This window comes from Microcaecilia unicolor, chromosome 11, assembly GCF_901765095.1.
Source record: "Microcaecilia unicolor chromosome 11, aMicUni1.1, whole genome shotgun sequence".
NCBI classification, from domain to species: domain Eukaryota; kingdom Metazoa; phylum Chordata; class Amphibia; order Gymnophiona; family Siphonopidae; genus Microcaecilia; species Microcaecilia unicolor.
In genome coordinates this window covers 6353269-6490107 of record NC_044041.1, presented here as the reverse complement: position 1 = coordinate 6490107, position 136839 = coordinate 6353269, and the positions used below count along the sequence as shown (strand labels likewise).

Sequence of the window (136839 nt, the reverse complement as noted above, 5' to 3'; positions counted from 1 at the left end):
GTCACTGAAATGCTTTGATGTTTCACTTATATATACTGTCACCTATCAACATTTGCTTATTTCCAATCTGAGGAAGAAGGGCAACCTTCGAAAGCTAATCAAGAAATGCATTGTTATGCAAATTTTAATGAATGAATTATCAAAATGTGGTTATCTTTAGACCCAACCCACCCTGTTTATTAAGCCGGGCTAGCGGCTGCTGTGTGCTAATGCCGAAACAACCCATTCACTTTGAATAGGCTGTGTCGGCAATGCTGCAGAGCTTTATAAACAGGGGTTGGGGGGTGGGGGGGAGGGTTAGTAAATACTCTGGCATTGTTAGAGGACTTCGCAAAACTTCAAAATCAGTAAGCCACCAATATAAGGATCTAAGTACTGGTGACATATGATCCCTAATTCTACACTGTAAAGTAATTTGGCAGCTGAATTTTGTACAATTTATAATGCAAGTATTTGGAAGGCCCAAGTATAAAAACACTGCAATAGTCAAGATGATATAAGACCATTGCTTGCAAACCTAAGCAAAAATCTGATGGCAGTTAGAGCCTACAGACCATCCAGAATATAACATCAGAATAGCCCTAATGGGTCAGACCGACAGGGCTGCCGAGAGGGGGGAGGAGAGGGGGAAAGATTTCCCCCAGGCCTAGCCTCCAAGGGGGGCCTGGCACCAGCAAGGCTTCCAGTGGCAGGCAGGCACAGAGGCAGAGTGTTCTGTTCCCTCAGTCTGTCTCTCTCCTGCCGAGACCTGGGTTATGCGTTAACTATGCTCTGTGTCCACAGGTCCTTCTTCCTGCTTCCTCTTGTGTGAAGTACTTCCTGTTTCTGCATAGGTGTGATGGGATGCGGCAGAAAGAAGGTCCTGTGGTGGTAGAGCTGGGTTAACGCATTAGCGTGATAACCCAGGTCCTGGCACACAGACTGAGGGAGACAGCAGATGCAGTAAGTGACTGGGGGGGGGGGGGGCCTGCCCCAGGCCCGGCTTTGTCTCTGGGGGGGGGGGGGGTCTTTTACTTAGGCACGCTGGCGATTTTAGCAAGTGTTAAAAATAGGTGTGTGCTAAACACTAAAGACGCCCATAGGAATACATTGGCGTCTTTAGCGTTTAGCATGCCCCTATTTTTAGTAAGCACTAAAAATGCCAGCACAGTTTATAAAAGACCCCCCGAGTGACCCTGTGACCGATGGTCCATCTAGCCCAATATTCTGCTTCCAATAGTGGCCAATTCAGGTCAGTGGCATAGCCAAGGGTGGTCCTAGGTAGGCCTAGGCCCACCCAGTAGCAGCACATCTATGATATGGTTGGCAGGGATTCCGAAGCCCCACTAGCTGAAAACTCCCAACAACTGTCCCTTCTGCATACCTTGCAAATAGCAGATCTTCACCTGCAGCAAGCAGCGACTGATACATACTGCTCACACTGGCCCCATAGCCTTCCCTACTACTACTACTACTACTACTTAGCATTTCTATAGCACTGCCAGGGTTACACAGCTCTGGACAAGTTTAACATGGGGAAGGATAGTCCCTGCTCAAGAGAGCTTACAATCTAAAGGTTACAAACTATGTAGTCAGTGTAGGTAACTTACAACTTACGTAGTCAGTGTAGGTAGCTTACAATCTAGGGGTTACAAACTCTGTAAGTGTAGGTAACATGAATGGGGAAGGTGGTTAGGCGTCAAAAGCAAGGGAGAAGAGATGGGCTTTGAGTAAGGACTTGAAGATAGGCAGGGAGGGCGCATGGCGTATGGGCTCGGGAAGTCTTCCCTCTGACGTATTTCCGCCTATGCGGAAACAGGAAGTTGCAGCAGTGGGAAGGCTGTAGGGCCAACATGACCAGTGTTTATTAGTTGCTTCTCACTGCCAGTGAAAATCTGCTATTTAAAAGGTAAGCGGGAGACGGGGGATGTTTGAGACCATATGGCATGCAGGCGAGAGAAGGAGAGACCAAATCACCTGTAGGACTGGGTGGGGTTCTTCTGCCCACCCATCTTGGGCCCAGGCCCACCCAAAATTGGGTGTCTGGCTACACCCCTGATCCACTTCACAAGTACCTGGCAGAATCCCAAACAGCAGCAAGACTCAGGAGGGAAGGGAACGGGGAGCAGAGAGAAAAGAGGATGGCTAAGAAGTGGCTTTCCCATATCTACCTTAATAGCCATTTATGGACTTTTTCTTCAGGGACTTGTTGTCCAAACCTTTTTTAAACCTGGATACTTTAACTGCTTTTAACATGACCTCTGGTAACAAGCTCCAGAAATTAACTATTCTTTGAGTGAAAAATATTTTCTGCTCTTTGTTTTAAAAGTGTGTCTGTCAGCAAATGTTTGTTTTTAGGCCTGCACATACCACGCAGGGGTGTAAAGATAGGAGAGCTACATAACGTATAATACGAAGCAATCTATGTATTGAAGTCCATGGAATGGAGGCGAGGTTGAAGAAAACGGAGGGTGTTGTAAATAATTTGTGTGTTAGAATGAGTTTTGTGTTGTTTATGTAAGACATTTCATTATTATGAATGTAGATGATGGAACCACAGTAGGCAAAAGTAGAGCCTGACAAAGGACGAATCACCACCAGAGATGTAAATCCAACAGTCTTTATTATTTAGCTCCGACAGTTTATTGTAAGAAGCTAAGCTCGCTTGCTTGGATAGCAACAGTATTTGTGCACGGTCTACTACTTTAAACCTCAGCAGGACTGCGGTCCTGTGCTCCGTTTCAGAGCTTATTGTTTGACCCCTGATGTAGACGCTTGCGTGCGTCGAAACACGGCCCGTGTCGGGTCCTCCTTTTTAGCATAATAAAGATTGTTGGATTTACATCTCCGGTGGTGATTCGTCCTTTGTCAGCCTCTACTTTTGCCTACTGTGTAGATGATAGAATCCATCTAGAACATTGGTGATAGTATGGAATAGAATTTATTTTTAACAAATAAGTAAATAAAATTACCATGTAACTTCCTGGTGTGTCCCCTAGTTTTTGTACTTTCTGAAAGAATAAACAATTGATTCACTTTTACCCATTCTACACCACTCAGCATTTTGTAGACCCCTATCATATCCCCCCTCCCCCAGCTGTCTCTTTTCCAAGGTGAACAGCCCTAACCTCTTTAGCCTTTTCTCATATGGGAGGCGTTCTCAGTGGCGTTCCTAGGGGGGCTGACACCCGGGGCGGATCGCCGATGCGCCCCGCCCCCTGGGTGCAGCGCCCCCCTCCGGTACAGAGCGACACCCCCCCAGCGAAAGGACACCCCCTACCCGGTGAAAGAACCCCTCCACCGGGTGCATGCCGCTGGGGGGGTGCCGTGCGCCGGTCAGCTTCGTTCATTTCCATGCTCCCTCTGCCCCGGAACATGGAAACGAACGAAGCTGACCGGCGCGCGGCACCCCCCCCCCCCGGGGCGGACCGCCCCCACCGCCCCCCCCCCCCCCCTTGGTACGCCACTGGGAGTTCTATCTCCTTTATCATTTTGGTTGCCCTTCTTTGAACCTTTTCTAACTCTGCTGTATCTTTTTTTTGAGATACAACGACCAGATTTACACACAATACTCAGTGAAGTCATACCATGGAGCAACACAGCTGCATTGTAATATTCTTTGTCTTACTTACTATCCCTTATCTAATAAATTCCTAGCATTCTGTTTGCTTTTTTTGGCTGCCTTCACACATTGAGCAGAATAATTCAACATATTATCCACGATGACACTCAGATCTTTTTGTGGCTGGTGACTCCTAATGAGGAACCTAGTGTCAAGCAGCTATGATTTGGATTATACTTCCCAATGTGCAAGTATATAGGATCTCTAAGGGAGTGATAGGGAGAGTAGATGGCATGGAAGGGCAGACTGGATAGGCCAATATGGTCTTTTATCTGTTTACATTTTTCTATGTAATCTCCTTTCCATACCCCTACTCCACTTGATGCAGTTCACCTTCTCTCTTTCTGCAGCTTTCCCTGTCACCCTAGAACACTCTTCTCATTGCCCTTAGCTAATTCACTCTTCACAAGCTTTAAAAAAAGCAGTAAAAACTACCCTCGACCACCTTAATTTCCGGAAAGTACTAAAGACAGAACAGAAGAGCATACCCCACCGACCCAACATAAAATACCGGACACTTGCGACACAATGTAACCACGGACCGTAATGGACATTACCTGACTCTTCCTTCCCTCTGTACATACCTCACATGCACCTCATTCTACCACAATTCACTTTGTATTCATTCAAACCATGTATTTGTTCAGACCGAAATCGGCTAACGCCGATAACGGCAATATGTAAGCCACATTGAGCCTGCAAAAAGGTGGGAAAATGTGGGATACAAATGCAACAAATAAAATAGATAAATACAAAATTTACCAAAAACCCAATAGGGCAGTTTTGAAAGCAGTGTTTGTGGCCATTTTAATTCAACTTATTTCTCTCCACCAATACTTTGTAATCCCAATTACTGTGTAAGCCGCATTGAACCTGCTTTGAGTGGGAAAGCGCGGGGTACAAATGTAATAAATAAATTTGTCCACATTAAATTTCATCTGCCATTGGAATGTCCAGTCTTCCAATTTCCCAAAGCCCTCCTGCAACTTCTCAGTCTGAATCCAATTTAACAACTTTGAATAGTTTTGTGTCATCTGCAAATTTACTAACTTCACTTGTCCTCATTTCCAGATGACTTAGAAAAATGTTGAAAAGCACTGGTCGCAGTACAGAGTCATTTGGCACTCCACTATTTACCTTCCTCCACTGAAAGAATTGGCCATTTAATGCTACCTTCTGTTTTCTATATTTCAAGCAGTTCCCAATCCACAACAGAACGTTGCCTCCTATCCATTAGCTCATTGGAGCCGACTCTGTGGGTGCTATGGGTGCTTGAGCACCCCCAATATTGGAAAAATTCCTTGTATTTGTCCAGGGAGGGATTATTTCCATTGGGCTTAGCACCCCCAATAATTTTGAAAAGTTGGCTCCTATGCGATTAGCTTTTTAATCCTCTCAGGAATCTATCATGAGGAACTTTGTCAAAAGCTTTCTGAAAATCTAGATATACTACATCAACCAACTCTCATTTATCCACATGCTAATTCATGCCTTCAAAGAAATGTGGCAAATTGATAAGGCAAGATTTCCCTTGGTTGAATTCATGTGGATTCAGTCTTATTAAACCATGTTTGTCTATATGTTGGGTTTTTTTTCTCTTCAATATAGTTTTTAATATTTTGCCGAGAATCGACGTTGAGCTTACCGGTCTGTAATTCCTGATTACCCCAGAAACCATTTTAAAAGTTGGTGTAACATTTGCCACCTTCCAATGTTCAGGTACCACAGACAATTTTAATGACAGGTTTACTAATAGTAGATAATTTCATTTTTGAGTTGTTTTTTTTTTTTGTTATATTTGTACCCCGCGCTTTCCCACTCATGGCAGGCTCAATGTGGCGGGCAATGGAGGATTAAGTGACTTGCCCAGAGTCACAAGGAGTTGCCTGTGCCGGGAATTGAACTCAGTTCCTCAGTTCCCCAGGACCAAAGTCCACCACCCTAACCACTAGGCCAGTCCAGGTGATTTACTGTTCTTTAACTTGTCAATTTAGCTCAATATCCTGCTTATAATCCAACGAGAAAAACGCCCAAGTTCCGACCTAAATCGGGAGATGGACGTTTATCTCACAAAAACGAATAAAGCGGTATAATCGAAAGCCGATTTTGGACGTTTTCAACTGCACTCTGTCGCGAATGCGGACAAAGTTGATGGGGGCGTGTCAGAGGTGTGGTGAAGGCGGAACTGGGGCGTGGTTATCTGCCGAACAGAGATGGGCGCATTTCACCGATAATGGGAAAAAAGTATGCGTTTTTAGCTAGAATTTAGGACACTTTTCCTGGACCCTGTTTTTTCACGAATAAGGCCCCAAAAAGTGCCCTAAATGACCAGATGACCACTGGAGGGAATCGAGGATGACCTCCCCTGACTCCCCCAGTGGTCACTAACCCCCTCCCACCACAAAAAATGAAGTTTCACAACTTTTTATTTTCACCCTCAAATGTCATACCCAGCTCCCTGACAGCAGTATGCAGGTCGCTGGAGGAGTTGTTAGGGGGTGCAGTGGACTTCAGGCAGGTGGACCCAGGCCCATCCCCCCTACCTGTTACAATTGTGCTGCTTAATGCTTATTAGTCGTCCAACCCCCCCAAACCCACTGTACCCACATGTAGGTGCCCCCCTTCACCCCTTAGGGCTATAGTAATGGTGTAGACTTCTGGGCAGTGGGTTTTGAGGGGGATTTGGGGGGCTCAACACCCAAGGGAAGGGTGCTATGCACCTGGGAGCTCTTTTACCTTTTTTTTTGTTTTTGTAAAAGTGCCCCCTAGGGTGCCCGGTTGGTGTCCTGGCATGTGAGGGGGACCAGTGCACTACGAATCCTGGCCCCTCCCACGAACAAATGCCTTGGATTTATTCGTTTTTGAGCTGGGCGCTTTCATTTTCCATTATCGCTGAAAAACAAAAACGCCCAGCTCACAAATTGTCGAATAAAACATGGACGTCTATTTTTTGCGAAAATACGGTTCGGTCCGCCCCTTCACGGACCCGTTCTCGGAGATAAACGCCCATGGAGATAGACGTTTTTGTTCGATTATGCCCCTCCACGTTTTCTAGGTTCATCAAGATTTGTTTCAGTTTCTCCATATCATCATCCTTGAATGGCAGGTAGATCTACTACTACTTATCACTTCTATAGAGCTACAAGGCATACACAGCGCTGTACACCATACATGAAAAGTTTACTTTCTCCTCCATAAAGCCTGAGCAAAAATTCATTTAGTCTCTTCCTCCCTGAATGGGTTAGTTTTGGGCTTGGTATCCCCCATTCCCCGGTTACTTGGGGTATTTTGGGGCTACTAGCTGTCTCTCCTTGGGCTATAAACCCCATTTAAAATCTGGCAACACTGACATGAAGCCCGGGATCCTGTTTCTGTTGGAATAATGTATTGTGTTTTACATGCATTGTCTGTCAGCAATGTTTTTTTTTTTTCTTTCTCTGTGATTACTCTGTGACCTCTGATGTGAATTACCTAGAGAGGTCACACCCATGCAACTTCCTGTGGGTGTGATTAGGAACAGCACATGGTGCTCATGATCTCTCTCTAACCTGAGGATCTGTGGTGTGAGCATCCATTACCATCTAAGCACATGGAAAGAGCTGATAATCCAAATGTATTGTATTATGTTAAATAAGCCTGCCTGAATATCAATCTAACTAAAACTGTGAGTAAACAGATGTTTTGTTAATTCAACTTTAAAGTGACTCAGCAGTGAATTATTCTGGGGTGTATGTGAAAGAGATGAAGAAAAGAAATTAACATTTCTAAAGCTGAAGCTGTGTGTATAAAAATCTGCTAATTATTTACTACAAATAATCCAACAGTTTCCACCTTTCTAACTGCCTTCCCTGCATGGTCCATCCAGTCTGCCAAACAATATAACTCATATGTGCTACTTTTTGTGTATACCTTACCTTGATTTGTACCTGTCCTTTTCAGGGCACAGTCCGTATAAGTTTGCCCAGCACCATCCCCGCCTCCCACCACCGGCTCTGGCACAGACCGTATAAGTCTGCCCAGCACTATCCCCGCCGCCCAACCACCAGTCCCGTCTCCCAACCACTGGCTCTGGCACAGACCGTATAAGTCTGCCCAGCACTATCCCCGCCGCCCAACCACCAGTCCCGTCTCCCAACCACTGGCTCTGGCACAGACCGTATAAGTCTGCCCAGCACTATCCCCGCCTCCCAACCACCAGTCCCGTCTCCCAACCACTGGCTCTGGCACTACCGTATAAGTCTGCCCAGCACTATCCCCGCCGCCCAACCACCAGTCCCGTCTCCCAACCACTGGCTCTGGCACAGACCGTATAAGTCTGCCCAGCACTATCCCCACCTCCCAACCACCAGCCCCGCCTCCCAACACCAGTTCTGGCACAGACCGTATAAGTCTGCCCACATCACCCCCACCGCCTCCATTCGGCATAGCAGCATCCATCCCTCTGCCCTATAAAAATCCTCTCCCATAACGTGATACAGCATCGTCCTTTGCTTTACTACCCCCCCCCCCCCCCCCAAATTAACTTTTTCTCCCAAGCAACATTCTTTGTCCTGTCACCTTCCTTCTTAGCCTTCTGCCCTCAGCCTCTTCTCTAGCTTTCCTTCCCCTCAGCCCCAGAATATTTTCTCCTCTGCTTTCCTCTGTCTTTTCTTAATTTTCTTTCCAGGGTGTCCAGTTCATCTGCCACTTCTTCTCTCCCTTCCTGTCTTCTTCACTTTCTCTCCTACATCCATCTCTGACTTTAACCTTTTTCCTTTCAGTTTTCCTCAGTTTATTTTTCTATCTGCTTCTACTTACAGCTTTCCATCTCCATCATCCTAGTACTTTCCCCTCGCTCCCCCTTCCAGCTCCTCACATGTCCCTTTTTCCTCCTTATCTGATCTATCCCCCTTTCCAAAGCCAGCCAGCCATCTTCCCCCATCCCATTCTAGTACCTCCCCTCTCTTCCCCATCTTGATCCAGCATCTTCTATCACCGTACTCCACCATGTCCACTATCTCCCCTCCCCCCGACATGCATATTCCCTTTCTTTCCATCCTTCCCTTATTCAGCATCTCCTCTCTCCCTCCATCCAGCAACTTTCCCTTGTCTCCTTACTCCCCCAACCTATGTCCAGCATCTCCCTTCTTATCTTCATACTCCATCCTCTTGTGTCCAGCATTTCCCCCGACACCCTGCTCTCTGCAGGATCCAGCATCTGCCTTAGTGTCCCTAACTGTCTACTGTCTCCCTATTGTTCCCACCCACTTCCAATAACTGTCCTCCCCCTACATTGATCCATCATCTCCCTTCTGTCATACGTCCCCCCGTGTCTATCATCCCACTTCCCCCTTTCCCAAACAAATATATGCAAGCAAGCCAAACCACCACGAGGGTACGTCGCCTACTAGTGTTGTTCAAGAGCCTACTCCTCCTACTCCCCCTTTCCTCAGACCCAAACAAATATATACCTTTTTTTTTGTCTCTCTCCAATCCCGCATCTCTATTTTCCTCCCCTGGCCCCAATGCAGAATCATACTTTATTCTTACCCATTGCCTCCTCCAGCACTTGGTTGCCATCAGCCACGCCCTCGGCCCCAGTCCCCAAAAAACCAGATGGCGGTAAAGGAGACAAACTACGGGGCCTTCCTCTTGCCTATGCTGCTACAGGCTCTGTCTGTCCTGAGCCTGTCCCTCAAAAACAGGATGTGACTTCGGGGCGGGGCCTCAGGACCACTAGAGCCTATAGCAATGCAGGCAAGAGGAAAGGCACTGCGGATTCTTGTCTCCTTTATTGCCATCCAGTTCAGTGGGACAGGGCAGAAGGCAGGGCTGATGGCAGCCCAGTGAGTGTTGCACGATCACTTCTGTGATGGGCAGCCCGGAGCCAGTAGTCCTAATGACAGTTAGCAAGCTGGACCACTCCCTCTTTGCCTGGCTCCAGCTTTACCTATGGGTCAGTGACATCACAGGCTTGGGAATTTGGCACCCTTTAGTACTGGCACTCTGGGCCAAAGCCTCACCTGGCCCTAGCTAAGGGTTGCTATGGTACATTTAAACGTTTTACTCTTATTCTTAAGAGCTGAAGAATAGCACCCTCTACAGGCAGCAGTAGAATTACAGCATTGGACTATACATTCTTTCTGCTGGCTGTTAAGGGGGCCCTTCTGGATAGAATGAAGGGAGCCGCGGCCAGGATGGCAGAGGGGAAGCAAGATGGAAAGGTCGTGGGTGTCTTTTTTATCATAGAGTTGTTAAGAGCTCGGGGTGGCTAGGTAAAACACAAAATGAAAATAATCAAAATTCATTGTTTTTGTGTTATTTCACATTGGCAAAAAAAATAAAAATCTGAAACAACAAATTTTGTTCTGCTTTTTTATGGGGTTTCAAAATCACAGCACATCCTTAGTGGAAATTTGCATAAACAGAACAAAGCAAGGATAACACTATTTTGATTTCAGGGCAAACAAAATATTATGCATATCATCCAGACCAATGCGAATGTTCTCCGTGAATACCCAGGAAAGCAGGCCAATTTGTGACCTTTGAGGACTGAAAGTGAATATCTCCAATACAATAAAAGACAGAGAGAAAAACGGTGAATGCAGTGGGTCAGAGGGGTTGTAAAAAAAATGGTTGATGCTATGTGTGGGTGCCATTTTTGTGTATACCTTACCTTGATTTGCACCTGTCTTTTTCAGGGCACAGACCGTATAAGTTTGCCCAGCACTATCCCTGCCTCCCAACCACCAGCCCCACCTCCCACCACCGGCTCTGGCACAGACCATATAAGTCTTCCCAGCACTATCCCCGTCTCCCAACCACCAGCCCCGCCTCCCACCACTGGTTCTGGCACAGACCGTATAAGTCTGCCCAGCACTATCCCTGCCTCCCACCACCAGCTCTGGCACAGACCGTATAAGTCTGCCCTACACTATCCCCGCCTTCCAACCACCAGTCCTGCCTCCCACCACCGACTCTGGCACAGACCGTATAAGTCTGCCCTACACTATCCCCGCCTCCAAACCACCAGTCTCACCTCCCACCACCGGCTCTGGCACAGACCGTATAAGTCTTCCCAGCACTATCCCTGCCTCCCACCACCAGCTCTGGCACAGACCGTATAAGTCTGCCCTACACTATCCCCGCCTTCCAACCACCAGTCCTGCCTCCCACCACTGGCTCTGGCACAGACCGTATAAGTCTGCCCTACACTATCCCCGCCTTCCAACCACCAGTCCTGCCTCCCACCACTGGTTCTGGCACAGACCGTATAAGTCTGCCCAGCACTATCCCTGCCTCCCACCACCAGCTCTGGCACAGACCGTATAAGTCTGCCCTACACTATCCCCGCCTTCCAACCACCAGTCCTGCCTCCCACCACTGGCTCTGGCACAGACCGTATAAGTCTGCCCAGCACTATCCCCGCCTCCAAACCACCAGTCTCACCTCCCACCACCGGCTCTGGCACAGACCGTATAAATCTTCCCAGCACTATCCCCGCCTCCAAACCACCAGCCCCGCCTCCCACCACCGGCTCTGGCACAGACCGTATAGGTCTGCCCAGCACTATTCCCGCCTCCCAACCACCAGGTAGAGGGAGGGGCTGTAAAGGTGGCTGCTATGTGTGGGTGCAGGGAGGGGGCTAGAAAAAAAATCTATGGAGGTTGGGAAAAATACGGACGTTATTTGTGTACACAGAAGGGGGGCTGTAATATTGGTTAAATTATGACTAATAAAAACCTATTGCACAGAATTTTGATTTTTTTTTTGGCGCAGAATTCCAGCAGGACTCCTTGTAAATACCGGCTCATTGGGTGGTGTCCCGAAGACAGTCTTAAGAGGCCTTTATTATCCCGTGAGAAGAGTTTGAATGCACTAGAGTAGTTAAAAAACTAAAACAAAACACCACGCTTCTCTCTTTTTTTATTTTCTGGAATCCCCACTTGAGCAGCTAAAAAATGAAAAGGTTACAATCACAAAACATGTTCAGATTTAATAGCCGTACACGCTGTCCATCTTTTATATTTTTAGCTCCGACTGTTGTTAACTGGAGTAACATCCAGTACCAGATTCGGGGGCTGCATAAAAGAGAATTGCGTGGGATGCAGAAAACGTACCCTGGAAGCGAGATCTTGCAACACAGTCTGTTCTCTGCCACATAGGGTTTGAAATGCACAGTATTCCTTGCCTGTAACTCCACATACAGAACCCTCTGCTGGCTGGTATTGTTCACACAAGGAATCCAGCATGGTTTTCAGCAAGACCTTTGTTGGCAGTGCAGCGGGGTCATTCTCAAAAGGACATCATGGCTTAATATAGTCTCAGAGGTTAGGCCTCAGGAAAGAGACCATCTCATGAGGATGGAGCGGGAACAGTTGTTAGATTTCCGCCAAAGACTGCCACTGCAGGGTCACAAAAAGGGGACAGACTGGATTGAGAATCCCTGCTCTAAATTTAATAGCGATGTGAATATTATTTAAAAACCTTAAGGAGCAAATGCAGTGACAAGCCCTCCTCCCAGGAGATGTGCGTTTGCATCCTCCTGGGTCCATAGGAGCCACACAGCCAACCAGGAAGCGGCAGACATGAAAGTGCTAAAGTCAGCTGTGAGCCCAGCTTGCTCCTTCCTGGCTCAGGGGGCGATGTAGAAAGCCTCACAGTAGAGATGCACATGGATTGTACAGTGAAACAGCTAAATGAATGACACTGGCTCCACATACTTAACCCTCCACTGCCTCAGGTACAAACTTAGATTGTGAGCCCTCTTGGGACAGAGAAATATCCAGTGTATGTGAATGTAACTCACCTTGAGCTACTACTGAAAAAGGTGTGAGCAAAATCTAAATAAATAAATGTTTGAGATTCTACACAGAATGTTGCTAGTGGAGGAGTGGCCTAGTGGTTAGAGCACTGGTCTTGCAATCCAGAGGTAGCTGGTTCAAATCCCACTGCTGCTCCTTGTGATCTTGGCTAAGTCACTTAACCCTCCATTGCCTCAGGTACAAACTTAGATTGTGAGCCCTCCTGGGACAGAGAAATATCCAGAGCACCTGAATGTAACTCACCTTGAGCTACTACTGAAAAGGTGTGAGCAAAATCTAAATAAATACACAGAATGTTGCTAGTGGAGGAGTGGCCTAGTGGTTAGAGCACCTGTCTTGCAATCCAGAGGTGGCTGGTTCAAATCCCACCACTGCTTCTTGTGATCTTGAGCAAGTCACTTAACCCTCCATTGCCTCAGGTACAAACTTAGATTGTGAGCCCTCCTGGGACAGAGAAATATCCAGAGCACCTGAATGTAACTCACCTTGAGCTACTACTGAAAAGGTGTGAGCAAAATCTAAATAAATACACAGAATGTTGCTAGTGGAGGAGTGGCCTAGTGGTTAGAGCACCTGTCTTGCAATCCAGAGGTGGCTGGTTCAAATCCCACCACTGCTTCTTGTGATCTTGAGCAAGTCACTTAACCCTCCATTGCCTCAGGTACAAACTTAGATTGTGAGCCCTCCTGGGACAGAGAAATATCCAGAGTACCTGAATGTAACTCACCTTGACCTACTATTGAAAAGGTGTGAGCAAGTCTGAAAACTATCAGCTACTCCAGAGCTGAGATGAAAACCGGGCAGAATCCAGAGGCAAAAAATCTTTCCAAACAGCCAAGACCGTCCTTATGTGATTGCTTCAAGACCTCTGTTTTCCAATTCAGAGTTTAAGTTTATCCTATATCATCAGTTTTTATTAAGGACATAAGACTCCTGATGTAGGCCACAGGTCGAAACACAACGTTGTGTCGAGTCACTTTTAAGAGTTATTTTTAAGGAAATATTAATAAATTTTGTTTATTTTATTATCATAAATTTTGTTTGGTTCTAGTCTTTGGAAAGGCCTGGTTCATATTCCCACTTCTTTTGTTTGATCTCCTTCCCCGTGGGATCTACTGAGTTCTCCACACATGTGGACCCTCTTTAGATCTAATTAGCTATCCAGTCATCCATTCATGCCATCTACTATCCCTTCCTCTCCCTTAGAGATCCTATGAACGTGTCCCAAGCTCTCTTGAATTAAAATTCTATTTTCATCTCCACCATTTCTACCGGGAGGCCATTCCACAAATTCACCACTTTTCCCACGAAGTAGTATTTCCTCAGTTTACCTGTTTATATATTTTTGAAGGTGCAGTCTTCAGAATTGTACATAGTATTCTACATGGGCATTGGCCATTCCTCTACCTACGCACCCAAGAATCCTTCTAGCTTTCACCGTTGCCTTTTCTACCTGTTTGGCCACCTTAAGATCATCGCATACGATCACACCCAAGTCCTGCTCCTCTTTCATGCACAAACGTTCTTCACCCCCTAAACTGTACCGTTTGCTTTCGTTCTTGCAGCCCAAATACATGACTCTGCATTTTTTAGCCTTAAATCAAAGCTGCCAAATTCCACACCATTCCTCTAACTTCACTAAGTTCTTTTGTTAGCCACACCTTTAGCAGGTAAAAAGTTACTTTCCGTCCCCTTGCATAGATGTTAGGGGGATGGCCAGGGTCCCTTTGTGTGGGTAGTGCTCTGTTCGGTGAGCTGAACCCAAAGACAGTCACCCTTGCCTTGGGCTGGGTTTTTATACTAGCCCTGTTTTTCCTCCAAAGAATGGATCCTGCTACCCTGACAGCCAGGACGGAAGATGCAGCTCCCTGTTCTGAAAGTTACAGGGGTTGGTGAAAGGTCAGAACTACTTATATTCTGGAAGGGCTAAAGGGCTTTGGCACAGCTGCACCGGCAGAAGCTTGGCTCTCTCTACAAGGGGAATATAAATAAAGGGGTAATTATCACTCTAAGGATGATCATGAATAGACCAGGGGCGTGGTTAGGTGGGGCCATGGGCCCCCACAGATTTAGCCCTGGCCCCCTCTACTTTCGACCCTGCCGCTGCTGCTGACCTGCCACCGCCAGGTATCTTTGCTGACGGGGGTCCCCAACTCCCGCCAGCCTTAGTCTTCTTCAGCGCCGGTCTCCGGCGCGTTCGCTGATCTGTGCTGTGAGTCCTGACATCACGTGCATGCAGGACATCTGTCAGGACTCACAGCACAGATCAGCGAATGCGGCGGGGGAGGCGGGTTAAAATGTGTCCCCCCCACCTTGGGCTCTGGACCCCCTCCCGCTGAGGTCTGGCTACGCCCCTGGAATAGACTAGGATTGTGACCTGTGGAATACGTGAACAGTGATTGAAATGCTGAAGGGCCCGGTTCTGAAAAAAATAAACAAACAGCAAACGGATCTTGTACTTACCTCAGTCCAGCGGAACATGAGAAATGAAAGAGATATTAGGTGGGGAGATGTTACTCTATCTCTGCACATCCTTAGGTGTGTAAGAGTGGCCATACTGATATTTATTTATTATTTATTGCATTTGTATCCCACATTTTCCCACCTTTTTGCGGGCTCAGTGTGGCTTACAATAGGATATGAATAATAGAAATACATTTGTTACAATTTGGTTATGGATTACATTGTGCAAAGATATACGAGACATTCAAATATCAAATTAGGAATATGACAATGGGACATCAACATAGAAATAATTGGAAGGGGACAACGGGAAGCTAAAGGGTAGTGTTAGACAAAGACTTATGGTGTCCATAGTTCCGTGGATAAGTGTATGATAGACTGGGGTGCGGGATGAGGGATCAAAGTGGATGTATATTGCATTGATGAATAGTGAGTATGGACTCTATGTGAGTTGGCTCTTTCCGTAAGTTTGTTCATACATAAAGCAACCCCATTCATTGAGCAGAAAGTAATGAGAGATGAGGAAGGAGCCTTTTATGGGGTGCAACAGGTACATAGCACTGTCCCATGGACAAATCCTTTTATTGAAGAATGCTTCAGAGAACGGTGGGAGTATCATATCGAAAGACATATTAGGAAATATTTTCTAATAGTTCAGGTCCTAGTATTAACCCATACGGACTATTACAACCTACTTTATACTGGCTGCTCTGTAAAGCTAAAGAAATGATTACAGGAACTTCAAAATATTGCCCAAGATTATGATGCATTGCTGGAAAATCTGATAAAGAAACTCCTTTGTTATCCAAACTTCACTGGCTTCCTGTACAAACTTGTATTGTTTTTTTTTGTTAAAGTTTGTATGGTGGTATTTAAATCCGGTTAATGGTCAAGCCTCTGGTTACATGAGCAGTTTTATAATTTTTCCTGTAGCAAATAAGACTATGTTAAGAATGATTAGGGGTGGGCAACGCTAAAAGTTTTGTAATCAATTAATTATGCGATTAAAATTTTAATAGCATGATTAATCGCATAATCATGGCATGCATTTTGGGCACATGCTTTTCCAATTTTTTTTTTTTAAATGTTGACCTAAACATCCTTTTGATCAAATACTCAGCGTGGCTGATTATCCTTCACAACTTGCTCTTCAATTATGGGTACCCAAATGAAAAGAATCCAGTGCTCAAAACGGTTTTATGATTAATTTAAGTATGTGGATTCTTTAGACCTCAGTGATGATGGTTCACAAGGGTCACTCTACCCTTCATTCGCCTGCCTCTTCACAGGTCAAGAACGATTTCAACTTTCTTACATTTTAATCATTTATAGATATGGTGAGTGTGTGTTGGACAATGGACCGAACCCTGAAGCAGCTATTGCAAAACATGCCACATGTCGGCTAGCGGTTCCACAAAGTGAATCTTCATCTGAAGCTAACTTAGATCCAAACTTATCTTATTTTTTCAAAAGATTTTTATCATTTCGATAAGTTTGGACATCAATGATTAAAATGTAACAAAGTTTTAAATCATTGTTGACCTGTGAAGAGGAAGGTGAATCAAGGATAGAGTGACTCTTGTGAAACAAGGCGCCACTGCGGTCTAAAGAATCCCCATAAGCCTGCTTATTTCTTTAATACTTAAATTAATCATAAAACCATTTTGAGCGTTGGATTCTTTTAATTTGGATTCTCGTGTTACCCCTGCTTGGAAGACAATTTGGGTCAATTTATTGTGATTCAATTAGGGGTAGGCAACAATTAAAACTTTTTACCAAAAGCTGTGAAAACAACGTACGACCAGCTTAACTTCCGGAAATTACTAAAGACTTACCTGTTCGGAAAGGCATACCCTACCGACCCAACTTAAGTGCCTGAACCCTGCAACACAATGTAACCAAATGAACACTATAAAACTCTTCTTCTCTGCGATTGTAACATATGAACCTTATCCGACTATAACATCACTTTGTATTTGTTCTCTACCGGAGTTGGCGATCGCCTTCACGGTACTAAGTAAGCCACATTGAGCCTGCAAATAGGTGGGAAAATGCAGGGTACAAATGTAACAAATAAATAAATTAATCATTGTATTAAAAATTTTAATCGTATGATTAGTCATACCTCTGGGCTGGATGGCTTGGTAGTACTAAATTCCCACTGCATGGAAATTTTTCAAACCTGTTCCTTCCCACAGCATATTGCTCCCCCTCCCTTCCAGATACCACCTACCTTTCTCCTCTCCTACTGCATCCTTCCCCTGTACATACACCCAAGTGTCTCCCCTTCTGCTGTTAAACCTGTTACCCCTGACACACAGATACCCGTTTCTCTCCTCTCTCCCCCTCCCCCCATTTATCTGGCTCTTCATAGGGTCTACGACAGTGAATCCCAAATGCTACTTGCAACTGATGCCCATGCCTTCCATCTGCAGACTCAGGAGTAATGTCAGGAAGTATTTTTTCATGGAGAGGGTGGTGGATATGTGGAATGCCCTCCCGCGGGAGGTGGTGGAGATGAAAATGGTAATGGAATTCAAACACGTATGGGATAAACACAAAGGAATCCTGTTTAGAAGGAATGGTTCCGCGGAATCCTAGCGGAGATTGGGTGGCGATGCTGGTAATTGGGAATCAAAACCGGTGCTGGGCAGACTTCTACGTGTTTACGCCCTGGTCATAACTGAATAGATAGGGATGGGCTGGACTGTAAATTTTAAGGGGCTTCAATTTTAGCTTCAGAACTTTTAGCACAGCAACAGTGCTGGGCAGACTTCTACGGTCTGTGCCCTGAGAAAGGCATCATTTACAGCAGAAGAAAGGAGGTGTTGATGCCCCTCTACAAGTCGTTGGTGAGGCCCCACTTGGAGCATTGTGTTCAGTTTTGGAGGCCGTATCTGGCTAAAGATGTAAAAAGACTGGAAGTGGTGTAAAGGAAAGCTACAAAAACGGTATGGGATTTGCGTTGCAAACCGTACGAGGAGAGACTTGCTGACCTGAACATGTATACCTTGGATGAAAGGAGAAGCAGGGGTGACATGATACAGACGTTCAAATATTTGAAAGGTATTAATCTGCATACAAACCTTTTCCGGAGATGGGAAGGTGGTAGAACTAGAGGACATGAATAGAGGTTGCAGGGGGGCAGACTCAGGAGTAATGTCAGGAAGTATTTTTTCACGGAGAGGGTGGTGGATACATGGATGCCCTCCCGTGGGAGGTGGTGGAGGTGAAAACGGTAATGGAATTCAAACATGTATGGGATAAACATAAAGGAATCCTATTTAGAAGGAATGGTTCTGAAGAATCTTAGCAGAGATTGGGTGGCGACGCTGATATTTGGGAAGCAAAACTGGTGCTGGGCTGACTTCTACGTGTTTACGCCCTGGTCGTAACTGAATAGATATGGATGGGCTGGAGTGTAAATTTTAAGGGGTTTCGATGTTAGCTTCAGAACTTAGTACAAGAACAATACTGGGCAGACTTCTACGATCTGTGCCCTGAGAATGGAAAGGACAAATCAAACTCGGGTATAAAGTATCACATACCATGCAAAATGAGTTTATCTTTTTGGGCAGACTGGATGGACCGCTCAGGTCTTTATCTGCCGTCCTTTACTATGTTACTATGTTACACTATGGAAAGTGAAATAGGATAGGCAGGGGAGAGAAAGCAATGATGGACAACAGACAGGAGTTAAAAATTGTGATCATTACTACTACTACTTAACATTTCTAGAGCGCTACTAGGGTTACGCAGCGCTGAACAGTTTAACAAAGAAGGACAGTCCCTGCTCGAAGGAGCTTACAATCTAAAGGACGACATGTCAAGTTGGGGCAGTCAAGATTTAAAAAATGTAGGACCCTGTTTACTGAGCCACATTGTAGGTACACTAACGTTTTTAGCGCATGCTAAAATTAGCGTGCGCTAACACTACAGACACCCATAGGAATATGTGGATGTCTCTACCGTTAGCGCTCACTAAAAACACTGGCATCTCTTAGTAAAGAGGAACCTTAATCATAGTTAAGATTTTTTCTAAAATTAATCGCATTAATAGTGCCCTAAATGCCAACCTCCTAAGAATGATCAATTGATTTTACACTGTCCTACAGTAAACGGTACTAAATACAAAAGGATAGTTACTTTAATGTTTTCTAATACACAGCTGCTTAAATGTGAAATTCCCTCCCCTTAGATATTAGATTAGAAATCCATTATTTACACTTTTGTAAAAAGCTGAAAACTTGTTTTCAAATATTTTTAAAGTATTAATCAGATTTTTAAAAAAATACATTTAACAAAAATATCCAGGCATTAATCCTCCTTGTAAAGAAAAGTGATTGCAAACTTGTTAAATCAATAATAAGAAAAGGAAGTTTCAAGTCATATTCACCATGCAATCACTTAAGTCCACTATAACAGAGAGAACCAAGGTCAGATTATCAGCAAGAAATTATACAAGAAAAGGGCTACATAAAAGAAAGATATGTTAGCCTGTGAAAATAAAGCGGGACTTTTACTAAGGTGCACTAGCATGTTTAGCCCACGCAAAATGTCAGCTGGTGCTAAACGCTGAGACGCCCATAGGACAGATTCCTGAGGGAAAAGTCCATTGAACATTATTTTTTTTTTTTGGGGGGGGGGGGGGGTTGCCGGGTTTTTGAAGCCTGGATTGGCCGCTGTCAGAGACAGGATGCTGGGCTTGATGGACCCTTGGTCTTTTCCCAGTATGGCGGTACTTATGTACTTATGTATAATGGGCGACTCAGTATTTAGCACCAGCTAAAATGCTAGCACACCTTAATAAAAGATCCCTTAAATCAATTATTCAGCAAACGTCTCAGTTATTAAGACAAAACATGGGTAGTTGAGGTCTCCAATCTCTTAGCAGCCAGGAAAAAAAGATAGCTGAACTGGAACGCCAACCCCCCCCCCCCCCCCCCCCCCCCCCCCATGTATTCAACATTTCTATACTTATAAAAACATTTCCAAGGACATTTTTTATGCCAATGGATTTTTTTTTAATTGAAAGCATCTTTATTAAATTTGAAACAAATATACAAGTGCAAATAAACACCAAAGAAAATTATAACGAAAAACAATTCTCTCCCCTTCCCATCCAACAATGAACTGTGAAACTAAGAAAATAACTACTGAACAGTAGAGCAAAATAAAAACAAGTAGATTAGGAAACTGGTCCCAGTTCCAAATATTAACAATGAAGCGCATTTAAAGGTCTGCAAGAAAATTTTAAGGGGGGAGGAGGGAAGGAGCTCCATGTTCTTTATGTAATACTGATTGTACCTTTTAATCTGGAATGGCGAATGCCATGACAGAACATTGTAAGCCACATTGAGCCTGCAAATAGGTGGGAAAATGTGAGATACAAATGCAACAACTAAATAAATAATTGGTTTTAACAAAATAATTTTCTACATCTTCTCCGAGTATCTTTTGTTATACCTGGAAACATCCTAACTTTCAAATTAAGAAACAGTTCTTCACAATGTTTGAAGAAAATTCTCAATAGCCAGTTTCTAAAGCTCGAGTAGAAAGATGTGGTAGGTGTGTGGTAGCCTCTGTGGGACAGCACTTTACAAAACCAGAACACTGTACCAATGATTTTATGGTGAGAATACTTAAGGGAAACTTTAAAACAATACAGGAACACAAGACCTTTGAAGTCAAAATGATTAAATATTTTGACACCCACCAGACAGGACTTAACAAAGATCGGGGTTTTCTAGCCCATTATAAACCATAAAATTCTACTGCTTTTTCACCCTCTTATCACCATGCATATCTCCCTTTCCCTCATCCTCTCAGCCCTCTCTGTTTCTCACCTAGCCCACCCCTCCCTCATCCTTTCAGACTGTCACTGAAATACTTTGATGTTTCACTTATATATGCTGTTACTTATCAAAATTTGCTTATTTCTGATCCGACGAAGAAGGGCTACCTTCGAAAGCTAATCAAAAAAATGTATTAAGTTAGTCCGATAAAAAAGGTATCATCTTATTTTCTTTTCTATGTTTTATTTTATTCTATTTCTATTGACTGCTAAAGCTAGAGAAAACCCTAAAGTAGTAGGGGAGCCCATAGCAGTATCTGAGGTGTCTAATATCTCAGAAATATTGCTTCTTGCTCAAACGGATTAATTCTTCCTGGATTAGGAGATGAGAGGTAAACAGCTGAAGAATCTGAAGGTGAACAAAGCTATGGGGCCGGATAGGATACATCCCAGGATACTGACGGAGCTCAGAGAGGTCCTGGCGGGACCTCTTAAAGATTTATTTAATAGATCTTTAGAGACAGGAGAGGTTCCACAAGATTGGAGACGAGCGGATGTGGTCCCTTTTCACAAAAGTGGAGACAGGGAAGAAGTGGGAAACTACGGACCGGTAAGTCTCACGTCGGTGGTAGGAAAAATAACGGAGTCACTGCTGAAAGAAAGGATAGTTAACTTTCTAGAAACCGATAGGTTACAGGACCCGAGGCAACATGGCTTTACCAAAGGAAAATCCTGCCAAACAAATCTTATTGACTTGGTGACCAAAGAACTGGATGAGGGACGTGCACTAGATATAATCTACTTGAACTTCAGCAAAGCCTTTGATATGGTCCCCCACAGAAGACTCGTGAATAAGCTGAAAGAGTTGAACTTAGGACCGAAAGTGGTGAACTGGATAAGAAACTGGTTGACCGACAGGTGGCAGAGGGTGGTGGTAAATGGAATCCGCTCGGAGGAAAGGAAGGTGAGCAGTGGAGTTCCTCAGGGGTCGGTGCTGGGGCCTTTTCTGTTTAATATATTTGTGGGAGATTGCTGAAGGGTTGGAAGGAAAGGTGTGCCTTCTTGCGGATGACTCGAAAATAGCCAATAGAGTGGATACCCTGGAGGGAGTTGAAACGATGAGAAGGGATCTCCGAATGTTAGAAGAATGGTCGAGGGTCTGGCAGTTAAAAGTTAATGCTAAGAAGTGTAGAGTGATGCACTTGGGGTACGGAAACCCCAAAGAGAGATACTGGATAGGAGGGGAGAGATTAGTAAGCTCAACTCAGGAGGGAGACCTTGGGGTGTTGGTGTCTGAGGATCTGAAGGTGAAGAAACAATGCGACAAGGCGACGGCCGTGTCCAGAAGGATGCTAGCCTGCATAGAGAGGGGCATAACCAGCAGAAGAAAGGAGGTGTTGATGCCCCTCTACAAGTCGTTGGTGAGGCCCCAGTTGGAGTATTGTGTTCAGTTTTGGAGGCCGTATCTTGCTAAAGATGTAAAAAGATTGGAAGCGGTGCAAAGAAAAGCTACGAAAATGGCATGGAATTTGCATTGCAAACCGTACAAGGAGAGACTTGCTGACCTGAACATGTAAACCTTGGAGGAAAGGAGAAACAGGGGTGATATGATACAGACGTTCAAATATTTGAAAGGTATTAGTCCGCAAACGAACCTTTTCTGGAGACGGGAAGGCGGTAAAACTAGAGGACATGAATTGAGGTTGAAGGGGGGCAGACTCAGGACTAATGTCAGGAAGTATTTTTGCACGGAGAGGGTGGTGGATATGTGGAATGCCCTCCTGTGGGTGGTGGTGGAGATGAAAACGGTAACGGAATTCAAACATGCATGGGATAAACACAAAGGAATCCTGTGTAGAAGGAATGGATCTACGGAATCTTAGCGGAGGTTGGGTGGCGACGCCGGTAATTGGAGAGTACAACCAATGCTGGGCGGACTTCTACGGTCTACGCCCTGATCGTGACTGAATAGATATGGATGTGTTGCAGTGTAAATTTTAAGGGGCTTCAATGTTAGATAAATAAGGATCCCGGCAAGAAAAAGCCTGGAACTCTGACCCTTGGCCTTGCACAGAAAAGTAACCGCTGGAAAAAAAAAATATTTGTTTAATATTTTTAATTTCTCTTTAATTTTTAACAAGTTTGTGCACTTTCACAGCTATAAATCTGCTTCTATAGTTGTTGTTTTTAATGATACGTTCCAGGCCTCGGATCTCCTAATTTGCAGTGCCCCAGGCCTCTGTGATTCTCTGAAATGCCCTGACCATGTCTCTGAGAGTCCTAAGCTCTGTATGGATTCTGATGTCCTAGGAAGACCAATGAACAGGACTAGGGGAAAAATACAGCAGCTGGCTTAAAGGAGGCCCTGGCTGGCTTTACTGCTAGAGTAACAGTAAAAACTCTGATATCTGCTTATCAGACAGGAGAACAGCACAATTTCCTACCCTTTTGCTTCTGAAAACACCAGCTGGTAAAAAAAACAACCCAAAAATAAAAAAAAACAAGTTCTGCCTCTCCAAAAACCAATTAAAATATAAAAATATGATGTTGTGTCCTGTAAGATCTCTGTCAAGCTGTTTGTTGGGTGCTGCAGTGATTAGGGAGTGCTTAGTTCAAGTCTTCCCAGTGAATACCCTCAAAGAGACATGGTGCTCTCAGCTATTGAAGGATGGGGGGGGAAGGCCAACAAGATATTAACAGCCTTCTACATCCCACCCTCTCTTAAAGCTGATATTTGGAGGAGTAGCCTAGTGGTTAGTGCAGTGGACTTTGATCCTGGGGAACTGAGTTCGATTCCCACTGCAGCTCCTTGTGACTCTGGGCAAGTCACTTAACCCTCCATTGCCCCTGGTACAAAATAAGTACCTGAATATATGTAAACCGCTTTGAATGTAGTTGCAAAAAAACTCAGAAAGGCTGTATATCAAGTCCCAGTTCCCTTTCCCTAGTTGAGATTCTAGATGGAATGTTGCTATTCCACTAGCAACATTCCATGTAGAAGCCTGCCCTTGCAGATCAGCATTCAGGACATCAGACTCACAGAAACAGAAGCCTGCGCGGCCGCATTGGTGATCTGCAAGAGCAGGCTTCTACATGGAATGTTGCTATTGGAGGAATAGCCTAGTGGTTAGTGCAGTGATCTTTGATCCTGGGGAACTGGGTTCAATTCCCACTGAAGCCCCTTGTGACCTTGGGCAAGTCACTTAACCCTCCATTGCCCCTGGTACAAAATAAGTACCTGAATATATGTAAACCGCTTTGAATGTAGTTGCAAAAACCTCAGAAAGGCAGTATATCAAGTCCCATTTCCCTTCCCTTCCCCCCACTGCCTTCTGCTATTAATGCCTCAGTCCACCACTGCTTTTAAGTTCGGCTAATTTCCAAGGTCTCACTCTCTCTTTACTATTCAGCTTTTCTGTGGCGATAGTACATACACAACAAGTCTAGATTGTGCCCTTCTGGTATTTTGATAATTTTTTGATGCCCTATTCAACAAAAATAGTGTTGAGGGTTATTCCAAAGTGTGATTATGCTGCGGAAGTGAATTGTCAGCGTTCAACTATGAATGATGATTGCAAAAGTTGATCTCATATCCTACCAGGAGATGATAAAGTCAGATCTGTGACTTTATGTTACCAGTGGTCCAATCAGCTCAGCTATTTAACTTGAACATGAGTGCCGTTATCTAAATAAAATACAGTCCATAAAGTTTGGCAAAGCCACCAGGGCATAAGTCTATTTTTAGTGAAGATTGAAGTATATCACACGTGTATCTCTTGATTAAAATATCAGCTTCACCGAATGTAGTGCCACCAAGGCATCCAGTAGCATCAGCAAATGGTACGTTATCGGATCCACTGTCTAGCTTTCTAGATACATTTTTGTGATCTTTGGCTCCTAGTATTCTTTCTTAAGTCGTCAATCCAGTTCACAAGTACTTGGCAGGATCCCAAGAGATCCCATGCTGTTTATCCCATCAACAATTAAGGGATTTTCTCCACCTTAATCATGGTTTATGGGCTTTTCTTCCCGGAACTTCTCCAAACCTTTTTTAGACCCTGCTATACTAACCACTTTTACCACATTCTCTACACACCAGTATTCCTTAATGGAATTTGGATTTACTCACACCTTTTCAGTAATAACTCAAGGAGAGTTACGTCCAGCTATAGTAGGTATTTCCCTGTCTCCGAGTTTGTACTTTAGGTGATGAAAAGTTTGTGGCTTGCCCAAGATCATAGTGAATGCCTGTGGGATATGAACCAGACTTCCTATATTCTCATCCTGTGCTCTAAAAGACATAAATGTATACAGTTAGTACTGAATGCAGACTGTATAACTTAAAAAAAAACACAATACCAGCTGTTATCTGGACATATTTTGGCTCTGGATATCTTGAGGAGGGCCCAGGCTATAGAAATAGCAGGTGTAACTTTATAGTTTTATCCCTCAGAACCCGTGACTACATAAGTATTGCCATACTGGGAAAGACCAAAGGTCCATCAAGCCCAGCACCCTGTTTCCAACAGTGGCCAATCCAGGTCACAAATACCTGGCAAGATCCCAAAAAAGTACAAAACATTTTATACTGCTTATCCCAGAAATAGTGGATTTTCCCCAAGTCCATTTAATAATGGTTTATGGACTTTTCCTTTAGGAAGTTGTCCAAACCTTTTTAAAACTCCGCTAAGCTAACCGCCTTTACCACAATCTCTTGCAACGAATTCCAGAGTTTAATTACATGTTGTGAAGAAAAAACTTTCTCCTATTCGTTTTAAATTTACTACATTGTAGCTTCATCGCATGCCCCCTAGTCCTAGTATTTTTGGAAAGCGTCAACAGACGCTTTACATCTACCCATTCAACTCATTATTTTATAGACCTCTATCATATCTCCCCTCAGCTGCCTTTTCTCCAAGCTGAAGAGCCCCAGCCGCTTTAGCCTTTCCTCATAGGGAAGTCGTCCCATCCCCTTTATCATTTTCGTCGCCCTTCTCTGCACCTTTTCTAATTCCACTATATCTTTTTTGAGATGCGGCGTTCAGAATTGAACACAATATTCGAGATGCGGTTGCACCATGGAGCGATACAAAGGCATTATAACATCCTCATTTTTGTTTTCCATTCCTTTCCTAATAATACCTAACATTCTATTTCCTTTCTTTGCGCAGCAGCACACTGAGCAGAAGGTTTCAACGTATCATCAATGATGACACCTAGATCCCTTTCTTGGTCTGTGACTCCTAACATGGAACCTTGCATGACTTAGCTATAATTCGGGTTCCTCTTTCCCACATGTATCACTTTGCACTTGCTCACATTAAACATCATCTGCCATTTAGACGCCCGGTCTCCCAGTCTCGTAAGGTCCTCTTGTAATTTTTCACAATCCTCCTGTGGTTTAATGACTTTGAATAACTTTGTGTCATCAGCAAATTTAATTACCTCACTAGTTACTCCCATCTCTAGATCATTTATAAATATGTTAAAAAGCAGCGGTCCCAGCAGAGACCCCTGGGGAACCCCACTAACTACCCTTCTCCATTGAGAATACTGACCATTTAACCCTGGAGGAGTAGCCTAGTGGTTAGTGCAGCGGACTTTAAAGTTGGGGAACTGGGTTCAATTCCCACTGCAGCTCCTTGTGACTGTGGGCAAGTCATTTAACCCTCCATTGCCCCAGGTACAAAACAAGTACCTATATATATGTAAACCACTTTGAATGTAGTTGCAAAATACCACAGAAAGGTAGTATATCAAGTCCCATTTCCATTACTCTCTGTTTTCTATCTTTTAATCAGTTTTTAATCCACAATAGAACACTACCTCCTATCCCATGACTCTCCAATTTCCTCTGGAATCTTTCATGAGGTACTTTGTCAAACGCCTTCTGGAAATCCAGATACACAATATCAACCGGCTCCCCTTTATCCACATGTTTGTTCACCCCTTCAAAGAAATGTAGTAGATTGGTGAGGGAACATTTCCTTTCACTAAATCCATATTGACTTTTTTTTTTATTTGTACCCTGCGCTTTCCCACTCATGGCAGGCTCAATGCGGCTTAGGTACTTATTTGTACCTGGGGCAATGGAGGGTTAAGTGACTTGCCCAGAGTCACAAGGAGCTGCCTATGCCTGCAGTGGGAATTGAACCCAGTTCCCCAGGACCAAAATCCACCACTCTAACCACTAGGCCACTCCTCCACTCCAATGCCTCATTAATCCATGCTTTTGAATATGCTCTGTAATTTTGTTCTTAATAATAGTCTCTACCATTTTGCCCAGCACCGACGTCAGACTCACCTGTCTATAATTTCCTGAATCTCCTCTGGAACCTTTTTTAAAAATCGGCGTTACGTTGGCCACCCTCCAATCTTCCGGTACTATGCTTGATTTTAGGGATAAATTACATATTACTAACAATAGCTTTGCAAGCTCATTTTTCATTTCTATCAGTACTCTGGGATGAATACCATCCGGATCAGGAGATTTGCTAGTCCTCAGTTTGTAGAACTGCCCCATTACATCCTCCAGGTTTACAGAGAATTCATTAAGTTTCTCTGACTCGTCAGCTTCGAATACCATTTCTGGCACCGGTATCCCACCCAAATCTTCCTCGGTGAAGACCGAAGCAAAGAATTCATTTAATCTCACCGCTACGGCTTTGTTTTCCCTGATCGCCCCTTTTACTCCTCGGTCATTTAGCGGTGCAACCGATTCTTTTGCCGGCTTCCTGCTTTTAATATAGCTAAAAAAAATTTTACTATGTGTTTTTGCCTCCAACGCAATCTTTTTTTCGAAGTCCCTTTTAGCCTTCTTTATCAGCGCTTTGCTTTTGGCTTGACATTCCTTATGCTGTTTCTTATTATTTTCAGTCGGTTCCCCATTTTCTGAAGGATTTTCTTTTAGCTCTAATAGCTTCCTTCACCTCACCTTTTAACCAGATCTTTGTTTCCTTCCTTCTGATTTCTCCTCCAATGCCACACTGCTGACCTTTTTCTCTTAATTCTCATCAGATAATCCCCACTTTAAACCCACCTTTTTGAGTCTTGAGCAAATCGCTAACAGCGGTGTCAGCCACAGCTCATGTGGGAGCAGCACTTTGCTGTAGGTTAAAAGCTGGGGCTGGATCTAACATGCAAAAGTATTGTTTTCTGTGAACAGAGTGTAAAACCTACGAGGTAAGGGGCCCTTCTACTAAACCAGATAAGCGTCTATGTGCACCCAACGTGCATGAAAATGGAGTTACCACCCAGCTACCACGTGGCTCTTGTGGTAATTTCATTTTTGGCGTGCGTCCAATATGCGCAGCCGAAAAAATAAATTTATTATTTGATGCGTGTAGGTAGTTACTGCCCGGTTAACAAGTGAGACTTTACTGCTAGATCAATGGCTGGCGGTAAGGTCGCAGACCCAAAATGGACGCGTGGCAATTTTGATTTTGCTGCACATCCATTTTTGGCAAAAATTTTAAAAGGCCTAAAAATTGAAAAAGGCGTGTTGAAAAATGGATCTGCGTGAGGCCAAAACCTGTGCCTACCAGGGGCGTAGCCAGACCGGCAGGAGGAAGGTCCAGAGCCCGAGGTGAGAGGGCACATTTTAGCCCCCCCCCCCCGCTGCCACCACCAACTTTGACCCCCTCCTGCCGCCAACCCTCCTCCGCCGTCGCCTACCTTTGCTGGCGGGGGACCCCAACCCCCGCCAGCTGAAGTCCTCTTCTTCCTTTGTTCTGTTTAGGAGTCTGACATCCTGGACATTGTACATGCAGGACGTCAGACTCAGAAACAGAACGAAGGAAGAAGAGGACCTCGGCTGGCGGGGGTTGGGGTCCCCCGCCAGCAAAGGTAGGCAACGGCGGGTTGACGGCAGGAGGGGGGAGGGGTCAAGAGGGTCGTCAGCAGTGGGGTCCAGGGCCAAATCTACGGGGGCACAGGCCCCCGTGACCCCACTTAGCCACACCCCTGGTGCCTACACTACCCCAAGGCATTCTTCAGCGCACCTTAGTAAAGGGACCACTAAGTGTTTCCTGCGGAAAGATGTGGTGTTGGCAGCCAGGGATATTTTGGAAGGTGCTTGCTACCACCCGTCTCATTTTTGCCTAATGGTAGCAGTTAGATGTTCTTTTTTTGAGTCTGGCTGAACCTGACCTCTAGAGATCTGAGCAATAAAGCTGCAGAATTTCTAAACACAGCCAGCGGGTCTATTGCATGTCTCTGCAACTCATGGGCCACTGAACTTGCAGTGCTAAACCTTTTTCCCTACGTTGCGGGTATGTTTTGAGATACACAGAGATTATAAAGAAGAGAGGCAGAAAGAGAAAAGTGAGAAAAAATGAGTCTGTTGAAAGGCTTCATGTCTTTTCCTGGTCAGACATGAACCTACCATTAAGTGCCATAAGTACTGGCTGTAGAAACCCACTAATGAAAGGCTGCATAGTGCTGTCCTCATGAAAGGAGTTCTCCACTCTCATAATCTGGCTTTAGTGGCAGGTAGGATGAATCATTCAGTAGGCTAGACAGTCATAGGTAAGCCAGTGCCAGCAGCTGAGCAAGCAAACACATTTGTCTTGGACACTGCCTTCAGTGACAGCCCACTGCCCATTACTGAGGATGAGAGCATACTTGGACAAGATCGTTGCACCCCATCATCACCTGCTGCACAGTACAGCACTGTGCTTTATTTGTTTGTTTGTTGCATTTGTACCCCACATTTTCCCACCTCTTTGCAGGCTCAATGTGGCTTACATAGTACCGTGAGGTGTTAGCCACCTCCGGTGATGAAACAAATACAGAGTGATGTTGTTACAGAACGTTAGAGAATCAAGAGAAGAAGAGTGATAGATTGTTCATTGCAGGTTATGGCTTCGTTCTGTTGCTGAGTTCAGTTACATAGTAACATAGTAGATGATGGCAGAAAAAGACCTGCACGGTCCATCCAGTCTGCCCAACAAGATAAACTCACATGTGCTACTTTTTGTGTATACCTTACCTTGATTTGTACCTGTCCTTTTCCGTATAAGTCTGCCCAGCACTATCCCCGCCTCCCAACCACCAGCCCCGCCTCCCACCTCCGGTTCTGGCACAGACCGTATAAGCCTGCCCAGCACTATCCCCGCCTCCCAACCACCAGTCCCGCCTCCCACCACCGGCTCTGGCACAGACCGTATAAGTCTGCTTAGCACTATCCCCGCCTCCCACCACCGGCTGTGGCACAGACCATATAAGTCTGCCCAGCACTATCCTCGCCTCCCAACCACCAGCCCCACCTCTGGTTCTGGCACAGACCGTATAAGCCTGCCCAGCACTATCCCCGCCTCCCACCACCGGTTCTGGCACAGACCGTATGTCTGCTCAGCACTATCCCCGCCTCCCAACCACCAGTCCCGCCTCCCACCACCGGCTCTGGCACAGACCGTATAAGTCTGCCCAGCACCATCTCCGCTTCCCGCCACTGGCTCTCCCACCCAATCTCGGCTAAGCACCTTAGGATCCATTCCTTCTGAACAGGATTCCTTTATGTTTATCCCACGCATGTTTGAATTCCGTTACCGTTTTCATTTCCACCACCTCCCGCGGGAGGGCATTCCAAGCATCCACTACTCTCTCCGTGAAAAAATACTTCCTGACATTTTTCTTGAGTCTGCCCCCCTTCAGTAGTGTATGCCTTTTCGAACAGATTTGTCTTTAGTACATGTGGAAAGCTACAACTCTGTTCTTGCAACCTTCCCAACAGGTCGGGGTTACGTAGAATTTCATTTCATGAAAAGATAAAGAGAAAAATTAAGCTAAAACTAAACTGAAGGGTCCAGAGCTGGAAAGAAGATTCATCTTTTTAATGTGATGCCCTCTGATATAGAGTCCTGTTTACTAAGAGTGTACAAAAAAAAAATAGTCTAGTGTATAAGTGACTAGGGTGGCTGAAATGGGGTGCTTGATCCAATCTGAAGTGATACTGAAAATTAAATGGAAAAAGGGGTCCTGGTGGACAGTCTGAGACCTCACCTTCCGCTCTCTTCTCTCAAAAACAACTCAAATACAAAATAAATGTTTTTTGTTTTCTTGAAATAGCTTCGATACTAAACTCCCCCGAAAAAGATTTATACACAGCAAAAGAAAATGAAAAACTATTCCAATCAGAATTGGTTGTTCGATATCATACACACTCTAAGCAGATCATCTCTCTCTTCCTTCACCTGGCCTCTTGCTGGACTGCTCTGAAGCCTTAGAACATGAGAACATATGAGTTGCCGTACTGGGTCAGAGCAACGGTGGCCAGACCTGCGATGGACAGCAATGAGTAAGCATTGTTCCTATTTGTATGAACTCTCTGGACCACCATGGATTTTCAAGGTAGGCCCAGTGGAGGGCTCAGTCCTAGACTTAATTTTCTGGGGGGGGGGGGGGGGGGGGGGAGATCAGGACAGGGGTAGACAACATTCTTCCATGGAGGGGGGGAGGTTAAGGGGGCATCAGAACCAGGGGAACGACCCAGAAGCTTCCATGGGGGGGGGGATTAAAGGGCATCAGAACCAGGGGAACAACCCAGAAGCTTCCATGGGGGGGGGGGCTTAAGGGGGCATCAGAACCAGGGGAACAACCCAGAAGCTTCCATGGGGGGGGGCTTAAGGGGGCATCGGAACCAGGGGAACGACCCAGAAGCTTCCATGGGGGGGATTAAAGGGCATCGGAACCAGGGGAACGACCCAGAAGCTTCCATGGGGGGGATTAAGGGGGCATCAGAACCAGGGGAACAACCCAGAAGCTTCCATGGAGGCGGCTTAAGGGGGCATCGGAACCAGGGGAACGACCCCGAAGCTTCCATGGGGGGGGGGGGAGGTTAAGAGGGCATTGGAACTAGGGGAACAACCCAGAAGCTTCCATGGGGGGGATTAAGGGGGCATCGGAACCAGGGGAACGACCCAGAAGCTTCCATGGGGGGGGGGATTAAAGGGCATCAGAACCAGGGGAACGACCCAGAAGCTTCCATGGGGGGGATTAAGGGGGCATCAAAACCAGGGGAACAACCCAGAAGCTTCAATGGGGGGATTAAGGGGGCATCGGAACCAGGGGAACGACCCCGAAGCTTCCATGGGGGGGTTAAGGGGGCATCAGAACCAGGGGAACGACCCCGAAGCTTTCATGGGGGGGGGGGGAGGTTAAGGGGGCATCGGAACCAGGGGAACAACCCAGAAGCCTCGATGCTGCTACCAGTAGTTAAACCAGGCTCTGGCTAATATTCATACCAGTGCCAAATGTAGGACAGCTGTTTTGTTGTTCTAACTTCAGCCACTTACTTAACCGGTTAGCAGTCTGCATATGGCTGGATATGGTTGCTAAGCAGTTAAGTTCCAGGAAATTCTGGTCGCCGCATCTCAAAAAAAGATATAGTGGAATTAGAAAAGGTGCAGAGAAGGGCAACGAAAATGATAAAGGGGATGGGACGACTTCCCTATGAGGAAAGGCTAAAGCGGCTAGGGTTCCTCAGCTTGGAGAAGAGGCGGCTGAGGGGAGATATGATAGAGGTCTATAAAATAATGAGTGGAGTTGAACGAGTAGACGTGAAGCATCTGTTTACGCTTTCCAAAAATACTAGGACTAGGGGGCATGTGATGAAGCAACAATGTAGTAAATTGAAAACGAATCGGAGAAAAAGTTTCTTCACTCAACGTGTAATTAAACTCTGGAATTCGTTGCCAGAGAATGTGGTAAAGGCGGTTAGCTTAGCAGAGTTTAAAAAAGGTTTGGACGGCTTCCTAAAGGAAAAGTCCATAGACCGTTATTAAATGGACTTGGGGAAAATCCACTATTTCTGGGATAAGCAGTATAAAATGTTTTGTACTTTTTTGGGATCTTGCCAGGTATTTGTGATCTGGATTGGCCACTGTTGGAAACAGGATGCTGGGCTCGATGGACCTTTGGTCTTTCCCAGGATGGCAATACTTATGTATTTATGTAAATCCCACAACCCGCCCTAAGCACTTCTCGGGTCTGCGGTGATATTAGTGACACTAGCTCATTAAGTGCCACAAATTATCTGCACATAGGTGGTCACGAGTGATTTAAGTCGGGCTGGAGTCTCTCCTACCTGGTTAACCATTTTGAATAATCAGGCGGTATTTTTTTTGTAGTTTCTGTGATAATTTATAGGATATGTCTGTTTCTTTACACCAGCTGCCAAGCAGGTATAAATCTAGGTGGCTTCTTCGTAGCTGCAAATTTGGGCAGCTTGGGGGGGGGGGGGGGTGATTTTATAAGAATGGGTAGAAACGTATGTGCCTTTATAAAATAGGCCGAAGCAAGGTGCCCACATTTTGCTCTCCCCTTTGAAAGTTACCTTCCATGGAATAACTTTATAATGGCATCTATTTAAGAAGCCCAGAAGTGTTCCTGTTTAAGCCTATTTTATCAAGACTACTTAGGATGGGATTTTAGGTTTAGCTCATGCCTCCTTTAGCTGTACCTCAAAGACTGTGTCATGAATTCAAGATAGGTGAACCCTTAGACCGCAACCGAAGCTGCGGCAGACAAGACCCCTGGGCTGGCATAGGGCAGGAGTCAGAACAAGAACCAAGACAAGATTAGGAAGGGCAAGACAAGGCAAGGCAAGGCTAAACAAAGCAGGGCAGAAACAGCAAGGTACCAAAGACAATTCAGGGACTGGATCAAGACGAGGCAAGGAAAGCAAAGCAAAAGGCTAGAACAAGGCAAGACTCAGAAATAGATTAAAACTGAGTCCAGAATGCACACAGAACAAGGCAAGACAGGAACTGGGTTAAAACTGGATCCAGAAAGGGCAAGACAAGAACAAGGCAAGACCTGGATCGGGACAGGACTGGACAAAGCAAGGCTACAGGAACAAACAGAGGAGAGGCAACAGGAACAAATAGAAGCAAGGCTAGAGGATACAGAAGGAACAAGCTAAGGCAAGGCTGAGGACAAAGCAGGAACAGGACTTGGCTGGAGCAGAAACTAGGATCAAGGCTTGGCTGTAGCAGGAATCAGGAACAAAGCTTGGCAGTAGCAGGAACTGGGATCAGGGCTTGGCTGTATCAGAAACCAGAACAGAGTACACAGGAACAAGACTTCAAGAACAAGGTTTGGAGGAACAAAGCTTCAGGAGCAAGACTCACAGGAACAAGACAAGAACTTGGCAAAGCTGGAGCAGGAACTGGAACAAAACAGGAACACAAAGACAAGGCTAAAAGACCTCTTGCCAAGGCAAAGCATGAAAGTTCCAAGATTCCTTATAAAGGTCCTTACTGCTGATGTCACAGCTTGGAATTAGGCTTGGAACACACTGAGAAAACACAGCAGGGAACCAGAGCGAGGCTAAGATAACCAGGACATCAAACTAAGGCTTGGATAGACTCTGGACTTAAGCTTGGGTGCAGAAACATCAGAGCAAGGCTTGGATAATCTCTGGAATGAGGCATGGGAAACAGGCAACAGTGATATCAATGCAAGGACAGGCAGTCTGGAGAGCAAAGTAGGGTTAAGTGACTTGCCCAAGATCACAAGAAGCTGCAGTGGGATTTGAACTGGGCTTTCGTGGTTTTCAACTTGCATTAGGCTATTCCACCTCTGTGAGCTTATAAAATCAGCTTCTAGGATCAACCTCCTCCCCCCCCCCCACAAAAAACGCACAAACTTCCACCTGCCCCAAAAAAGGTACCACTATACTACATGCATACACGTCTATTTTATAGAATATGCAGGGTTACATATAGTAAATGACAGCAGATAAAGACCTCTACGGTCCATCCAGTCTGCCCAACAAGATAAACTCATTTTACATGGTATGTGTTACTTTATATGTAACCCTAAGTTTGATTTGTCCTTGCCTTTCTCAGGGCACAGACCGTAGAAGTCTCTTGTACTAAAAGTTCTGAAGATTCTGGAATCCCAATTAGTAGCAACATTCCATGTAGAACCCCAAAAAGTAACATAGTAAATGACGGCAGATAAAGACCTTATGGTCCATCCAGTCTGCCCAACAAGATAAAATCATTTTACATGGTAAGTGATACTTTATACCCGAGTTTGATTTGTCCTTATCATTCTCAGGGCACAGACTGTAAAAGTCTGCCCGGCACTGTTCTTTCACTAAGTTCTGAAGCTAACGTCGAAGCCCCTTAAAATTTAAACTCCAGCTCATCCATATCTATTCAGTCACGATCAGGGCACAGACCGTAGAAGTCTCTTGTACTAAAAGTTCTGAAGATTCTGGAATCCTAAAGAGTTACAAGATTCCGGAATCCCAATTAGTAGCAACATTCCATGTATAACCCCAAAGAGTAACATAGTAAATGACGACAGATAAAGACCTGTATGGTCCATCCAGTCTGCCCAACAAGATAAACTCATTTTACATGGTATGTGATACTTTATACCCGAGTTTGATTTGTCCCTGCCTTTCTCAGGGCACAGACTGTAGAAGTCTGCCCAGCACTGTTTTTGTACTAAGTTCTGAAGCTAACGTTGAAGCCCCTTAAACACTCCAGCCTATTCATATCTATTGAGTTATGATTAGGGCGTAGACCGTAGAAGTCTGCCCAGCACTGTTCTTGTACTAAAAGTTCTGAAGATTCTGGAATCCTAAAGAGTTACAAGATTCCGGAATCCCAATTAGTAGCAACATTCCATGTAGAACCCCAAAGAGTAACATAGTAAATGACGGCAGATAAAGACCTGTACGGTCCATCCAGTCTGCCCAACAAGATAAACTCATTTTACATGGTATGTGATACTTTATATGTATACCCAAGTTTGATTTGTCCTTGCCATTATCAGGGCACAGACCGTAGAAGTCTGCCCAGCACTGTTCTTGTACTAAGTTCTGAAGCTAACGTCGAAACCCCTTAAAATTTACACTCCAGCCCATCCATATCTATTCGGTCATGATCAGGGCGTAGACTGTAGAAGTCTGCCCAGCACCGGTTTTGTTTCCCCAATTACCGGCATCACCACCTAATCTCCACTAAGATTCCATGAATCCATTCCTTCTAAACAGGATTCCTTTGTGTTTATCCCACGCATGTTTGAATCCCATTACCGTTTTCATCTCCACCACCTCCCGCGGGAGGGCATTCCACATATCCACCACCCTCTCCGTGAAAAAATACTTCTTGACATTAGTCCTGTGTCTGCCCCCCTTCAACCTCAATTCGTGTCCTCTAGTTCTACTGCCTTCCTGTCTCCGAAAAAGGTTTGTTTGCAGATTAACACCTTTCAAATATTTGAACGTCTGAATCATGTGATCCTTGTTTCTCCTTTCCTCTAAGGTATACATGTTCAAGTCAGCAAGTCTCTCCTCATACGGTATGCAACGCAAATCCCATACCATTTTTGTAGCTTTTTTTTCAGGGTTAATTTCCCAGCAGACACCAATTCCCACAAATTCCAGGGGGAATTTACAGGAAGCAAGCTAATTACCGTCCTGTTGCATCAATTCCATTGTTTACAAAGATTATGGAAGGTTATGTCCCCAAGCTGCTGGAGAATTACCTAAATATAATACTCTACATCCCACATAGTTACCATGAAATGTAATTGAAGGTCCCCTTGTCTTTGTACTTTGTGAAAGAACAAATCAATTCGAGTTTACCTGTTCTATACCACTCAGGATTTTGTCGACGCTCTTTTTATGTGTCTACTTTTTGCTTTTTCAGTGAGTAAAACAGGCTTTACAAGAAGAAAAAGCTTTTTAACATTTCCCTAAAGGAGTAATTTTTGCTCATGGAAACAGGTGCTCATATCATTGTAAATTTTTTTGTTACAATTGTACCCCATGCTTTCCCACTCATGGCAGGCTCAATGTGGCTTACATGGGGCAATGGAGGGTTAAGTGACCTGCCCAGAGTCACAAGGAGCTGCCTGTGCCTGAAGTGGGAATTGAACTCAGTTCCTCAGGACCAAAGTCCACCACCCTAACCACTAGGCCACTCCTCCCCCATGTAGAAGTTGGCCCTTGCAGATCACCAATGTGGCCGCGCAGGCTTCTGCTTCTGTGAGTCTGACGTCCTGCACGTACGTGCAGGACGTCAGACTCACAGAAACAGAAGCCTGCGCAGCCTTCTACATGGAATGTTGCTAGTGGAATAGCAACATTCCATGTAGAATCTCCAATAGTATCTATTTTATTTTTGTTACATTTGTACCATGCGTTTTCCCACTCATGGCAGGCTCAATGCGGCAGGTAATGGAGGGTTAAGTGACTTGCCCAGAGTCACAAGGAGCTGCCTGTGCCTGAAGTGGGAATCAAACTCAGTTCCTCTGTTCCCCAGGACCAAAGTCCCCCACCCTAACCACTAGGCCACTCCTCCAATGAATAAAAAACAAATAAAAAATACATGTTCCGCTACAGAAGGCTTTGGATATGATCTACACAAGGGTGTTGTCATTGGCGGGGGGGGGGGGGGGGGGAGGTAGTTTGGGTAGAGCTGGACTGAAATTGTGATGAGTGCATGTATTTTATATAATACACACGTACACAAACATCTGAATCTTTGGAATAGATATAAAGTTTGCACAATCCTATCTTTCATTCATAAATTCAGTGCTTTGATTTTTCACAGAAGTGGCTCGTTATACAATAAGCTCCTCAAAGGAACCTTAGTAGCAAAGAAAGAGAAAATGAGAGATAAGTTAGGACCTGAGTAGGCAGGATGTAAATGGATGAGCTGAGTGTATCATACCAATTGATCCTTTCTGCCAACATCTTCTCTCTTATCGTTCTCCGTTATTTATAGCTGACTTTTGTAGTGCAGAGTCTGTCTTGTCCTTTTTCTTCCTACATAAGAGTCACAGAAATCAGCTGGTCTGAATTGTTTTAATCCCATCACTCAATCGGGTACAGAAGCTCTCTAGTTACAGCACCTGTTGGTATAGAGATCATGACTGGGGAAAAGTCTTTTTTTATAGGAAGAAAAATACCTGAACGTTGATTTCTTTCACTACTGTATTTTGGAGAGCTTTAGAACTTACTTCTGGGTGAAATCTGCATACAATATTTTAAAATAGTGCAAGCTATAATCACCTAGATAATGCAATTAACTAGGGCAGGGGTAGGCAACGGTCCTCGAGAGCCGCAGGCAGGTTTTCAGGATATCCACAATGAATATGCAGGAGATAGATTTGCAAGCACTGCCTCCATGGTATGCAAATCTATCTCCTGCATATTCATTGTGGATATCCTGAAAACCTGACCTGCCTGCGGCTCTCGAGGACCGGAGTTGCCTACCCCTGAACTAGGGCTTTTATTCTTAGATGTTTAAAAAATGCAAGTTCAAGTGTTTAGGTTACAGCTGTTCAGGGGTCTTTTGAAGCTAGGAGTGGCCTAGTGGTTAGAGCACCGGTCTTGCAATCCAGAGGTGGCTGGTTCAAATCCCACTGCTGCTCCTTGTGATCTTGGGCAAGTCACTTAACCCTCCATTTCCTCAGGTACAAACTTAGATTGTGAGCCCTCCTGGGACAGAGAAATATCCAGTGTACCTGAATGTAACTCACCTTGAGCTACTACTGAAAAAGGTGTGAGCAAAATCTAAATAGATGGAATGTTGCTACTATTGAGATTCTGTTGCTACTATTTGAGATTCTACATGGAATGTTGCTATTCCACTAGCAACATTCCATGTAGAAGTTGGCCCTTGCAGATCACCAATGTGGCCGCGCAGGCTTCTGCTTCTGTGAGTCGTACATGCAGCACGTTAGACTCACAGAAACAGAAGCCTGTGCAGCCTTCTACATGGAATTTTGCTAGTGGAGGAGTAGCCTAGTGGTTAGTGCACCAGTCCTGAAATCCAGAGGTGGCTGGTTCAAATCCCACTGCTGCTCCTTGTGATCTTGGGCAAGTCACTTAACCCTCCATTGCCTCAGGTACAAACTTAGATTGTGAGCCCTCCTGGGACAGATAAATATCCAGAGTACCTGAATGTAACTCACCTTCAGCTACTACTGAAAAAGGTGTGAGCAACATCCAAATAAATAGCAAGATTCTAGAATCCTAAAGAGTAACAAGATTCCATGCAGAATCTCAGAGTATCAACATTCCATGTGGAACCCCAAAGAAGAGGAGTGGCCTAGTGATTAGAGCACCGGTCTTGACCCCCAGAGGTGGCCGGTTCAAATCCCACTGTTGCTCCTTGTGATCTTGGGCAAGTCACTTAACCCTCCATTGCCTCAGGTACAAACTTAGATTGTGAGCCCTCCTGGGACAGAGAAATATCCAGAGTACCTGAATGTAACTGATCTTGAGCTACTACTGAAAAAGATGTGAGCAAAATCTAAATAAATATTGGAGATTCAACATGGAACGTTGCTACTATTTGAGATTCTGCATGGAATGTTGCCACTTTTTGAGATTCTGGAATGTTGCTAGTACTTGAGATTCTAGATATAATGTTGCTAGTGGAGGAGTGGCCTAGTGGTTAGAGCTCTGGTCTTGCAATCCAGAGGTGGCTGGTTCAAATCCCACTGCTGCTCCTTGTGATCTTGGGCAAGTCACTTAACCCTCCATTGCCTCAGGTACAAACTTAGATTGTGAGCCCTCCTGGGACAGAGAAATATCCAGAGTACCTGAATGTAACTCACCTTGCGCTGCTACTGAAAAAGGTGTGAGCAAAATCTAAATAAATAAATACAAAATAGGGGGTTATCAGTGTCATTGCTTCATACCTTTTCCAGCTGAATCACATACATACATATGTGCAGTTGAGGCATCTTCAGTACAGAAATGACACAAACACAGTGCAGGATCCAAGGCAGGGAAGAGATGGACTAGGGACAATGGTGTTTGCCAAATAACAGCTATATTTATTTCATTTTACATCCAGGGCTGCCGAGAGGGGAGGGGGCGGGGGGGGGGGGGGGGACAAAATTCCCCGGGCCCGGACCTCCAAGGGGGACCTAGTGCCGGGGTCTCTCTCCTCCTAGGCCACCGGTGCTGCAGTTCCCGGTCTCCACCTGCCTGTCCTCGGCTCTGTCGGTGGCCCCCTTCTGTCTGCCACTGGGCCCCCTGCATTTGGAAAAGGGAGAGTCTCTAGTTGGCAGCGCAGCGCCTCGCATCTGTTTGCGAGTGGCGGATCGCCTCGGGCCTTCCCTCACTGTGTCCTGCCCTCATCTGATGTAACTTCCTGTTTCCGCGAGGGTGGGCACAGTGAGGGAGGGCCCGAAGGGAGGCAATCTGCCACTTTCACAAGGAGGTGAGGCACTGCGCTGCCGATTTGAATGCAAGGGGCCCGGTGACAGATGGAGGGGGGCTTCGACGGGGGTCGGGGTGGGCAGGTAGAGACTGGGGACTGTGGCAGCGATTAGGGGGGCAGGCTTGCCCTGGGCCCGGCTCAGTCTCTCGGCGGCCCTGTTTACATCAGGTGTGTTTTAGCAGCGTTTATAGGTTAAAACCTTAACTTAAAAACTGAAAACACTTCTTACTCATTGATGCAGATCACCCAATCACCCAGATCCCCTCAGAGCTGAGTGGTCAGTTTAAAGTTCTCCAAACTAAATCAGTCAAGACAAACAGCGCCCAGTCACACAACATCAAAGCTGACCAACACTGGAACACCGTCATACCCATTTCTAGAGAAGGAGTCGCCTTTTCCATTAAAAAAAAACAACTTAGCTTGATCCCACTGCACACTAGGCACATGCCCCCCCCCCCCCCCCCCCAATAACCAACTGTATAACAGACATGATCAACGATTTACTAAGAAAGGGCATCCTTCGCACAGAGATTGGCCAAATAACTCTAACTCCCATCCCAAAGGCCATAGGCCTAGATTCAATAACACCTGCCAGCTACTGCCTGGTAGCAAGCATACCAATCTTCACAAAGCTAATCGAGACATTTGTCAGCCAATAACTCTCAAAATACCTCGAAGACCACTCCTGCTTTGTTCCGATTCAATTCAGATTCAGGAAAGCCCATAGCACAGCAACCCTACTTCTCCTGAACTCCTACGTGAAATCACATCTATCACTAGGAAAGCAAGTAATATTACTATAATTCAAATCTCTTCTGCCTTCGACACAGTAGATCATGATCTCCTACTGGAAAAACTGAGTGAGATTGGGCTTGCGGGGTCAGTACTTAACTGGTTCCATGATTTCTTGATTAGCAGAAGTTATTGTGTCCACAAAAACAAGGAGATGTCATAATTTTGGAAACTATCCTGTGGCGTGTCAATTGACAGAAGTTATGCGTCCACAAGAACAAGGAGATGTCGCAATTTTGGAAACCATCCTGCGGTGTCGCAGTGCTCTCCTCTGTCACCACTCCTCTTCAGCTTGTTCATGTCATCCCTTGGAAACATTAATCTGCTCCAAGACAAACCTCAACTTTCGTATGCAGATGACATCATTATGGTAATACCAGTCTTCGCCAACCTATCAATAAACACTTCTAGATTTTCATCCTGCATAGACCGCATTCAAAACTGGGCTACTGAGAACATGCTAAAACTAAACATGAACAATACCAAATTATTATAGTTCCACACTCCAAATGACTCTACCCTCACACTAACATTATCTCCAGGCCTATCTATACCAGTGGAGGAAAAATCCAAGGTAGTAGGAGTCATCCTGGACTACTCGCTATCATTGAACCATAAATCAATGAACTATGGCAAAAAACATTCTACAAATGAACAGTTGAGACTAACCAGACCTTACTTTGACCAATCATCCTTCGCTCTGCTTGTTCAAACGCTAGTACTCTCCCATGCTGACTACTGCAATGCCTTCTATCTAGGTCTCTCAGTCAAACTAATGTCCAAACACCAACTCATCCAAAATACATCCGCGCGCCTGATTGGTAGCATGGAATGTTGTTGCTAATTGGGTTTCTGCCAGGTACTTGTGACCTGGCTTGGCCATTGTTTGGAAAACAGGATACTGGGCTATATGGACCATTGGTCTGAACCAGTATGGCTACTCTTATGTTCTTATTTTCGGACTTAAGAAATATCAGAGTCTCTCGCCTTACCTACAATGACTCCACTGGATCCCCCATTCAGAAGAGAATTCTGTTTAAAGCTGCCTGTATACTATTCCAAGTTATATATGGACTAACCTCAGAAATTCTGACCGATACTTACTTGGACACTCTGAACGATTGATTTTCTGATACTTCACCCCCTAAGCACCATAAATGTCTGCCTCATCAAAATTCCTTAATGTCCTTTTTTTATTTAGTCATCCCATTTTGGAACTCCCTACCTGCCTTAATACACCTTGACCCCTCCTATCTCTCTTTTCAAAAGAAACTGAAAACTTTCCTATATGACGACTGATGGTAAAACAGCTACCTCCCTCATAATGCTAACGGAACATTACTCTGAAATTAGATATTACAGTTGTCAATACTAGAAAAAAACCCCAATATAAAATTCAATAATGCTCTGCAATTTGTTTGCAAAATGATCACACTCAGTCTTATGCATATTTTATTCTGACATGTTGCTGTAACTCTATGACTACTGTTTCATCAACTCAATGTAAACAGTGGTGAACCCTTTCTGGGGATACAGTGGTATACAAACAATAAATTGATACTGATGAAGAATTCACCAGGAATTGTACTACAGCTTCTGGTTTTCAGTGATTTTATTTTAGGAATCCAAGGGGAGCTGTGAGGGTCAGGCACTGTAGTTTACCTGTGGCTGCCAATGTCTGTAAATGGCTTTCACAATTGTTGTTGCAAATAGCAGCTCAAAGAAGTTAGTGCTGCCCTGCAACTTTTTTTGGTTCTGCAGAAGCAGATCGCCAAATGAAAATCCCTGAAACCCCAAATTGCCTAATCATTAAGCAGTAGATCCCATCTCCCCTTGCTCTAGCTTGGCCTACCAATATTCCCCCCCCCCCCCTTCCTCAGCTGTTCTCTGGTACCAGTGGCGTAGTTACGTGGGGCCTGGGCCCCCATAGATTTGGCCCTGGACTCCCCTGCCGACGACCCTCTCAACCCCTCCCGCCACCAACCCACCTATCTTTGCTGGTGGGGGACCCCAACCCCCGCCAGCCGAGGTCCTTTTCTTCTGGCGCAAGGCTTCGTTCTGTTTCTGAGTCTGACGTCCTGCACGTACATGAGGACATCAGTCTCAGAAACAGAATGAAGCCTTGCACCAGAAGAAGAGGACCTCGGCTGGCGGGGGTTGGGGTCCCCTGCCAGCAAAGGTAGGCGACGGCGGGAGGGGGGGCTGAGAGGGTCATTGACGGGGGGGGGGGGGGAGCTAAAATGTGCCCCCTCACCTCGTGCTCTGGACCCCCCTCCCGCCAAAGTCTGGCTACGCCCCTGTTTGGTACAGTTTCCTTTTCCCAAATCAACTTCCTCCCACCCTTGGTCCTCAACTCATCACTCTTGCAACACACTGTATCCTCCCTAGCTCATCTCTTCAGTAGAGCTTAATAGAATGGCTGGTACACAGAAAAAATTAAATTCAGACAGTGAGAGAAGGTGCTTAACTAGGGCATGGAAGAATGCCAGTGTTTCTACATACATAATTAACTTTATAATTAAAGCAGCAGTGCCTCCTACTCATTGCCAAATTTAAATTGCCATCAAGCAGGAGGTTGAAGTGGAAATAGAAAACCTCCACGGTTAAAACAGACCTGGAAAGTTAAAAATGGAGCACTAGATAATGAATCGATTGGGCTCCCAAAGCAATGCAGGGAGCCAGATCTGGTATTCCCAACTCATTCTCAATAACTCCTGTGTCAACAGAGACTGGCCAAGTTATCAGAGGGATGCCTGTTGAGGACGGGGGGAATAACCCAGTAGCAAGGATAGGGAAACGTGTATGTACAAAACAACATTTCATATTTTAAAATACTGCATAATGCCAAATTATTGTCACACTTGCACCATTCTCCTTCTCCTCTTCTTACTTGAGATTTAATCTCAATTGTGACCTTTCAAGAGGACCTTCACCTCCAACCTTTTTGGCATGGCTTTTAGTTCTTGACATGCCCCTCCTTATCATTCCCAAATAAATTCTATGGCTGTCATCTCCCTTGTCTTAGGTGGTACTGGCTCGATACAAAAGCTTCCAGATGTATCCAATAAATTGCTCGATTTGATAGATCTTCCCAATATGGGTTTTTGTCTTTTAATGGAGACCAGGTTTTCAGAGGAAGATGACCCCAGACTGAAGCAACTCTGCCCTCTTGGATATAATATCTTACACCTGCTGAGAGTGGGACTTCATGGGAGAGAATTGACGGTAATTTATAAGTCTTTTTTTTTATTTAAATTTACAAGCAATAAAATAACTTGCCAGAAATACAGAGAAAGTAATACACAAGAATTATTTCAATCAGGTAATTCTATACTCTTCCTTAGACCACAAAATAGGGAGAGTGAAACAAGACAAGGAGATCAATTAAACAACAGTAAACAGAAAAAACGTGATATTAACCTGATTATCCCCAGTTATTATTTATCTGAATCATTATTTCACATTGATTGTCTGGTTGGCTTCTTCAAATCCAAAACTGTGTATATTCAATTTATTTTGTTGAAAACATACTTATTGTCCAATATTAGTAGAAATAATACACCTAATTCATTTTTTCTCTTTTAAAACCAGAAATTATTTAACAATGCAAACACTTGAGTCTCTAATCCAATTCCCACTGATTAAGGTAATCCCAGTTTCACAGGCTTCACTCCTTTTCAATTAATATTACCAAGTAATAATTTATATTACTAAGAGGAATCATTACAAAGAAAATAACAAAATTTTCAGGAAATATTTCTAACCCTTATTCACTTGTTCAGAACCCTTATTTTATCATCCTCACTTTAATATTCCCTTATCTCTTGTTTGTCCTATTTGTCTGTCCTAATTAGATTGTAAACTCTGTCGAGCAGGGACTGTCTCTTCATGTTCAGGTGTACAGCGCTGCGTATGTCTAGTAGTGCTATAGAAATGATAAGTAGTAGTAGTAGTCTTTGGTTTTCTGGACTCTTTTTTACTCTTTGGAATTCCGGAATCTTGCTACTCTTTGGGATTCTGCCGAGAATCTTGCTATTCTCTGGGATTCTAGAATTATTCTACTCTTTGGGGTTCCGGAATTTTGCTACTCTTTGTCCTTTTTTGTTCTGTTTGTCTGTCCTAATTAGATTGTAAGCTCTGTCGAGCAGGGACTGTCTCTTCATGTTCAAGTGTACAGCTCTGCGTACGTCTAGTAGCGCTATAGAAATGATAAGTAGTAGTAGTAAATCTTTAGGAGTCATACCCGGAACTCTGGGAAAACAACAATCTCAATATTAATCATCTGTAATAATATTCATTTTGTTCAAATTTCTGGTCTATTATCATTTTCAAAATCTTAACCATTTCCTACTCCTGTAGAACTTCATTTGCTGTATCAATTTTTCTTTCTCAAAGGGTTCGATTAGGTTATCCATGTAGCTCACTAATAAGATTATATCTGAAGCAAAGTTATTTACTACCATTGTTAGGTCCTGGAGCGCCTTCCAGATGATATTCAATGTAACCTCCACGGGAGCCAAAAACTCCAAGCTGATAGCTCTTACGGGTTTAGGAGTGGCACCGCCGACTCGGGTTCAGCTGTAAACGACTTCCATTTCAGCATGGACTCCTAACTCACTCCTCCACTCCTTTGGACATGGTGGTTAAATTATTCGAGAGCGATGAAGTTGTTTCCAGGTCCAACAGTGTCGATGCTACTTCACTGGCGCTAATCAAAAGACTCACCAGCCCAGTCATCTGTGGGCAGCTTGTCACGTAGCGGTCCCACACTTGCTGCACAAGGGACAAAACTCTGGCCATCGGCAGCTGACCAATTGTCCCCTTCCTCTCAGTTAAGGTTAACTGCAGTTGCAGAGAGGAAATTTCAAGTAAACAAAGACAAAACTTCAGAGGAGAGCTGGGCCATTGAGCGTACGAGCTTCAGGCCACCATCTTTCCACTATCCCTAGTTTGGGACACTCTTTGTCTGGTTTCTCCCCAGAGGCCTGTCTGATATGGGTAACCCTTCAGCATAGCCCTCTGAGTCATTGAAACACAGAAGCCCCTCCACCACTACAAGGTGGTGTCCCTCGGAGGGGTTATAAGTCTTTTTTAAACAAGTTTTTACTAGAGAACAGTTTCTTCTCCTTCCATAGAAATTTTAGCGTGAAGAGTCTGACAACTCATTTCAAGATTCTTGGACCTTGTGCTGTGCTACGTTCCTCCAGCTAAACATGTGCCAAAGCAGATTTTCACAACATTTCTGATTAAGCATGCAATAGTCCCAGACTCCAACCTTCCTGTTGGGAGATATTAATTTACATCTTGATAACCAGAATGACTCTCATACAAGGAATTTCAATACTTTTCTGAATAGCATAGGTTTTTCTTTTGCACTGGCTACTCTAAGATATGATAAGGGGCATCAGCTGAATTGTTTTAGCAGTTGCCTAATCCTTCATTATTTATTTATTTCATTTCTCTCTCACATTTTCCTAATAGATCAGGTTCAATGTGGCTAACAACTTACTGTAATTAACAGTACAAAAAGTGATACAGGATTGTATACATTAAGTAGTAATAAAGTAAATGAGGATTGAGTAATACAATATGTAATATGGAAACAAATGCTAGACGCAAAAAGGTAACAATTTATAGTCATCCATGTATAATAATAATTACAGTGGAGCTGAGAAACAGAATAATTGTACAATTAATGGTTTAAATTAATTATGATCATCCGTGAAAAATTGCTTAAACAGATAGGCTTTAAGGTATTTCCAGAATATCAAATAATTAGGTTCCCATCTTATGAATTTTGGAATTCCACCATTTGGTGCAAAGGTAAGAGCATCCTGACATCTACTTGTAGATCATATTTTTCAACCGGGATACTGAAGGGTTAATCGTTGGGGGAGATCAATTAAAGGTTGCATATAATCAGGGGTTAAGCCATATAGAGTTTTGAAAACAAATGTACATAGTTTGAATGTTACTCTGGCTTTGATCGGGAGCCAGTATCAAACATATAAATGGCAAGTGACCGACTCACCTGCAAATGCGCAGTAGAGACTTCCCTCTCTGTCCCGCCCTCGCGTCAAGACGTGATGATGTCAGAGGGAGGAACAGAGGGGGAAATAGTGTCGGACTGTCGGATGCTGCCGCCTGGAAATGAACATCGCGCGCACCATCCTCCACCCTCCCCCCATCCCCGCCGCCGCTCCCGCCCCCTCCGTATTGGGCCCTCTGCAATGACCTGACAGCGCCTTTCACCTCCGTGTGGAAGCGCTGCAGGCAGCAGCAGAGCAATCTTCTGCTGCCTGCAGCGCTTTCACACGGAGGTGAGAGGCGCTGTCAGGTCAGCGCAGGGGGCCCGGCACGGAGGGGGGAGGGAGTGGCGACAAGGAGGGTAGCTGGAAATCTCACCCGTTTTAACGGGCTTAACGGCTAGTAACTCTATAAGCAAAAGGGCTGCACTTTTGAATCTTGTAGCCTTGTAGACTAATCTGGCCTGCTGTATTTTGACCTGTCTGCAGTTTTTTTTTTCCCAAGGAAGATTCCTTCCAGCCAGCATAAATGGCATTGCAGTGATTGAAGTGTGATACTACTAATGTTTGTACTAAGGTTCTAAACATATCATTAGGGAAGAGATGCCTGAAACCTTTTAGTTTCCACATTGCTTGAAAGGTTTTTGTGATAACTACTTGGACTTGGATGTCAAATAACATGTAGGAATCAATTATTATACCAAGTATCTTTAGTTGGGACTCCAAATTACATTATCAATTGTGAAGTTTTGACAGTTTGTGACACGGTGAGGATGTTGTTTTTCTTCTATTCTACTTTAGTTTAAAGAAGGAGGCCAAATTCTTCATCAGGTCTAGACCAGATTTGAAGATAACACTTCATCAATAGAATCTTTGAAAGGGATGTACACGGTTATGTCATCTGCATAAATAAAATTATGGGCATTCAGCACCTTTCCTAAGGGGGACATCATAATATTGAATAAGATGAGTGAATTGGGGGGGGGGGGGAATCTCTGTGGGACTCCGCAATCTGGAGCCCATGGGGGGGGGGGGGGGGGAGTTTGAATTAGGAGATTTGACTTGATAGGATCTAATTTTAAAACTCCATGGAACCAATTTAGGACTGATGCTCCAGTTGTTTTGATCCTGGTGAACTGGGTTCGATTCGATTCCCACTGCAGCTCCTTGTGACTCTGGGCAAGTCTCTTAACCCTCCAATGCCCCTGGTACAAAATAAGTACCTGAATAGATGTAAACTGCTTTGAATGTAGTTATAAAAACTACAAAAAGGTGGTATATCAAGTCCCATCCGCCCCCCATTAATGCAAGTAGCAAATTATGGTCCACCACATCAAATGCACTTGACATATCAAATCGCATAAGGATGATTTTCCTGCCTAGGCTAAATTTCTTTCCTTAAGTTAGCAATTAATGTGGTTAGGACTGTTTCCATGCTGAAATTGGGTCTTAAGTCAGATTGTGAATGGTGAAGAAGGGACATATGATCCATAAATTGGTGACTGACTATTCCCTCAATCACCTTTACTAGTAAAAGGATAGAGGCCACTGGCCTGTGATTGGTTACATTGTTTTTGCCAGGGGATATTTAGAGAAGGGGTTAACATTATAGACCCTTTTCCTGCAGGGAAATGACCTAAGGATAGCAAAAGAGAGACATATGACTTTAATGATTCTATAAACAGGTCAGGTGAAGCTTTTAATATAAACTAGGGCAAGAATCCAGTACACAGTTAGATGAATATTTCAATAGAAAAGATTTCACCACAGAGAATGAAGGGGGAAGAGAATGATGACCAATATCTATCAGTTTTGGAGTGCTAGGTGTGACTTCCAGGGATAATCTTCTTTTAAATAAGAAAAAAGGACAACATCCCATGTTTTGAAAAAATAGCTTAAACCCAGTTCAATAATAGCCATACCAAAAATGTATTGATCTCCAGTTGCTCATAAGAATTGTACTTAAATAGTACTTGAGAGAAAACAAAATATGTACCAGTGCCAATAAGAGCTCAGAGCTTCAACATTAATCTTATAAATGCCAATAATTTTCTCTCTCTAGTCAGAACTAAAACAGTATCATACTTTGGACTGGTTGACAGTTACTTTGGTAAGAATGCGAACAACATAAGTACATAAGTATTGCCATACTGGGAAAGACCAAAGGTCTATCAAGCCCAGCACCCTGTTTCCAACAGTGGCCAATAATCCAGGTCACAAATACCTGGCAAGATCCCCAAAAAAGTACATTTTATACTGCTTATCCCAGGATTAGTGGATTTCCCCCCAAATCCATTTAATAATGATCTATGGACTTTTCCTTTAGAAAGCCATCCAAACCTTTTTAAAACTCCGCTAAGCTAACCACTATTACCACATTCTCTGGCAATGAATTCCAGAGTTTAATTACATGTTGAGTGAAGAAAACTTTTCTCCAATTCATTTAAAATTTACTACATTGTAGCTTCCTCGCATGCCCCCTAGTCCTAGTATTTTTGGAAAGCGTAAACAGAAGCTTCACATCTACCAGTTCAACTCCACTCATTATTTTATAGACCTCTATCATATCTCCCCTCAGCCGCCTTTTCTCCAAGCTGAAGAGCCCTAGCCGCTTTAGCCTTTCCTCATAGGGAAGTCGTCCCATCCCCTTTATCATTTTCGTCGCCCTTCTCTGCACCTTTTCTAATTCCACTATATCTTTTTTGAGATGCGGGGACCAGAATTGAACACAATATTCGAGGTGCGGTCGCACCATGGAGTGATACAAAGGCATTATAACATCCTCATTTTTGTTTTCCATTCCTTTCCTAATAATACCTAACATTCTATTTGCTTTCTTAGCCGCAGCAGCACACTGAGCAGAAGGTTTCAACATATCATCAACGACGACACCTAGATCCCTTTCTTGGTCTGTGATTCCTAACGTGGAACCTTGCATGACGTAGCTATAATTCGAGTTCCTCTTTCCCACTTGCATCAATTTGCACTTGCTCATATTAAACGTCATCTGCCATTTAGCCGCCCAGTCTCCCAGTCTCGTAAGGTCCTCTTGTAATTTTTCATAATCCTCCCGCGATTTAATGACTTTGAATAACTTTGTGTCATCAGCAAATTTTATTACCTCACTAGTTACTCCCATATCTAGGTCATTTATAAATATGTTAAAAAGCAGCGGTCCCAGCAGAGACCCCTGGGGAACCCCACTAACTACCCTTCTCCATTGAGAATACTGACCATTTAACCCTACTCTCTGTTTTCTATCTTTTAACCAGTTTTTAATCAACAATAGAACACTACCTCCTATCCCATGACTCTCCAATTTCCTTTGGAGTCTTTCATGAGGTACTTTGTCAAACGTCTTCTGAAAATCCAGATATGCAATATCAACCGGCTCACCTTTATCCACGTTTGTTCACCCCTTCAAAGAAATGTAGTAGATTGGTGAGGCCAGATTTCCCTTCACTAAATCCATGTTGACTTTGTCTCATTAATCCATGCTTTTGAATATGCTCTGTAATTTTGTTCTTAATAATAGTCCCATTTTGCCCAGCACCGACGTCAGACTCACTGGTCTATAATTTCCCGGATCTCATCTGGAACCTTATAGAGATTTATTTATTTGGGACATTTATATCCCACATTATCCCAAACAAGACATTTCATTACCATCTAAGAAGGAAACACTAACTAAATCATATACTATATAAACTAAAAGACACTTTTATATTAGGCTAATATCCTTAATACTGTAGCAAGTTTTAAATTATTGAAAAACTCAAAAACACTAAGATGGAGTCAGCAGTCCAGCAGCGAGAGGGGTGCTATCCAGTCTTTTGCATTGAGTGTCACATATATGATTATCTCCCAGTTGGTGAGATGTCATGTGTGTGTGATTTTAGTGTTTCCTTCTTAGATGGTAATGAAATGTATTTAAAACTCTGTAAGAGCACTCCTTGCTTGTTACCCTAATTAAAATAACTGACTATAAATGAAGAGTTGTCCTAGGGGTGGGCGGGTGTTGGGGATTATTCATAAGTACATAAGTATTGCCATACTGGGAAAGACCAAAGGTCCATCGAGCCCAGCATCCTGTTTCCAACAGTGGCCAATCCAGGTCACAAATACCCGGCAAGGTCCCAAAAATGTACAAAACATTTTATACTACTTATCCCAGAAATAGTGGATTTTCCCCAAGTCCATTTAATAACAGTCTATGGACTTTTCCTTTAGGAAGCCGTCCAAACATTTTTAAAACTCCGCTAAGCTAACCGCCTTTACCATATTCTCTGGCAACGAATTCCAGAGTTTAATTACATGTTGAGTAAAACAAAAATTTCTACAATTCATTTTAAATTTACTACATTGTAGCTTTATCGCATGCCCCTTAGTTTGCTTACCAAATAGCTAACACAGACTATAAGGGGCTACAAACATCTCAAACTTTAAATAAACAAGGCCTCAAAGCTCAGGGAGCATTGGTCTGACAAAATGTATTGGTTTTCTCAAAGGAATTCCCAGATATCATTGGCCTCAATAAATCATGAGAGCAACCAAAAGACTCCCAAACATGGAGAAAAAAAGTTAAATCTTATTGTCTAGACTGTTGCCCTCCATATTTGTTAAATCACCTTCTCAGCTGATTAACTAAATCTACACAATTGCCTTTACCCTACTCAGTCTACTGAGACAGTCTTTGGAACTCTAGTACTCTATGGTAAGCACATTTCAAGTAAATTTGATCTTTCCAGTGCATTCAATCTTGTGGACTGGCAGGATCTTGATTAATGTTTGTCTACAGTGTGGACTTGATGGTAAAGTCCTATCTTGGTTAGACGGTTTTTTTGATGAACCATTACTATTCAGTCAAAAAAAGGACTGGATTATGTCTGGAAAATGGAAGGCAATTAGTAGAGTTCCACAGAGATCTCCACTTTCTCCTGTACTATTTAAGCTACTCATGAGATCATTGGGTATGTTAATAGATAGAACTAAAACTTTATACATTTCATTTATGCAGATAATATAACTATTTCTGCCATGTTTATTGATTTGGGAAGATACCTTATCTCATATTCATTCATGTCTGAAACTGATAGGTTACTGGATATCCTCTCGTTGTTTAAAACTGAATAAAGAGAAAAGTAAATTTCTCTGGATCGGAACATGTGATGATCCGAGATATACTCCTTCCTTTGTTCTCGAAGGGAATAGGTTTGCCATCGACTTGCAGTCAAAAATTCTTGGAGTTGAACTTGACAATCTGTTAACTACGGAACAACAACTACTACTACTTATCATTACTATAGCGCTACTAGACATACGCAGCACTGTACATTTGAACATGAAGAGACAGTCCCTGCTTGACAGAGAGTACAATCTAATCAAGAGAGACAAACAGGACAAATAAGGGATAACGACAAAGAGTAGCAAGATTCTGGAATCCCAAAGAGTAGAAAGATTCTAGAATCCCAAAGACTACTACTTATTTCTATAGCGCTACTAGGCGTACGCTGCGCTGTACACTTGAACATGAAGGGACAGTCCCTGCTCGACAGAGATTACAAGTATCTTCTAATCTTATTCTGTTCTTAGGAAATTAAGAACTGTTAAGCAATATGTCTCTCTGGAAACATTTAGAATACTCATTCAGTTTCTTTATTTTATCCAGATTTGATTATTGTAATCTTGCTCTTATTGGATGCTCTAAAACCTTTATTGACCATCTGTAGATCATGCAAAACATGGCTGTCAGACTTTTGGTCTGAAGTGGCATGATTCCATTAAAAATTACTACTCTAAATTACACTGGTTACCTGTTATGAAATGCATATGCTTTAAGGTGTGCATGACTATTTAAAATTTTATCCGGTAATGCTCTTTTTCATGACTGAAATGGTCTCATTGCTGCATAGTACAATCACTAGAAATCAATGCCTCTTGCAATTTCCATCTGCAAGTTAAAAATCAACTAAACATTTTTCTTGTTCCCTCCAATATCAATTGCCAAAGTTCTGGAATTCATTACCTCTATTTCTACGACACTGTCAACATTTTTTACTTTTCAGGAAGTTACTAAAGCATTTTTCTTCATGCAGGATGTTTAGGTACAGGCTGTTGAATCATTAGATACTATTTTTTTTTCCAGTAGAGACTTATCTGTAACTATGCTTATTCCGTAGTTTGAATTGTATTTCCTGGACGCTCTGTACCTGGCTTCTTGTTAACGTTATCCGCCTTGAACTGAAGAGGTGTTGGTGGACTACAAGACATGCACCCCAAGAGCTAACCCCCCCCCCCCAAAAAAAAAAAACAAAAAAAAACTTTTTGCACAATGCTAGGATTAAGATGAGAACTATTATACCCAACACACTCTGAGGCTTGAGATTCATTTCTGTCATGGTATGTGCCAGACAAACCCACCTAGAAAAATTGTTCTAGAGCATCCCAATCTCTGCTACTAGTGTTATATACATCACTTTACTTCTTCTGAGACTGGGAAAGAGTCTTAAGTCTCTTAACTAATTAGATATATAAACAAACAAACCATTCCTGGGACTCCCCAGCCAGTAAAGTTTGCAGGATATCTACCACAACTGTGCATAAGATAATTTGTGATTGAAATAACATTGAATGTGTTTTTGAAAGAGAATGCTTTCCTTTATTCATAGCCTCCTCACTGTGCTTGGGTCTGTGGTGATATTAGAGACTAGAGCTTTAGAAATGAGTAAGACACAGAAGATTCAGTGACCTGTACTAAAAGCCTCAAACAGGAGAAAGACTGCTGAGGGTTACAAGCTACTCTCATATTATTATCTTATGTAATTTGCAAAAGAAACAAAATTTGGGTTGAAATCTGAAACCTTAATACTCCTGTCATAGTGATACTAAACACTTGTAAATCCAAAAAGCTAGCAGTAAGGTACACTGCAGCTGTAAAACTCTGTCCGTCTGAATGACATTAAGGGTTAGCTAGTTATGTCATGTCTGACAATACGATATCTTTCTCATCCAGTGCTAAGGATTCACAAAATGGATTTAGTCTCACCTTTTCAGCTGTATCAGGAACAGTTCAGGTGTAATACAGATGGCCTGGCTACGTCTGTCACTCTGGAACACCTTGAAGGCGGCTGGTTCTATCACCTTGAACAAAGGAAGCTGGAAAATCAATCCCATGTGCAGTTGGCGCCATGCCACTTTGGGGCCTGGGGCATGTCTTCGGCTCAACTCGCCTCTGTGTTCCTGAGTGTTGTCTCTTACCTCTGCAGTGCAACACCTCATGGCTTTTCAAACATATTGAGCTGTCACATGTAATATAATCCAACAAAACAGAAAGCAGTGGTGCAAAGTACTCAGAGCACGTGAAAATAAGCCCACAATGAAACATGGCCGGCTCTGAGGGATCATATGAAATTTGCAAATACTATTAAAAGAAGGAAAAAAAAGGCTTCAAACAGCAGGAAACTAAAACCTGATTATATCCAATATTATCAATAGCAAACAAGCCCCTCTCTTTATAGTGCCAAAGTCCAACCAATAAAAACTCATAATTAAAATGCGTTAGTTTGGGGATTCAAGATGGCCACATATACCTGAGGTGCTGTTGGCTCCTCGCTGCTCTTGTGGGACAGATTGCCTCTTATACCTAAACACCATGGGAAAGCTGTTGCTTAAGACTCCCAGTGACTTGAAGCCCTGGTTGTAGGTCTGATGGATTTACACGAGGAGGCTTTTGCCAACGGAGTGATCGAAAGGCAGCCTGTTAGAGACGATGACCATGATGGAGGAATTGGTGGTGTCTCCTGGGCTAGAAACATCCTTGAGCCCTGATTGAACAGCCCCTTCCCCGCAACCACGAGGAACAAGCTCTACGCTTTCAGAGGCAGCGGCATTTACAATGGGAGATGTTGGGGACGTAGATCTGAGAGAGGCCTAAATACACCCGGTGGAAGCTGAGGCAGGCATTTTGAATGCTTCCCTCGGGAAGAGCCACTTCCATTCTGATGGGGGGCGAAGCTACCAAGATGGTTCTGGAAGGTGCAGTTTCTGAACTAGTCTCAGGGTTGCAAACACCTTACTTTCTGTTAAGGAAGCCAAAGGAAGTAACCCTGGATTTCCTATGGACTTTGATTTCAGGATCTGACCCTTTTCCCTCAAACTTACGCTCTCCCACAGAAGCTCTCTCAGGTTGAATTTAAAGCAGATAAAACTGAGACAGAAGTGAAGGTATTGGCTTCTCAAGTTGATCAGACTGTAATTAGGTGTAAAAACTTAGCAGGGAGGAATGCTAAGTCTGAGAAACAAATGCGAAAGTCTGGAGAACTATGCAAGGAACAACCACCTTTGCTTCTTGAACTTTCCCCGGGTGGTGACTGTCCCGCCAGGGATATGTTTATTTATTTATTCGCATTTGTATCCCACATTTTCCCACCTATTTGCGGGCTCAGTGTGGCTTACAATACTTTGAGAATGATGGAAGTACAATTGGTTACAGTACGATTATGGATTACATTGTGATGAGTTATAGAAACAGAGTAAATACAGGATATCATTTGGGAACAGAACATCAGAAGATAACAATGGTGAGTCGAGAGGGGGACAAATAATATCGAGGTAACATCAAGGTTTAACATTCTTATTTTTGGGTAGGGTTTTAAGGGTGGTGAGGATACGGGAGAAGAGACTTCAGGATGGAGTGTTTTGGTGCGTATCTATTGGTTTGTATGGACTTCATGTGTTTTGATTCTTGCCGTTGAAATGTTATATGAAGGAGATTATGGGAATTCAAGATGATAAAAAATGACTAAATGGAGGAAATTTATTACTTTCCTGAGAAAGGTGTAGGACAGCATCATACACCGTTAGATGTGTTCGCAATTTTGGAAACATCAGATTCAGAAGTTTCCACTGCAGCTACTCTAAGTTGTGGTTACTAAGAATGTTCTTTAAAAATAGAGAGAAGTTGGTTTATGGAGTTTAAAATTCAAATATTTCCTGATGTCTCAAGGGAAACCCAATGCCGAAGAAAACAGCTTTTGTTATTAAAACCAGGTGTACTTCAAACATGGGCAACCTTTTTTAAAAATAACCTTGTAAATGCATCATTAAATATAAATATGTTTTGGGTTTTTTTTGAACCAGAGCACCTCTTAACCTTTTTGGTAGCTGAACGGGTGTCAGGAGACTGATGTTTAGCTCTTCATTAATATCAACATGGCATAAGCATGTTGGCTGTGTAATTTCCTTATTCAAATGGTAATATTCCTTTTTCTCACCCACTCTTCACATCTTGAATGCAATTACTATTGTGGATTTGAGTGATTACTTTTTTTTCATGTAATTATTTTTTAATGGATACCTTTAGTTCACTTTTCTGTACATTACTTGGTTTATTGTCAAATTCATTAAATTTAAATTTTAAAAAAAGTGTCAGTTTGCCATAACTTAGCCGAGATTGGGTGGCAGAGCCGGTGGCGGGATAGTGCTGGGCAGACTTATACAGTCTGTACCAGAACCGGTGGTGGGAGGCAGGGCTAGTGGTTGGGAGGCGGGGATAGTGCTGGGCAGACTTATACGGTCTGTGCCAGAACCGGTGGTGGGAGGCAGGGCTAGTGGTTGGGAGGCGGGGATAGTGCTGGGCAGACTTATACGGTCTGTGCCAGAACTGGTGGTGGGAGGCGGGGCTGGTGGTTGGGAGGCAGGGATAGTGCTGGGCAGACTTATACAGTCTGTGCCAGAACCGGTGGTGGGAGGCGGGGCTGGTGGTTGGGAGGCGGGGATAGTGCTGGGCAGACTTATACGGTCTGTGCCAGAGCCGGTGGTGGGTGGGAGGTGGGGATAGTGCTGGGCAGACTTCTACGGTCTGTGCCCTGAAAATGGCAGATACAAATCAAGGTAAGGTATACACAAAAAGTAGCACATATGAGTTTATCTTGTTGGGCAGACTGGATGGACCGTGCAGGTCTTTTTCTGCCGTCATTTACTATGTTACTATATAACTTATCTTAAGGTGTCTTAACTCCACACACACAAACCGCTAAAGAATTATACATGCATGACTGAATCAACTTGGTGTAATAAAATTGAGGTCCTTGAGGCAGCATACTCGAAACCCAGACCACAGGTAGAACTTGATTTGAGTGTGTGGAGTTATAAAGACACCTTTAAGTGTGTCAGTTTGCTGTAACTTATTAGAGGGACATTAGGCACTATAAAAAGGTGGGGTTTTTTTTTTTGCCAATGGTGGTATTGAATTTAAGCAGGTTTTAGTTTCCTGCTGTTTAAGCCTTTTTTTCCCTTCCTATTATTTATTTGCAAATTTCATATGGGTTGATATACTTCACTGCCTCTGAGGGCCCTGTTTACTATGCCACACTGTAGGCGTGCTAAAAATTAGCATATTCCTATGGGTGTCTCCATTTATTTATTTAGATTTTGCTCAGACCTTTTTCAGTAGTAGCTCAAGGTGAGTTACATTCAGGTACTCTGGATATTTCTCTGTCCCAGGAGGGCTCACAATCTAAGTTTGTACCTGAGGCAATGGAGGGTTAAGTGACTTGCCCAAGATCACAAGGAGCAGCAGTGGGATTTGAACCAGCCACCTCTGGATTGCAAGACCAGTGCTCTAACCACTAGGCCACTCCTCCACTCCTATTCTTTGGGGTTCCACATGGAATGTTGATACTCTGAGATTCTGCATGGAATCTTGTCACTCTTTAGGATTCTAGAATCTTGCTATTTATTTGGATTTTGCTCACACCTTTTTCAGTAGTAGCTCAAGGTGAGTTACATTCAGGTACTCTGGGCATTTCTCTGTCCCAGGAGAGTCAGGTTTGTACCTGAGGCAATGGAGGGTTGTGACTTGCCCAGGATCACAAGGAGCAGCAGCGGGATTTGAACTGGCCACCTCTGGATTGCAAGACCGGTGCTCTAACCACTAGGCCACTCCACATAACCTGTAGTACAGAATTACTGAGTCCTGTGTAAATTGTGCTGTAATGCAATGCTAGATTTACCAGAGCTTAGTAACTAACCTCCTCAATCTGCATGTCCCACCCACAATCCTACAGAGGAGCACCCTTTTGTATGAACCAAAGTATACATTATGAATGTTGACTACTGATATTTATTTAGATTTTGCTCACGCCTTTTTCAGTAGTAGCTCAAGGTGAGTTACATTCAGGTACTCTGGGTATTTCTAAGTCCCAGGAGAGACAGTTTGTACCTGAGACAATGGAGGGTTAAGTGACTTGCCCAGGATCACAAGGAGCAGCAGCAGGATTTGAACTGGCCACCTCTGGATTGCAAGACCAGTGCTCTAACCACTAGGCCACTCCTCTGTTAATGCGCACTAAACAGGACCCTTAGGGGGTTTTTTTCAGACATTTTGGCCAACGATGGATGGGATCGTTTATGCAAATGTTTGCCTTGCAATTTTCACTTATTACACTTAATATGGTTAAAAAAAATCAAATTAAAAAGAAGGGATGTACAATTTTAAAGTTTGGGGTTTGATTTTTCATCTTCTTTGTTGTCTGTGATAGGAAGAAAGGCATGGAACTGGCGTGTTTCATGGTGTGGTGGGTTTCAGACGACAGAATACTTTTTACCACTGTTTCATCTTTGCAGTTTCTGCCTTTTGGCCTCCACATTTTGATTTTACAAGTCACACTGACATTTTCATATACAGGATGTGTGCAAGATGAGTTTTGAAAATAGACAGCTGTGAAAAAAGAATGAGGGAACAGAATCCAGAAAAGCACAGCCCCAGTACATAAACTGATGTAAAGCAGCCCACAATCCTATTTGTATGAAAGATGCTATTTAACATTTACTTTTAGTGTAGCCACTTCTGAGGTGTATGAACTTAAAATAACCAAAACATGGGACATAAAAAGTGTTCTGTCTTACTATTTAGTTTACCCCGTGCCTTCCCATGGCCTAGAGCCTCATGTAACAGGTTCAGTTTTCAGGTTATCTAGAACTCATGAACTAAGTCAGGCCTGTGTGAGTCACCACTGTACAATGGATGGGACCCCCCCCCCCCCCCCAAATCATCTTTTATAGAGAATACACTTGAAAGACTACCATGGTTAGTGGCCTCTGCTAAACACGCAAGTCAACTAACGAAAGAATTTCAGCAGCATTAACCAGAGAGTGCCATTAAAACGTCTCTAGCCACCATGCTGTGGACAGATAGTGACCGGGTGGAGTTAGGTACAGAGCCCATCTTCTTTGAAATGCAGTGCTCAGAATTGTACACAACTTTCGAGATGCGGTCACACCACGGAGTGACAAAGGCATTATAATATTCTCAGCTTTGTTCTCCTTTCCTAATAAATCCTAACATTCTATTTGCTTTCTTAGCCGCTGCTGCACTTAGCTATTCATCTAACTGGCAAAAATGGCCACAATATAAGTACGTTCAGTTATATAGTCTGAAGCAAGGATTAACATTCGTCCAACCCCAACCCAACCTTTATATATAATCTTTCTTTCACATCAAAAAACCTGGACATCTGCGACACAACTGAACCAAAGATCGTAATGGACATATCCTAACTCTTCTTCCCTCTCTAAGCTCCCCCCAATTGTCTTTACCTTACATGTATCTCACTCTATTAGATTGTAAGCTCTTTGAGCAAGGGACTGTCTTTCTTCTTTTTTTTTTATTTTTTTTATTTTGAGTTTAACATTTTATTACAAGTTAAACACTTGTGAAAGAAAACACAGCTTAAGATAAAGAAAGACAAAATGATATTTAACATATACAAGGAAAAAAAGATCAGCTTCCTTAGACCACTAATATTGAGGGGACGCAGCAGGATTAAAAGGAGTCATTTAGGTATAATCTAAACAATTCAACAAAAGGCTTACATGTGATTACCCTCCCCAATTATCAATCTTTAACCCAACAAATTTACAACTTTTTCAAATCCAAAAATGCCCTTAACTGTTCAGGTGAATAGAACATGTACTTTACACCCAAATATCTTATCAAACATTTACACGGATAGGCTTAGAAGAAAGTGCCCCCCAAGTCCAGAACCTCCTTTTTCATAATCAAAAAATTTTTCCTTCTCTCTTGAGTGGACTTCGTGACATCTGGATAAATCCAGATCCTATTTCTTCCAAAAGGAGTTTTTGATTGTTTAAAGTATAATCTTAAAATGGTATTGAGGTCCTGTTCAAAAACAAATATCACCAAAAGAGTGGCTCTCTCTTGACAATTTTCTAGCGATTGTTCTAAAATGTCCGAGATATTATTCACATCAATATTCAAGTCCGGACCTCCTCCATTACCTCCTGCAGTCACTGGGCTTTTAGGCAAATAGTAAATCTTGGATATAGGGGGAAATGCTTCTTGGGGAATTTTCAAGTTTTCCAGAAGATACCTTTTAAACATATCAATCGGTGAAATCCCAGGAACTTTAGGGAAATTTAATATTCGAAGGTTCAGACGTCTATTATAGTTCTCTATTTGTTCAATTTTTTTATGAAGAGCCAACTTATCTTTAGTAATTATATGATTAAAGTCTTGTATTTGCTTTACCTCAAGTTGTAATTGTTTAACTTGGGAAGACAAATCCTCTTTTACCACATCCACTTTCTTAACTAATTCCTCGAATTTTTGGTGCAAAGTAGATATCTCACCTGAAGATTTTTGAAGAGTTGAGTTCATACCAGTGAGCATTTTCCAAATTTGTCCAAGATCTACCTCCTTTGATGTTTCGGGGGCCTCAGGAGAACCATGGGCCTCTCCTTCCAGAGACTGTTCCTGCAGCGATGAACCACCAACAGAAAACGCCGACGCAGCACTTCCGGCAGCATACTCGTTTTCTTTCAGCGCGGCAGTGGAAGCTGGACAAGGAGGATTGTTGGAGGCTGAGGGAGGCGATAGCGATGCCTCTAAACCCAGCGGAAATACCACTCCTTCGGCTTGTTCCGCAGCGGGAATGCTCAAACCTGGAAGGGAGGTACCGGTAAGGAAGCGGTCGAGCCTCTGTTGAACAGGGGAAGATGTTGAGGTAGGTTGGGGAACCGTCCTCACATTCCCTTTCCTCTTAGAATGGGGCATATTGAAAACGCGGTAATTGTGAATGTTCAGCACGGAGCTCGACAGCGTTCTCTCCACCGGAGTTCACAGCGCCATATTGCCATGACTGTCTTTCTTCTATGTTTGTGCAGCGCTGCGTACGCCTTGTAGCGCTATAGAAATGCTAAATAGTAGTAGTAGTACCGTAATATCAACCTTGATATTAATCACAACTTGTATTTCTTCATACCGAAATCGGTTAACACCGATTACGATACCATATAAGCCACACTGAGCCTGCAAAAAGGTGGGAAAATGTGGGATACAAATGCAATAAATAAATAAGTCATAGCACTTCCCTGGACGCCATTACCGTCTGTGAACCACCATTCAAGTGTCATTGATTCAGCCTGAAGTTTCTCCTCTCATTCATCTGCCTCCTAGCTGGGCTTTGCCTCACTATCAGCTCCAGCTGAATAAAGAAAAGGACTCAAATCGAACAGCCTTGAGGACTGATCTCAGGCGACCAGTGTTAACGCAATCCAGACTGCATCTGTGCGTTACTCCTGTTAGGTTATGAAATCTGTTAATTTTAATACTGTTAACTAATTTTGTCGTCTTTGTATGATGATGGTATTACTTTTTGTATCTGAAGCATTTTATCGCACACCACTTTAACACAATTGTATTAAGCGGTATATCAAATTAATAAATCCAATCCGAACTCCTTCCTTTCAGGTGGCTGGAGCTGCTGCCTTGAGGATGCAAACAGGCAGACCCTGATAAATCATACATTTAAGGAGCAGCCGTCCACCTTACAGGAAACACTGCCTGTAACTCTATTACTAAACGTAGATGCTTCAGTGCCATTATACAAGAATGATATATAGTTGTAAGTCGTTTGGCCACCTCCCCTCAAATTGGCTCTTAAAACAAAGGGGTCCAACACGAGAGAGTGGTGGGGTTGATTTCCAAATGGACCTTTCCCTCTGGGCTCCGCACAGTCCCTGAAGCAAGTGAACGGCAAAAGGAGACGTTCACCAAATCCTTTCACCTTCTCAATACACTTTTGCAGACAGGGTAGGGGACAGGGTGAAAGAAGGGTGGGGCAAGTTCATATATAGTTTGGCAGAGGCTCCAGAGTCATAATTTCAAACATAACACATATCCAGCATTTTTGAACACATTTACAATTAAAAACACAAGCGCTTGGAATTACTTGAAAATAATTTAAAATTTTTATTAGTAACAGCTATTCCTGACACTGCTGAATAGATGTTGTTTATACAACTTACAGACTTTGTCATACAGTTTGGTAGCCATAACTACATAACTTGAAATATTCCCATTTCAGTGCATTGCAGTAAAGCTGGGATATAATCATGCAAGAAACAGGAGAGTGCATTTTCACTTAGAAAAGGCTCCATCTGATAAACAGTTTGTGCCTGGGATATGCAGCAATCTCTTCTGGTCACTGTATTGCAAATGTCTATGTCAGACAGCACCAAACAATGAAGTGGATGGAACAACAATCCACTCAATGCACTGGCTAAAAAGGTTCCTGGGATACTTGTTATGTATTGTTAGAGTAACAGCACAAGGTAGCTTTCACAGTTCTTGATATTACAGTGCAGGTGTGCTAAATGTTAACAAATTCACATGAAATCAGCTGGTTTGGGGGACCAGAGAAGGACTTAGTGTTATTATACATCAAGTACAGTAGTGACATTCTTATGTCATATTTGGTGACTTTCAGTCCAGCACCAGGAGATTGCCCCACTAATCTGATTTTCAGAAAAGCCACAGTGAAAACGCATGAGAGATTGACTACAATACTTCTGAAAACCAGACTGGCCAGTTGGTTGCCATGGACTGAATTAAGAACCACTGATTTTTACGAACAGTGATTTCAAAGATCTTACCGGACTTTGCAGTATGCTGAAAATGAGTTAATTCAGTAGGCAGGGACAAAGAAAATGGGATCATCTTTAGGCCTCCAATTTAACGTATTATCAGATTGGCATGTTTCAGGGATGTCCCAAACTGCAGTTCATTGTGAAGCTGGAGAACAGACACTTGCTTTTTACCTGGGCTGAGAGATTATTCCTACGATAATGGAAGAACAAATCCCATCAGCTAATTTACAAGAACACAATTCAAGACAAGTATCTCCCAGGGGCGTAGCTAGACCTCGAGGGGAGGGGGGTCCAGAGCCCAAGGTGGGAGGGCACATTTTGGCCCGCCTCCGCGAAGATACCTTGGCTGACAGGGGTCCCCAACACCCTGCAGTTAAAGCAATTGTTCCGCGCTGGTCTCACATGGCCTGGCACCCTGCCCTGTTTTCAGTCGCTGTGCACACTTGTTTCATTAAAACGAGCGTGCACAGCGACTGAAAACAGGACAGGGCTCCAGGCCATGTGAGACCAGCGTGGGACTAATGCTTTAGCTGGTGGGGGTTGGGGACCCCCACCAGTCAAACTGGGGACCCCCATGGCCCCCCCCTGTAGCTATGCCACTGGTATCTCCATGTTTTGATTGCTCTGAACGCTCCACAATCAAGTACGTAGTTCCTAAACTCCCACACAAGGCAGAAAATGGAGAAAGTTCACAGGTTCATAGTTATTTTTCTGTAAAAGAAAGTAAAAAAAGCAGACTTTATGTACAGAGCAAAACGGTTACCTGGCTACTACTTCAGAGAGACTTATGCAAATACCTAAACCCTAATTTGCTGCTGATCTGAGTTCAACAACAACCTAAAGAAACCAAGTTGGTATTAAAATGATTTGACCAATCACCAAGAATTAATCGGACATGTCTTCATATTTTTTCCACCACTGGGTCCAGTTATCTTAATGTCCGGATGAAGGCTAACCAGATACAACAGAGAAAGGTTTTAAAGTGTACTGGAGGTGCAGAGATACTCGGTGATATTCAGTTACTGATAACTGGTTAAATGTGGTTGGAAAAATTACTTACAGTTAACCAAAAAAATAAAACTAATGCATTATTAAACAGCAATTTTCATCTTAGCAGATTAAAGGGGGGGGGGGGAATCTTAAAAAACAAATCTTAGTCCAACCCCCCCCCCCCCCCCCCCGGCAATCCTGGTCAAAATGTAAAAAAAAAAAAAAAACCCCATCCATCTCACAGCCATAATCAAACAGGAAAATTGTGAGATGGACGTTTTTGCACTGAAAATATCCAAAATGAACAGCCATTTTCCAAAGTGAAACGTCCAACTTTTGAACGGCAAAATAAACAGGGACATGAACATCTGTCTGGCATCATTTTAAAAATCTGGGCACACAGATGCCTCTGCAGAACAGAGTAGCCCAGTGGTTAATGCGGTGGACTGTAAACCAAGGGCACAGCTTCAAACCCACTATAAAGGGAAAGGGAAATGGGACTTAATATACCACCTTTCTGTGGTATATTCTCCTTGTGACTCCTTGCACAGAGTCACAAGGAGCTGCAGTGGGAATAAAACTCAGTTCCTCAGGATCAAAGTTGACTGCACTAACCACTAGGCTACGCCTCCACTCATTCCACCAATAAGAGCCAACCTCATCAGTGATGTCACAATGGCTTGATTGCCCGATACAGTTCCCCAGGATCAAAGTCCACTGCACTAACCACTAGGCTACTCCTCCACTCATTCCACCAATAAGAGCCAACCTCATCAGTGATGCCACAATGGCTTGATTGCCTGATACTTGGCTCACTTCTGATATTGTGATGTCATAAGGGAAAGGGAACTGGGACTTCACATACCGCCTTTCTGAGGTTTTTGCAACTACATTCAAAGCGGTTTACATTTATTCAGGTACTTATTTTGTACCAGGGGCAATGGAGGGTCACAAGGAGCTGCAGTGGGAATGAAACTCAGTTCCCCAGGATCAAAGTCCACTGCACTAACCACTAGGCTACTCTTCTCTTTTTTGTAAATGTGATCCCTCCAGGACCTGAAAAATACCTACTCTACTTGAATATACACCACTTCAATAGCCTTTGGGCTTGCAGGTATCATATTTTGGTAAAGTAGGTATTTTTCTGTTTCTGGGAGGCTCAGATTAAAAAAAAAAAAAAAAAAAGGTTGAAGCTGGACTTGAACTGGGTCCCTCGGATCACAGCCCACTGCAGTAACCACTAGGCTACTCCTCTGACCTGGTTGGTGTTTTGTTCAGAATGACCGTTAATATCTGCACCTGACTGACAAGAGCCTGCTTTTCCTTTCCAATTTCAGGGGAGAGGGAGGGAGGGGGACATGCCTTAATCCTTCCAGCGGTCAGCTGCTCAATTACAGCAACGGCTGAGGGGAGACATGATAGAGGTATATAAAATAATGAGTGGAGTGGAACAGGTGGATGTGAAGCGTCTGTTCACGCTTTCCAAAAATACTAGGACTAGGGGGCATGCGATGAAACTACAGTGTAGTAAATTTAAAACAAATCGGAGAAAAGTTTTCTTCACCCAATGCGCAATTAAACTCTGGAATTCGTTGCTGGAGAACGTGGTGAAGGCGGTTAGCTTGGCAGAGTTTAAAAGGGGGTTAGGCGGTTTCCTAAAGGACAAGTCCATAAACTGCTACTAAATGGACTTGGGAAAAATCCACAATTCCAGGAATAACATGTATAGAATGTTTGTACATTTGGGAAGTTGGACGTGACTGAATCTGGTCTAGATAAAAATGTCCTTTGTTATAGACATGGGCGATTCTTTCCATTCAAAAATCCCTGTTGGACCTCTTACTTTTGGGCCCTCCCTAGTCCCCCCCCCCCTTTTGCTATTTGGACAAACTGCAGCGTGAAACCTCCAAATCCTGATTTCCAAAATCAGGATTTGAATGTTTAAGGCATTTTAAGACATTTATCTGCTCTGAAAACGAGCACTTAAACCAGCTTTCGAATATCCTGTTATCATGTGGCTGAGTATCAATCCCCTTTTAATTAAAATCCTAGAAATCTTTTTCAAGGTTACAATAGCAACATTGATTTATTGAGAATTTACCAGATCTGTAACTGAAGTGCCAGTGATTGCTCTCGCAGAAGTACAGCAGCTTGCTCCTGGTAAATCGTAGCAATCCCAGTGCACGGCAGCTAATGCAGACGCAGCTGGCTGGGGGCAAAGTGTCAAGGCTGTACAGATTTAGTGCTATTCTGGCTGCACTATTGAAAAGGATAACTTGTGCCCAAGACTAGCAAACGTATTGACCCTCAGCCTTTCCCTTAGCGATTGCTGACAAGATAGATAAAGCGGCGGGGGTGGGTGCTGTGTGGCAGAATCAAAATGGAGACATGAAGTCTCAGGAAATGCAGAACATGAGTTGTCCACTTTTTAAAAGGTGCTCCTCAGTAAATGATAGAACTACATTTAGTGTGGACACTGCCTCCAACAGACTGGTTTCATTTTTGGCTGTGTGTTCTAAACCCAATGATGGCCTCCAGTACATAAAATGAATTTGGATGCTGATAATGTCACCAGGAGCCCGCAGTCAACAGCTACAAACCATAAACGCAGAATACTGAAAGTACATAAATCTGAGCTCCACAAATGGCTCTAAGACAGTAAAAAAAAAAAAAAAGTGCTTCCATAGGTACTGGTTACCTTGAAATAATAATTTTGCTTCTCACATGTTCAGTGTAAGAGACAAACTTGCAACAGAAAAAACGATGGCACCTTGAGGAAAGATAAAACCTTACAACCAGGTCAGAGATTGCAATCTATTGTGCAAAAGGCACCAAAGAACAGAGCTCTGCCGAACAGAGCTTGAAATGACAAGATTGCACCATCAGAAAGAATCCAAACTGCAGGCGCAGCGGGAGGAGCAGACGACGCCACATCACTTCTGCTGACTGATGTATCAAGGCAGTCGCAGTCAGATTCCACAATGTCTTAAGTCACAGGAATATGTAGAAACATACCACACTGATGTCAGATGACACGTCATCACAAGGTGTGTCAGATAGGGTCAAGGATCATCTCGCATGAAAGTTTCTTCTTGCAGTCTTAAGCACACATATGCATCATTAAATCCATCACAATGTAAACGTGAACAATGACAAGTCTTCCAGAAAATATAATACTTTTTAAAGGCTATTTGTCCCCTTCCCCCAGCTCATTCCACATCTGGCTTTCCTCTCTCCACCTCTACAACCCTACATTGCTTCCAGCTGCTTTGAGCTGGCCCCCTGCCATTTCCTTCAATGATCCATCAACAGCTGTTGTACTTACAATGATGGGCTGTGGTTACTGATGGCCCTTGACGCTACACTGGGGTGCAGTTTGCTAGGTATAAAAGGAACACAGCATATGATTCAAGACCCTGTTCCTGGTTAATGACAATTAGCAAAGCTTTCTCTGGTGGTAGGCAAAGATGCTAGGGATCTTTTTGGTAAAAAAATGGGGTCAGTAAGATATTCAGGTCCTGAATTTAATGCATTGCCAGATTAGCATTACCGGGGCAGTAGATGAAATCTGTTTCAGGGCTGCACCAAACTGTAATTCATTGTGAAGCTGGAGGGTGGAAACTTGTCAGATGATGTTTTCACCTGGGCTGAGATCTCATCCCTGGGAGGATGGAAGAACTCTCATCAGCTAATTCACGGGTAAAAAGTAACATCTCCATGTTGTGATTACTGTGAACTCTCCGTAACCACTACAGAATTTCTGAATTTCCACACAAAAGGCAGAAAAAGGAGAGGTTTTTCATTTCATAGGATTTTCTTTTTCTTGGTATAAGCATAGGGGGAAAAAGCAGAATTTATATACATAGCAAAATGAGTGAATTTTCTTATTTCTGCTTGTTTCAGCCAAACCGTTCCACTAAATTGCACAGTGAAAACAAAATTTGCTGTAATTATCAGTTTTTGTTAAGTCTAGTTTTGGCTGTGAATTTTCTTGTAGGACTCTAATTACAAACCTCGATGACTATCCCCTTTCATTCTGATATTTAGGTAGAGTTTATGGCTCTTCCACAGCACACGGAGAAAAAGGGCTCCAATCAGAGATTTAACACACAACTGCAGTGTGAAAAACGTGGCTCCTCTGTAGTAGCCCTGTTCACAAATATTACGGCGAGGGTGGTTGTTCTTTATCTGGGAGGTGCTGAACTTTTAGACGCTTTAAAAGAAAAGGCCCAAGTGAAAGGCATAATTAATACAGGATCAGAGGCGTATTCCCGACACTTAAAGCGAGAGCTCCATTATTAAGCAGGCACCAATGAATTTGAAAGTACGACTTACCAATTCAACCTGCTGCCAGAAACACAAAACGTACAATCATGCTGCTGCTTTTCAGGTAAATTTTGAGGCTGCAAGATACATAGTCCAGCTTCAAATTAACCATCCCACTTACTGTCATGAAGTAATGTCTTAGTCTACCCATGGGAATATATTCTCAGTCCTCATGTGCACTGTCTTTTCAACACCTAGGCAAATTTTAAATCTTCAAAATAGGTGCAATATTATATGGAGACATTCAATTCCAGCAATTTGTACTTGACAGCTTGGCGCCCCCAGGCGTAACTTTAATTAGGCTCAAAGCCCTTCCCTAAACGTTGGCTCAGCCAAGCACTTTTCATTGGTTACTTGCTGCTTATGTTAAAAGGTGCTGCTCACACGAAGCTGTGGGTCTCTGTATGAGTAATAAGGTAAAAGCATGTGGAGTATGTATGAGCTCACGATTTAATTCATTATTTTAAAGCAGGCAAGAAAAAAAGTCTCTGTTTCCCTTGCATTGAATGCAAATCCCAATGAGCAGACGAGTCACTGGGAAGGGGAGGATCCTTTTAGTTAAATTTACGTTTGGAGTATGTAGCCGATACTGGATTCCAGTTACTCCTCAGCTTGTGCCAGATCCTTCCATATGAATGCAATTCTTGCATCCCAGTCAAACAAAACCAATATAACCCTTGCACGCTCTTCAGTGACAGAAGCTTGTGAGAGATTGTAGCAGTAACCTTAATGGATCATCATTCATTCATGCCTACATGTCGTCAATAATTATCACTAGTAATAGTAGCTGTATTTTATCATTACCAAGTGCAGTAACGATTTCCAAGACCGGAGGAATAAAATGTACTTCCATAATCCCTTGCAAGATTCAGGTTACAGCAACTGAAGTTCAGCCTTCTTGCTGTTGTGGGGTAGCATCAACATCTTTGGCCGTGTTGTATATTTTCTGAACCACGTCGTAGGTAGACTCTGAATCGCATGGGTAGCGCACCTGCAGCTCCTCGTTTGCTAGGTAGTGAGTGCCAGTGAACTCCGAAAAGTAGTGCCCGATTTCTGGATGAGAGATTTCTTGTGGCTCAGAGTTATATTCCAGATTCTCTGTTGAACAGAAAAGGCAGTCAAGAACACAAGACACAGCAACATTGGAAACTTGACCAATTCCATTAACTCATCACACATGACTCAATGAATGACTCTTAGATGGTAATCATAACTGGGCTACCTACCACTTCCCACATTTTCCAATTTGTTCAAAACAAACACCACATCAGCAGGTAAGAGAAATACAGAACAAACCTGAAACAGTTTCCTCATATGTGAGAGAGGATGTGTCAAGCTGTTTATTTACTGCTTTGAAACTTTCAGATTACTTGAATTACTTAACTCTTCAGTGCCCAGAGGCTTCTTCCTCATCCACTGGGCTTTCAGGTAAACCTTAATCTGGTTAACCATTAATTTGGTGCAGTTAGTACCCTCTAAACATGTGCGTTAACTACGCTGCATTATCTGCAATGCAATTAATGTATAAGGAAAGAGGTCTTTGCAGAAAACATACTGGGAGATGCTGGGAACACCCCCAAGATTTAATGCAGAGGCTCTGCAATTATAACTGCAAAATTCCTACTGAGTTTTGGTAAATCTAGGCTTGAACGTAGCGACGCTGAAGAAGAACTTAACCTTCTTCAAACATACTCAATTCTAGCATTGTTAATAACACTTCAATGGTGCTATTTGAATATATGGACACAGAAAAATTGATCTATGACGTTGCCAGCAGATCAACAATTAACTCTATTATCAATAGTATAAAATCAAGATTAAGAATCTCCAATTTCTGTTAATATATTTTATTTTTTAGGTTTTTCGCTGATAGTTTCAGTTGAGTTGGAACAGTACTAGTAATCTGTTGACATCAGCCTACCCCCGTTTGCTCCTAGTTTGGCCAGGAGTCATGCAGAAGGTTCCTCCTGTAACCCTTTATTATGGGTTCTAAATCTGACCACTAGACGTTGCCCTTAACAGTGACTCCAAAACGCTGCTAAAATAAGGGCAGCTCTGCTTATTATCGAACGAGAAGGCCGGCCATCTTCCGACACAAATCGGGAGATGGCCGGCCTTCTCCTAAAGCTGGTCAAATCGGTATAATCGAAAGCCGATTTTGGCCGGCTTCAACTGCATTCTGTCGCAGGGCCGGCCAAAGTTCAAGGAGGCGTGTCGGCAGTGTACCGAAGGCGGGATGGGGGCGTGGTTAAGAGATGGCTGGCCTCGGCCGATAATGGAAAAAAGAAGGCCGGCCCTGACGAGCATTTGGCAGGCTTTACTTGGTCCCTTTTTGTTCACGACCAAGCCTTGAAAAGGTGCCCGAACTGACCAGATGACCACTGGAGGGAATCGGGGATGACCTCCCCTTACTCCCCCCCCCCAGTGGTCACTAACCCCCTCCCACCCCAAAAAAAAAAAAAAAAATTATAAAAAACATTTTTTTTTGCCAGCCTCAAATGTCATACCCAGCTCCATGACAGCAGTATGCAGGTCCCTGGAGCAGTTCTTAGTGGGTGCAGTGCACTTCAAGGCAGGCAGACCCAGGCCCATCCCCCCCTACCTGTTAAACTTGTGGTGGTAAATGTTGAGCCCTCCAACCCCCCCCCCCCCCCAAAACCCACTGTACCCACATGTAGGTGCCCCCCTTCATCCGTAAGGGCTATGGTAGTGGTGTAGAGTTGTGGGTAGTGGGTTTGGGGGGGGGGGATTTGGGAGGGGCTCAGCACACAAGGTAAGGGAGCTATGTACCTGGGATCAATTTGTGAAGTCCACTGCAGTGCCCCCTAGGGTGCCTGGTTGGTGTCCTAGCATGTGAGGGGGACCAGTGCACTACAAATGCTGGCTCCTCCCACGACCAAATGCCTTGGATTTGGCCGGGTTTGAGATGGCCGCCATTAGTTTCCATTATCGGCGAAAAACAATGGCGGCCATCTCTAACACCAGCGATCTCTAAGGGCAGGCCAAATGTTGAGATTTGGCCGGCCCCGTCCGTATTATCGAAACAAAAGATGGCCGGCCATCTTGTTTCAATAATAACAGTCAGGTACGCCGCTTGACGGGGCCGGCGTTACAGATGGCCGCCCTTATAGATGGCCGGCCCCATTCGACTATGGCCCTCTATGTGGCCTGCGTTTTCCATGTAAGCCACAGAATATCCTCTCAATGGAAGAAGCTTCTCCTGAAATTGCATCCCCTTTCCTGACAAAATAGTCTTACCTTCTTCTGGGTTTCTGGTTGATTAGCTTTTCTCCCCATTCTCACACAATCCTTTAAGTTTTTATATTTTTGGGGAGAGTTATTTCAGTAGATTATTGATAACTGGCCTGGAGACCTTGGTCTCATCAGGAGGTCCTCTCCCTCTGGCTACCAAGTGACCTCAACTCTCCAATGACCATGTCTGCTGGTGTGTATCAAAATACTAGAGAATTTTCAATGCCATGGTATGGGTGCAAGAGCTAACATGGAAAGAGTGGTTTGGTACTGGCTTTCATGTAAGGGTAAGAAGAAATAGATGAAATGCAAGCCTTTTCTGTAGACTTGAGTTAAACGTTTTGTAGATGACATGCTTACTTCCCCTAATGCATTAGACTGCCGTGCACACTGAAGAGAAGAGGTGCCATGGAACAGGTCAGTAGTTCAATGAAAAGTTTGCCTAAGACTGACTGACTCATCTCATCAAGATGGCAATTTCCTATCAACAACTATCCCTAAATCCTATCAATCCCATTAGAAAAATGGGTAAGGTCTCCAAATGAGTACGTTATGTGCCCCACAGAATAGGAATAAATATTACTCCAGTGCCAGGGTATGCTGGAAATGATCTCAATTTCATTTGCTTTGTGCCAAAGAACACGCCCTTCTGGTGTTCATAAGGTCTAATATAGACAGGGTAAGGGGAACCCTCTAAAAACCCGATAACCTCCTAAAGGTTTTTGCTACTTTCTCAGCAACCACTTGGAATTTCAACGTGAAGTTTTACAGCTTTCTTGTTCTTATCTATGTTTATGTGCCGAGTGGAATGATGATATTCTTAAATACGGCAAATTTGCAGACGATTTAGTGATTTTCATGTGTTCAAAAATGTTTGTACTGTAAAACTACCATTATTTGTAGAAAAACAAAACAAACCAGGGTATCAGCTTACTGTTAATGACATCACAGTGATGTAGACTTGTCTGGGGAGCAACGTTGGAGGTCTACCTCAAGCTCCACCCAAAGCTGTAAACAATCATCAAACTCAGGGGCCCTTCTACTAAGCCGCGATAGGCTCTACGCGCGTGCAGAGCGCCCAAATGAGACTACTGCCAGGCCAGTGCGCCCGCCCCCCCCCCCCCCCCCCGGCAGCAATTTCAGATTTAGTGCGCGCTCATAATGCATGGATGATTTATTTGTTCCTACATATGCCAGTTCTGGTGGTAATCGGCATTTGCTCACCGCGCATGTAGTGTGTCAGCCTTTACCGCTAGATGAATGGGTGGCGTTAAGGGCTCAGAGTTACACCTAATCACACTGACCACCCTTCAACATCTTCTGTCCTTCTGTGACTGTTCTCTTGTGCTTGACTGCTTAAATATTTTAAATTTAAATGCTTTACTTTTTGTCTATTAGATTGTAAGCTCTTTGAGCAGGGACTGTCTTTCTTCTGTGTTTGTACAGCGCTGCGTACACTTTGTAGCGCTCTAGAAATGTTAAATAGTAGTAGTAGTAGTAGGCCGGTTTTGGGTGAACACTGGGATGTCTTGTGTGACAGTGGCGTGTGTGGCACATAAAACTTTGCAAAGTGAGCTCAACTGCTACCCATGTAATGAGGACTTGCTATCCTACTCATCCTGAGAGAAGCAATTTCTGTACAGCAAGTGCCGCAGGGTAAGAGCAAAGAAAGAATGAAAACTACTCTATATAAAAGCAAAAGAGATGCTGTCATGTTGTATAATCTACTGTATATGTTAAGAGGACAAAGGTGGGGGCTTTTTTTTTGTTTGTTTAAAAGCAAGTGCCAAGAAACCCGGCTCAAAAAGCAGTACCATGCCTTCAAAGAAAATTTTTGCAAGGGGAAACCTTAAAAATAGTTAAAGGAATTAAAGATCTGCAAAGCTAAAAAAAACAAAACATGACAACTGTTCATTACAACTATTTTTTTTCAAACAGAATTAAAAAAAACTTCCACAAAAAGCAATGACAGCTACATGGCTTCAGCAGTGCTCTACCCTAGGGTTACTCCTGTCCATGCGCATCTCCTATCCACCCCCACCCTGTTAGACTGTCACTGAAATGTTTTGATGTTTCACATATATACTAAACAAAAAAAACACAGCACCACGGGCCTTTAAAAATGGAACACAGTTCTTTAATGAATGAGCCTTGACAAAAAGACCCGACACGGGCCGTGTTTCGGTGACTAGCACCTGCGTCAAGGGTCACAGTGATGACGTGGAAAACTTGGGGAATAACTCGAATATATTCCTCTACAATATATTATTCCTTACCCCACGTCTCATGTAGTAAAAGCTACAAAGCACCAAGTTTTCCACGTCATCACTGTGACCCCTGACGCAGGTGCTAGTCACCGAAACACGGCCCGTGTCGGGTCTTTTTGTCAAGGCTCATTCATTAAAGAACTGTGTTCCATTTTTAAAGGCCCGTGGTGCTGTGTTTTTTTTGTTTGGACTTTAGTTTGTACTTTGTTCCCTCTCTTTTGTTATATCCAAGTCACTTATATATACTGTCATCTACCAACATTTGCTTATTTCCGATCTGACGAAGAAGGGCAACCTTCGAAAGCTCATCAAGAAATGTACTAAGTTATGTCTAATAAAAAAGGTATCATCTTATTTTCTTTTCCATGTTTTATTTCTATTGATTACCTTTAAAAGTGGACTAACATGGTTACCACACCTCTCCTGCAGGGGCGTAGGATTTTGGGTGGGCCTAGGCAAGAAGTGGGTGGGCACCAAGTGTTCTCCCCCCCCCCCCCCCCCCCAACCACCACCCAAAAAAATATCTCAGCTGGTGGAAAAATGCTTCTTTCCACCTTGGCAGTCAGCAGCAGCATGCGCAGGTGCCGGTATCTTGGAGAGTAGCGTTTTTATTACCATCAGGAGAAAGTCTTGGGATCCCACCAGCTACCACTAAACGTGTGCTACTGTTGGGTGGGCCTGAGCCCTGAATAGGTGGGCCCCGGCCCACCTGTGGCTACGCCACTGCTCTCCTGTCTGAACAAACTTTAGATTCAGATCTTTTTCTATGATCTATTACAACCCCCCCCCCCCCCCCCACAATACCTAAAGCAAAAGTGATAATGAAAACATAATGTAGAGGGTTTCATCCAAAACACACAAGAATAAATGAAAACTTCCACATGATATGATACAATAGGCCCATCAACACAAGTGTATCTATTTGAAGCAGTTGCTTCATACTTATAGAACGTTAGAACCATATTCCACCAATAATCAATATCTAAATTACCATCTTCTTTCCAGTGTTCAAGGACAAAAGTTATTCCTGTCAAATAGGTTTAGGTCTGGGGGCTGCCAAACAGTAAATAAACTGTGTTTTTTGTATTTAGACGAATGGATGTTTTGGAAGAGCAGATGGTAACAGAAAAATCTATCATGGCCTTTGGAGTTATACAGACAGTATGAAAAAAGGCATCCCCCGAATACGACCATGTCTGGGAAAAGGTGAATAAAGTCTTCAGTCCAAACACCATCCTTTCATGTGAAAAATAGTTTCACAAACGGCAGTAAAAAAATCAGCCATTCTGAACATTTTCGATCTGCTACTTTAGTCACAAATGACTTCAACTTCCAATCATTCATTCATGTTGCTGTATGGTATTAAGGGGAAGCCTAAGTGGACTCCAACAGTGAGAGACACGGACATGAACTTAAGAAAAGATAAGTTTTTCACTTAGAGCACTTGTAGTTTGAGCACTTTTTCAGTGTGTTTGCAATAGCACTACAAAATTAATTATCAAGGGATGGCCCAATGAAGAGATGCTATGCCATGAGGCAAGAATTTATGATGTCGCCTTAAAGTGGTATCTTCTGAGGGTTCCCAAACCTATACATACATACGTACAGGAATATATTATATTGTGTTTTTGTTTTATAGTAGTATGGGTGTGAAAAAATCTCATAGGTAGGCTGTTTGCAGACAAGTAGTTCTTATCTTTGGATTTGTGAAGTGTGCTGTATGGTATTACACATCCTCTGGCGGCACGCCATCATAGCCAGCTTTCTGAATCAGAGTAAAGACATCAGTTGTACCCTTTAAAAGATTCATTACAGGCTCAAACAAGCATTCCTTACTGCACCTAGCAAGCCTCCATCCAAATCTTAGCCAGACCTAACCTTGTTGGCATCTGGCAGGGTGGGGCTTACAGTCACCTGGGCCTAGAGCCCTAAAGCAAAATAAGATCTGAATGGGTTGGGTGGGGGTTAGAAAACCAGGACTAATGGAGTAGACAGACAGACACATGTATACTAAACAGAACTGTTCAGAAGGGCATACTCCACTGACCCAACATAAAAAAACCTGGACATCAGCAACACAACTTAACTAAAGATCGTAACGGACATATCCTAACTCTTCCTTTCCCTCTCTAAGTTCTCCCCAATTGTCTTTACCATACATGTATCTCACTCTACCATAATATCACTTTGATATTAATCACAACTTGTATTTGTTCATACCGAAATCGGTTAACGCTGATTACGGTACCATGTAAGCCACATTGAGCCTGCAAAAAGGTGGGAAAATGTGGGATACAAATGCAACAAAAAAATAAAATAAATACTTATTTTTTCAAAACGCTTCCCAATATTGTTTCCCTTGTCCATTTTAATGGGTCCAAGCAGAGAGCAAGACCTATCGTAACACAGTTGTTGACCATTTTAGGAAAAAAGCCCCACATAAAGACAAAAAACAAACACAGAAGTAACATCAAAAATTATCAATCTGCCAGTTATCGTCCTCCAAGCTTAACACATAATATGTTGCTGGAACCACAAGTGTAAGCTTTGCCCCTACCTTTACTGTTCATCTGTACTGCTCTCACTCTGACCTTGTCCTTTTATACTGCTACTGTAGAACGCAACCCCCCCCCCCCCCACCAAAAAAAAAAAAAAAGCAAACACATACAGAACAAACAGAGACTGAAAATAAGATTTTGAGGAGGTGATCAAATGTAAAGATAACCCAAAATTAATCAATGCTCAAAACACAAACTGACGGAAGGACCATGTGAGATTGGGGCGCTAGGAGGGGTAGTTAATGGTGTCACTGTTAGGCACCCTGAGGTTCTGTCACAGAATATTTGTGTAAGCCGGCATCAGTGCACCTAACATTTAGTTACAGTTTTCTGTAAATCATGCGTGTGCATGCCCTGCAGGTATGTGCAGAATAGCGCTATAGTTATATGCGAACACCCGTATAGTGCTAGTATTCGAAACATTTATATATGTAACTGTATATAGGGCACTCGGAGCTGAACAGAAGAGACTTCTGGCAAAGGAAAAACACTTTAGAGTTCAGTTTTTCTCTTTCTCTAAAATTTATTAGAGTAAATAAATGGTTACAATAAAAGGTGAAATTAGATCTTACCTGCTAATTTTCTTTCCTCTAGACCCTCCAGACCGGTCAAGACGCGTGGGTTATGTCCTCCTACCAGCAGAGGGAGACTGAGAAAACACTAAGCTTTTGAAGCCTGTATATATAACCTGTGCAGAACCTCCACTAGCCAGTATACCCCTGACAAAGCAGAGAAACAAAAAACACTAACAACAACTAGCAACCCTGTACGTGGTCACAGTAAACTGCAAAAACAAGAAACATCTTCCGCTTGCTCTTACGGAAACATGTTCCTTTGCCTTTGATAAAACAGTTGGGCTTCTACAGGTGGACTATCAAAGAAGAGCCCCACCTGTCCCGGACTCCTATCACAAAACAGAAATAAACAGTCTGCAATTAGAGAAACAACAATCTACAGCAGCCAAGAATTATCCAACAAACACACCTCCTGGCCTCCAATACAGACAGGGCGGGCTCTTGACCGGTCTGGAGGGTCTAGAGGAAAGAAAATTAGCAGGTAAGATCTAATTTCACCTTCCTCAGCGACCCTCCAGACCGGTCAAGACGCGTGGGACGTACCAGAGCAGTAACTAACTTACGGGAGGGACCTACTAAGGCCAGAGGTCAAAACTGCTGCCCCAAAGCGCACCTCGTCCTTTGCATACACAGGAATCCTATAATGCTTCACAAAGGAATGCAACGAAAACCAAACCGCAGCCCAACAAATATCTAACAGAGAAATCATACTATTCTCCGCCCACGAGGCTGCCATTCCCCTAGTGGAATGAGCAGACCAGCCCCTAGGCACCACAGGACCCTTCACCAAGTAAGCAGATGCAACCGCCTCCTTCAACCACCGTGCTATGGTCACCTTAGGAGCCGCTGCACCCTTCTTTGGGCCACCATGAAGAACGAACAAACGGTCAGAGGCTCTGATGTCCTGAGTTCCAGAGAGATAACAACTCAAAACTCTCCTGACATCCAGCTTGGCAATACCACGCTGCTCCGAATCTCCAGCCATATCACCCAACACTGGCAGAGAGATGACCTGATTAACATGGAACTCGGAAACCACCTTGGGCAAAAAAGGAAAGCACCGTCCGCAACGAAACCTTTCCCTCAGAAAGGACAAAAATGGTTCCCTACAAGACAAAGCCTGAAGCTCTGAAACACTCCGTGCTGAAGTAATCGCCACCAACAAGACCGTCTTTAAAGATAAATCCTTACAAGATGCCGATACCAGCGGCACAAACGGAGGCCTGATCAAAGCATCCAAAACTAGCTTCAAATCCCACGGAGGCACCATCCGTCACTGAGGTGGACGCAGCAACCTAACACCCTTCAAAAAACGCACTACCTCAGGCACAGACGCGAAGGACTTTCACTGAAGCTTCCCACGAAAACATGACAAAGCTGCCACCTGAACCTTCAGTGTAGACAAGGCCAGACCCCTATCAACACCATCGTGCAAAAATTCCAAAACTTCCGCCACCGAAGAGCGAAACGGCCGAACTCGATGGTCTTCACACCAGTGCTCAAAGATTCTCCAAACCCGGACATACGCCAAGGAAGTGGATCGTCTACGGCAACTCAACATCGTAGCAAAGCCACTGGACGAAAGCCCCTTCTTCTTCAACTTGTGCCGCTCAAGAGCCAAGCCATAAGCGAAAACCGAGCCGGATCTGGCATGATTATCGGGCTTTGACACAGAACTGATCCCAACAAAGGCAGGGCCGCCGCCCCTGCCAACCGCACCAGGTCTCCGTACCATGGTCGATGCTGCCAATCCGGAGCTACCAGAATCACCCGACCGAAGTGATGTTCGATGTGCTATATTACTCGACCGACTAACAGCCACGGAGGAAACACATACAGTCACTCCCGAGGCCAAGGCAACAGAAGAGCGTCGATTCCCTCCGCTCAAGGGTCTCTTCAGCGACTGAAAAAAAAAAAAAAAAAAAAAATCTCTGAACTTGCGCATAGCGAGCCGTTGTCCTAAGATCACCGAAAGTCCCCAGACCGACACAACTCACTGGAACACTGACCGAAGAAAAGACCACTCTCTGGGATCTAGAGTGTGCCTGCTGAGATAATCTGCATCTATGTGACCTACCCCGGCCACATGCGCTGCCAAGAGAGCCTGAAGATGAGTTCAACTGCGCCGCCAAGGCTCTTCGTCCCCCCTTGACGGTTGACATATGCTACTGCCATGGCATTGTCACAGAGCACTCGGACTGCCTTGTGGCGAACCACCGACGTCAAGGCCTGGAGCACCACCCGAATGGCCCGAGTTTCCAGCCGGTTGATGGACCACTCTGCTTCTGCCCGAGACCACCGGCCTTGAGCTACCTGACCGAGACAATGTGCCCCCCAACCTTGCAGACTGGCATCCGTGACCATTACCAGCCCCTGTGGGGACTCCAACGGCATTCCTGTTCCCAAATTGCGCGGGTTGAGCCACCAGCGGAGACTGAGACGAGGGGCCACCGACAGCGGACAACACATTTCCAAGTCCTGCGACAGAGGGGACCAACGACTGAACAGAGCTGACTGTACCTGACGCATGTGCGCCCTGGCCCACGGAACTACCTCTATGGTCGCCGCCATCAGGCCCAGGACCTGATGATAAGTACGGGCCGTCGGCGCCTTCTCTGCAAGGAACCGACAAATCGGACCCTGTAACTTGGAACCAAAAGGCTGCACGAAGGAAAGTGAAGATAAGCTTCCGTCAAATCCAGGGAAGTGAGAAACTCTCCTTTCCGGACCGCACCAGTGACCGACCGCAACGTCTCCATCCGGAAAGAGGGCACCTTGAGTGCCGCATTGACCCTTTTGAGATCTAAAATGGGACGAAAAGTGTCCTCTTTCTTGTGGACCACAAAATAGATCAAATAGCACCCTGAGCGTTGCTGATCTGAAGGAACAGGAACCACGGCTCCCAATGCGAGCAGCCACCGCAGAGTGTCCCTCACTGCTGCCCTCTTGCTCCAAGACCGACAGAGGGATTCCAGAAACACTTCGGGAGAACAGCGCATATCCGCCTCGAAACACCTTGAGAACCCACTGATCTGACCTGATTTGGGCCCAGCTCTGGTAAAACAGACTCAACCGAGCCCCAACATGCACCAGAGCCTGAGCCCGCACACCTTCATTGGGAATTGCGGCGTGAATACTAACCTCCTACGGAAAAGCCACGCCCTCCACGACGATTCTCACGAAAGAACTGTGCGCGCTGGAAAAACCGACCCCTAGAGGTCCTACTACTATTAAACATTTCTATAGCACTACTAGACTTATACAGCGCTGTCCAAATTAACATGAAAAGACAGTCCCTGCTCAACAGAGCTCACAATCTAAATTGGACAGACAAACAGACAGCTAGGGGTAGGTCCCACTCGATCTGCCCGGCCTATACCGCTGAGCCTCCCTAAACCGTCCCCGAGAGGAACTAGTTCTGGCCCCTGCCTTGAACCGAAAATCTGGAAGCCATAGAACCTTGGTATCACTAAGACCTCACACTAACTTGTCCAAATCTTCTCCAAAGAGCATAGCTCCCTTAAGTGGCAGAGACCCACAACCATAGCCATATTTTTTGTCTGAAGTAGGCAACAAATCATAAAAGCCTCAGACAAAAAGGATGAACCCATGTCCAAGTCGGCTAACTCCTGACCCCCAGAAGAACCAACATCTACCGAATCATCCAGGAGCTTCTCGGCCCAACGAAAACATGCCCGAGCTACCAGACCCCCACAAACCGAGGCCTGCAGGGCTAGAGCCGACAAAACAAAACTACGCTTGAGAAAAGATCCCAACTTCCTATCCTGAGGATCACGGAGGGCCGTTCCTCCATCAACCGGGATAGCCGTAGCTATAATTACTGCCGTCACTACTGCATCTACCGTGGGAGCCTTAAAGGAATCCCTATCGTCCTGAGGGAGGGGATAAAGCCTCGCCATTGCCTTTGCCACCTTACACGGCAAATCCCATTCCTGACAAATCATCTCCCGGAGATCCTTGTTCATAGGGAAGGATCACGCCTGACGCTGAATGCCCTTCACCAACGGATCCTGGACAGTTTCCCCCAAAGCCACCTCAGGACCAAACTGAAGGGTGGACGACACCTGATCTATGAGTTCTGACAGCTCATCTCTATGGAAAATCCGCACTATTGAAGGATCCTCTCCAGGAATCCACCAATCCTGCTCCTGAGAGCCGTCAATTCCATCTGACTCCCCCAGATCACTAAGCACCGCTTCTGCAGCTACAGGAGAAAAACATTGCCTGTCCTCTGACCACTCTAACCGTGGTCTCTCAGCCAAGACGGAAATAGCCCCCTCTTCCAATTAGGGGGGGGGGGGGGTCCCGATCTCCAGGCCTGATACCGCGTCCAGACAAAATCTGGAGGAAAGCCCACCATTCCTGGACCGTCATTAGGCCCTTTTGTGCCAAAAACGGAGGCCGCAGGCCCAAAAACAGCTGGCTCCACGGGCCGCGTCAGACTCAAGATGGCGGTTGTTCCCGCCGAAACTGTTCCCGCTGACAGCGGCCCTGCCTACGCTCCCGCTGACCCGGAGACTCCCGACACCATCGATCCCTCCGCGGTCAAGTCGGGGGGTGCCGCAGCCACCTTTATAGGTGCACCGCAAAGCTACACTGAGCACCCGGCGCCTCTACCCCTCGCCACGAGCACGCGCGACATCGGAGGAGCTGGGCCGCCATAAACCACGAGGGAAGGGAAAAGCTGTTCCGCAAACGCGCCAAACCAAAAACTCCCTCACACTGCAAAAGCACTGAAGAAAGCGCTGCTCTCTCGTTCCAGCAAGGAATCGAAACCCCCGTTCGGTCCGCTGAAAATAAAGAAATAAATGCCCTTAAAGGCACAGTACTCCAACTCTGGCAGCTGGAAATTGTAAGGCACTCAAGGCTACAATACTGAGAAAGCAGCCGAGGCACAAAGCTGCCAAGCAAAACGAAATAGAATAACTGACCTTAAAGGCACAGTACTCTAATTCTGGCATCTGGAAATTGTAAGGCACTCAAGGCTACAATACTGAGAAAGCAGCCGAGGCACAAAGCTGGCAAGCAAAATGAAATAGAATAACTGACCTTAAAGGCATCGTACTCTAACTCTGGCATCTGGAAATTGTAAGGCACTCAAGGCTACAATACTGAGAAAGCAGCCGAGGCACAAAGCTGGCAAGCAAAATGAAATAGAATAACTGACCTTAAAGGCACAGTACTCTAATTCTGGCATCTGGAAATTGTAAGGCACTCAAGGCTACAATACTGAGAAAGCAGCCGAGGCACAAAGCTGCCAAGCAAACAGAAATAGAGAGCAGCACAGGGGGAGGGACCCAAACATAGGTGTAACACCCCAGGGGGAAAAACTGGGCCCCACCAGACCCAGGGCCCCAAAGCACTTTTTTTTTTTTTTTTTTTTTTTTTTACACACACGTACAGGGTACTGCAACAGAATAAAGTTTGGAAGGAAAAAATCCTACGACCCAATGACAAACTACCTCACCAGATTATTGGAGACTGCACAGGCTGTCAACTGCTACCTCTGCTGAGACTGAGAAAATACTGGCTAGTGGAGGTTCTGCACAGGTTATATATACAGGCTTCAAAAGCTTAGTGTTTTCTCAGTCTCCCTCTGCTGGTAGGAGGACATAACCCACGCGTCTTGACCTGTCTGGAGGGTCGCTGAGGAAATTCTTTTATCCCAGTATTACAGAATATTGAATTACTATTTATATCAGTCCAAATTTCAGTATAAGGAAAATAAACTCTCTCTCTCTCTCTTGTTTTCTTTTGGAAGCTGTCAGAATACTGAAGCTTAATTTTGTCCAATCACTTAATGCCTTATATTTTCTCTCTTACTTATCTGGTACTCTTCAACTCTGACCTCTAAGGTCACCTTCACATAATTCTGCTTCTTTGGTATTTTTCTCAATTATTCATCATTTGCCCTTTGTAACCTCCTTCCTGTGAATACCTATCACTCATTCTTGTCCTTCACTGAAATTGTCCCTGTGTTATGTTTAGAGCCTGTTTGAAGCAAACAAACAGACACTTGTTAAAGGTTATGGCCCATTACTAGGGCTAAGCAAGCCTGTCTATGGTCTGTGAGAAAACCAAGACACAAGTTAGCTAATTGCCATACTAGATCAAAAATATACAAAGCTGACTGATCTGAAAAACCAAACAGCTCTATACATAACGCATTTCTAAACATGGGTGTCTAGGGTGGAGAACTGATCTTATGACATTTAACACGTTGAGGGTAATTTTCTAAGAGATCTCTTGGGTTGGGAAGCCAAGCAGATCCCTATTTTGAGCTGCTTAATTTATAAAGGCAAAATCACCTCACAATCGCAACTGAAAGTCAGCCACGTACATTTCTACTTGAGAGCAGGTGTACACAGATTACTAAGAAAAAAAAAAAACCCAACCCTACACCTATCTGTGCAAATGATGGTTGTGTCCAAAGTATGCCGCAGATCATGAGTACTTTTACACACATAACCCATGGTGTAGTTTTATAAGTGTGTATAAAGGGATTATGTGTGAAAATCCTTTATAAAAATGACCCCATAAGTGCAACGCGACACACATAGGAAAATAAACTCAAACCACAGGTCCACAATGCTGGGTTCTGCATTCAGCAAATGGAGCTTGGAATCCTTGTGGACAATGAAATCCTTACAGCAGACTAAGTGCTAGAAATTATTCAGAAAATAGAGAAAAAGATATAATAATGCCCCCACATCAATCCGTGGTCACCACATCCCAAAAAGATAATAGCAAAGGCGGCTAACAAAAAGGATTACAACGATGGGATACCTCTTATGAAGAGAGGCTCAACAGTTTAGCTTGGAGAAGAGAAGAGTGATGAACTGGAAAGACTGGTTAGGGAATAGTTATTTACCGTTAGAATATTAACACAGGAGACACTAGTGGCAGATTTCAAACTAATTTTAGAAAGCTTTTTCTTTTTCAGTCAATGCAAAATTAAATTATGGAATTTTCAGCCAGAGAATATGGTCATAGCTGATAATTTGGGTAAGCTTCTAGGAAGCAAGTCCATTAACCATTACCCATGAGGGAGCAAGCAGGATTGGGCTTTCCTAATTAGGGTTTTTATCTGATGGGTCCTTCTAAATGACCCGACAGGCCATCAACAGAGCTTAGATGCTGGTCTTGATAGACCATAGGTCCGACTCAGCTTGGTAAATCTTATGTTCTAAGTTTTGGCCGTTTTCAGGTATACTGCTAAGAACAGAGTAAATTTAATCAGGGAACAAAGAGCTCCCCTAATATAAGAATAATCTGAAACACCTTTAACAAACTCCAATCAAGAATCTGCCTTTGCCTGTTGCATGCTACGAAGCAGCAGGCAATACACACTGCCCTCTTGTGACATTTCACCATAAGGCACATGATAATTTTATACCTAATATAATAATTTGCTCCTGCAACATTCCAATGTCTCTCACTGTGTTCGTAACCATCTCCTGACATCACTCTCCCGCAGTAGAAGCCTGCTTGCCTGACGTCAAGAGATGTTACTTTTCGAAGCAGGGAGGCGGGAAGCCCCTCCCTCCCTCCCAATTCCAGGGTCGTCGTCCCTCCCTCCCTTCCAGTTCCCCTCCATCCGAATTTTAAAAGTCATCCTGACTTACCTCGCGTGGTAAAAAGCATGCAGGCTTGGCACTTACTTCAGTTTCCCTTCTCTGTCTCTCAGCTCTGGTCCCGCCCTCATTTCCTGTTTCTGCAAGGGCGGGACCAGAGCTGAGAGACAGAGAAGGGAAACTGAAGTGAGTGCCAAGCCTGCATGCTTTTTACCACGCGAGGTAAGTCAGGATGAATTTTAAAATTTGGAGGGAGGGGGCCTGAAACTGGAAGGAAGGGAGGGAGGGAGGGGAGGAGGAGAAGGAGGGGGTGAGGGAGGGGAGGATGACAAGGAGGGGGGCTGAGGGAGGGGGGCCCTGGAATCTTGCTAGCGCCCGTTTCCTGTTAGAAACGGGCCTTTTTTTTACTAGTACATATATATACACACTAACATAACAGATCTTAGATAGCATTTCAAGCAGAAGCTCCAAACTGTTTACATAAAAGGGACAAGCTCCAAAACTGAGTCACAGTAACTGCAGTGTATATATACACACGATTCTCAAGAATTCTTAGGAAGCATCTTGTTTTTAATGGTATCGTGAAGGTTCCAGGAGGAATGCATAAAACAGAATCCCATTTTTACAGGATTTACTTACATAAAAAGTCCCACCCCCTTCCCCTTAGCTCTTAATGACCCCTGAGGATTCCAGCTGACTATCCTCACTGTATGGGTTTGGCAAACCAGTGTTAGTTCTACAATACCAGACTAAGAGTCCAATGTAATAAAGCATGCCAAAGGATTGTTTACTAAGCAGCGCTAAGGGCACGTTAGCGTTTTTAGGAAGCGCTAAACGCTAACTCGCCCACAGGAATTAGTAAACAGAGCCTTAGTGTGGTTTTTCACTCATATTTTAACGTTTATTATATTGCCTGTATTTACTACGAGTTTTAGCACTGAAAATACAAAAGTGCTTTCCGTACAAATGCACAGAAAAAGATTTGCAAATGGAATTACTTTTATTGGAGAAAATGTGCCAAACAAATCCCTTTCTTACTTCACCTCTTTGCGCTGATTTCTAAAGCCAGCTCTAGAGACGAAGAGAAGTTTTTTTAAAATTTCTGTTTACCACAATGGAACTAAATGAAAAATGTAAAAAATTAAAAAAAATCTTGAGACCTGGTCACCCCAAGCTGGGAATCCCTGGACAGGAAAACCTCAATTAGGGACCCCAGGTAGCAAGAGATTCTGCCCCAAGCTGAGGGGCACCGTCCCTCACAAAGAGCACTCTGAAAATGGGACCAGAGAGACTACAGCCTTGTGACCCTCATCTATGCACTCTCAAGGACCTCCTCCCCTCCCGCTCCTTCCTCTTCTTACGCCACACAAGAAGTAACAGAAAAGGAGGAAAGAATGGCTTTAACCTTTGTCATTAAGGGGTCCTTTTACAAAGGCTTGCTGAAAAGTGGCTTACGGTAGACTGGGCACGCACAGAATCATTTTTCAGCGTGCCTGTAAAAAAGGCCTCTCCCTCCCCCCCCCCCCCCCCCCCCCCCCGAAAATGGACGTGCAGCAAAATCAAAATTGCCGCGTATCCATTTGGGGTCTCTGACCTTACGGCCAGCCATAGAGCTAGCGGGTAAAGAATTTGGGCGGTAATGACCTACGTGCATCAGATGCCACTTGGCACGTGTCCGCTACATGTGTCTGACAATAAAAATTATTTTTCGGACACGCAACAAAAATGAAATTACTGCAAGAGCCACACGGTTAAGTCCATTTTGGCGCACGCAGGCACCTATGCGGCTTAGTAAAAGGGACCCTAATTAACCAGGAAGGGGGGGGGGGGGGGGAGCAGAACCTGAAGGATGCGCAAGTGAGTAGTTTAGTAAGAGGTACGGATAGGGGTTCCCTCATCCCATCCCATGTCAGAGTCCCTTATTTCAACTGAAAAAAAAAAAAAAAAACAATAGTTACGTTTTAACTTCACTATTTTTTTAAAATGTGCTCTAAGTTTAGAAAACATTTAAACGCCTGATGCATTGGTAAAGGATCAGCTTACTGCGTTGAGCACCAATGCGTTTTTTACCAAGATAAATACGCGCTACAAATTAACTTGTCAGTTTCCAAATTCTCAGCACAGTTGACTAAAAGGTCATTTAAAGCAGCGAGCATCTTTGAGTGGAATAAGTTACCAAAAAAATCAATCAGAACAATGGAAAATTATTGTACTTTTAGAAAGCACCTGACAGCAGTTTTAACAAAGGTGACACCAAAATAAGGATACGGCTAGATGATGGACAGAAACAAAAAAAGGCAAAGATCTGCCACAGAAATAGCAAATCAAAAGAAAAAAAGCAGATCAAAAAAGACAAAAAAAAATAGAACAGGAGGGTAACAGAAGAAGTGGTTTATTACAAGTTACCCAACGTGGCCACGTTTCGGCCTCAGGCTGCGCCAGGGGTACAAAAAAACTACAAAATAAAAATTATGTATTTATAATTTTTATTTTGTAGTTTTTTTGTACCCCTGACGCAGCCTGAGGCCGAAACGTGGCCACGTCGGGTAACTTGTAATAAACCACTTCTTCTGTTACCCTCCTGTCCTATTTTCTTTTTTGTCTTTTTTGATCTGCTTTTTTTCTTTTGATTTACGGCTAGATGATGTACAACACACACGAGTTTTTATTAAAAAAAAACAGCCAAACACTCGACGCGAATCGTGTTTCGGCCACAACGGCCTACTTCAGAAATCTTACAGATGGACGACCTCTAACACTTTGGGGGTCTTTTACTTAGGCTTGCTGGCGTTTTTAACGCACGCTAAACACTAAAGACGCCAATAGGGATACACTGGCGTCTTTAGCGTTTAGCGAGTGCCTATTTTAATGACACGCTAAAAAACACCAGCGCGAATAAGTAAAAGACCTCCTCTATCCCTTAACTCTAGCAAGAGAGGTAAACACACCTTCCAAAGTCCACTTGTTATTGCACAGAGCAGTGCTCACGTGAACAGACAGCAATGTCTATCTGTGCAACAGATTTCAGGGATAAAGTGTTAGAGAAAACAACAAGGTAACCGATCTGCAAACTCCAAGATGGAAACAACAAAAAAAGCAGATACAGTGGGGGAAATAAGTATTTGATCCCTTGCTGATTTTGTAAGTTTGCCCACTGACAAAGACATGAGCAGCCCATAATTGAAGGGTAGGTTATTGGTAACAGTGAGAGATAGCACATCACAAATTAAATCCGGAAAATCACATTGTGGAAAGTATATGAATTTATTTGCATTCTGCAGAGGGAAATAAGTATTTGATCCCCCACCAACCAGTAAGAGATCTGGCCCCTACAGACCAGGTAGATGCTCCAAATCAACTCGTTACCTGCATGACAGACAGCTGTCGGCAATGGTCACCTGTATGAAAGACACCTGTCCACAGACTCAGTGAATCAGTCAGACTCTAACCTCTACAAAATGGCCAAGAGCAAGGAGCTGTCTAAGGATGTCAGGGACAAGATCATACACCTGCACAAGGCTGGAATGGGCTACAAAACCATCAGTAAGACGCTGGGCGAGAAGGAGACAACTGTTGGTGCCATAGTAAGAAAATGGAAGAAGTACAAAATGACTGTCAATCGACAAAGATCTGGGGCTCCACGCAAAATCTCACCTCGTGGGGTATCCTTGATCATGAGGAAGGTTAGAAATCAGCCTACAACTACAAGGGGGGAACTTGTCAATGATCTCAAGGCAGCTGGGACCACTGTCACCACGAAAACCATTGGTAACACATTACGACATAACGGATTGCAATCCTGCAGTGCCCGCAAGGTCCCCCTGCTCCGGAAGGCACATGTGACGGCCCGTCTGAAGTTTGCCAGTGAACACCTGGATGATGCCGAGAGTGATTGGGAGAAGGTGCTGTGGTCAGATGAGACAAAAATTGAGCTCTTTGGCATGAACTCAACTCGCCGTGTTTGGAGGAAGAGAAATGCTGCCTATGACCCAAAGAACACCGTCCCCACTGTCAAGCATGGAGGTGGAAATGTTATGTTTTGGGGGTGTTTCTCTGCTAAGGGCACAGGACTACTTCACCGCATCAATGGGAGAATGGATGGGGCCATGTACCGTACAATTCTGAGTGACAACCTCCTTCCCTCTGCCAGGGCCTTAAAAATGGGTCGTGGCTGGGTCTTCCAGCATGACAATGACCCAAAACATACAGCCAAGGCAACAAAGGAGTGGCTCAGGAAGAAGCACATTAGGGTCATGGAGTGGCCTAGCCAGTCACCAGACCTTAATCCCATTGAAAACTTATGGAGGGAGCTGAAGCTGCGAGTTGCCAAGCGACAGCCCAGAACTCTTAATGATTTAGAGATGATCTGCAAAGAGGAGTGGACCAAAATTCCTCCTGACATGTGTGCAAACCTCATCATCAACTACAGAAGATGTCTGACCGCTGTGCTTGCCAACAAGGGTTTTGCCACCAAGTATTAGGTCTTGTTTGCCAGAGGGATCAAATACTTATTTCCCTCTGCAGAATGCAAATAAATTCATATACTTTCCAAAATGTGATTTTCCGGATTTAATTTGTGATGTGCTATCTCTCACTGTTACCAATAACCTACCCTTCAATTATGGGCTGCTCATGTCTTTGTCAGTGGGCAAACTTACAAAATCAGCAAGGGATCAAATACTTATTTCCCCCACTGTACGTGGATAAAAAAACTTTATTTAAAATAGGTTAAAATAAAATTAGAAAGCCCGACACAGGCCGTATTTCGCCCAACTGGGCTGCATCAGGGGCTAACAGATATCTGTCTGACCATATAAATCCTGAAGAATCAAAACCGTATTTGTTGAACTTGAAATGTGAAGCTGATTAAACCAAAGATACTTCGAAATTGAAAATTATTATAATGCCGAGGCTCGACATCAAATAGGCCTGTGTCGGGCTTTCTAATTTTATTTTTACCTATTTTAAATAAATATTGTTTTTTTAATCCACGTATCTGCTTTTTTTTGTTGTTTCCATATTAAAGTGTTAGAGGACATCCATTTGTAGACTCCTGAAGCAGGCCGTTGTGGCGTCTTTGAATGTTTAAAAAACAAAAAACTGTGTTTTCTACATCATCTAGCCTTATCCTTTTTCTGGTGTCACCTTTCCTCTGTTTGCTATATAGTTTTTTGGGAGGGACTCTGTTCTTCTGTTTTGTGTTGACGGCACTCTTAACAAGGCATCTGCTGTTTAGACTGATGTTGAAAGACAGAACAGAATTGTTTTGGGTTTTTTTCTTGCTAATCATCAAAGGGAAGTAGGTGGAATACAAAAATCACATGAAGAAAAATATACACAATCTCTCTCATCTATTAACATAGGCACAATGACAGTGACGTATCGTTAAATATATCTACTACTACTACTACTACTATTTAGCATTTCTATAGCGCTACAAGGCATACGCAGCGCTGCACAAACATAGAAGAAAGACAGTCCCTGCTCAAAGAGCTTACAATCTAATAGACAAGAAATAAAGTAAGCAAATCAAATCAATTAATGTGAACGGGAAGGAAGAGAGGAGGGTAGGTGGAGGCGAGTGGTTACAAGTGGTTACGAGTCAAAAGCAATGTTAAAGAGGTGGGCTTTCAGTCTAGATTTAAAGGTGGCCAAGGATGGGGCAAGACGTAGGGGCTCAGGAAGTTTATTCCAGGCGTAGGGTGCAGCGAGACAGAAGGCGCGAAGTCTGGAGGAAAAAGCCTGAATGAGCCAAGATCCGTTTTAACTCTTGCAATACTATCATAGTTTTGAGCATTTGGGCTATTACTTGAGAAAGCTAAGTACAATGATCTCTGCCCTTGAAGCAGTTTCTGAAGAGTTAAGCGCTTTTAAGAGAAGTAACTAACGTGAAATCACAGGAGGTTTTTCATGCCCATGATAGTACTGCGACCGTTTTTTTTAACCGAAAAGGTTAAAGCGGATCTTGGCTCATTGAGGCTTTTTCCTCCTAGTGTTTCTTCACTGTTAAGATAGCTTCAAAGACATACTCAACGATATATCAAGGCTGTTGCACATATGTTATGTTTCAACAATTTTTATTGATGATTCAGCATGTTAAACATTGACATAAGATTCAACATATGATAATTTAAATAACATACTTATATGAATAAATCCTTAACTTCTATCATCAAGGTTTTTTACAATTTTCTCCCCACCTCCCCTCAAACCTTTGTAACTGTAAACAAAATGTTAGTATTTTTATTTTTAAAAATGAACAAAGTACTGAATTCAAATATTAACTCATAATGTGCACCGTTTAATATTGTCCTATCTAGATCTCATTGCACATATGTTAATAGGTGAGAGATACTGAGTATATTTTTTCATGGTTTTTTTTTCTTCTTGCAACAGAACTGACTGGTCATCAAGTGTTAATGCTTTTATTGATATTTGTAATGCGCCTTTGCTCTTTTGTTTGTATATGTGAATTTGAACCCCGCCTAGAGCTGGGGATTAGACATTTTAACACAAATATTTATTAAATCGGGAACTTAGAGGGTCTTTTGCTAAGGCTCGCTCACAAATTGTGGGAGCGCTAAACGTTAAGAGATGCCAATGCATTCCTACAGGCATCTCTAACGTTTAGCGCCCATGTATTCCTACGGGCATCTCTAACGTTTAGCGCCCCCACAATTTTAGCGCGCGCTAAAAACTTGAGTGCGCCTTAGTAAAAGACACCCTTAGACCTGCCTACCAATTTGAGAAGGAAGTACTCCCATTTGAGAGAGTATAAGAGTCACTTGGGCAACATTCAAACCCACAAGCCTAATACAGAAGCAAATGTCACTACGTTTCTGTGAAATGGTTGGGTTAGTTCAGTACATGACAAAAGGCATTTCCTGTCCTTTGCCTTACCACCCTTATTTTTTTTTTTTTTATATCTCTCTAAATTAGCATATAATCGATTGACTGACCTTGAGCTGCATATCGACAGGATCCATCCTCCACCAGCACGTTGTAAAACGGCTGACTGGGCCCATGGGGCAGGCTGTGGACACCCATGTTTCTAATCCACTCCAATCCCATCATGCATGTAGGGTCCCATCCGTAGATTACACAGCTGTAACCATACCTTAAATAAAGACGGAACTGAAATTAAGAACCACTGATGGACATTTTCACTTCATTCTTGAATGCAAAAATTATAAGCCATGATAACAAGGAAGATGTTTCACTCAGTGTGGAAACTCAAAAGAATTAAACCTTTCTTCCCCAGGGGAATCTTTCGTAATCTAGTACAGTCAATGGTACTGAGTCATTTAGACTATTGCAATGGTCTTCTTGCTGGCTGCAAGGAACAAATCATCAGAAAACTTCAAACTACCCAAAACACTGCAGCCAGACTTGTATTTGGAAAAACAAAATACGAAAGTGCTAAGCCCCTAAGAGGAAACTTACACTGGCTTCCTCTGAAAGAATGTATAACTTTCAAAATATGCACTCTGGTGCATAAAATAATTCACAGTGATGCTCCGACCTACATGTTAGATCTTATTGACCTACCACCCAAGAATGCTAAAAGATTGGCACACACATTCCTAAATCTTCACTTCCACAGCTGTAAAGGTCTAAAATATAGATTAATACATGCATCCAGCTTTTCATACTTGAGTTCACAAATGTGGAATGCTTTACCATTGGACCTGAAAATAATTCGTAACCTAATTAACTTCCGTAAAGCACTGAAAACACATCTCTTTAATAAGACATACCATAATGACTTATAATTGGAACTGTAATTACCCATCATCTACTTAACAATCGGATTATTTTCTCCCTATATCATACTGTCTAATTTTATTATGTAATCCATGTTCAATATGTGATACCAATTGTATATTTTCCCTTTTTTACCTGACTGTTCATTTAGCATTCATGTTCTATATATATTACCAATTGTATCTGTACTCTGAAATGACATAAGTCATGATGGAAAATTGTAAGCCACATTGAGCCTGCAAATAGGTGGGAAAATGTGGGATACAAATGCAACAAACAAATAAATAAATACATAGGGACAGGCTTATGTACCTCAACATGTATGCGCTGGAAGAGAGGAGGGAGAGAGCAGACATGAGAGAGACATTTAAATATCTCAAGGGCATTTATGTACAGGAACAAAGACTTTTTTAACTGAAGTAGAGCATATGACAAAGTTAAGAGGGAAGAGGCTTAGGAGTAACCTAAGGAAGTATTATTTCACAGAAAGGGTGGTGGAGGCGTGGAATGGCCTCCCGGTGGAGGTGGTGGAGTCGAGGACTGTGTCAGAATTTAAAAAGGCATGGGATAAGCATGTGGGATCGCTTAGGAAAAGGAAGAATTAGGGGTTACAGAGGATGGGCAGACTGGATGGGTCATATGGCCTTTATCTGCCGTCATGTTTCTATGTTTCTATTCAAGCATTTGAAGTGGTGCTTTGCAAAGAGCAGAATAGTGTTTATCAAATCTAATCCAAAACTACTCCCCAGCCCTACACTTCTCCCTTATTAATTACAAAAACAAAGAGCTTTAGAGGATTCTTTATTTCACACTGTACAACAGAGAAGCACTGTCTGATAAATGTCAGGCCTACAAAAAAAATAAAAGATGTTACAGAAAGTGATTTTTAATAAGGCGTACATACAACTGTAGTCAAATTGGTCTCAAACTGGCAGAATTAAGGTCTCGTTTCTAGAAACTAGATGACCTGTGGAAATCTAAAGGAAGAAAATGCCTGCCTCTGCATAGGAAAGCAGAGAGAGACCCTCTCGTCTCACTCAGAGAATGTGGGTCAACCTGTGCGTCAGGAGCCACGAGTGTCAAGAGACTTACACCTGGGTTACATTAGAGTAAAATGCCTAAATGGAGGTGATTTTAAAAAGAGTTATGAGGTGTAAAAAACACATTTACATAAGTAAAAGGACATCTACGTATAAGCAGCAATTTCAGGACAGGTGCAACTTAAATGTAAACTACCCTAACAACTCTCTTCCTTCTTCCCTCTCCCCTTCCTCAATCGCTACACATTACTAACTGTATCCGATATCCTGTTATGACAATGTTATCAAATCTATGTAAGCCACACTGAGCCTGCAAATAGGTGGGGGAATGTGGGATACAAATGCAATAAATAAATAAATAAAAACTCCATGGCACACAGAAAGTTGAAAGAAGCATGTTCTAGGCCATCCTTTACAGGATATACAGTGGGGGAAATAAGTATTTGATCCCTTGCTGATTTTGTAAGTTTGCCCACTGACAAAGACATGAGCAGCCCATAATTGAAGGGTAGGTTATCGGTAACAGTGAGAGATAGCACATCACAAATTAAATCCGGAAAATCACATTGTGGAAAGTATATGAATTTATTTGCATTCTGCAGAGGGAAATAAGTATTTAATCCCTCTGGCAAACAAGACCTAATACTTGGTGGCAAAACCCTTGTTGGCAAGCACAGCGGTCAGACGTCTTCTGTAGTTGATGATGAGGTTTGCACACATGTCAGGAGGAATTTTGGTCCACTCCTCTTTGCAGATCATCTCTAAATCATTAAGAGTTCTGGGCTGTCGCTTGGCAACTCGCAGCTTCAGCTCCCTCCATAAGTTTTCAATGGGATTAAGGTCTGGTGACTGGCTAGGCCACTCCATGACCCTAATGTGCTTCTTCCTGAGCCACTCCTTTGTTGCCTTGGCTGTATGTTTTGGGTCATTGTCGTGCTGGAAGACCCAGCCACGACCCATTTTTAAGGCCCTGGCGGAGGGAAGGAGGTTGTCACTCAGAATTGTACGGTACATGGCCCCATCCATTCTCCCATTGATGCGGTGAAGTAGTCCTGTGCCCTTAGCAGAGAAACACCCCCAAAACATAACATTTCCACCTCCATGCTTGACAGTGGGGACGATGTTCTTTGGGTCATAGGCAGCATTTCTCTTCCTCCAAACACGGCGAGTTGAGTTCATGCCAAAGAGCTCAATTTTTGTCTCATCTGACCACAGCACCTTCTCCCAATCACTCTCGGCATCATCCAGGTGTTCACTGGCAAACTTCAGACGGGCCGTCACATGTGCCTTCCGGAGCAGGGGGACCTTGCGGGCACTGCAGGATTGCAATCCGTTATGTCGTAATGTGTTACCAATGGTTTTCGTGGTGACAGTGGTCCCAGCTGCCTTGAGATCATTGACAAGTTCCCCCCTTGTAGTTGTAGGCTGATTTCTAACCTTCCTCATGACCAAGGATACCCCACGAGGTGAGATTTTGCGTGGAGCCCCAGATCTTTGTCGACTGACAGTCATTTTGTACTTCTTCCATTTTCTTACTATGGCACCAACAGTTGTCTCCTTCTCGCCCAGCGTCTTACTGATGGTTTTGTAGCCCATTCCAGCCTTGTGCAGGTGTATGATCTTGTCCCTGACATCCTTAGACAGCTCCTTGCTCTTGGCCATTTTGTAGAGGTTAGAGTCTGACTGATTCACTGAGTCTGTGGACAGGTGTCTTTCATACAGGTGACCATTGCCGACAGCTGTCTGTCATGCAGGTAACGAGTTGATTTGGAGCATCTACCTGGTCTGTAGGGGCCAGATCTCTTACTGGTTGGTGGGGGATCAAATACTTATTTCCCTCTGCAGAATGCAAATAAATTCATATACTTTCCACAATGTGATTTTCCGGATTTAATTTGTGATGTGCTATCTCTCACTGTTACCAATAACCTACCCTTCAATTATGGGCTGCTCATGTCTTTGTCAGTGGGCAAACTTACAAAATCAGCAAGGGATCAAATACTTATTTCCCCCACTGTATGTATTCTGTACTGTAGAAAAGCAATACAACTATACCTCAGAAGATTTTCCCACGGGCATTTACTGTGATGTGAAAAAGTGACCCCCCCCCTCCCCCATCTCCTGATTTCTATTATTGCACACGTACCACACTGAATGGTTTTGGTTCTTTAAACAAAATATCAGACAAAAGGAAACCCGAGTAAATACATTTTTTTTAAAGTAGAGAGGTGTGGTAGCCGTGTTAGTCCACTCTTAAAGGTTATCAATAGAAATCAAACAAAATAAAACATGGAAAAGAAAATAAGATGATACCTTTAAATAAAAAAAGGTATCATCTTATTTTCTTTTCCATGTTTTATTTTGTTTGATTTCTATTGATCACATTTTTTAAAAAATTACTTCATTTATTTAAGAAATAAAAGTTATCCAACACCCGTATCACTGTAACAGAAGGGGTTTGAAGAGCAAGATGAAAGCACATATGAGTTTATCTTGTTGGGCAGACTGGATGGACCGTGCAGGTCTTTTTCTGCCGTCATCTACTATGTTTCTATGTAAGATGATGGTCCCATCAGAGCCTAAGGCGAGATGGGAGTCCAAGCGTGAGAACGTATTCTTTTGGTTGGCCCTATTGTTATGGAATAGGTTCGCAGTCTCATTTCAAGCAGAAGCAAAACCTGAAGTGTTTTCGGCAGACTTCTGAAATGTGTTTCTTTTTTCAGGCCATTTGACCATCTGCCATTACTATTATTGTGATGTTATGACTGTCTCTGGTTTGACTGTGTTAGGGCTTTCCTATTTTCTAACTGGAGTTCTATTTCATTTTATTATTTATTTCAATATTGTAAACTACCAAGATCCGATTAAGCTAGGCGGTATATCAGATTCTAATGTGACCCTTACATTGAACATCTCCACTTTAAAAGCATGGGTTTTTTCAGTGGAAGGTTTCTGAGAGTCTATCACGACGTCCTGGATAGGTTGCTGGGACCCTGGGAGAAGAAACTGGGAATTGGAGGTACATAAGTGTTGCTAAACTTAGGAAGCCCAGCATCCTGTTTCCAACAGTGGCCAATCCAGGCCACAAGTACCTGGCAAGATCCCCCAAAAAAGTACAAAACATTTTATGCTGTTTATCCTAGAAATAAGCAGTGGATTTCCCCCAAGTCCTTTTTAATAATGGCTTATGGACTTTTCGTTTAGGAAGCTAGGCAAACTTTTTTCAAACCCCGCTAACTTAATTGCTTTTACTACATTCTCTGGCAACGAATTCCAGAGTTTAATTACATGTTGGGTGAACAGATATTTTCTCCGATTCATTTTAAATTTACTACTCAAGAAGTGCCGGGTTCTTGAGAAGAGGGAAGCAGGTCTGTTGAGGCCAGTAGGGCACAAGAGTATCATAACCAAATCAATTACTTAATCAGGAAAAAGTTCTTGCTCTTTCGGAAATTAAGACAAATATGTAAATACTTTCAGGAAGACCAGTTCAAAATAACGGTGCAGTCAATCTTTTTGAGTCAACTGGACTACTGTAACATCACATACTCGGAATGTTCAAAACAACTTAAAAAAAAAAATTCAAACAATACAAAACCATGGCATTTTGTTTAATTTTCTCATTGAAGAAATTTAATAATTTGTCTCAATATTACATTGAGTTGCACTGATTGTCGGCAGGTGCCAGAATTTTGTTAAAGTTGTCATGTTTTCTTATATGGCCTGGTTCCACCTTATTTTTATGGACATTTTAGGGATATTCGGAAGGGAACTGACAATTTTCTTTTCCCTCCCCTAGGGGTATAAAAAGGTTGAAATTCTTTGAATATTTGTTATCTTTCCAGGCAGCTAGGATTGGAGAAGAAATTTCAACTACAATCAGATTATCTGGCTCCTATATGGAATTTCATCATAGTATAACAATTGTTTAGGAAATATGTACTTAATTCAGTACAACAGCGTTAATTAGATTGCTGTAGATTAAGATATACTTTTTTTTTTCATTTTGTAAATCGTTACGATTATTAAGTGAACAGTGTGGTAGGGAAAGGTTTTTAATTTTTATTTTGTAATTTCTGCTGCTCTGAACTGAAAGGCTAGTGCAGGTTATAAATTTCTTTTATCTTGCCGCACCTTATGCCTGGAATAGACTTCCTAAGCCGCTACGCCAAGCTCCATCTCTGGCCGCCTTCAAATCCGGGCTAAAGGCCCACCTGTTTGATGTTGCTTTTGACTTCTAACTTTTCACTTGTTCGTAACCTTTATCTTGTCTTCCTCTCTTCAATAGTCCCTTATCCCTTATTTGTCCTGTCTGTCTGTCCTGAATTAGATTGTAAGCTCTCTTGAGCAGGGACTGTCTCTTCTTCATGTTCAATTGTGAAGCGCTGCGTATGACTGGTAGCACTATAGGAATTATTTGTAGTAGTAGGTATTATTATTATCATCATGATGCTTCTGTTTTCCTGGAACTTGTTTATGAGAGAAATTGAAGGGTAAACAGAGGAATAACCGAGTCATGGAATTGCCAGGGCATCTGTGCTAGACATAATAGGAAAATAAGAACCGAACAGAGAGGAAACTTTGCATTCTCTTTGTTGACAAAAGGTTAGTTTAAGGCATTCCCCGTTTCTGAAAGAGGGAACTCAAGAGTTGCATCCAAGGATTAGTCAGGAGGATGAAGCACTTTGCTAAGTTTGTCAGCTGATTCTGAGGACGGGGGATGTAGGTGGCCTCTATCTAGGATGCGATTGGTTATGGCAGAGTGCAGAGAGCCTGTGTCCCTTTGACAAGTACAGAGAAACTGTGAAGGCAACACAGGAACACTCGCAGGGCACAGAAAATTGCCTAGAGTTCCAAGTCTTTTATGTGAAGAGCTGTCTTGAATCTTGAGCACACTCTCTGTGACAGCTAGACCTTAATAAATCTTGGAGTTGGCTGAATTTTAAACTATATATCCAATCTTATGGAAAACAGGCTAAACAGAACCGCTGGTTCCTGAACATGCCATAGAGCAACAGCAATGTTGGGAATTGACAAGTTTGGAATATGAAATGTGGAAAAAAAGTCAGATGGAATTCCTGTAGAACCCTTTTCATCATTGTTTGGAGAGGGAACTTGAATATCAAAGGATGTAAAAGGCCATCTACTTTAGATGAAATGAGTCCAGAGGAAGCGAATGACCGGCTCATGCTTGAGTAGAAAGAGGATAACAGCAAGACAATGAGATCTGAACGTCTTTGTCTGTGCAGGCGTGAGACAGCTCAGCAGGCTGTGGTGGCAAGGAACCTCAGATGGGTTATTTCAAAAACCTTTGACAAAATCTGTAAATATCTTTTGAAGAAAACTGAGAATGCTCTGGAGCCTGGAAAAATGAGTCAAGATGAAAGATGAGAACTGATCCACCAAGGACTGAACTTGGGGTGGGACTTTGGGGAGGGAGGACTGCTGAACCTTTAAAGCCCTGTACTGGGGGGTTGGGATATGTGGCCATGACAAGCCCCCTGTGGGAGGGGCTCCAGAGGGACCTCTGATTTGGAGGGCCTTTAAAAATGAAGCCTGCCATTTGCTAACTTTTCAAGGTGCTGCCAAAGCCTGGAATGCACGATGCTGTGGCAACCCATAAAAAATTCTATGTAGAATTTAACTAGTGAAGTTAATGGGTCAACAGTTCATTTGCATCTCCTAGCTAAATTTCACAGAAACAGGTACTAATCTGGGAACATCACTTAGGCTCCCATGAATTTGAAGTGTCTCTTCTTAGGCTTTTTACAGTTATTTTTACTTTTTATAGACTTCTTCCGAATTGAGCTGGATTTACTCCTCAACTACAATGGATGCAGTTTTTTGCTTATGGTTTTGCTGTAACGATTCTTCATTTAATACTCTTACTCAGTATTTATCATAATGAGTGTAATTTTACAGTAATTTTGATACTTTAGAATTATACTGTAATTTTTGGATCTAGTTCTATTTTTAATATAGACTTTGTCATCTTGCACTTCATCTCAAGCTTTGTGTTAGATGATTAAAATCAAAATCTCAATTTACTAAAATAAATAATGAATAAGTGGCCAAACCAATCACTTCTGCCCCTTTCACCTACCACGTTGGTTCTGACATTAGTTCGTTAGATGTGAACTATTCAAACTGAACATTGGTTTTGGATTTTTATCTCATCAAATGCATAGGAAAGCAGAGACAGCAAAGTAGATGCAGACTGATGTAGAAACGCTTTGATGCCGTTGCCACGCACCTCTTGTGTTTCATGATGAGTCCTATGGAGAAGTGGATGCCTCGATGTTTCTCATCAGAGTGCGCTTTGACTTCTGGTCCTGTATCTTGCTTCTTGCGCTCGATATGTTCCAACGTGTGCTGAACTAAATACCCCACGGCTCCATGCTGTGATGGGTCCAAGGCTTGGATATGCTGCAGGATGTCTAAAACCTTACAGAGGAACAAGAAATCAAATATGCGTACATAAATATATATATATTTTTTACTTCCCTTCCATTATTTTCTCTCTAAAGTTTATACTTGAGGAATATGACATGGATGAAGCTGGATTTGATTACTCACCTTTCCAATCCAGAGCTTAAGTTACATTCTAAGTTTACTTTAGGGCTGTTGATTGATCAAAGGCTTTAATGGAATGGGCGATCACGATTAAAATTTTTAATCGCAGGGCCGGTCGCATAAAGTACCCCCCTCACATTTTCACCTCTAGTGCAAAATATAGACTGCAGATGTCAATTCTCAAAACTGACGTGGAGGGGCATAATCGAACGAAAACGTCTATCTCCATGGGCGTTTATCTCCGAGAACGGGTCCGTGAAGGGGCGGACCGAACCGTATTAAAAAAAAAAAAATAGACGTCCATGTTTTATTCGACAATTTGTGAGCTGGGCGTTTTTGTTTTTCAGCGATAATGGAAAATAAAAGCGCCCGGCTCAAAAACGAACAAATCCAAGGCATTTGTTTGTGGGAGGGGCCAGGATTCGTAGTGCACTGGTCCCCCTCACATGCCAGGACACCAACCGGGCACCCTAGGGGGCACTTTTACAAAAACAAAAAAAAAGGTAAAAGAGCTCCCAGGTGCATAGCACCCTTCCCTTGTGTGTTGAGCTCCCCAAATCCCCCTCAAAACCCACTGCCCACAAGTCTACACCATTATTATAGCCCTAAGGGGTGAAGGGGGGCACCTACATGTGGGTACAGTGGGTTTGGGGGGTTGGACGACTAATAAGCATTAAGCAGCACAATTGTAACAGGTAGGGGGGGATGGGCCTGGGTCCACCTGCCTGAAGTCCACTGCACCCCCTAACAACTGCTCCAGGGACCTGCATACTGCTGCCAGGGAGGTGGGTATGACATTTGAGGGTGAAAATAAAAAGTTGTGAAACATCATGTTTTGTGGTGGGAGGGGGTTAGTGACCACTGGGGGAGTCAGGGGAGGTCATCCCCGATTCCCTCCGGTGGTAATCTGGTCATTTAGGGCACTTTTTGGGGCCTTATTCATGAAAAAACAGGGTCCAGGAAAAATGCCCTAAATTCTAGCTACAAACGCATACTTTTTTTTCATTATCGGCGAAAGGCGCCCATCTCTGTTCGGGTGATAACCATGCCCCAGTTCCGCCTTCACCACGCCTCCAACACGCCCCCGTCAACTTTGTACGCTTCCGCGATGGAGTGTAGTTGAAAACGTCCAAGTACGGCTTTCGATTATACCGCGTTATTCGTTTTTGTGAGATAAACGTCCATCTCCTGATTTAGGTCGGAACTTGGGCGTTTTTCTCGTTCGATTATAAGCAGGATATTGTACTAAACTGAAAATAAAATCATTTTTCTTACTTTTGTTGTCTGGTGATTTTATCTTTCTAATCATCTTATTCCCTGTCTCTGCTCTGAACTCTATTTCCAGGGCCTCCTGTCTCCTCACTATTTATTTTCTCTGCTCCTCCCCTTCTTCCCCTATAACATCTTTCACATCCAACTTCACGATGTGATTAATCGAGTTAAAAATATTAACACAAGCAAAAAACATTTTAATGCGATTAATCGCGTTAAATGAGCAGCCCTCGTTTATTTATATTTGATCCTCGAGTTTTTCTAGGTGGCTTACATAAATTATCCATAATAATAGCTAACGAAAGGAAATATAATCATTGATAGGAAAGGAGAGTAAGATCAGCAGATCTCAAACAAGCGCTGAAACCTTCCAGGGAGAGCAGCTACTTCCCTGCCCCACTGTTCTTAAAATGCGAGGGCTAAATGTATTAAAAGAAGTGACTGCATTAACATCTGTTATTTACTAATAATGCGCTTTATCAGTATTAATGGCCACTAACACTGTACTGCACTTCAGGAAATCTAATTCCAAGTTTGCACCCGATTTAACAGAAGGCGAAGTAACTTGCTCAAGGTCAAATGAAGTGTCAGAAGTGGGATTTGAACTCTTGCTTCCCTTCGTTCTCAGCCGGTTGCTCTAACCAATCTGTATGTTATCACAGAACTGTAATGTCATCTGTTCATCCATATCAATTCACCAGCTCAATACTGCAGTAACCTTGCCCTGATACTTATTCACCAGCTAGTAACTCAACAAGAACAATTTTACAAAACTTAATATTTGGTTACTTTCTAACAAACAAATTTTGCTTCTGCCATCTAGAGGCAACATTCCTAAAGCAGTGGTGTAGCTATGTGGGGCCTGGGGGGCCTGGGCCCCCCTATCAACGACCCTCTCGACCCCCCTCCCACCATCGCCTGCCTGTGCTGGAGGGGGACCCCAACCCCCGCCAGCCGAGATCCTCTTCTTTCTGCAAAAGGCTTCCTTCTGTTTCTGACGTCCTGCACGTCATCTGCAATGCTTCGTTCTGTGAGTCTGATGTCCTGCACGTAAAACACACAGGAAATCAGAAACAGAAGGAAGCCTTTTGCGGAAAGAAGAGGATCTCGGCTGGCGGGGGTTGGGGTCCCCCGCCAGCAAAGGCAGGCGACGGTGGGTTGGCGGCGGGGTCGGTGGCGCCGGGGGGGGGGGGGGGGCTAAAATGCACCCCCTCACCTCGGGCTCTGACCCCCCCTCCCGCCGAAGTTTGGCTACGCCCCTGTCCTAAAGAAGTCAAGATCAGATGAAAATCTTGGAGGACATTTCTTGTTTCACAATTAATTAATCGATACTGAACTCCGAGGCCTCTACGACACACATCATACCTTTTCTGGCCAGATTCCCAGGTGGAAATAGAGTCGTGCTTGAAGCATAAGATGTTGCACATTGTCAGGATACATAGCAAGGTAAAGATCCAAAGAATCTCTCAGCAGTTGATAGGACGGATCACTGCTCTCCCTACAAAGAGAAAATTCAGACACGGTAGTGAAGAAAAAGTCACAAGAACAGCACCGACAACAGGGGTGTCCGTGCAAGTGATTATTCTGTAAATACCAAATGCAGCTGGACACCAAGAAAATGCAGCAGAAAAAGATACAGAAATATTTCCCATCATTTTGGTCTGATTAAAATAAATTTTCAAGCACACCTGGATAGGTTGCCTATAAAAGCTGCATCTTATGAACTTCAGAAGGAAGCTCTCTTTGGTGCAATGCAAGTACTGTGATGGTTTATTCAGCATTTATGACACTGCTCTTAATGCACTCGCATACCACTGTGGGGCAAATCAAAATCAAATCAGGACAAAGGAACGCCATAAACTGTCAGAAAAAGATGGACCCCCAAAAGTGAAGAGGACAGGTTCAAACACAGGATTAACATAAATTATAGAATTGTCAAGGTGCAGGTAGATTCCCAGCCAGAAAATTTTAAATCAAGTCAGGAATTGCCCGAGTAAATAAATGCGATTTCAGCCTAACTTTGAAATTCGCAAATATCGGTTCAGCCCTGACATCTCCTAGGAGTGAGTTCCAGAGCTTAGGGCCTAGAAAATAGAAAACAACGTCAACTACATTCTAAAGTGGGCACGAGAAGGGTTCGGCAAAGAAAAAGAATTAAGAACATAAAAATAGCCATACTGGATCACACCAATGGCCCATCTAGCCCAGTATCCTGTTGTCCAACAGTGGCCAAGCCAGCAGGGCCACCGAGAGACTGGGTTGCCCCGCCCCCCCTGAGGTCATCGCCGCCGCCATGGTCCCCACCCGCCCCCCCACATCGAAATCATCACAGCGCCTCACCTGTCACCTCGCTCCGTGACTGAAAGCGCAGCAGCGGAAGATTGGATTCGTCTCCCTTCGGGCCTTCCCTCCGTGTGTCCCCGCCCTCGCAGAAGTTACATCAGACGAGGGCGGGAAAGAATTCGAGGTTCAAAGAAGAGCCACCAACATGGAACACAATTAAAAATACTGGGAATCATTCTTGACAAACACTTAACACTAAATAGCCAAATATCAGCTGTAACAACAAAATGCTTCAGAACACTATGGAAACTGAGACGGATCAGAGACTATTTTCCTAGACAATCATTTTGGATAATAGCACAATCGACAATACTTTCAAAACTGGACTATTGCAATGCAGTATACATTGGCTGCAAAGGAAGTGCACTGAAATCGCTGCAAACCACCCAAAACATGGCGGCAAGGCTAATTTTCAAGAAATCGAAATATGAAAGAGCCACCCCACTACTAGAAACACTGCACTGGCTGCCAATCAAGGCAAGACTGACCTTCAAAGCGAGCGCCATCATCTACAAAATACTAGCTGATTTGTCCCCTGAACGTATGTTAGAACTGGTAGACCTATCCCCAAGAAATGCGAAAACCAGAAGCTACCTACTTCTCCACCTACCCAACTGCAGAAACCTAACTTACAGATCTATCTACATGGCCGGATTTCTCAGTACCAAAGATAAGAAGCATCACGAACTATTTTCAATTTAGAAAAGAACTAAAAACATACCTCTTCAATCAAATAATTTAGCTATCAATGTTCATTTCGATTACTAATCACAAACTATCCTTATAAGTTCCAACCAAAATGTCAACTGTAAGCCATCACAAGTCTCAACTGAACTGTAAATTGTAAACCAATATTGTAACTGTTAACCAGAATGTAATCTGTAAGCCATTTTGAACCGAAACATGTTTTTGGACAAAAGTGGGGTACAAGAATGCATAAATAAAATAAAATAAAATAAAGGGGATGGAACTCCTCTCATATGGGGAAAGGGTAAAGAGGTTAGGGCTCTTCACAATGGAAAAGAGACGGCTGAGGGGAGATATGATTGAGATCTATAAAATCCTGTGTAGAACAGGTAGAAATGAATCAATTTTTCACACTTTCGAAAATGCAAAGACCAGGGGACACTGAATGAAATTACATGGAAATAGTTTTAAAACAAATAGGAGGAAATATTTTTTTTTTACTCAAATAGAGCTCTGGAACATTGCCAGAGGATGTGGTTACAGCGGTTAGCATATCTGGGTTTAAAAAAGGTTTGGACAAGTTCCTAGAGGAAAAATCCATAGGAGATGCACATGGAAGCCATTGCTTGCCCCAGAATTGGAAGCATGAAATTTATGTCAGAGAGCCACAAAAAGCACAAGGCCTTCAAGAGTGGGGACGTCAACTCAATATTTTATTAATCAGACCCAACACGGTTGGTGTTTTGGCAAAGCTGCCTGCGTCAGGAGTCTAATCGCAGTCACAAACTTCTAATTTATCGGTCAGTCAATGGAAAGATACAATCTTGCCGAATCTTTAAACACTAAAGAGATGCTAACAAAATGCATGGGAACACGATATTCCTTCAAAAATGCTGCACGCACACGTCTGAGCTGCCGTGGACTTGCAGAATATCGCTGTGGAGCTCTTTTGAAGATGGACGTCGTTTTGCCAATACAATTAATCGAGTGACTGCCTACGACTACCCCGGAAGCAGGTCTCACGGACCGAAACGCCTTTTGCTTGATGTGGGCGTCGAACAAAAGTTCTAATAGTTGTGTTCTGGATGCACAGATAAGCGAAGTAGTCGCTTCTTCCATTATTTTTTTTTTTTTTAGAGACTTTGCAGTTTTGCAATTCTTTTGCAGTAACACTTTTGGTTTTATGGTATGATTGTTTTATACATAAGGGAAGATAAGACAATTGAGGCAAATGATTGGTGAAACCATGAGGGCTCAGGATCTGGAAGGTGCTCTATAGGACATCTAATAGCTCATTATTTGTTGCAAATATCTGATGCCGTCGTCTTGAATTCACACAATAAAACAATATTAAAACACTAGTAAAAAAAAAAAAAGCCCGTTTCTCATTGAAATGAAACGGGCGTTAGCAAGGTAATCACCTTCTGCCATTAATGTTTTTAAGAGAAGTTCCAGCGTCCCCTCTCCCTCCCAGTTCCAGGGTCCTCCCTCCCTCCGAGTTCCAGGGTTCCCCCTCCCTTCTTCCCAGTTCCAGGGTCGTCGTCCCTCCCTCCCTTCCAGTTACAGACCCCTCCCTCCGAATTTTAAAAGTCATCCTGACTTACCTCGTCGGGTTTACAGCGGACGGCAGCAAAAGCGTGCAGGCTCGGCACTTACTTCAGTTTTCCCTTCTCTGTCTCTCAGCTCTGGTCCCGCCCTCATTTCCTGTTTTCGCAAGGGCGGGACCAGAGCTGAGAGACAGAGAAGGGGAAAACTGAAGTGCCGAGCCTACACGCTTTTTACCACACGAGGTAAGTCAGGATGACTTAAAATTTGGAGGGAGGGGGCCTGGAACTGGAAGGGAGGGAGGGATGACGACCCTGGAACTGGGAGGGAGGGAGGGAGGGGGACGGACGACGACCCTGGAACTCGGAGGGAGGGAACGAACTTCCGGTGGGTGAATATTATATGCAGCCTTCCCTTAGAGGGCGGGGCATTGAGAGCGAGTGCGAGGTCTGTGGTTGGTCCCTTCTCCTTCTGACGTCGCGTTTCTTTCCCCGGCAATTATACAGAGTTCCCTTGAGGGCGGGGCGATTACGAACCCTACACGGCTTCACTGCCACGGAGTCAGCTTCAGAACGTTGGAGGTGCGAATTATTATATTAGATATTCATGAAGACAGAAAATTAAATACAGAATGAGTTTTTTTTAGTAAGAAGTGTTTGACTCTGTTGCCACGTAGATTGTAAGCTCTTTGAGCAGGGACTGTCTTTCTTCTATGTTTGTGCAGCGCTGCGTACGCCTTGTAGCGCTATAGAAGTGATAAATAGTAGTAGTAGTAGTAGTCTCTTGTAACCAGAGCTAATGTTGTGATGTCATAATGCCTCAGGCCACCAATAAGAGCCAACCTCATCAGTGATGTCACAATGGTTTGATTGTCCTATACTTGGCTCACTTTTATTACATAGCTCTTTGAGCAGGGACTGTCTTTCTTCTATGTTTGTGCAGCGCTGCGTACGCCTTGTAGCGCTATAGAAATGCTAAATAGTAGTAGTAGTAGTATTTTTCTTTGACATTGTTCATTGTGGCGTGCTTTTTCTTCCCGCCCCCCCTTTACATTATGTATATACTAACTGGGTTTTTTCCAGGTACTTAGGACCTGGACTGGCCACTGTTGGAAGCAAGATACTGTGCTAGAGGGACCATTGGTCTGACCCAGTATGGCTACTCTTATGTTCTTATGAATGGATTAATGAGCATGAAAGAACGACTGACTGCATCAGGATTGGCTTTGGTGGTGAACTGGAAAGCCAAAACATAAAAACTGCCTTCAGTAGTCATAGGTGGGCGAAGTCAGATCTCAGTCATTTTTCTCTGGCTCCATCGGCTGGCAGGGAACATCACCCACTGGTCTTGGCTGGTCTGGCACGGATGATAAAGGAATTTCTCTTTTAAAACGGGTGTTCCTACTGCAATTCTGGGCAGCCCGTTATAAAATTTCCTGCCCCATCTACACTTGGTGGATTAAAAACCAAAACAAAACCACACACTGATGTAAAATAAATCCTTGGGATGCGCTTGCAAAAAAAGATACTTTTTCTGTAGTGATTTCTAAAGTCTGATCTTTCAGCACATGCAGGAAGGAAAAAAAAAACCCCAACATACCGCTTTCCCAAGCTTAAGAGATTCCCCACCATGCGCTGCAACACCTCTGTGATACTGACGGAACCATAGAACTCCTCGGTCACATGATGGCCGATCAGGTACTCGCACTCTCTTACTGTCAGCTGCTTCCCATTCCCGAAGGCATCAATATATACATAGTCTGAAATGTCAGAGCCCCTAATGAAAGAAAGAACCACAAGAAATCATCATCACAGGATTACTCAATTAACTCCAAGTCTTTTCTCAGTCCCGGGCTAGCCCTGATGTTCTTGGTTTATGTTCTGTATTTGTTAAGAAGGAAAGATACACAAAAGTATAAATTTGACCGTTCAGTCATCATAGAATTTTTAAGCAATTACCCCTTCTAGGCATTGTATAAAATGACTATCCTTGATAGTTCCAATTGGTTCTTGCATTGTTGTCATCTGTGATATCACAGCCAATTAAACGCCTTTCTAGATGGGGTAATTTGCAACACTGCGCCAACAGGGAAGTCTCCCAGGGGCTGAGAGATGCGCAGGGCAGCAAATGTTGCAGGCAGGAGGGCAAGTCCTGCAGATATGGATTTGTAACAGGCTGTTTTCTGAAAAGAAAAAAAAAATCATGGCTTTTCTTAAATTAACGAAGGCCCAACTGGCTGCTCTAAAAGTAGGTTTTATCCAATTTTTTGTAAAACCGCTATGGGTCACCATTACTACAGAAAAACACACTTTCTGATGTTTACATAGATTCTTTTGCTTAAGTGCCTCCCAGTTAACATATTTTTAAAAACATTATGTCTGCACAGGGCTGTCCAAAAATACTAGGACTGGGGGCATGTGATGAAGCTACAATGTAGTAAATTTAAAACGAATCAGAGAAAATTTTTCTTCACTCAACGTGGAATTAAACTCTGGAATTCGTTGCCACAGAATGTGGTAAAGGCGGTTAGCTTAGCGGAGTTTAAAAAAAGGTTTGGATGGCTTCCTAAAGGAAAAGTCCATAGACCGTTATTAAATGGACTTGGGGAAAATCCACTATTTCTGGGATAAGCAATATAAAATGTTTTGTATTTTTTGGGGATCTTGCCAGGTATTTGTGATCTGGATTGGTCACTGTTGGAAACAGGATGCTGGGCTTGATGGACCTTTGGTCTTTCCCAGTATGGCAATACTTATGTACTTATGGCTCCTCCCACGACCAAATGGCTTGGATTTGGCCGGGTTTAAGATGGCCGCCATTAGTTTCCATTATCGGTGGGAAACCAATGGCGGCGATCTCTACCGGCAGCCATCTCTAAGGCCGGCCCCGTAAAGCAGCCAGCCATCTTGTTTCGATAATACGGTCAGGTATGCCGCATTACGGGGCCGGCCTTAAGAGATGGCCGCCCATATAGATGGCCAGCCTCGTTCGATTATGCCCCTCCACGTTATTCTGGCAGCACAGTCAAGAAATTTCCCACAGGGCTCCTGATTCAGCACTGAAAGAAGCAGTAAAGGAGGTGGCAAGGGAATGAGGACAGTGCAGGGTGGGGATCTGGTGAACAGCATTCAGGTTATAAATTCATGATTGAGGAAGACATAGTAGGATTCAGCAAGGGACTGGATAAGAGAGATGAATAAGAACAAACAGATGAAGACAACATGGATAGCAAACTTGGGATGCGAGGAAAGAACCGACAGATGCCTTGGGGATGAGCTCAGTAGTTTTGTTACATCAGGTTAACGTATATGAATAAAACCCACCATCGCAAGAGGCCTCAAATAAAACCTGCTACCGTTTGGCCTCTTCACATCCAGCAGTTGAGACCTTTTGTGGTTTTTTCAAATCAACTCTGCAGAAGACATTTATCTGAGACGAGGATGTGACTTCCATGAACTTTTGCTGCTTCCAGTGAGAGAGGTGGTGTTAAAGACTCGTAAGAAAATCTTCCCACTTTTCTGTACCACACAAACTACTTTAGGGAAAAAAATTTAGCCAAAGCCACTGCTTTACCCGATCAACTGGATTAACAACCTCACCCATTTGCCACCTGGCTCCACCTCAGCAGAAAGTGACTAGGAAAATTGACAGGCTGGAGATGGACTCCGAGTTGCCGAGCGATTGTCAGGTACAGAACGGATAAGCTGATTGGAATTCCAGTCCTACGGATTAACACCTGAAAAATAAGACCGGTATTAAATGCTGTTTATGGGAGGATCTCACTTTTAAACCTTAAGAGGAAAAAGAAGAATGTTAGAACAGCTTCATTGATACTCTACAGTGCAAACGGATTGGATTCTGGGAGAAGTTACTGGCTCGTAAGTATAATACTGTTAAATTTATTCTTTCAGCTTGAACACAGTCTTTCCGTAAAGGCCTAGGTAGGAACAGAACATGCAATGTAACCTACAAATTTAAAAATTCAAAGAAACTCAATAATGACATACCATCCACATTCATAAAATAAAAAAAAATCATTTAAAAAAGCCACGCACAGATCAGCTATGTTAGCACATACAGAACATTACAGATGAAAATTGTCCCTGAAACGTTACTCATCATACTGGAAAACAAAAGAACTAGAAGGTACAAACTTCAATGTGAACTAAGCAACTCTAGAGAAAAATCCTAAAATCTAAATCATACACCACCACCAATAACTCACCACTATGGGGACAATTTTATAACAGAGCACCTACAAAAATTTAAGCACACAACTATGTTATCCCACCTTTTGGGTCTTTAGCTTCCCAAAATTATTCCCAGTGGTGCAGAAATGTTCTCACACAGGTGCAAATGTATGTGTGTATCTGAATATTGCAACTTCACCCATACTATAACCTTGGAGTACCTAGATGTCAGGGGCGTAGCTAGGTGGGGTCACAGGGGCATGGGCCCCCGCAGATTTGGCCCTGCCCCCCCTGCTTTCACCCCCCCCCCCCCCCCCGCCGTGAGGTACCTTTGCTGACAGGGGTCCCCAAACCCTACCAGCAGAAGTCCTCTTCATCGCCGGTCTCTGGCGCGTTCCTGATCTGGATTCTGTTTCTGAGAGTCTTGACGTCCTGTGCTGAAGGGGACTCTGGCTTGCAGGGGTTGGGGAACTCTGCCAGCAAAGGTACCTGGTGGTGGTGGTGGGTGTAAAAATTTGCCCCCTCACCTTGGGCTCTGGACCCCCCTCCCGCCGAAATCTGGCTATGCCCATGCTAGATGTATAAAATGACCTGCTATAACAGGGGACCTAGCTTAAGCGGGCTGGAAGGTACCTATTTGTCTTTATAAAATACTAGCATCGCACTTACCTTGCAGACATGACCCCCTGTCATTCTGTGTAGATTATTGAAGTATTTTATAATTTATGCAAATATTCCATCCACACTACACCCCCAGGAACACCTACAGCAAAAGCATGCAGGTGCACTTTATTGAATACATTCTTACGCTTCACACAATTTTATTATCAATGTAAAACCCCAGGGGAGAGAGACTTCAAAATGCAAAAACAAACAATAGCCAAGCCCTGTATGGGTATACAGCACACTCAAAAAAGGATTTATTATAAAACAAATTACAGAAGGGAAACAAAATGAGAATTCATTATAGGCTGTTGCCACAGCCGAGCTAAATTTTCAGTGAGTCTAGCCGTAACAACGGCTCACTACCACACGCTATACATCATCAATACTCCTTACTCTGTAACCCTTCAAGCTTTAATTTCTTAGACATAAATTCAAAGATATTCAAAAACTTTAATGAAAATATCTGTAACCCCTTTAACAAAGGACAATCAAATGTGTATAAAAATAATGATGCCAAAATGTTGTTCAAACATAGCGGAGCACCAGACATTGGAGACTAACAGACAGAGGTGACATCTTAAAAGCTTCTGTTTCCTCACTCCCTGGATGTCACCCCTGTCTGTTAGTCTCCAATATCTGCCTCTAATTTGGATTTGCGTGTGATTCTATAAAGATCCGCACCCAAAATCCTCTCCTGCGCAGGGCGGGGCGTGAGCGCATCAAGGAATTACACGCAGTGTTACAGAATTTGGGGGGCTATGCGCCAAGTTGCACCCCAGGATTTACAGCACGTTTTGGTTGGTGTTAAGTTGGGCGCCGGAACACACGCTATGCGTTATTCTATAGGGAGCTCAAAGTTTCCTGCCACCTACTTTTCGGCTCTACATGCAGGCAGGCAGGCAGGCAGGCAGGCAGGCAGGCAGGCCCCCCCCCCCCCCCCCCCCCCCAGTAAAGATGGCCCTGCACCCTACATATTTACCAGGGGTGATATGATAGAAGTCTACACGATAATGAGCGGAGTAGAGTGGACAGACGTGAAGTGCTTGTTTACACTTTCAAACAACAATAGAAACAGGGGACAGAAGATGAAGCTAGAATATGGTAGATTTAAAACCAACAGGAGAAAGTTTTTCTTTACTCAGCATGTAGTTGGACTCTGGAACTCGTTGCTGGAAAACGTAGTGACAGAAGCTGGCCTTACGGAGTTTAAAGGGGGTTTGGACAGATTCCTAAGAGAAAAATCCACCAAACATTATTAAAAACTAGTAAGAAAGGCCCATTTCTGAGGCCAATGAAACGGGCGCTAGCAAGGCGCTTTCGTTCCCATCCCCCTCCCCTTGATGGTGGACTTACCCTCCGTGCTTCAGGGTGGTCGTGGGCGCCCCGTCCCGCCCGGCGATGTAGAGAGTGGCTGGCTGGCTCCCTCGCTGCCTGTGACCTACAGCTTGCCTGGCTTACTCCCTCCAATCGTCGTCGCGTAGTACATCGATGTATGCCCCACCCTCGCGTCAAACGTGATGACGTTGAGGGCGGAGCGATGCGATTGGTCAAGTGTCATAGCTCCGCCCTCAATGTCATCACGTTTGACGCGAGGGCGGGGCAAATAGTAATGGGGCTAAATTCCGATCTCTGGCACCTCACAAACCGGAAGTTGCAGCTTCATTAGAACATTGAGGTAGGCAATTATGTGCGGAAGGGGCGTGGCTGTGGGTGGGTCTATCAGTGAGAGTGGTGCATGAGTGACAGTGAGTGGTGACAGCCTAAGTGCAGGGCTCCAGGGTTTCCCTGCCAGAGTGAGCTTCAGAATGTTTGAGGTGCGAATGAGAATTATTAATATAGATTAATTTTGGCCGCTGTCAGAGACAGGATGCTGGGCTTGATGGTCCATTGGTCTTTTCCCAGTATGGCACTGCTTATGTTCTAATGGTCTGGAGAGATAAGGAATGTCGCATGTGCAACTTTTCACCTTGTTTTCTTAGCTTTGGTTTCTTTTCATGCAAAGTTAACAATCTCTTTTGGGAAGGCCCCAAATACACATACCTGGTGGATATAGGAGTTCAAAGGATTGTAATAATCTGCCTTATTCCCTCGGTACTTTAACTGCACATACAGGACACAGTTCAAGGCATCCAGTACCTGTTGCTGTAACTCTACGTCTTCCAGAAGCAAATGTTCACCTGTACAGAGTAAAACTAGCAATTACACAGAGCAGCAGGTGAACAGACACCAAAACACATTTTCCTTTGGGTTCGATGTTCAGTTCAAAGTTTGTCTTCTCATCAAGTTAACATTAAAGTGCTACAGTGTACGACCCAAATCATTTCCCCACTGCACAGCGACAATCCAGTGGAAGAACAAGCATGTAGATGATACACAGCAAGAAGAAATGAAGGAAGCAAGTGAAAAATGCCAGAAGCTTGTTACTTTGTGTTAATATTTCAAGCTTTTTCTCGCCTGGAAGTTTCCACCTGCTCAGTTAGAATAAGCCTTTGTTCACGAGTCCCCAGGGTTTTATTCCCTATTTTATAGCCTCTCCCAGCTCCCTTAGCCCTCACACTGCAATGATGAACCTAACCAGAACTCACAGACCTCAGCTCCCTCAAGAACACAGTAAGGTAGATACCAAATCTGGCCACTAGGTGCTGCTGGTGTGCAAGGGCTTGGGCTTCCCTTCCTGTAAAGCTGTGAACAGCATACTCCACTGGCCCAGAGATCAAACCAAGGGTCTGTATGACAGCACACAGTGCCACCGCTGAGCCAAAAGGCTGGCCTCTATATTTTTAATTTAAATCTCTACATTAGATCAGAAAATTACCATCTATCGCCAGTCTATGATGTGTCCTTCATTGTATGCCAGTAATGGTGTGTGTGTGCGCACTTACCTTGGATAGCGTTCTGTATAATGTTGACATAATATGAAATAAATACAGCATGGAACATGACATACATTCATGTCGTCAGTCTGCTCTGCTGAATAAGTATCCTGCCTTTAAAACAGAGCATGCTCCAAGAACAGGTGGCCCTCAGTTTCCATACCTGCTTTTAAAGACAAACTGGGGTGCCTGCAGTTTTTCATTTGTAGCACTTTTTTAACTTTATCCAAGATGTCTCCAATCTGTGACAGGACACTCTCTAGAGAGATATCAGATAGGGGATTGCAATACTGGTCAATTAAAACAGCACCTACAAAACAGAATACAAAGTGTACTTATAAATTCGATATGAACGATTCTGTTCTCTCTCATCCCTTTTATCACCACCTATAGCTCCTGTAACGCTCCTAAAAATCTCACATGTGCCTTCATTTCATTGCATTATTGTGTTTATAAACCCCCTACCACTGCATATATAAATACTTGGTTAAACCTCATCTTATGCTGGGTCTCATTTTCGGACAGCAAAATCTTGTGGTCTTCTAATGACACTCTGCATACAATTAAGATCTTTGGGGTTTTTTTTTTTTTTTGTTACATTTGTACCCCGCGCTTTCCCACTCATGGCAGGCTCAATGCGGCTTACATGGGGCAATGGAGGGTTAAGTGACTTGCCCAGAGTCACAAGGAGCTGCCTGTGCCGGGAATCGAACTCAGTTCTTCAGTTCCCCAGGACTAAAGTCCACCACCCTAACCACTAGGCCACTCCTCCACTGTTGCTACTATTTGAGATTCTACATGGAATGTTGCTATTCCAACATTCCATGTAGAAGTCGGCCCTTGCAGATCACCAATGTGGCCGCGCAGGCTTCTGCTTCTGTGAGTCTGACGGCCCCCACACGTCCTGCGCAGTCTTCTAAATTCCACGTAGAATCTCCAATAGTAGCAACATTCCATGTAGAATCTCCAATAGTATCTATTTTATTTTTGTTACATTTGTACCCTGCGCTTTCCCACTCATGGCAGGCTCAATGCGGCTTACATGGGGCAATGGAGGGTTAAGTGACTTGCCCAGAGTCACAAGGAGCTGCCTGTGCCTGAAATGGGAATCCAACTCAGTTCTTCAGTTCCCCAGGACTAAAGTCCACCACCCTAACCACTAGGCCACTCCTCCACTGTTGCTACTATTTGAGATTCTACATGGAATGTTGCTATTCCAACATTCCATGTAGAAGTCGGCCCTTGCAGATCACCAATGTGGCCGCGCAGGCTTCTGCTTCTGTGAGTCTGACGGCCCCCGCACGTCCTGCGCAGTCTTCTAAATTCCACGTAGAATCTCCAATAGTAGCAACATTCCATGTAGAATCTCCAATAGTATCTATTTTATTTTTGTTACATTTGTACCCTGCGCTTTCCCACTCATGGCAGGCTCAATGCGGCTTACATGGGGCAATGGAGGGTTAAGTGACTTGCCCAGAGTCACAAGGAGCTGCCTGTGCCTGAAATGGGAATCGAACTCAGTTCCCCAGGACCAAAGTCCACCACCCTAACCACTAGGCCACTCCTCCACTGTTGCTACTATTTGAGATTCTACATGGAATGTTGCTATTCCAACATTCCATGTAGAAGTCGGCCCTTGCAGATCACCAATGTGGCCGCGCAGGCTTCTGCTTCTGTGAGTCTGACGGCCCCCGCACGTCCTGCGCAGTCTTCTAAATTCCACGTAGAATCTCCAATAGTAGCAACATTCCATGTAGAATCTCCAATAGTATCTATTTTATTTTTGTTACATTTGTACCCTGCGCTTTCCCACTCATGGCAGGCTCAATGCGGCTTACATGGGGCAATGGAGGGTTAAGTGACTTGCCCAGAGTCACAAGGAGCTGCCTGTGCCTGAAATGGGAATCGAACTCAGTTCCCCAGGACCAAAGTCCACCACCCTAACCACTAGGCCACTCCTCCACTGTTGCTACTATTTGAGATTCTACATGGAATGTTGCTATTCCAACATTCCATGTAGAAGTCGGCCCTTGCAGATCACCAATGTGGCCGCGCAGGCTTCTGCTTCTGTGAGTCTGACGGCCCCCGCACGTCCTGCGCAGTCTTCTAAATTCCACGTAGAATCTCCAATAGTAGCAACATTCCATGTAGAATCTCCAATAGTATCTATTTTATTTTTGTTACATTTGTACCCTGCGCTTTCCCACTCATGGCAGGCTCAATGCGGCTTACATGGGGCAATGGAGGGTTAAGTGACTTGCCCAGAGTCACAAGGAGCTGCCTGTGCCTGAAATGGGAATCGAACTCAGTTCCCCAGGACCAAAGTCCACCACCCTAACCACTAGGCCACTCCTCCACTGTTGCTACTATTTGAGATTCTACATGGAATGTTGCTATTCCAACATTCCATGTAGAAGTCGGCCCTTGCAGATCACCAATGTGGCCGCGCAGGCTTCTGCTTCTGTGAGTCTGACGGCCCCCGCACGTCCTGCGCAGTCTTCTAAATTCCACGTAGAATCTCCAATAGTAGCAACATTCCATGTAGAATCTCCAATAGTATCTATTTTATTTTTGTTACATTTGTACCCTGCGCTTTCCCACTCATGGCAGGCTCAATGCGGCTTACATGGGGCAATGGAGGGTTAAGTGACTTGCCCAGAGTCACAAGGAGCTGCCTGTGCCTGAAGTGGGAATCGAACTCAGTTCCTCAGTTCCCCAGGACCAAAGTCCACCACCCTAACCACTAGGCCACTCCTCGTGATGTTGCCCCTCTAAATCAACTCTTACATGTGCTAAGATGGTCATTGTGAAGGGTTGCGCTGCATTTGCAAACGCAGATGGCCCTTTGCATTTAATATAAGGATTGTAGAAAAGTCATTCTTACAAGTGTATATTCACAGTGCACACAGTTTTGAAGGGCCATGTTCTATTTTGCAACATAAATACATGCATAACTGGAAAAGATTTTCCACTGGCATTTACATGCCCCACAAGCATCAGCTAACTGCAGGTTTGGAGCTTGTCTCTAGAAGAGCAACTGAGGAAGGAAGGAATATCAGGTCTTACCTGATAATCTTATTAAATAATAACCACCATACTAGGTCAGACCAATGGTCCATCTAGCCCAGTATCCTGCTTCCAACAGTGGCCAACCCAGGTTACAAGTACCTGGCAGAACCCCAAATAATAGCAACATTCCATGCGGAATTCCAAGGAGTAGCAACATTCCACGGAAAACCCTAAAGAATAGCAAGATTCCGGATTCCCAAATAGTGGCAACATTCCATACTACCAATCCCGAGGCAAACAGTGGATTCCTCTATATCCATCTCAATAACAGACTTTGGACTTTTCCTCCAAGAACTTGTCCAAACATTTTTTTTAATCCCAGATACACTAACCGCTGTTAACACATCCTCTGGCAACGAATTCCAGAGATTAACTGTTCTTTGAGTGAAAAAATATTTCCACCTATTTGTTTTAAAAGTATTTCCATGCAATTTCATTGAGTGTCCCTTGCTCTTTGAAATTTTGGAAAGCATGAAAAAAAAAATCGATTCAATTCTACACCACTCAGGATTTTGTAGACTTCAATCATATGTCTCCCCTCATCCGTCTCTTTTCCAAGCTGAAGAGCCCTAACTCCTTTAACCTTTCCTCATACGAGAGGAGTTCCAATCCCCTTTATCATTCTGGCCACTCTTCTTCGAACCTTTTCTAATTTCGCTATATCTTTTTTGAGATATGGTGACCAGAACTGAATGGAATACTCAAGGTGAGGTCGCACCATGAAGCGACACAGAGTAACAAAGTAACATAGTAGATGACGGCAGAAAAAGACCTGCACGGTCCATCCAGTCTGCCCAAAAAGATAACTCATATTTGCTGCTTTTTGTGTATACCCTACTTTGATTTGTACCCGTGTTCTTCAGGGCACAGACCGTATAAGTCTGCCCAGCACTATCCCCGCCTCCGAACCACCAGCCCCTCCTCCCAACCACCGGCTCTGACACAGACCGTATAAGTCTGCCCAGCACTATCCCCGTCACACACCACCGGCTCTGGCACAGACCGTATAAGTCTGCCCAGCACTATCCCCGCCTCCCACCACCGGCTCTGGCACAGACCGTATAAGTCTGCCCAGCACTATCCCCGCCTCCCACCACCGGCTCTGGCACAGACCGTATAAGTCTGCCCAGCACTATCCCCGCCTCCCACCACCGGCTCTGGCACAGACCGTATACAAGTCTGCCCAGCACTATCCCCGTCACCCACCACCGGCTCTGGCACAGACCGTATAAGTCTACCCAGCACTATCCCAGTCACCCACCACCGGCTCTGGCACAGACCGTATATGTCTTCTCAGTCTTATTTACCATCCCCTTCCTAAATATTCCCTGCATACTGGGCAGAATATTCCAGCCAATCGTATGTGTCAACAGTACAATGCAATTTACCCCCTCAAACCCTATCCAACAGGCTTTGAGGGAAGTAAGCTTTGTAGGTAGCATGCTACATATCTCTTGGGATTCTCATTCACCTTCCAGAAATGACTGCTGATCCACAGGCTGCTCAAGAAACCTCTTCAGGCTCTTCAAAATGTTTTGCTGTCGGATGAAGTAAAGAATCTTCTTTGCGTAGTACTTCAAGGTCAAACCCTTCCTGAAAAATAACATTTTAAACAGGCAAATGAAGCCATTTGAGAAAGGCTTTGCAGGCCCGAGATGTATGTTCCAGCCATTTAAAAATATTACATATATTACAAAATCTGATTTACATTTGTAAGTCAGCAAAGACTTGTATCAGTTTAGAAGAGGTGCTACTTGCCAAACAGATCAGAGGACAGACCTTGAAAGTACGTGTTTATTCTCTAGAATTAAACAACAAGGTGAGGTTTCCCTGAGCATACAAATGTGGGTTTATGCCTGTATTCTATAAACCACAAAAACAGGGGAAAAAATTAGAACACAGAAAAACGTAGGTAGTCTAATCTAATATGAGCGCTTCTATTCCGCTTAACCCAGATAAGGCTCCAGGTGGATTACAAAAAAAAAAAAAAGAAGAAGAAAAGTTCATCAGTCTCCCAAGATTAACATATCACAATCATATTTATGGTATGTCTTACCTGATAATTTTCTTTCCTTTAGTCGCAGCAGATGATTCCAGAAACAGATGGGTAGTATCCGTCTACCAGCAGGTGGAGATAGAGAACACTCAACTGAAGGTAGTGATATCTAATTCCACTAATGATATTGACAAAATTCCTCATCTCCCTCCTGCACTACTCGCGAAGAAGTTACACTGAACAGAATCTGGTCCTGCTTTAAGCTCCTCTCAAAATCTCAGAAAAGTCTCTCTTACACAGATACGATCTCACTGATCACTAGATATCTGCCCTAGCCATATCTTAACTACACCACCAGACTTCTTTATCGACCAGTTCCATAAATACATGGTTCTTTTCAGGAAGAAAAGGGAACTATAATTCTAACCCCCCATTCCCAAAATTCCCACGGGGAAAAGGAATGATGTAATTATAGACCAGTCGCCTCCATTTCCCTCTTTGTGGAAGTCACGGAAGAATTAGTGACAAAACAACTGATGGATTATTTATCCCACTTCTTACTACATAGTTCAGTCTGGTTTCAGACCAAATACACACAGAAACAGTGCTCATCACACTCCTTTCCAAATTCAGGAAAACTATAAGCACTGTAAAAAAAACCTTATCCTCCAGTTCAATATTGTCTAGTGCTTTTGACATAGTAGATAATATTTTATCCATATTACTGGACAACATGGGTATCTGTGGTAATGTCCACAGATAGTTTATCGGCTTTCTCAAGTCTAGATAAATCCTTTCTATATGTACAGCGCTGCGTAACCCTGGCAGCGCTATAGAAATGCTAAGTAGTAGTAGACGACATCACCATCTATTTACCATTTGAGAACCAAATCCAAAGCATCCTAGACATAATCCGGAAAACTGTGGAACTGATGGAAAATTGGGCTATTACATTTCACCTCAAACTGAAAAGAGAAAAAAAAAACAAAATTCCTAGTCATCTCCAACCCTCATAATACCCCTGAGCAATACAGTTTCACCATAGACCAGACAACGTACCCCCTACAAACTAAATTAAAAATATTAGGAGTCATCATTGATCAACACCTGAATTTTGCAGACCAGGCTAACTCTGTGGTCGCTAAGGCATTTAATACTCTCCGGAGACTGAAAAGACTAAGCCCATTCTTTGCTCCTAATATCTTCCGGTCACTTATTCAAACAATAGTATTATTTTTGTTACATTTGTACCCTGCGCAATCCCACTCATGGCAGGCTCAATGCGTCTTACATGGGGCAATGGAGGGTTAAGTGACTTGCCCAGAGTCACAAGGTGCTGCCTGTGCCTGAAGTGGGAATCAAACTCAGTTCCTCAGGACCAAAGTCCACCACCCTAATCACTAGGCCACTCCTCCACTGTTGCTACTATTTGAGATTCTACATGGAATGTTGCTAATTCCACTAGCAACATTCCATGTAGAAGTCAGCCCTTGCAGATCACCAATGTGGCCGTGCAGGCTTCTGCTTCTGTGAGTCTGACGTCCTGTAGGACGTCAGACTCACAGAAACAGAAGCCTGCGCAGCCTTCTACATGGAATGTTGCTAGTGGAATAGCAACATTCCATGTAGAATCTCCAACAGTAGCAACATTCCATGTAGAATCTCCAATAGTAGCAACATTCCATGTAGAATCTCCAATAGTATCTATTTTATTTTTGTTACATTTGTACCCTGCGCTTTCCCACTCATGGCAGGCTCAATGCGGCTTACATGGGGCAATGGAGGGTTAAGTGACTTGCCCAGAGTCACAAGGAGCTGCCTGTGCCTGAAGTGGGAATCCAACTCAGTTCCCCAGGACCGGAGTCCACCACCCTAACCACTAGGCCACTCCTCCACTCACAATTAGACTACTGCAATGTCATCTACCTAGGGAATAAGGAACTAGTAATGAGGAAATTATAAACACAAAACACTGCTGCTCAATGGGTTTGCAAAGTCACTTAGGGCACTGTTTACTAAGCCATTCTGTAGGTGTGCTAACATTTTTTTAGCACACGCTAACACTAACATGGTCCCCTCTGATAACCTAGTCTCAGAGGAGGCTGTAATATGTTGGAATTCTCTCTCTGACTCTTCTACTTACAATAAGAAATATGCCCTTTGGACAAGCGGGGCAATAGGGTTTCTGTCTCCTTACACCCACCCCAAACTATAGTGGACCAGCCACCCCTAAGATATGGGGTGGCAAAGAAGACAGAAGCTATGCTTCTTCCAAGGAGAAAGTTTTTATTCCTTACCAATCCAGATAATAACAAAGCAATCAGGCAATAACAAATAGCAATTTGTTATGAGGGGGAAAGAGAGACCACCGCTGTAAAGATTTACTCATTGTTGATCATCTCAGCCTCTGCCTAAATACAACACGACAGTGACTTATATACAGTGGGTTGGGCATCAATCCCCTCCCAAATCATACAGCCTTGCAACTTCAGCTCATTTCTGTCTTACTGCATTGTTTACATAAAACGGAACACACTATCTGAATGTTATGGAATACAGAACACAATATCTAAATGTTTATGGAACACAGCATCTTATAACAAGTCCAAGGTTTCTTTTACAGGAGATTGTAGTCGTTGTTTTGCCACAGGAATTTCTCCCGGACCCAGGTCTTATCATTGTTTTGTCTAGTAACCTCAACACATCTTCGCTTTCAAACTGTGTACATATTCTTAGTGTCCTTGTGATGTCTGAGTCAGTGGCACCACTCTGTCAGGGAGGGCAAGAGTGCTCCTTGCTGGATCAGCATGACCTCGAATTCACAGCTTTCAGCAGAAAGTACAGAAAGATGCAGCTTTCAGGCATTTTGAGTTTGAGCCTTTTAGCTATGCAGTTCATGGGTCATAACTGACTTGTCAGTGGTCAGAAAAGTGTGAATCAATTCAGAATATATGGGTGTTTCTAGTATTAGCACACCCTAGAAACGCTAGCTCGTCTTAAGAAATAGGGCCCTAAATTTGAAAGGGCGTCACCATTCCTCGTTAGACTACATTGGTTACCTATTAAAGCTGGAATCATTTTCAAAACATGAACTTTTATTTACAAAATCATTTACGGGATGGCTTCAGACTGTATGTGTGACATGACAGATCTCCCAACTCGAAACTCAACTCTAACTGCAAGGGATTATCTCATTCTACACTTCCCTAACTACAAAAATATCAAATACAAATCCACTCTAACAAGATTTCTCTCATTTAGGCACTAAGTGGTTGAATTCTATCCCAAGGGAAATATGACAACTCAATAACTATCTGACCTTTCGCAAATTCTTGAAGGCTTTTTCTTTTTAATAAATTCTTTCACTAGATGTTAAAATCGTTTATAGCCAAGATCTTGCTCCTCGTCACTACATTTTCAAGAATGTTCCTTTAACTCTTACATATTTCATAACATGTATTACACATTACCTTGTACTGTTTATTACTTATGTAACAAAAAATCCGCAATCAAGCGGAGAACTCGAACGCCCCACGGGAAAACACAGATAGAGGTAAAAAGTGGGATGTTTGACCGCGGAAATACAAATCCTGGAGACAATATCATAAAAACTTCTTTATTGAAGAAAACACTCGACACAACTGTTGTGTTTCGGCCTACATCAGGAGTCTCCCACTATGACGTAGCGTATATGAATCTGAAATGCCTGAAACACGATTTGGTCCGTGTGACGAACCAAACGTAAAGTGTTTGGCTATATTACAAAAGTGGTCTTGAAAAAGACCTTTCGTGGTAAGCTTGTCCGTAGCGGGTCACTAGGAGCGCAGCATGGAACGTGATAAAAAAAAACAAAAAAAAACTTACCACGAAAGGTCTTTTTCAAGACCACTTTTGTAATGTAGCCAATCACTTTACGTTTGGTTCGTCACACGGACCAAATCGTGTTTCAGGCGTTTCAGATTCATATACGCTACGTCATAGCGGGAGACTCCTGATGCAGGCCTGTAGGCCGAAACTCAACAGTTGTGTCGAGTCTTTTCTTCAATAAAGAAGTTTTTATGATATTGTCTCCAGGATTTGTATTTCCGTGGTCAAACATCCCACTTTTTACCTATATCTATTACTTATGTAAGCCACATAGAGCTGAATAATTGTATTCAGGTAATGTGGAATAGAAGTATAAATAAATAAAATAATGTAATCTTCACCCTATTTCAAATGGAGCAAATGTTTATGAAGTCTTCACTCTTTCAATATACTCAAACCCAGTGTAGGACCCCATGTGAACATCCATCAAACATATAAACGGCGAGTGACCGACTCACTCGCAAATGCACAGTAGAGACTTCCCTCTCTGTCCCGCCCCCGCGTCAATACGTGATGACGAGGGCGGGACAGAGAGGAAAACTGTGCCGCCGAGGTTGATACCACTCCCCCCGCCCGCCCGCCTGAGATCGCCACTACCGTTCCTCCCCTCCACCCGGCCCGGGCCCTCTCTCCGCTACTAAACTTACACATCCATTCGCCGGAACGCAGCATGCACATCAGCTGAGCTGCCGTCGGCCTTCCTTCCCTGCCTGTGTCCCGCCCTCGCTGACGTTACGTCACAGGAGGGCGGGACACAGGCAGAGAAGGAAGGGCCGACGGCAGCTCAGCTGATGTGCGTGCTGCGTTCCGGCGAATGAATGTGTAAGTTTAGTAGCGGAGAGAAGGCCCAGGCTGGGTGGAGGGATGGCGGCAACTCCGGGGGTGGGGGTGGGGGGGGGGGGATGGTAGCGGTGGCGACCTCGCGGGGAGGGGGGAGGGAGGGGGAAGGAAAACCCCAATACCAGCCCGTTTTTACGGGCTCAACGGCTAGTTATTATATAAAGTCCAAAGATCGGGTTTCTAGATCGGGACAATTTAACGCTGCCAACCCTGGAAAGGATATGGGATTTACATTCTACTACAGTAATATAACTCTAAAGAATACCGAGAATTAGTAACAGTGTTCTATACGTTTAAATTATAATTATTAAGCATTAATATATAAAATAACAGTAGACAATCGTATATTATAAGTGATCTTCACTGGCTCCAAAGCTTGAGGGATATATAAATGCAGCCTGTTGTCTGGCTCACCTTCCATCCATATTCAGGATTGACATCAGCTCATCCTCAAAGAAACGTCCCGAGCACCTGAGAGTCTCAATGTCACTGAAGCCGTCACAAGGAACCTGGCAAAGAGAGAATGGGTTACACAAGCAATCGCAGAAACAGAGAACATGGTAGCAGATAAGGACCTTAATATTCATCTGATCTGCTTAATTTCATTCCAGATTTAGTCATCACAGATCCCATATTGATTTTTGGATTACTTCTTGCTCTCCACAAACTAGGAACCCTCTAGGTTCATCCCATATCCCTCTGAAATTTGTCAGTAGCTTGTGACTATTTTCCCTATGTGGTTATCAGATGCATTCTGCCCTCCCCTCCTTTCTAAAACCATTCCTGAGTCCAAACCCCAAAAAACCCCTTGACTGCGCTGCTCCAGTACATTTCCTTGTATGGCTTAGAGGGGCTTAAAAAAAGGTTTAGACAGCTTCCTGAATGAAAAGTCTATAGACCATAATTAAATTGGAGAAAATCCACTGTTTCTGGGATAAGCAGTATAAAATGTTTTGTACTTTTGGGGATCTTGCCAGGTATTTATGACCTGGATTGGCCACTGTTGGAAACAAGATGCTGGGCTTGATGGACCTTTGGTCTGTCCCCGTACGGCAATACTTATGTACTTAAACAAGTAGGGAAAATGTGCAGAGACTGGCTCAAAGAATTCTTCATAACCCTTCTGCATGTGTGTATATAGCAGTTCTGAATGCTTATGTGTTGTGTGTGTAATACTGTGGGCTCATGTATCATGTATGTTTCTGTTTTGAATGCTTATCGTGTGTGTATTATATAGGAAGGTATTGCAGAACTAAGCGGGACGGACTGCACAGGCCGTATGGTCTTCACCTGCTGTCATTTTCCACATTTCTATGTACATGATTTCTTTTCTGTAATATCACTAGTATAAATTTCATTTACACATCTGTACTATAATAAAAAGCACCTCCAACGTTCTGAAGCTGACTCCGTGGCTTCACTGAAGTGAAGGGTTCGTAAGGTTGGTCAGATTTGTCAGTCTGTCACCATCTCTCTCGGCCCCGCCCTCGCGTCAAAACGTGATGACGTCGAGGACGGCGGACCTATCAAAGGCGCGAGGGCGGGGCCGATATGTTGACAGAGTGATGAATCTGACGAACCTTACGAACCCTTCACTTCAGTGAAGCCACGGAGTCAGCTTCACAACGTTGCAGGTGCGTTTTAATACACTACACAGCTCCCTAATTTTGCAGTTAAACATCGCAGGGTGGCTGGAGAGGTGGGGGGGGGAGAGGGGGGGCAATGACCCTGGAACTGGGAGGGAGGGGGCAGACCCTGGAACTTGGAGGGGGGTCGGGCGGGCAGACCCTGAAACTGGGAGGGAGGGAAGGGGGGAACCCTGGAACTGGGAGGTGCGGGACCACCCTGGAACTGGGAGGGAGGGAGGGGGGCCCCTGGCACACACTCTCGCACCCAGTCTCACTCTCTCTGTCACACAAACTCACACATTCACTCCCTCTCTATCACACATTCACTCTCACACACACTCTGTAAAACACACAGACTCCGAGGAAAACCTTGCGAGCGCCCGTTTCAAATGTGTCAGAAACGGGCCTTTTTCCCTAGTTGTATATAACATAAAGGCCAATCATACATATTTCTAGTACTTATTATAAGCTATTTTGCTCTTTTTGAGCTGGGAGCAGATCTGGAATTGCAAGACAGCATTTTTTCTGGTAACTATTTTCCAAGGTTGTAGAAATTTGTAGTTTGACATTTTGGCCTGTGATAAGTTGCTGGTCAGCAGCTAAGAACCAGAGACTCCTATGACTAAGGACGCCTGCTGTATCCAGATAAACAATCAGGAGAAGAAGTAAGTGAGTGTGGGTAAAACTAAGTCGAATAGGGGGGGTGGAGGGGCAAATATGAAGACTGTGCATACCAAGGACATAGGTCACCCCATATCAAATGAAAACTTATGCTTATATGCATGACAGACCCTTACTGCCAATATAATAAGAGAATAAATGATAGAATTTGATGGATGACTCATAAGAGGAAACAGAATATTCTGGAAAGATGCATATTCATTAGGTAGGAAGGGTAATTATAATTAAGATACTGAATAATGCTCAGTCTCCCCCTTCCTCACATTGCCTATACCCGTTTAGCCAATGTGTACTATCCTTATGTCCTTTCCCATCCTTCAGACTTTTGTATCATTACCCTCCATGCATTGTAACCTTTTGTAATATTGTAAGCCACATTGAGCTCGCACTAGTGGGAAAATGTGGGGTGAAAATGTACCAAAAATAAATAAATAAATAAGAAAGGAAGTGGAGTGGAGGAGTGGCCTAATGGTTAGGGTGGTGGACTTTGGTCCTGGGGAACTGAGTTTGATTCCCACTTCAGGCACAGGCAGCTCCTTGTGAATCTGGGCAAGTCACTTAACCCTCCATTGCCCCATGTAAGCCGCATTGAGCCTGCCATGACTGGGAAAGCGCGGGGTACAAATGAAACAAACAAAAAAAAAAGTATTTAAAAGGAAACAAAACTGAGGATGGTAAGCCTCAATGTGTCCACTAGGAGGTGGACATATTGCCAGGTCCCAGGGAAAACTCTGTTTTTATTTGCTACATAGTATACTGTAAGGGGAGTTTATTTGTTACTATTTCAATAATTACTGATTAGCTTCTTTGACAAGTTGAATAAATATTTATTATGTCTAATATTTATTTAGTAGCCAGAGTTTCTTTTCTCGCCTGGAATTCTGCCTGGGGAGTAAAGATTTACTCCTTCAGAAGGTTACTTCTGTCTCCGAGGCAAGACAGAATGTCAACAACATTCATGCAGTGGCGTTCCTAGGGTGGGGGAACACCCGGGTCGGCGCCCCCCCCCCCCCCGGCGAAAGAGCCGGGTGCATGCCGCTGGGGGGGGGGGGGGGTGCCGCAGTGCACGCCTGCTGCGAGTTTACTAATTTTGCTCGTTCGCTGCAGCTCCCTGTTCCGGGGCAGAGGGAGCTGCAGCGAACGAGAGAAGTTAGCGAACTCTCGCAGCAGTCGCGCGCCGCGGCACCCCCCAGCGGTGTGCACCCGGGGCGGACCGCCCCCCCCTTAGTACGCCACTGCATTCATGACACTATCAGGTAGCTCTGAAAAGAACATTAATTTTATATGACATACTATTTAGTGAGAACTATGAGACCTCCTTACGTGCTCTGCAAAGAATCGTTTGGAGAACGAAGCCACGATTCTTTGGGCTTCTAATCCAGCATTGTGCCGTGATTTGTACTCTTCGCGCCAGTCCAGGCTCTCTGTTTGGCTGTAATACTTCATCAGTGATGGCCACCTAAGCAAGCAATAAAGAGATCCCATGTTTACCTCAGAAGAAAGCAGTTTAAAACGGAAACACATGATGTTCATTCACTTCCATGGCCAAATTAACCTGCCTGGAAAGTAGCATGACACTATTTAAACAGGCATTAACTTCAGTCCTAGTTCATGACCAAAGACATTTGGAAAACTTGTTGCTGGATAGCAAAGGTAAGACAAATCCCCATTTTTAAAATGAGCTCCCTATGCACGTGGCATATTTTCTACATTTGTCATCAGCTCCCTGTACCTAATGGATAATGCATTTCCGTCTTTCCCAGAGCCTGTCTATCCATCAAACGCACTGTGTTCCAAACAAATAACTTAAAAAAAATGTATTTATAAATTTTACACTCATTACACGATAAACATGTATTGGAAATGCATTGAAAAATATTGAATACATATTAATAAAGTAACTATTTTAAAGAAAATACATCTTGGATCAAATTTCTCAATTCTTTAGACCACAAAATGGAATGGGGGGGGGGGGGGGGATTTAGATAATAGGAGATCAAAAGTAATTAATAAAATTTTAAGTGAAGCAAATGGCCTGGCCTGTTTCCCCTTATATCTCTTAATAATCAATCAGCTGTCTTTCATTTACTCTTTAGGTTTAACGGATAGCTTTTTTCATTTCTAGAAATGTTTTAAGATGTTCTGGCTCGAAGAAAACGTATTCATTACCCATAAACTTAACCAAACATTTACACGGATATGCTAGTTTTTTTGCTTTATTTTTTTGTCTATTAGATTGTAAGCTCTTTGAGCAGGGACTGTCTTTCTTCTATGTTTGTGCAACGCTGCGCACGCTTTGTAGCGCTATAGAAATGCTAAATAGTAGTAGTAGTAAATGGCCCTTCTCCACTACTGCCAACTCCAGACTTCGCGCCTTCTGTCTCGCTGCACCCTACGCCTGGAATAAACTTCCTGAGCCCCTACGTCTTGCCCCATCCTTGGCCACCTTTAAATCTAGACTGAAAGCCCACCTCTTTGACTTGTAACCACTCACCTCCACCTACCCTCCTCTCCTCCTTCCTGTACACATTAATTGATTTGATTTGCTTACTTTATTTCTTGTCTATTAGATTGTAAGCTCTTTGAGCAGGGACTGTCTTTCTTCTATGTTTGTGCAGCGCTGCGTACGCCTTGTAGCGCTATAGAAATGCTAAATAGTAGTAGTAGTAAATGGCCCTTCTCCACTACTGCCAGCTCCAGACTTCGCGCCTTCTGTCTCGCTGCACCCTACGCCTGGAATAAACTTCCTGAGCCCCTACGTCTTGCCCCATCCTTGGCCACCTTTAAATCTAGCCTGAAAGCCCACCTCTTTAACATTGCTTTTGACTCGTATCCACTCGCCTCCACCTACCCTCCTCTCTTCCTTCCCGTTCACATTAATTGATTTGATTTGCTTACTTTATTTATTTTTTGTCTATTAGATTGTAAGCTCTTTGAGCAGGGACTGTCTTTCTTCTATGTTTGTGCAGCGCTGCGTACGCCTTGTAGTGCTATAGAAGTGATAAATAGTAGGTTAGTAGTCTCTTGTAACCAGAGCTAATGTTGTGATGTCATAATGCCTCAGGCCACCAATAAGAGCCAACCTCATCAGTGATGTCACAATGGCTTGATTGTCCTATACTTGGCTCACTTTTATTACATAGCTCTTTGAGCAGGGACTGTCTTTCTTCTATGTTTGTGCAGCGCTGCGTACGCCTTGTAGCGCTATAGAAATGCTAAATAGTAGTAGTAGTAGTCTCTTGTAACCAGAGCTAATATTGTGATGTCATAATGCCTCAGGCCACCAATAAGAGCCAACCTCATCAGTGATGTCACAATGGCTTGATTGTCCTATACTTGGCTCACTTTTATTACATAGCTCTTTGAGCAGGGACTGTCTTTCTTCTATGTTTGTGCAGCGCTGCGTACGCCTTGTAGCGCTATAGAAGTGTTAAATAGTAGTAGTAGTAATAGTAAATATGTTGCCCCTATAGCTCTAGTTTCTTCTCTGAAAGTCAACATTTTTTTCCTTCTATCTTGAGTAGTTTTACTAACATCAGGATATATCCAAATTCTTTGACCACAAAAAGTCTTTAAAGAATTTTTAAAGTATAATTTCATCACTGAGTTTAGATCTTGCTCGAAGACAAATGAAACTAATAGAGTTCGATGTTGTACTACTTCAGATATCGATTCTTCTAATATTAATGAGATATCCAGAGGTCCTTGTATATTTTGTTGATTTGAAGATAAGTTCCTTGAATGTGTTAGTTTTTCACCACTAAGGACAAGATGCACTAAAGACTCGTTAAAGCCCTTTCCTTACCGATTCCCTTAGCGAATCGGTAAGGTACGGGCATGCATCAAGGAAAAGAAATGCAAATGAGCTGCTCGTTGTAGCTCACTTGCATTCTCTATCCGTCGTAAAACAGTCGGCCAGTTGACCGGTTGAGCATGCGCAGAGCAGCCAAGCGTTATGCTGGCTGCTCTGCGCATGTCAAAGACGCCTCCCTGTGCCGCCCGAAGACGCCGCGCTGCTCACCCCCTCCGATACGGCTCATCCAGAGGACAGTGCAGTTGAGGATGCCCATCCAAAAAAAACGTCCATTTTGGCCGCCATTCCCCCCCCCCCCCCCCCCCCCCCCCCTGCAATAATAAAAGTCTTTTTTGGCAGTGCTTCACTCAGCTGAGAGACCTGGAAGTCTCTGAGCCAATCACAGCGCGTTTAGCTGTGTGAAGCACTGCCAAAAAAGACTTTTTTATTATTAAGGGGGCCAAAATGGATGTTTTTTTTGGATGGGCACCCATTTTGACCGCCTTCCCCCCCTTGCAATAATAAAAACGTCTTTTTTTTAGCAGTGCTTCACTCAGCTGTCTCAGCCTGTGTAGGTATCGGTAAATAATTAGTTTTATTCAATGGAGGTATGGCTGAGGCTGGATATAATAGTGTTTCCTGTAGATATTTTGCAAACAAATTACTTAAAAGAAAAGTGTAACCTGGGTACTGCTCACTCATTTTTACCGTTTTTTCTCAATGTATGGCGGAAAAGCACTTTTCCATGGACAGCAAAGATCTCTACAGCCACAGAAATGGAGCTTTGCCAGTGCTCAGAAACATTGAAAAGCTTTCTAAGCCCACTAGCCAATCCCCCGCTCCCCTCCATGACAGTTCCCTTCAGTAGTGTTTTAGCCACAGTCAATCAGAATTTAGCTTTTGTCTGTTATTAATTCAATTAGGATCAGTTACCTCAAGAGTAATCTACACTGTAATCAAGTGTAATCTACAATGGCTACCCATTATAGACCGTATTACCTTCAAAATCTGTTGACTCACAAAATAATATATGGGGAAGCCCCTGCTTACATGCTACATTTAATAGATCTTGCATCCAGAAATACCTCGGTAACTGCTCGATCCTACCTTAATTTGCACTATCCAAGCTGCAAGTCTGTTAAGTATAAGCTACTTTTTTCATCACCTTTCTCCTACATCAGCCCAAAGTCCTGGAACGTTCTACCAAGGCATCTAAAGGAGATTGACGACCACCAACTATTCAAGAAATCCTTAACATTTTTATTCGAGAGAGCTTATCTCACCAACTAACGCTTAATCCCCACCTACCTCAAAATAGACTACACCCGTTGCTACTTCAATCTAGTCGTGTATCCTTGTGTAATCCTACTGTTCTTTCCCGTCTTTCTGACCTGTCGTGTCCTTACCCTCCCTTGCATTGTAACCTTTTGTAACATCGTAAGCCACACTGTGCTCGCTCTAGTGGGAAAATGTGGGATATAAATGTACCACAAATAAAAATAAAGAGAGTTTAATCTAGTGGAGATCATTTTTAGAATACCAGAAAAGAAGCTGGGATTTAAATGCTGCTGTCCAGGATGTGACAGAAAAATGTCAGTAAAGGACACTGGTTATTGCTGCATCTGTTGCTTTGGACCATCTCATTAGGTGAATTCTTGTTTTGTTTTGTTTTTTTTAATAACTTTTTACTTAAATGCAGACAAAAATAACTGGCACAATGCCACTACAGATCAGCAGGATAGCATGAGTATTATTACAGGTTGCAATATATCCCTAAAAGACAAGAATGGCAAAATAAGACATCAAAAATATTAAACCCTAGTTTTATGCCACTCCTTAGTCCATACGGCAGTGTAGTTTATTTATTTATTTTATTTATTTATTGCATTTGTATCCCACATTTTCCCACCTCTTTGCAGGCTCAATGTGGCTTACAATAGTCATGAATAGTGGACATATATTAGAAAATATACAATTGGTGTAAAGCACGATAGTAGAGAACAAGCAGATATTTTGAGATAGTTCTGAATATATGTGGAGGAGTTATGTATATTCACATTGGTAGATCTTTGTATCCCACCTACTGTCTAACAGGTTACAGATAAAACAATACATAAAATTATCCACAAACACATCAACAATGGCATTCTTCTAGATTAACTCAATCAACATCCTGCATAAGTGCGTTTTTAACTTCCTCTTAAAATCGGATACTGATGATAGGATCTGAATAGTGCCTGGCAATCTGTTCCATAAAATTGGATCAGCAAAAGACAGAGAAGCATCTGAAGTATCAACATAATGAGACTTCGCTTAAAAACAGTTGAATCAACTGCCAAGTCCCTGACAATCTTAAAGCACGAGCTGCTTCATATAATGTAGACAATGGGGAACACAGTTAGCTAACCACGGGGATGGGGACGGGGGACAGAGCCAGAGCCCTCAGGAACAGGGCCGAACTTTGCCCCCATGTCACTCTCTAAAAGCTTGAGATTAGCATTTACAAAGGCTGTTCCAACTAGATGGAACATCATCTATAAATGTTAGTATCAATATGTAAAATCTTAACACATCTTAGACAACTGACTAATTGTACATAGTAACATAGTAGATGACAGCAGAGAAAGACCTGCACGGTCCATCCAGATAACTCATATGTGCTACTTTTTGTGTATACCTGACCTTGATTAATATCTGCCATTTTCATGGCACAGATCGTATAAGTCTGCCCAGCACTAGCCCCACCTCCCACCACCAGCTCTGCCACCCAATCTCCGCTAAGCTTCTGAGCATCCATTCCTTCTGAACAGGATTCCTTTATGTTTATCCCACACATTTTTGAATTCCGTTACCGTTTTCATCTCCACCACCTCCCGCAGGAGGGCATTCCAAGCATCCACTACTCTCTCCGTGAAAAAATACTTCCTGACATTCTTCTTGAGTCTGCCCCCCTTCAATCTCATTTCATGTCCCCTAGTTCTACCACCTTCCCATCTACGGAAAAGGTTCGTTTGCGGATTAATACCTTTCAAATATTTGAACGTCTGTATCATATCACCCCTGTTTCTCCTTTCCTCCAGGGTATACATGTTCAGGTCAGCAAGTTTCTCCTCATACGTCTTGTAACACAAATCCCATACCATTTTTGCACCTTTTCTTTGCACCGCTTCAATTCTTTTTACATCCTTAGCAAGATACGGCCTCCAAAACTGAACACAATACTCCAGGTGGGGCCTCACCAATGACTTATACAGGGGCATCAACACCTCTTTTCTTCTGCTGGTCACACCTCTCTCTATACAGCCTAACAACCTTCTAGCTACGGCCACTGCCTTGTCACACTGTTTCTTTGCCTTCAGATCCTCAGATACTATCACCCCAAGATCCCTCTCCCCATCCGTACATATCAGACTCTCACCGCCTAACACATACGTCTCCTATGGATTTCTATTCCCTAAGTGCATCACTTTGCATTTCTTCACTTTGAATTTTAATTGTTAAACCTTAGACCATTCTTCTAGCTTCTGCAGATCCTTTTTCATGTTTTCCACTCCCTCCTGGGTGTCCACTCTGTTACAAATCTTTAATTGGAAAAAAAAACAAAAACAAAAAACTGCAGAAGCTGCTTTTGGATTTAAATGAAACACTGTCAAATACCATAATTTGTATCTTGTCTGCCTTTGATGTGGCAACAAGAGTCTCAGTCTGCTGATCAGACTCCCATCTGCAACATCCTTCCTAGTGGTTAGTGCAGTGGACTTTGATCCTGGGGAACTGTATTGGGCAATCAAGCCATTGTGACATCACTGATGAGGTTGGCTCTTATTGGTGGAATGAGTGGAGGAGTAGCCTAGTGGTTAGTGCAGTGGACTTTGATCCTGGGGAACTGTATTGGGCAATCAAGCCATTGTGACATCATTGATGAGGTTGGCTCTTATTGGTGGAATGAGTGGAGGAGTAGCCTAGTGGTTAGTGCAGTGGACTTTGATCCTGGGGAACTGTATTGGGCAATCAAGCCATTGTGACATCACTGATGAGGTTGGCTCTTATTGGTGGAATGAGTGGAGGAGTAGCCTAGTGGTTAGTGCAGTGGACTTTGATCCTGGGGAACTGTATTGGGCAATCAAGCCATTGTGCCATCACTGATGAGGTTGGCTCTTATTGGTGGAATGAGTGGAGGAGTAGCCTAGTGGTTAGTGCAGTGGACTTTGATCCTGGGGAACTGTATTGGGCAATCAAGCCATTGTGACATCACTGATGAGGTTGGCTCTTATTGGTGGAATGAGTGGAGGAGTAGCCTAGTGGTTAGTGCAGTGGACTTTGATCCTGGGGAACTGTATTGGGCAATCAAGCCATTGTGACATCACTGATGAGGTTGGCTCTTATTGGTGGAATGAGTGGAGGAGTAGCCTAGTGGTTAGTGCAGTGGACTTTGATCCTGGGGAACTGTATTGGGCAATCAAGCCATTGTGACATCACTGATGAGGTTGGCTCTTATTGGTGGAATGAGTGGAGGAGTAGCCTAGTGGTTAGTGCAGTGGACTTTGATCCTGGGGAACTGTATTGGGCAATCAAGCCATTGTGACATCACTGATGAGGTTGGCTCTTATTGGTGGAATGAGTGGAGGAGTAGCCTAGTGGTTAGTGCAGTGGACTTTGATCCTAGGGAACTGTATCGGGCAATCAAGCCATTGTGACATCACTGATGAGGTTGGCTCTTATTGGTGGAATGAGTGGAGGAGTAGCCTAGTGGTTAGTGCAGTGGACTTTGATCCTGGGGAACTGTATTGGGCAATCAAGCCATTGTGACATCACTGATGAGGTTGGCTCTTATTGGTGGAATGAGTGGAGGAGTAGCCTAGTGGTTAGTGCAGTGGACTTTGATCCTAGGGAACTGTATCGGGCAATCAAGCCATTGTGACATCACTGATGAGGTTGGCTCTTATTGGTGGAATGAGTGGAGGAGTAGCCTAGTGGTTAGTGCAGTGGACTTTGATCCTAGGGAACTGTATCGGGCAATCAAGCCATTGTGACATCACTGATGAGGTTGGCTCTTATTGGTGGAATGAGTGGAGGAGTAGCCTAGTGGTTAGTGCAGTGGACTTTGATCCTAGGGAACTGTATCGGGCAATCAAGCCATTGTGACATCACTGATGAGGTTGGCTCTTATTGGTGGAATGAGTGGAGGAGTAGCCTAGTGGTTAGTGCAGTGGACTTTGATCCTAGGGAACTGTATCGGGCAATCAAGCCATTGTGACATCACTGATGAGGTTGGCTCTTATTGGTGGAATGAGTGGAGGAGTAGCCTAGTGGTTAGTGCAGTGGACTTTGATCCTAGGGAACTGTATCGGGCAATCAAGCCATTGTGACATCACTGATGAGGTTGGCTCTTATTGGTGGAATGAGTGGAGGAGTAGCCTAGTGGTTAGTGCAGTGGACTTTGATCCTAGGGAACTGTATCGGGCAATCAAGCCATTGTGACATCACTGATGAGGTTGGCTCTTATTGGTGGAATGAGTGGAGGAGTAGCCTAGTGGTTAGTGCAGTGGACTTTGATCCTAGGGAACTGTATCAGGCAATCAAGCCATTGTGACATCACTGATGAGGTTGGCTCTTATTGGTGGAATGAGAGGAGGAGTAGCCTAGTGGTTAGTGCAATGGGCTTTGATCCTGGGGAACTGAGTTCAATTCCCACTGCAGCTCCTTGTGACTCTGGGCAGGTCACTTAACCCTCCATTGCCCTTGGTACAAAATAAGTACCTGAATATATGTAAACCGCTTTGAATGTAGTTGCAAAAACCTCAGAAAGGCGGTATATCAAGTCCCATTTCCATATACCCAGTTGCTCAAGTATCTTATTGTGACTTTAACAGGTTCATCCATTGTTCCTGGCATCAAGGAGTGATTCTGACACTTAACACTTTTTTTCCTGTTCATCCACTGCACAGTGTTGGTTCTCTTCAACACCCAAGTCTGAAAGACAATCCAACCATCTTCCCGAAAAATGTAAAAAAAACACACGCAACTGAATCGTTGAGAAATCTGTATTAGCCCTCCGAAGGGACACCACCTTGTCGTGGTGGAGGGGCTTCTGTGTTTCAATGACTCAGAAGGCTAGGCTGAAGGGTTACCCATATCATACAGGCCTCTTAAGGAGAAACCAGACAAAGAGTGTCCCAAACTGGGAGAGTGGTAAGATGGTGACGTAAAGTTCATATGCCCAGCTGCCCTCTGAGGTTTTGTCGTCTTTATGTAAAGTCCCTCTCTGCAATTGCACTTTCCTTAACTGAGAGGAAGGGAACCGGCGGTCAGCCGCTGATGGCCAGCGTTTTGTCCTCTGAGGAGCAAGTATCACATACCATGTAAAATGAATTTATCTTGTAGGGCAGACTGGATGGACCGTACAGGTCTCTATCTGCCGTCATTTACTATGTTACTCTTTGGGGTTCTACATGGAATGATGGTACTAATTGGGATTCCGGAATCTTGTAACTCTTTAGGATTCCAGAATCTTCAGAACTTTTTAGTACAAGAGACTTCTACAGTCTGTGCCCTGAGAAAGGCAAGGACAAATCAAACTCAGGTATAAAGTATCACATACCATGTAAAATGAGTTTATCTTGTTGGGCAGACTGGATGGACCGTACAGGTCTTTATCTGCCGTCATTTACTATGTTACTCTTTGGGGTTCTACGTGGAATGTTGCTACTAATTGGGATTCCGGAATCTTGTAACTCTTTAGGATTCCAGAATCTTCAGAACCTTTAGTACAAGAGACTTCTACGGTCGGTGCTCTGAGAAAGGCAAGGACCAATCAAACTCAGGTATATATATATATACATATAGTATTGCATATCTACTACTACTATTTAGCACTTCTATAGCGCTGCACAAACATAGAAGAAAGCCAGTCCCTGCTCAAAGAGCTTACAATCTAATATCAGGTCAAATGGCTGGATGGACCATTCAGGTTTTTATCTGCAGTCATTTACTATGTTACTATGTTACTCTTTGGGGTTCTACATGGAATGTTGCTACTAATTGGGATTCTGGAATCTTCAGAACTTTTAGTACAAGAATGGCAAGGCCAAATCAAACTCAGGTGTGTGTATATATCTATATCTAGTATTGCATATCAGGTCAAATGGCTGGATGGAGCGTTGAGGTCATTTCCTGTGTTAGGTCCGCGCTCGTGTCGTGCTGTGCCCGGGGTTTCCCGCCTTTACCTGTTCCGGAAGAGACGTCGCCAGACCTTGCCCCGGCCCTGACACACCTCCCGCAGGCGGCGGCAGCAGCAGGACGCGCTGCCAATGTCAGCGAACAGGAGCCCGGCAGAGCAGAGGATGAGCTCCAGGACCTCGCTGGGCAGCTCCGTCAGGCCCAGGCTCTCCACTTCCCCCGGGACTGCAGCGTCCCCGTCACCGCCGGCAGCCCAGCCCGGAGAACAGGGCACTGACGCCGCCATCTTGGCCTGTTTACCTGCTGCTGCGACGCGTGACGCGTGACGCGTGACGCGACGACGACGGCCTCAGGCTCCGCCCAGCACCTCAGCGTCATCAGCCGACGCGCGCATCACGTTCACGCGCAGAATCTAGAACAAGGACGTCAAAGGAGCGCGAGGAAGGCGCTGTGCGTGTTGCAGTCAATTAACTTTCAAGCGTCCTGTACTAACATTTTAATAAAGTCATATTTATAATGTGAAAAATTAGTACTGAGGAGAGGGAAGAAATCTTGGGAAAGTGCATTAAAAATTGCAAGCTGGGCCCAGGACAAACAAGATTAAGGGTCTGCCTCTCCCCCCCCCCCCCCCCACCCCATACAA

General features: G+C 43.7%; 1 protein-coding gene across 1 annotated transcript; it reads right to left on the bottom strand.

The window, feature by feature from the left end:
• Positions 1-66159: 66159 nt before the first annotated feature.
• FBXO21 (F-box protein 21) lies at positions 66160-136482 on the bottom strand. The gene is made up of 12 exons (XM_030218189.1): positions 136244-136482; positions 126548-126683; positions 123330-123424; positions 117684-117805; positions 113307-113453; positions 112311-112447; positions 109014-109150; positions 107014-107190; positions 102205-102337; positions 99248-99438; positions 91150-91307; positions 66160-69041 (listed from the first exon to the last, which is right to left on the bottom strand). Exons 1-12 carry the CDS (start codon positions 136480-136482, stop codon positions 68833-68835), a joined length of 1881 nt encoding a protein of 626 aa, XP_030074049.1. The 3' UTR covers positions 66160-68832.
• Between the last annotated feature and the right edge of the window lie 357 nt (positions 136483-136839).

Bases quoted from the DNA above. Each gene is read 5' to 3' on its own strand.
- FBXO21 (XM_030218189.1), bottom strand. From the start codon at position 136,482: ATGGCGGCGTCAGTGCCCTGTTCTCCGGGCTGGGCTGCCGGCGGTGAC. The intron at 126,684-136,243 runs GTAAAGGCGGGA...TTGCTTGCTTAG, and splicing joins CGACGTCTCTTCCGGAACAG to GTGGCCATCACTGATGAAGT. The intron at 91,308-99,247 runs GTGCGTGGCAAC...TCTTTATTTAAG, and splicing joins CTCATCATGAAACACAAGAG to GTATGGTTACAGCTGTGTAA.